The 144,179-nt window shown below is 43.0% G+C and overlaps 2 protein-coding genes and 1 long non-coding RNA gene across 6 annotated transcripts; 1 reads left to right on the top strand and 2 right to left on the bottom strand.

The window, feature by feature from the left end:
- The first annotated feature begins 5,522 nt into the window (after positions 1-5,522).
- On the top strand, positions 5,523-16,738 carry PCYOX1L (prenylcysteine oxidase 1 like). 3 transcript variants are annotated; one of them, XR_014174213.1, is made up of 7 exons: positions 5,532-6,041; positions 7,140-7,346; positions 8,901-9,075; positions 10,571-10,782; positions 10,935-11,075; positions 14,869-15,595; positions 16,035-16,738. XR_014174213.1 is itself a non-coding variant. In XM_081939885.1 (6 exons), the coding sequence occupies exons 1-6, from the start codon at positions 5,909-5,911 to the stop codon at positions 15,525-15,527; spliced, it is 1,524 nt and encodes a 507-aa protein (XP_081796011.1). In that variant the 5' UTR covers positions 5,523-5,908; the 3' UTR covers positions 15,528-16,738. The 3 variants fall into 3 exon arrangements, 2 of the variants coding, with proteins under 2 accessions (XP_081796011.1, XP_081796010.1); XM_081939885.1 differs by having other exon boundaries at positions 5,523-6,041; positions 14,872-16,738; XM_081939884.1 differs by having other exon boundaries at positions 5,533-6,041; positions 14,869-16,738.
- Positions 16,739-18,594: 1,856 nt separating this feature from the next.
- On the bottom strand, positions 18,595-25,777 carry IL17B (interleukin 17B). Its single transcript, XM_081939966.1, has 3 exons — positions 25,702-25,777; positions 24,067-24,392; positions 18,595-19,799 (listed from the first exon to the last, which is right to left on the bottom strand). Exons 1-3 carry the CDS (start codon positions 25,720-25,722, stop codon positions 19,553-19,555), a joined length of 594 nt encoding a protein of 197 aa, XP_081796092.1. The 5' UTR covers positions 25,723-25,777; the 3' UTR covers positions 18,595-19,552.
- A 34,184-nt stretch (positions 25,778-59,961) lies between these two features.
- Positions 59,962-103,771, bottom strand: LOC309383236. 2 transcript variants are annotated; one of them, XR_014173800.1, is made up of 5 exons: positions 103,646-103,771; positions 96,715-97,075; positions 92,021-92,271; positions 60,130-61,389; positions 59,962-60,099 (listed from the first exon to the last, which is right to left on the bottom strand). It is a non-coding gene; the product is annotated as an uncharacterized lncRNA (long non-coding RNA). The 2 variants fall into 2 exon arrangements; XR_014173801.1 differs by lacking the exons at positions 92,021-92,271; positions 96,715-97,075; positions 103,646-103,771 and adding an exon at positions 65,535-65,649.
- Positions 103,772-144,179: the final 40,408 nt, after the last annotated feature.

The raw sequence follows: 144,179 nt of genomic DNA, 5'->3' as shown, positions 1-144,179 counted from the left end.
TGAAACAAATATGCTTGATGAATGACTTGGTTGGGGGGAGAATACATTTTAAGAGAACAATCAGTTACTGTGCTACTGTGTTATCGGTAGAGAATGATCGTTACAAAGAATGTAATTAAAGAACCATTTCAAGCAGGGGTGGTTTCCGGCTGCTGCTACTGATGGTTCGCTCGGGGACGTGCTGCGTGTATGCGCACATTTGCAGTACTTAAAAAAAACTGCATGCGCAAAAGCAAAAAACAAGATGGCAGCACCTATGGCGAGAGAACCGGTTCGCGGGCATGGCAGGCTGAGTTACTACCTACTCGGCCAAATTGGTCTGAACCAGTAGGAACCTACTTCTGATTCCAAGGCAAGGAATTATTTAGGATTATGAGGGGCAGAGAAATGCAGAATGATATTGATAAAAAATAAATTGTTTTGGAAGTGTGGGGGGGGGAGCCTTTGCGGAGTGAATACAATTTAAATAAAGACTTTAAGGAAGAGAAACAGAAGACCGCTCTGCAAAAAGCAGACCATGATGGAATGAAGGACCAGCAAATAGACTGGCTCTTCATAATTCCTATTTGAACAAGGAGAAGACTTGAAATTGCTCACAAGTGCCCAAGAGAGTGGTCTCTGGTGGGCCTAGAGCTTTGGGAGAGGAGGAAATAGCCTGCTATTCCAATCATGGCTGACACCTTTAAAAGGCTACTGGGTTCACATACTTTTCTAATCATTTTCAGAAATTGCTTGTTAACTGCTTTTCTGTTGTTAAGATCATTGGGCTCAGATGTGATGCACAAAGTGGATTTCCTTTGATCCTTAGCTAAAGAAGTTTTAACTAGAAGTTAATTCAGGGCAGCTTTATATAGGGAGGTGCCAGGCAGATTTTTGTTTTTCAACATAATTGAATGTATCTGTATGAGAAAGAAAACAATTGTATAATTACTGATTAAGAAAAAAAAAGAGTATGATAAAATTAATGGACTTGTGGAATGCTTTGTGCAAATATGGAAGGAAAGGTTGGTTTCGTGATAAGAAAGGGATATGATGGAAGGAAAGTGTGCATGAAAATAAAGCATGCATGAGAACATTTAGCAAATAGCTCAACAGAAAGTAAGGAACCATTGTGCGATGTTCTTTCATTTATTCAGGAATGCTTGTGGAGATATCTGAAGTGTGTGGGTTGCAGGAGTGTGTACTTTGGTATGCAGATAACACAGTGCTTTTTGCTGAAACCCCAAATGATTTGCCCAAAGTTGGATGCAATTAGGAACATCTAACTGAAAATTAGTTTACGAAAGACCAAGGTCATTGAGTAGACAACTACAAGTTTTACATAAACAGTGAAAAAGTACAGCAAAGAGATACATTTGTGTCTCTTGTCTGAATGTTTCTGAAGATGGGATGATGAATCTAGAAATTTTTAAATGCTGGCAGAAAGATGCTACATGACATATGGTTTGATATGAAGAATGAATGTTTTCCATAGAAGTAAAAATGACTATGTAAAAAAACCATACTTCAGCCTCCACAGAGGAGGAGAAATGGAAGTTGGCTGGACAAGAGAATGACATAATAGTGAATGTTGCTGCTATAAATAAGATGTAGTTGTCTTCCTTTTCTTTTGCAGTGCCTTTCGTCTATCTGCCTCCTTTTTTGCACTTGTGTAATGTTGCTTACTTAAAAGGAAATATAGTCGTTGCTAAATATACACGTAGGTACGTGTCTACAGAGATTACTTATATATCCCACTTTTCAAGATACAAATCCTACAAAACAGCTCACAAATAAATCAGTTTTTGTGATTTGTAATTATACAATTAAGGTTCCTGATTTTTTTAAAAAAATAGGGCAAAAGCAAAAGCTTTTGTGGTGCCAGAGAGAGCTTAATTTTTTCCCCTTCCTTGCTGGTTTTGTCCATCCAGTAGATATATCTAGGAATTGGATCTACATGAACATCTGACTATAAACTGTATACGTTGTGTCGTATGTGGCTAGAACAAGCTTGATTAATTTCTAGTTCAGCATACTGTGGTTCGGTGCATTGTGCATATGTAGCCTATTCACCCTAGTATAACTAGCAAGATGGCTTTGCATGGGAGAGTTAAAGTGGTGTAATGTCTCTTGAGTCAAGCTTAGTTCTGGTGACTACATGGCCATATCTATGCTGGGTGTTTTTTTATGTTGTTGTTTTTGCAGCAATGTAGGGGTGAATTGCTTCATCTGTCTGGGGATTTCATGCAACTTCATGAACTTCGAGATCTCATGTGTAAGTTACTAATCAGCTCTAACTCAACTTATTACAGATAGTCCTCCCTTAATGACAGCAATTGGGACTGGAATTTCTGTGGCTAAATTATGCGGTCATAAATGTCATGGAGCTGTTAGATGTCATGTAACTGCCCTGCCTTAGTAACAGAAATTCTGGTATTTCCATTTGCCATTAAGGAAATCACTGTGGAATGTTAATGTGAAGTCCAACATGTGGTTGCCATTTGCCACCTTTTATGACTATGCTTCTAGGAAACCAGCAAAGATGGTAGCACATGGCAATCATGTGACCACGCTGCTGCTGGATCGGTCATAAGAATGAAAGCTAATCATAACTCTCCTTTGTTCAGCACTGCAGTCCCATTGTAAGTCTGAATGCTTGCTGAAATGAGTAATTGTTAAATAAGAGCCATTTGTATTTATGTCATTGATACTGGACTCTTAAGAAATTAACGGAACTAAAAAAAGTTTAAAAACAGTTAACGATATTAAATCAATAGGCAAATCAATGCTGATTAATAAAATCCACAAAACAAAGCAGGGGCCATTAAACAAATAGCAAATATCAATTCCAAGCCAGGGATCAGCCAGGGATCAAAGTTTTCCAAGACCTCAGGAAAGCAGACTCCATTTTTATCTTGGGGGGGGGGGGGGGATGCTGTTTTGGAGGTTGAGGTCTGCAACAAAGAACATGCACTTTCTTAGTCCCACAAGATGGCAGTGTTCAAGGGAAAGGATTTGGAGTGAACCTATTGGGCAGCCAGAATCAATTCCACACAAATAAGTTTCTCAATTATCCAGGTATCTAACTGAGCTGTTTCAGTTAGAAGTCAGTTTAGTGTTTGTTACCTGTGGATCTGGCAGGCTAACCTGTGCAAGCAATGTTTTCTCAAAGAAGAAGAGACTGGATAGCCTCTTGTCTGAAATGGTACGGGTTTTCCTGCTTTAGCAGGGGGTTGGACTAGAAGACCTCTGTGGTCCTTTCCAACTCTGCTATTCTGTTCTGTTGTGAATTATCGTTTGGGGGGGTGGGGATCAATGGCATTGAACTATAAATCTCCCATTTTATGATTTCCATGCCAAGGGAATGCGGTGGTTACTTCCTGGTTCAGTGTGCCTGGCAAATGCACTCTATGTTGGATGAATTCTGGATTTAAGTAAAAACAAACAAATAAGCCAGGTGCTTCAAGTATTACCTGACCTCTTGCATCATTGCAGGAAGATCTCGGGAGCCAAAAGAGGAGCCTCTATCCTCTCTTTCAGACTCAAGTCACTTCCTGGAGAGTTGCGCCTCTGCGGTGCAACCCCCAAAGCAATGTTCCCTCTAATTTTTTTTCAATGTGAGCAGAAAAGTATAGTGTTTGAGCGGCACATTTTCATGCCTGAGCACCTGAATTTTTTTCACAGATGTCACCTAAGACAACAACGAAATCAGTATTATTTGAAACTCAAAGTTATGTTTCTTCAGGGTACACACTTAATTCAAAGTGTTATATAATATCAGTTTCACTTAACAACGCTCCTGCTTAGCAACCAAAATGTTGGTTCAGAAACTCTGGCATTTGAAGCACGCAAGTCTTAAAGCTGTCAAGTTACAAGACCCTTGCACCCCTAACCCTTTAGGAAAAAAAACCCAGGGGTCTTCAAACCTGACAGCTTTAAGACTTGTGGACTTCAACTCCCAGAATTCCTCCTCCAGTCCTGTTGGCTCAGGAACTCTGGCATTTGAAGCATGGAAGTCTTAAAGCTGTCAAGTTACAAGACCCTTCCACCCCTACAAAAAAAACTCAGAGGTCTTCAAACCTGACAGCTTTAAGACTTGTGGACTTCAACTCCCAGAATTCCTCCTCCAGTCATGTTGCAGCGATGTCATCTGCGTGGATCTGCTCCATCTTTCCTCACTTTGGCGGTGGGGCCTTTGGGGCTTCACAACTAGCCTCAGTCGCCCCGTGCTCCTCAAAGTAAGTCTGGGGAAGTCCTTTGCGGGCGGCCTGTTCTAGCTGCCTGCAAAGGACCTCCCCAGCTTCCGGAGCCTGTGGCAATAGAAATCACTGTGCGGCAGTTGAAAACTGCCGCACGGTGTTTTCTTGCCACCTGCGCGGCCGCGCAGCCGCGCACCTTAGAGGGAACGTAGCCCCAAAGTCCCCCATTCCCTATGATTATCTTTAGACTTAGAATAACTTGATTATCGCTTTGAATGTACATTAATCGGCATACATTAAAATGAAATTTCATTACATACAGCTGTCAAAGGGTCTTTCCACCTCTTAATATACATTGACTGTCCTCTGATACCACCACTAGACGGCATCGCTATGGCTCACTGCTTTAGAAGAGAGGGGAAAATCCTCAGGGACGAATCACATCAGCCCTTCTTTATTCTCCTACCATCTGGAAGGAGATATAGAAACATAGGTAAACAGGGTGAAGAACAGGGTGAAGGGGGGGAAACCACCTTTGTACGGGCGCGTGGAGATTTCACTCTAAAGGGCTCAGTAAGGCTAACCAGGGAAAGCAGCACAAGCTTATGGCGCCAAGAACCGGGGCTTTTGCAAGAGGCGATTGAGGCGGCTTCCGGAGGCATCTGTCAGAAAACTTGAATTTCGGGGGCTGTGGGTTGAAAGCGCATCTCACCAACTGGGCGCTTCAGGCCTTCCTGCAAGGGGCGCTCGCACATCAGCCCTTCTTTATTCTCCTACCATCTGGAAGGAGATATAGAAACATAGGCAAACAGGATGAAGAACAGCTTTTATCATCTGTGGGCTGTCAAACTCCTGAATGAAAAATAATTCTACAACATAGAATGATTGGCTTGCAGGGCCAGAGTGCAATAAGTTCACATGGTGCAATAGGGCCGGGTTTTTGTTAGTAGGATTCACTGGACTAGATATTTTTTTGTCTTTCACTGTGAGTTGTATTGTGTTGGAGGAAGAGAGGTGCAGGAAGGGAGGCTCAGCCAATCTCATTGTACACATGCTGTACTCTAACAATAATTGAATTGAATTGATAAAGGTTTGAACTGAATTGTCATGTTTATGTAAACAAATAAATACAAAATTTTGCATGTACCCAGATATATTATATGACGGGGGGAACCACCTTTGTACGGGCGCGTGGAGATTTCACTCTAAAGGGCTCAGTAAGGCTAACCAGGGAAAGCAGCACAAGCTTATGGCGCCGAGAACCGGGGCTTTTTTGCAACCGGCGATCGAGGCGGCTTCCGGAGGCGTCTCTGTCAGAAAACTTGAATTTCGGGGGCTGTGGGTTGAAAGCGCATCTCACCAACTGGGCGTTTCAGGCCTTCCTGCATGGGGCGCTCGCACCGGAGCGAGCCAGAAGACACGACCTCCTCCGCTACCAAAGGACTTCCCCCTTTTGATTAATTAGCGGTTGCCTCGTTCGCCGTCGCTGCCTGCGATCCGCGCCGCGAAGGTCAAAAAAGGCCTCGGGAGGCACAGCCCGACGATCCGCTGCGTCTCTCCCCGCCCCCCCCCAAAAGACAAATCTCGGAAAGCGCGCTGGGCCCGAAAGCTGCGAACTCGCCGGCCACTGCGGCCGAAGCATCCGGGGAAGGCGGGCTGGTTTCCGCCGTTCCGCGGCGCTTTCTCGCTTTTGCAGCCGCCGCCCCTCTTGTCTCCCCGCTGCCACCACGATGGCAGAGTTTGCTCAGCCTCCTCCTCCTCCTGCTGCCCGGTGGCTTTTGTTTCTTGCCGTAGCTGTAGGGGGGATGAGAACGGAGCCTTCCTTCGCTGCGGCAGGGGATGCAGCTCCGCCGGGCAAAATAGGTAGGCGTTGCTCTTTCCATAGCAGCGGGCAGTTCGCGGCTTTCCGTGTGGCGTTAGCCTCACCGCCACCACCACTACCAGGCCCCCGTAAGGTGGGCTTCTGCGCCCAAACAGCCTGGAGCTTCCCGCATTTGCGCTGGGGGAATGGGAGCGTAAAAGCAGCGATAGCGGCTGAATGTAGAGCTGTTCTGGCTTCTCCTAGGCTTGGCGCTTTGATGGCCATCCTGGAGTGGTCGCATTTCCGACACGTGCTTTGAAATTTATCCGGAGATGCCCTTTAAAAAAAAATGTCAGGCCAGCCCAATGGCAGGGTCGCTGTGTATATTTCATCCTTGCTTCTCTTATAAGAACGCTGTGTGAGTGTGTGTGTGTGTGTGTGTGTGTGTGTGTATTGTGCTGACAGAGATACTGGAGGGCAGATTTCCCCCCTTCTGCTGGGACCACTGATGGTAGCACATCCCTTCTCCCCTGTGATTGATGCCTGTCAGGTACACCGGATCTACCCTAACCAGAATTGTCAGCAATTGACTGGGCTGGCTAGAAATTCAGAATGGCAGTCCCAACACACTGAGAGATTGAGGAAGTGTGGTCTAACCATGAAATAGTTTTCACCGTGAGATATCAGTTTTGAAGTTCGATTGGAAATCGAACTACTGGCAGTCAGCACTGCACTACTGCATTGTAATCACAGTGCCACCACAGCTCAGACTTAACCAGAAAAACTGTTTTATTCTTTTCTATATCCCTCGTTTATTACTTTTTATAAATAATTCAGAGCAGCAAATACACACACAATACTCCTTCTTCCAACTATTTTCCCCATGAGAACAACACTGCGAGCTGGGTGGGGCTGAGAGAGAGTAACTGGCTTGAAGTCATTCAGCTGGTTTTCATGCCTAAGGCAGGACTAGAACTTAGTTTCTTGCTTTCTAGCCTGGTGTCTTAAGCAGTAGAGCAAACTGGCTCGCTTTACTATTTTATTATATCCCTGCTGTTAAACCAAGATGTGATTTGAGCAGTCCTCTGTTTCCTGGGAAACTATATCTATTGGTTGATCTTTTTATGATGGTTCTTAACACACTTGCTTTGCCTTGGCAGCTGTGGTGGGAGCTGGAATTGGCGGCTCCTCGGTGGCTTATTTCCTGCAGCAGCACTTTGGGCCACAGGTCCAGCTGGACGTGTATGAAAAGGCTGTGGTGGGAGGTCGCCTGGCCACAGTTACAGTCAACAAGCAGTCCTACGAAAGTGGAGGGGCGTTCTTCCATTCTCTCAACTTACACATGGAGGACTTTGTGCAGCAATTGGGTAAGTGCGGTTGAACATTTAGATCAGGGGGTCAAACTAACATCATCATGTTGTCGTCAAATGATGCATCACACCTTTCCCCCCCCTCCACTAAAATGGGGGGGGGGGCGTGTGATGCATCTGGCCTGCAGGCCGCAAGTTTAACACCCCTGATTTAGATATATGAACTTCAAGCTTGGTTTCTGCATATTCTTTTATTGCCTCTGAACGTAGGTGGTATGGCAAATCTTTGGTTCCTCAGGCATGGTATATAGACAAGATCAGGACTCATCATTGTTCTGTTACCACGGAGCTCACTCACTTGTTCTACTGAGTCAGCCTGTCATTTCCTGCCCAAACATTCCATTCCCATTTGTACTTTTGGAATACAATTGCGCTATTTGGGGAAGATTCCAACTCGGAAGTTCCCCCTCCCCCTTAAGATACTTCCTTTTTGTGAATGAATGGTGATGGATCAGCATGGATAGATGCATTGTGTACATCATGGCAATATGCTTGATCCATGGGTGTTTTTAAGTATAAAGCAGTGCTGAACTGAAAGCCAGGATCAAACCACCATACAACATGAGTCTCATTGAGTGACTTTGGACCAGTTCCTTTTCTCAGCCCAGCCTTCTAGCGGAGTTTGAAAATCTAAATTGAGGGGAATCCTCATATAACATGCTTAGATGGTTCCAAAGTTGAGATAGCCATTCTTATTGGCCCTTCGCCGAGAGTTTGTGTTGTCGTTTTTTATTGAGATGGGCAACTCCATAAATTTGATAAATAAATCAATATATGCTATCTTCAGCTGAGCCTTTCCACTCCTTCAGAGGAAAGCTGAAATTTAAATATAATGAAATGTACATTAATATACAATAATATATAATACCATGTAACAACTGTAACAACAACATCCAATTATTAAATCCGCCTTGGTGCAAAACTGAAAATAGACAATCAATCCTGTAATATTATACTATTTATGGAACTTAGACTCCCCACTTGCAGTCACACTCCAGGAAGCATATATAGGTCTCACATCTCTCTTTTTTCCCCTTAACAACAACCTTGTTAGCTAAAAGTTGGGTTTGCGCAGATTGACTGGCACAGATCTTAGTGTATGATTTGGGCTGAAACTGATAACAGGCAATATGCCATCAGGACAAATTAATTCTAGACACAGTTCTGCCAGAGTCCAGCAGAAACCCAAGTTGTTTTTCTTTTAAATAAAGTTGGGAATTGTCTTTGTTTTCCTAACCAGTCTTCACTGCTTTTTAAGATACAATCCGCTCTTGTAGATGAAAATGAAACATATTTTTGGTGGGTGTTTTGTGGTAACAAAATCTGGCCAGTGTCATGGAACTCTGCAGTGCCAAAATGGAAGAAGCACAAATGAGTGTGATAGCAAATGAGAAACTGTATTAAAAATCATAACTGAAAAAGATTTCCCAGAATTAATGCAAGTTAGAAGTAGACAGCAAAAGAGATCAAGAAGGTAAACTCCTTTGCAAAGCCCATCCTGGTAAAAAGGGCATAAGCCAACCTTACTGGACCTTGTTTTCTGTTCTTTAGGACTGAAACACCGTCGAGAAGTGGCAGGAAAGAGTGCCATCTTCACTGGGGAGCAGTTTGTCCTTGAGGAGACAGACTGGTACCTGCTCAACCTTTTTCGGCTCTGGTGGCACTATGGCATGAGCTTTCTACGTCTACAAATGTGGGTAGAGGAAGTAATGGAGAAGTTCATGAGGTAGGCAACAAAGAGGCCATCACTGGTGCCTCCTGGGCAGTGAGAGAAAAATGGGACCATCTTCCTTTGATCAAATTTGCTTCTAGCCATATGGTAGCAATGTACTATAAAGGAGATTACTTTTCAAATTAGACAGCTATTTAAAGTTACAACAGCCAAAACATCTCAGGGAGATATTAATGCAAACGAGATTCAAACAGCTTGACACAATGGTCAGATATGGGAGGTTCCATTCTACCCTACAATGGATGTCTCTGCATTTGCGGAGCGGCAGAGGGAGAAGACCTGGCTCACATCCTATTTGATTGTTGCCTGCATAGGGGGGGGAGGGGGGGGGAGACAGGAACTTTGGTCTATATACCAAACGAATGACCCATTGGGATCCCCATATCAAAACAACTTAACATGTGCTGCCAGAACCGGAAAATAACATTTAACACAGCACAGTACTTAAGCAAAATGGTTTGATTGAGATCGGCATACGTGGGACTGATTGGGGTAGGGACACCGTGGGACGGGGGAGGGACACCAAAATTTAATTTTATCATATTTTATTTGTATATTAAATTATTGTGTTTTATTCCAATTTTACTTTAAATTGTATTCTATCATATTTTAGTAATAATTTGTGTCTGGAAATCTTCACTTTGATATGGCCCAAGGGCTAATCAATAAAGTAAACTAACTAAAGGAGATTCTTAAGACTTCCTGTAAAGCTCATAGGGCCATGATGGCCAACCTATGGCACGCATGCCACAGGTGGCACACATAGCCCTCTCTGCTGGCACGCAAGCCATCACCCAGCTCAGCTCCAACACGCATTTGTGTGCGCCTCCCCCCGGCCAGCTGACTTTCGGGTCTTTGATGCGCATGCAGGAGACACGCATGCATGCCCAGGGGGTGGGGGGGGCATGCACATATGCGCAGGGGGCTTCAGGGAGGCCTGCTGGGCCCCAAATAGGCTGCAGCACAGATGGCTTCAGGGAGGTCTGCTAGGCCCAAAACGGGGTGCGGTGGGGGATCGTGCGCATGCGTGGGGAGCATGGGGGGGTCATACACGCATGCGCAGGGGGTGGGATACATTGCATTGTGGGGATGGGCACATGCGTGTATGCTGTCTCACACATCCATGTAATTTTGACACGTCAGGACAAAAAGGTTAGCCATCACTGTCATAGGGAATGGCCTTGAAGGGCAGGAGGAAGAGCCACTAAGTTGGCAGCGGTCAGTTAAGTTAGACTTGAGCCGAGCCAAGGAATGAATTGAAGAAGACTTCTAAGACAAGCCCCTCCTGAGCGCACACGAAGTGAGGGAGGAGGAGTCACCTTTTGCCTTGCAAAATCTGCTGCTAGAAATGTTGCAATAAATCTAACCCTAACCTACATGGCCTAGGTTCCTTAGTCTGGTCTACCTTGTAGGGCTGTCTTTTTCTAAGAGAGAAGTCGTGCTGCTCTACATTCCCTCCCCCCCCCTTTTTTTTTTTAACAACCTGCAGAATCTACAGGTATCAGGCCCACGGCTATGCATTCTCTCATCTTGAGGAGCTCTTGCGTTCACTGGGGGGTGACACCTTTGTCAACATGACGCAGCGCTCTGTGGTGGAGTCCCTGCTGGAGGCGGGTGTCACACAACGCTTCATTGATGATGTCATCATGGCCATTCTCCGGGCCAACTATGGCCAGTCGATGCTGGTGCCTGCGTTTGCAGGTGAGTACTACCCATATCCTGTGGCTCCAGTCTTTTTTCAGCAGGCCATTGCTCAGGCTTGGGAGGCAAATACGTTGTAGGGGAGGCTGGTGTTTTACAATTTGGCTTGTTCATTCTCTTGACAGATGTTCCCTCTGTACTTCTTTTTTAAGGGGCCATGTTGCTAGCAGGAGCACAAGGCAACCGATGGGCAGTCGAAGGCGGCAACAAGCTGGTATGCTCAGGCTTGCTGAAGCTAACCAAAGCCAACATAATCCATGCCAGGGTGACAGCTATCTCTCTGCACAGTTCAGGTAGGCCACACACAAACCCATCTTCATCCGAGATTGAAAATAAGATCAAAGTTTTCTCCAGATAGCTGAGATTTTAAAGAGCTGCTGCAGGCCAAGTAAACATGCTGGGATGAATGAATGGTCTCACTTTTGCAAGGCAGATTTCCCCATTCGTATGGGTGCACTTCATATCCAGAGGACTGAACTTTAAAAGCTGTTTAGGAAGAAGGGGCACCGGACGGTCAATTTGGACTTGCTGCACATTGGAGAAAAGTCGTTAAGAGATGCTATGAGAGAATTGAGTAGCACAAGAGTTGAATCAACCCTAGGACTTAATGGGAAGAAATGTAACGTATTTTCATTCTCTCGCACCTCTGGCTAATTCACCACCTCAGAGTCTTTTATTTGCTTTTCAGGGAAGGTTCTTCAGAAAAAACAACATTTCTGAGAGTGCCTTTACTGAGTGGTGGCAAGGAGCAAACACACACATACACATGGTTCATTGTATTCACACAGTATCCCCTCTGGTTTAATCCCTGAATTCAGATATTCAGATAATATCTGGTTGGAATGGGCCCGGCGTCGCCCACATGGACGTGCGCAGCACGCGCGCAGTATGCGCATGCATCGTACCTGCCTGCGATGCGTCCGCAATGCTCCAGCTGTTTGGCAGAGCGTTGTGCAGGCGGCGTATGTGGCATGCACGGAAGCGCCAAAGGCTTAAAGGACAGGTAAGGAGCTCGGGCGGGTGGGTGGGTCCTCCGGAGGACAGTACCCGGTGCTGCGGGTAGGTTTCAGTACGCCCGTACCGGGGCGTACCGCCTGCAACCCACCACTGCCCGAGATATACATGCAATTGAATATTGACCGGATACTATGCCACAGGATCGAAGGAGGCCTTCTTAGGTTGAACAAAGCTTTAGAACCGAAGTGTCACAAAGCAGGTTAGCATCAACTAGGTACCCCTCTCCAAAGCTATGCAAGGCCACATCTGCAGGAAAACCCAGTGTGGCTGCTTTGCAGATTTCCCCAGTTGCTGTGGATATTTGTTTGTGCACAGCTGTTCCCCTTTTCTGCAGGCCCAATGCAAATGTCTGTACCTGCGAATGTGTGTGTGCAGATCACTGCCTGAGGCTGCTGAGTCTTCCGTGGTATATATAGCTAGTCCTCCATTCACAACAGTTCATTTAGTGATCGTTTGTGACCGTTTTTCACACTTACGACATTTCAGCGTCCCCATGGTCATATGATCAAACATACTTTAATGCATTCAAGAAACGAGTTTCCTCTTTTTAAAGCTCTTATTAGCTGCAATTACAGGTAGTCCTTGACTAAGACCAAAAGTTATGTTGCTGAGCGAGATAGTCGTTAAATGAATTTTGTCCCATTTTACGACCTTTCTCACCGCAGTTGTTAAGTGAATCATTTCCATTAAGTTATTAGCACGGTTGTTAAACGAATCTGGCTTCCCCTTTGACTTTGCCTGTCAGAAGTTCTCAAAAGATGATGATATGACCCCGGGACACTGCAACCATCATAAATGTGAGTCAGTTGCCAAGCATCTGAATTTCAATCACATGACCACGGGGACACTGAAACGGTCATAAGTGTGAAAAATGGTCACAAGTCACTTTTTTCAGTGCTGTTGTACCGTCACTAAACTGTTGTAAATGGAGGACTACCTGCTAGCGTAGGGATGTCAAAATTGTGGCCCACAGGCCGGATGCATCGCACACTGGCCACGCCCACCCCCGGTTTAGCAAAGGGAGGAAAAGCCACGATAGTCATGTGACGACAATGTGACACTGCGAGTTTGACACCGCTGTGTTAAAGGGAGGAACCCAGGCTCCAAGTGGAAGGAAGTGGAGTGGGGAGGGGGGGAGAAAAAGATGGAAGTAGTAAAAAATGCAGGAAAGGTTATAGACATAAATTACTATCCTCTGGACCTGCTTTAAAGAATTTTGGATAACTGCACCTTGGAAGCCACCTAAATACCTCTGACGTAAAGAATTCATTGATGCCTGCAGAGAAGCAGGCAGGACACAATACAGGTAAGGATCCTTCTACTGAAGGAAGGTTCAAATGACTTTCTCCTTTCACCTGCTTTAAAGGCTGGCATATTTATTACACAAGAGACAACTGACATTTCCTGAGTGTTCACAGCCTTAACTTTTTCTTTCCTAAGAAAAGATGATGTTTCCTGTACATTGGGTATTTACTCTTGATGTGATCACTCGAAGCACACCCAGTGAATCAAATGTGATGCTTTTTGTGATGAAATGGTAGATTACTTGCCTTCTACTAAAATGAATAACTTGTGTGCCCCCTTATAAGGAAGATGGGCAGAATACTACGCAAGAAGAGCGAGACCATTTTCAGGTAGACAGAATAAAAAGAGGGTGAAGAAAATAAAAATAGATAACGAGCATGTATATAATATATAGAAAATGGAAACAGAGAAATATTGGTGGTCCTTGTCATAAATAAACTATCATCCTGTGTTATCAGCCACTGGGGTGATGTACCTCCAGCTAGAAACAACTTTCATTCTATATTATTTCTTCATAAAGTATTGTAATAAATAAAATTTTAACTCTTAAGGTAATTCAATCACACACCACTGACTACCCAAGATATTAAACTTTAGGATATAAAGATCAATAGCTTAGGATATAAATTTATTATAAGAATTCTACATTTAACATTTTGGAGTGATATTGAGATTTTTTTAAAAATACGTGTAGGAAAAAATGTAGCACTCCTGAACAAATAAACCCAGTTTCAACACACAATATAATTGGCATATACTGTATTTTTCTTCCTAAAAGTATCTAGATAAATGCGTATTTTGTCTTGCAGTTAAGAGTCTATAGCAGTGTTTCCCAACCTTGGCGACTTTAAGTCCTGTGGACTTCAACTCCCAGAATTCCCTAGCCAGCTGGCTGGGGAATTCTGGGAGTTGAAGTCCACAGGACTTAAAGTCGCCAAGGTTGGGAAACACCGGTCTATAGCATTTTAGGCCATTGTGGACTTGCTTTGTGCTTGCTGAACTGTCTAGCATCATCCTAGATAAAATATATACCGTATTTTTCGGACTATAAGAGGCTTATTAGCACGGTTGGAGGCTTCAGCAGGACTGGGGCAAGGCAAAAATGGGGGTGTTTTTTGCCTTGCCCCAGCCCTGCTGAAGCCTGCAGAGTGCTGCTGGGGGCTGAGGGAAGGCAAAAAAGGCTCAATTTTTGCAGAAAACAGCCCATTTTTCACAAAAATGGGATACTGGGGTGGGGCTTCCGGAGGCCAAAAATGGCTGTATTCCGTGTATACGATGCACCAACACTTCCTCATTGTTTTTTTTTGGGGGGGGGGGTGTCTTATACTCCGAAAAATGCAGTGGTTTTTGAATGAAATATCCCAAACTGTAACAACAGCAGATGTATACAATTTAATCCAATCATTTTCACGTACCAAAGTCAAAGCTACAATAAATTTCCTTTATTTGTGACCAGTCAGGGAAATCCTGTCTCTGCTCTTTCATCAGCTCCTATCTATTACTTTTAAGGGTTGTGCGAGTGCTTATTGTAGCTGGTTTAACTAATCAAGTTGGTCTTCAAAAATAAAACCAACAGGCAATGAATGAGCTGCTGAAACAATGGATCAACCAAGAAACAGGGCAAACCATGAGGTCTTAGCAGAATTGCTTCTCTTTGAAATCTCAGCTATTCAGCTTCTTAGATAATGATGGTGAATTGCTTGCTAGCTGTCTGAATAACACCCCCCACCCACCCCGGTTTTCTCCCTGTGCATTTTTATCCAGAAGGAAAACCCCTCTACCAAGTGCACTATGAAAATGAAGACGGTCCAGGTTCCAACTTCTATGACATAGTGGTCATTGCCACTCAACTACATGACAGCAAGAACAATATTACCTTTCAGAATTTTGATCCTCCTATTGCTGAGTTTCCTGGAACTTTTCACACCACGGTCACCTCCATTGTTCACGGCTACCTCAACTCCTCATACTTTGGCTTCCCAGACCCCAAGCTTTTCCCTTTTGCCAGTGTCCTCACCACAGAAGCTCCTGGCCTCTTCTTCAATTCCATGGATAACATTTGCCCCGTCAACTTGTCTAATACCTTCAAGCGGAAGCAGCCCCAGGAAGCTGCTGTGTGGCGTGTCCACTCTCAGCATCCTTTGGAGAAGCAAGAGTTGAAGATGCTGTTCCGTTCTTATTACTCTGTTCAGGTGACAGAATGGCAGGTCTGTCCTAATTACGGATCAGTCAAGAGCCTCCCACCTATTATCCTGCATGACAGCCTCTTCTACCTCAACACCATGGAGTGGGTAGCCAGCTCCATGGAGATGTCTTCCGTGGCAGCCAAAAATGTGGCTCTCTTAGCCTACAATCAGTGGAATCGTGAAGTAGAGAAAATAGACCAGAAAGACTTAATGCACAAAATGAAGACTGAGCTGTGAACTTAGGGAGCACTGCGAGACAAGACTTTATTGCATGCAGAGTGAAGGGGATATTTGAGGCTACTGCTGTAAGTGCCATTTCTTGACTTGTTGTGTTCCAGTTATATTGGATTGCAGCATTTGGAATTCCCAATTGGTGTAGTAAGAAATGCTGAGATTTGCAGTCCCACCCATCCCCAAATCCTCTAAGTTAAGGAATAAATTGTACTGCAAATTTAACAGAAGTAAAGCAGAGCACTGCAAATCTGTGTATTTATATCTGTGTTATCTGGGTCATGGCAATCTCTTTAGCATAGCATCACCCTTTCAGAGAGTCTGTGAATTAATGCCACCTCTAGTTGTTCAAGATTCTTCTGTAATCATGGAAGAGGATTGAAACCGAATAGTGGCAAATTCCATTTGACTTTTACTTTACCTGCCGAATCATATTCATACAGCCCAATTGTGTATATCACCCAACAGGCTACAACTTTGGATTCAAACTTCTTCTTGTGTCTTCCTCTTCAGCCTTCCCAAATCATTTATACTGGACTGGACCTTGTTGTACTTCATCCCCTAAGCTAAAGGAAATGGTATTTTTAGGATTGTATGAGTTCTTGGTTTTCCTGGCATCCCAACACTGTATTCCCTTATGTTTATTACGAAGCCCCATGGTGATGAAGCAAAGGACTTTGTGTTGGAACATTTACTGTGAGAAAAGCTAAACAGCTTAACGAATCATGTAACTTTTTATCCACTATCCTGATAAACATACTGTACGTGCACAATTAAGGCTGATCTGCCAGCTATCCCATGGGCCTTTTTCCTGGAAATAGATTAAGCATGCTGCCCTCCAGCATTTGGTTTTTTAAAAAAAAGATTTCTTTGATTCCTAAATTGAACTAATTTTCTGGAATTTTCCTGAGTAGATTCCACAATACTCTAGCCATTTGGTCAGGCTGATCCTGTAAATCTTGGAAAAAAGGCCTATGGATTGGGGGCTTGAATATTTGCTATGTATTGCTAATGAAGCTGAGCCCCAATAAAACAGCTGTGTAGGGTAAAGGATAACTTGTTTTTGCTAATTCCGGATGCAATAAAACAGCGACGTTCCCTATCTTTCTTTATAGAAACGGAAGAAAATGCTTAATTTCAATTGTTAGCTTATGTACAGTGTGGATATTGATAAGGTTTTCTTTAATGAACATTATTAAATCAATGACCTATTTGCAGATTTGGATGAGCTACACACTTTATGACCAAGCAGCTAAATAGATGTAGGCCCAGCTAGTCTGCAATGAGATAATTCACTGTGCCTTGAGTCATAGCCTTTAGCTGGCGGGGAAGAACTGAGAAAATGAAAATAAAGTTATCCGCTTGCTTCTTTTGAAGTTGTGACATTCTGGCACATAGACAAAATCTTAGATCAAGGATAGCAAACTGTTTGCAGCTGGTTGGCAGATCTGGAATGTTGGCATATTGTGAGTATTCTCACAAAATGGTTGCCATAGTCCAGGGGTGTCCAAACTTGGCAACTTTAAGACTTGTGGACTTCAACTCCCAGAATTCCCCAGCCAGCTGGCTAGGGAATTCTGGGAGTTGAAGTCCACAAGTCTTAAAGTTGCCAAGTTTGGACACCCCTGCCATAGTCGATGTGGCTGGACTCAAAATATTCCTTGCTCAGGGTGAACTGAGAATCTGTTCCCTGTCATTCAGTTGGTCTCTCTTTACTAGATCAACTTAACACTTATCCTATACCTGAGTAGATGGATGGACTTCTAAACAAAGCACTAGGCTGCAGTGTTCCTATGTAATGTTTAGAAAGACTTCAGGAGGTTTTTGTAATTAATGCCTCTGGGCCCCACATAAGATGGAGGCAAATGAAATTGGAAGTATGCCCATATTTTTGCTTAGCAAAAATAATTAAAAAGGAAGATACAGCAGGGGCTTGGCAAGTACAAAAGCCAGTTGCTTACAGTTATATCAGTACTTCTTGGCATCTCATTGGGTAACTCCCTTTATTTTATTCTGTTGCTTTCATCGCCGTAATGGCACTGCATTCCATCCATGAAAAATTGTTTCTGGGGAAACAGCTCGCCTAGGATTCAAATGGGAATCTTTCTTAGACTTACCTACCAGGGGTGGATTCCGGCCGGCACTACTGCTGGTTCACTCGTGTGCGTGCTTTGCGCTTGTGTGCATGTGCAGTGCAATTAAAATTGTTCTGTGCATGTGCAGAACTTAAAAACAAGATGGTAGCCCCGACGGCGCTGGCTGGGAAACCGGTTCAGGGGCATGGAAGGCCTGGGTTGCTGCTGGTTACAACAACCCAGGCCGCCAAACCACTACCAGTTCGGCTGAATCGGTAGGAACCCACCACTGTTACATACAGAACCCAAGGATTGGACTCTGGCTCCTCTTCCTGTGGAGCAAGCCATCTTGAATAAGGTAAGCTTCCTTTCTACAGAACAGACAGCACTGATGTGTTTTTTCACCTGTATTATAGCAATTCTTCAGCTTGTCACATCAGGATGTTTCCCAGTCGTGCTATTGGAGACACACACACACACACTGCAGTGATCAAATCTGTGCCCTTCTGCAAAAAGACTGCATGCTCAGCCCCTGAACTCTGATTCCCTTCCATTGTGAAGGATAGGGTATTAAATGAGGTTATTAGAGATACTTGGGTCCATCACAATATGTGTGCATAGTAGTAGGCAGGACTCTCTTGCTGCCTTCTCAGTCTAACTCTTGGCATGGATAACATCCTTAATGTTCCTCTAGCTAGTGAATAGTAGCTTGTCAAACAATTTTGTTTTAAAGATCCTCTCCGATGCTCAACTTTCCTCCGTTGCTCAACACTTAGACTCGTTCTCTGCTATGATTTGAGAGGCAGTGGAGCACTCTAACCTTTCAACTGTTGAGTAGGTTCTCATTGTGCTAACTATAGTAGGCTTAGGCTTATATTTTTGTGGACCCAATCATGTATGCTTTGGTAATCAAACATATGAACTCTACAAAGTGTGGACCCAGCTAGTTAGTTATGCCAAAGTGTTCTATATTCAGTGTCCCAGTACTGTCTAAAAAGGATGCTCTGAAAGGCGTTTTTTGAATGTATGAAGCCAACTGGATGATTTTGGGCCAGTCACTCTCTCAGCCCAAGGAGTAATGTAATGGAAAACCCACTTATGAAAATCTTGCCAAGAAAAATTCCATGGAATTGTCCAGGTAGTTGCCAGGAATTAAAGACTAACTTGAACACACATACAGACAATGACATACTGGCCTATATATTGATTCATCTCTAAAGGTTCGGTCCAAACTCAACTTTATAAGCTAAATTGTCACTAGTCTGAAGGTCTGAAAATACATTTTAACCAATAATCTTTCCTCTGTTTTTTCATTAAATTCCTAAGCAAACAAGGATGCCAGATAAGGAAAAAAAATGGAAGTGGGAACTGTGGCTACAGCATCACAGCAAGCGTTGTTTAAGTGAGGAAGTAACTTGAACTGTTTAAACTGGACCTAAAGCATTAATAAGTAATTTGTCTGTATATATGTATATAGATATACATACATACATACATACATACATACATACATACATACATACATACATACATACATACAGTATATATTGCCAGCCTTCTTGAAGGTAATGCAGAGATGTCAGCTGAGCAATAGCACTTAAACATATATACTGCTTCACAGTGCTTTATAACCCTCTCTAAGAGGTTTACAGAGTCAGCCTATTGCCCCCAACAATCTGGGTCCTCATTTTACCGACCTTGGAAGGATGGAAGGCTGAGTCAACCTTGAACCTGATGAGATTCAAACTGCCAAATTGCAGGCAGGCGGCAGTCAGCAGAAGTAGCCTGCAGTACTGCACTCTAACCACTGTGCCACTGTGGCTCAGTCAAGAGCAAGTGACTTCAATATCTAAAAGTACATTGGTGTTTCCTCATTTGGCAAAAGAACAGAGCAGTTCAGAAGAGCAAAAATAGTACTTCATACATAAGAGCAGGAAGTCCATTCCTCCTGGGTCCTCAGAAGATGCAAGTGCAGCCCACAGCAATGGTCTCCATAACCATCTTGTACTCTTTGTGGCACTTTTTCTTCTTCCTGTGAGGCTTACTTGGCTCACACAGCATCCGTCGCACCGGGATTTTGCTATAGATAGGAATGCTGACCATGGTGCGGTCTTCCTGCATGGTGAAGGGATTGATGCACCCTGCGCACAGACAATGTGCCTCTGGGATGTCAACTGGAACCCGGGATGCATCATGGTTTATCCTAAAGGAAAACAGATTGACATTAAAACATGCATATTTTTCTTGATGGCTACTATGGCTGTGCAGGAGTCTGAATATGGAAATGAAAAAGTGATTCTTGACATCCATGTTTCTTTAAAGGAGCTCCTGCTTTTTCTGGGCATCATACAATGCCAGGAAAATACTGAGAAGTATCTTAGCATTGACTGAGAAGATGCTGTCTTATGTAACATGCCTGCCCGTATACACACTAAATCACTTTTTTGTGTTGAATTTATGTTAACACAAACATGTTGACATTTATGTTAACATAAATTCAACACAAAAATAGTTTGTCACAAAAGCGACACCCTGGCAAGTCTCCTGGATTGAGGATGAAAAATGAAAGCAGAAGCAATATGCTCTGTCCCATAATGAGTAGACCAGGTTGCCCTGATAGACCGGGTTTACCAGGAAAATAAACACTGTAAATCACTGTTTCCTTTTAAAGACAGGATGGCTGGGACTAGGATGATATCGCATCACTAGACGATATCCCAGAATAAACGGTGGCAAACAACAGCTACCAGTTGTAGCTCCCCAAAGCTTTTGTAAGGAAATGGCATGGGGTTGTTGTTTTTTTCTCCTATTAGAAAATTCTGTTTTCCAAATGGGAAGAATATCTGCATGTAATGTGTTTGCTCATAGGAAGAATCATGGTTCGACAAGAGGGGCAGTATTATAGGGCATATTGTCCTATAAATTGGGTTTGTTTTTTGGATATGTATTTAATTTCTTTTTAACTTTCGGGATGTGTGTTTTTTAATGTTGTACGCCGCCCTGAGTCCTTTGGGAGAAGGGCGGCATATAAATCCAATAAACAAACAAACAAACAAACAAGCAGTAGGGCAAACATCTTCCACATAGAAAATTGTTGCAATAGGCAATGTCTTCCACTTGTGGGAGCGCAAGCAACATTTCCCAATCTGGTGCCTTCTAGAAGTGTTGAGATGAAGATTTCCAGAATTCCCAATTAATGGCTCTGTCAGCTAAGAATTCATGGAGTTATACTTCTCAGATTGGGAATGACTAACTAATTTAGATGAATGCCTTCTTTTTCAACAATCATAGATTTGTTCCAGAAAATGATGCAATTATATTACGATTATTTAACTAAGTTGCAGAAGTAAACAGAGAATTGTACTTCCATGGCTAATTCCAGGAATTCTCTTCTGCTGTGACAGTTTGTTAGAACCAGAGCTGGGTTTAGAAATAGCTACCCAGAAGCCCTTGTAGCTTAGATGGCACATTTTGTGGCTATTGCTGCTGTTACTGACAATTATAGGTCACAAACTGGTACCTCTGATGCTACTAAGCACTGATGTATCATCACTGTGCAAAGCTAAATACCAGCGAAGCAACAGTGATTCCATGCACCACTGGAAATGATGGGATACACTGAATCTTTTGCTTCCCATGAAGCGAAGTATAAATGAATTCAATTCTTTTCCTTCTGGACCTGTTAGAATTTGGGATCTCCAGTTCTTAGTGGATGAATGAAATTACTTGTTCAATGTTCAGAAATTCAGTAAACTCACAAACCGTTTACTGTGTGGAGGATACAGCGGTACAAACTCAGACAACCCTGAACATCATCTTGATCTGGATATTGGACAGTATTGAATATTTTAATTAATTCAGGTTTGCTTATGAGTGCGTTGCAGAATCACAGCTGCATATATGGGCTCTGCTAGTTGGAAGATTCAGTTTGATCATCTGCTTTTAAGTTCATTACAAGAACAGAGAGTTCTGGCTTAATGTTATAACCAAGACTAACTACTAAGCAACACGATTGTAATATGCAGCATCAAGGGTCTACGCTGACTTACAATGGCAATTGTAGCCATTCCAGTTATGCTCATTAAACATGCTTCATATCATCACTGTGACCTCCTGCCAGCTTCCCCATTGACTTTGTTGGAAGCCAACAATGAAAGTCACAAATGGCTATCATGACTTTGGGATGCTATGGCTGTTGTAACTGCGAGTCATTTGCTAAGTGCCTTAGTCACAGGGAGTGCTATGACAACCGTGGACCAGTCATAAATATCCTTCTTCAGTGTCATTGTAACTTCAAATAGTCACTGAATAAGTAGTCATTAAATGAAGATTACCTGGAAGCCCTCTTTTATTATCAATAGTGCATGCTGCTGCTGCAGTGGTGGGTTACGACCTGAACGCCCCGGTACAGGTTTACCGATGCCTGCCGGGAGCACCAGGTACCGTTCTGGTATGCTGCTCCAGAGGGCCCGCCCGTGTTCCTTACCTGTATTTGAGCTGTTCGGGCTTCCGCACACATGCACAGAGCGTATGGTGCCTGTGTGACACTCCGCCAAGCAGCTGGAGCGTCGCAGAGGCATCGTGGAGCGTGGCGGATGGTAAGTATGCATGCACGTGTTCATGTGGTGGACGCCCGGCCCCATTGCACCGTATCGGTTGCACTGGGATCCGGAACCCACCACTGTGCTGCTGGGACACCTTTTGGGTGTAGGACTCACCTTTTGATGATGCCAAGATAGCTTCCTTCCTGCACTTCTTCTCTGGACAGTTCAAGGATCCCAATGTACAATAATTAAACCAGTGATTAATACTAGTTCTATTTTAGATTCTGTTATATCCTACTCTATCCCAGGTGAGTTGAGTTGGCTAATGCATTAAACTGATCACTGAAGTCTGGAGTTACATGTTTATTTGTTTATTTATTTATTTTATTAGATTTGTTAGCCGCTCCCTCTCCTCGAAGGGACTCGGGGCGGCGTACAGTCAAAGATATATATTTTATGTTGCATGGAGGAGGTATAAAAAACTCATAACACAATATTACATTTCGTAAAATAATACAATAATAATAGAATTAAAATAACCTTAAAAACTACCCTAAGATTTAAAAAAATTGCCAGGAGGATTAGAGAATAGAGTTGTAGTTAAACCAGGCCAGCTAGTTGGAACAGGTGGGTCTTGAGTTTCTTACGGAAGGAGCGGAGATCAGTTGTAGTCCTAATGTCGGGGGGGAGGTCATTCCAGAGGGCTGGCCCCATCACAGAGAAGGCCCTACTCCTGGGCGCCGCCCGCTGGCATTGCTTAGTGGATGGCACCCGGAGGAGTCCCTCTCTGTGGGAGCGAATTGGCCGCAGGGATGTATGGGGTAGGATGCGATCCCGCAGATAACTAGGTGGCTACATTATATAAAATTCAGTTTTAGATCAAAGTTCATAATTTTGATTTTCCTATTTCAATTTCAATCTCTTAATAGCAATCAAAATATTTTTACTTAGAAAAGTTATTTAGGAAAATAGCACCAAAGCTGTTCCCAGGACAAGATTCTAAATAAGAACACACAGTGACTGGATCATATACGTATGCTATTCTAATCCAATCTAGTTAATATATAGAATGAAATATAACCTTGCGGTTCAGATGATCCTTAGAAGTCTGAGCAATACTAAACAGAGTTAAGCTACATTCCTCTAATCCCCAGAGGCAGTAGGATTTTTCATATTTCCTCTTTGTTGAGTGAGAGGATCATCAAAACCATTTTTCGGTTCCAATAAAGTCCCAATTTCTACTCAAGTGCTGATGTTGGACCTCTTACACTAGAAAAAGTGGATATTTTTGCTGGTGTTGATGGACCCAGGTACCCAAATCCCCTTTCAAACTAATGTGTAATCTAAACGAGCCAGGGAGACTAATCTAAATTTATTTCCAAAATTCTCTCCTGAAGAGACAATTTGGTCTAGTAGTTAAGGAATCAGACTAGAAACCAGGAGACTATGAATTATAGTCCCATCTTTGACACGAAGCCAGGTAGCTGACTTTGGGCCAGTCATTCTCTCTCAGCCCTAGGAAGGAGGCAATGGCAAACCACTTCTGAAATTTTGTCAAGAAAACTGCAAGGATTTTTCCAGTCACCAGGACTCAAGGCTCACATGAACACAAACAAACACACACACACACACACACACACACACACACACACAGTCCTCTCTGCTCCAGTCATGTTTTACTTGACCCTGTTAATTTTCATTATGCTTTTTGCCACAAAATGTACGATCTCGTCCCTCTACAACAAAACAGATTGTTAACTCAAGGACTGTTTTGACCATCATGTTGACAATAGAATACTATAGGATCATAAGTCTGACAAAGCTGAGAGGTTCAGAGGGAGGGGAGAGAAAGAGAGAGAGGGAGAGAGAGAAAGAGAGAGAAAGGGGGGGGAACTCCCTCAGTTATCAAACTTTGTTCCGCCTCACCTATAGGCCCACGGAGACAAACTCCTCTTGTTCGACATCCAGAGTCTCAGATTGACCTGGCATTTACTATCCAGCAGTTCAGAGCTATTTCGCAGCTGGTTAACCACCTCCTGAATGCGCCGCTCATAATCCTCCACCAAGGTGTAGTCGGTGAGGGCCCCCAGATTTACCCTCAGCACAGGGTCGGGAGAGGATTCCTGTGCCCGCAGATGTTGTTCCCTGACTTTGGCTGAGCCTCTCCTCCTTCCTTTTGTTCCTCTGCTTTGCTCTTTCGACGCAGGGGTAGCATCCGGGGCCAAGGAGAGGCAGAGAGCACAGAGAAGCAACTGGATAGGAAAACAGGCAAACTTTATTCAGTCATTGCATGAACACAGGTTCTATAAATACAGCATTGTATGATGGTTTTAAAATGAAACAGAACCCTAGCAAAGATCAAAGAACAATACACCTACCAACATAAAATATGGTACAGTAGCAAACAAAAAAGATCAGATGTTCGAAACACAACAAAATATTGTTGAACATTTAATTAAAAAACTGATTAATGATTTTTTATTTCTTAACAGATCAACCCATCCTCCCAATAAACTTTTGATAATAACCTAAAAGTTGTTGATTCACTCGGGATTTTTCAATGAGTTTCAGGACTGAGTGGCAGCTAGATTTCTCCTTAGTCAAAGACGATCTCCAATAGTCTCAGGGTTCAGAGACGTTCTGCTCGAAAACCTGTTCATTTCATTTCCTATTTGATTGATTTGGAACGTTCCCATGTTTTCCAAGTTCAAGTATTTTGTTTCAAGGCTCCTCTGCAGGAAGCAATAGGAACATGAGACAAACCCTGTTCCTTGTTATTTCCCTCCCCTTTCTAGGGCTACAAAAGGAGGTCCCGCTGAATGCTATCTATCACACAATCCCCAGAGCTATGTATTTAAAAAGAAAAAGAAAAAAAACCGTTATAGTAAGCCTTTGAAGCAACCTTTTATCAGAATAATTATGCTTTTGTTGTTTCTATGCTCAGGTTTTTTTTTTTAAGAAAAGCATTCCTGTTGCTAAAAGGCTAATGGAGCCGATTTGTTTGAAACGCGGGGGAAAGAATTTGGATTTTTATCATTTCAAGCACATTGCTAACATATCAGCTGTTCCCAGTTTGGCAGTCCCCAGATGTGACTGGAGTTAGAGAATTTCCCAGCAAGAAGAATGAGAATTGCTGATCTAACACATCTGAAGGCCTCTGAGATAAGCCGCCACTATCCCCTTCATCTCTCCAACTCATTCCACACCAGCCCTTGCCTTCATTTCTTGCCCTTGTTATGGCGAAACAACAGTGCTAATGCCAAGGAGCCTGTGTTTTCCTGGCAAACTGCTTCTCCACATGTGTCTTTTTGGGTTGCTGGGACAGATGTGGACGTTCCAGCAGTTGTGTCTTTTTTTGTCCCTACCCCCACCGCAGGGGAGCTTCATTCTCTGATTTTTGTCTCTAGCTGGGTGGCTGGATTTTGTCTCCCCCACTTTACCAGGCTCTAAAATCAATTGCTCATCCAGACACAGTTTATCGTTCCCAAAGCAAACAAGCCTGACAGATCATTAATTAGCAGAAAGTAAATAAAAGAGGCTCCAGGAGGGCCAAGCACCTACCAGCTTGGGAGCCCACTCCATCTCCGCTGAGGGTGGGTAAGCCAAGGCTCTGCAGATGCCTCCCTCTGCCGCAGAATGAAGTGAAGGAGATGGGGGCCGGGCGCTTTAAGAAGGAAAGCAACAACCCTTAATCTCTTCATCGCCAGGGAGGTGGGCCTGCCTGGCACCAAGGCATTTTCCCAGGATGCCAGCAAGGATGTTGACAGAAGGGACAACCGTCTGGGCTGTCTGCTATCCAGCAAGCTGGTTTCCCTGGATTGGAACAACAGGATAGCCACAGGACTGGCCTGCTTGATAGAATGGAGTGGAATGGAATGGAGTGGGGGGAGCATTAAGCAAATTATTGTGAAGGCAGATTTCCCTTATGGTGGAGGAAAGGCCAGATATTATCTAACCATAGTGGCAGAATTTCCAAAATTGCTGGGAAGCAAAAGACAAAGTTAGATCTTGGCCTTGGAGAGCAGGGAAAAGAAGAACATCTGTTGACGGGAGGCTTGGGTTGTGTCTTAAGACCCTGAATGGCCCAGCAATTCAATACCAGGCTTGTGCAACTCCTGGAAAGTGGCAGAGTCAAGCCGTTAGCGTAACCAGAGTCCTGGGTGGTACCCTGGAGCAGTGCAAAGGCGAGTTAGGGACATGATGAAAATGGAAAGGCTGCCTTCCTTGAATGGGTGGTAAGTTTATAAAGCAGAAATTGGAAAGCAGGGGACAACTCTTCTATTTATTGAGCAGTAGGTCTAATTTTTTTTTCTCTCTGTAAAGAGGCAACTGGATATATTTCTTTATAGCATTGCTCCAGAAGAAATAGTGAAAGGGTCTGAATGAAAGAGATCATACAAAAAGAAAAAAAAGTGTTTCAATGCTGTAGAATGAAAAACGCAATTCTGCATAAACTTGGGCTTTGAATGGACCAAGATAGACCATTAGGTAGACAGACAAATATACAGATAGAGATAAAGATAGAGTTGGATAGATGATAGATAGATAGATTATAGATAGATAGATAGATAGATAGATAGATAGATAGATAGATAGATAGATGATAGATGATAGATAGATAGATGATAGATGATAGATAGATAGATAGATAGATAGATAGATAGATAGATAGATAGATAGATAGATAGATAGATAGAGATGGCTACTTGATGCCTGAGCCCTCACAATTCACTTTCAATGCTGCCAATAGTTTAATGGGAAGTATAATTGTCTTGTTATGTTAGAATACATTTATTTATACCATAAATGGCCAAGATCAGATTATGTTTACTTATGTTTTAATCTCTGTACTGTAGGAAGGGGTGCCTGCATCTATCCTTTTTAGGAAAGAGAAAATTAGTAGGTAAAAATCATTACCTAAGCTTAGTTTAATTTAAATCCCATTTCATTTAGTTTCCAGCAAGGTTTCTAAATGCCAAACTAACCAGGTCAGCCTAATAGATTAAGAGAGGCATCTTGCATTCTTTTCATACCCTAAGAATTCTCCAAGAGGCACTTTCTCATGCTATCAATTGTAGACATTTTTTTCTGCAGATAAAAAGAAGCAACACTAAGAAATACTAGAGGTGAGAAATGGCCAATTATTTAGTGAACACCAAGAAAACTATATAAGACAAGTTTACATGAAATTTAATTACAAATTTAATTACAATTTAGTAAGTTTAAGGAACACATTATAGGCATTTTAAATAACAGTTAAACACCAAAACATTAACTAAAATATCTATCTTATCTTAGATTTTAACTTATTTGTTGGTAACTAGGTTCCCCCCCCCCCCAAAAAAATTGCATTCTTTGAGCTAGTTTCCTATTTATGAGACAAAAATATATACTGGTATTATTCAAAAAGCAAAGCTAACCAGGAGGTTATTAAAAGTAGCTTACAAAAAGAAAATATAATATTTTCTGCTTTCTTTCTGTCTGTAGCCCTCAATTACTTTCTTCTTCACTCCTCTGCCACCAAAATTGAAGGGAACAAGTGCTTGAAAGTCTTGCGCCAAATACTGCAAACTAAAATTAAAAAATCATTTTCTTTCGATGTATTTTAAATATTTGTCTATCGGGCATCAGTACGGGTGGTTCCCCCCCAAAAAAGCCCAGGGGTGTAAAGGGGTGTGGGTGGGACTTCACTTCCATAGTTGTACAGCCCATTTTGACTTTTTTTGGACCCAAACCAGTGGTGGGTTCCGGATCCCATTACAACCGGAATGCTGCAATGGGGCCCGGTGTCCACCACCTGCACGCACGCATGCGTACTTACCGCCCGCAATGTTCCAGCTGCTTGGTTGAGCGCTGCACAGGCACTGTACGCTCCATACACGAAATCCCAATCGGATCAAATACAGGTAAGGAGGGCGGGCAGGTGGGTGGACCCTCCGGAGCACCGTACCGGAATGGTATCTGGTGCTCCCAGCAGGCACCAATATGCCCATACTGGGGCATACCGGTCGTACCCTACCACTGGCCCAAACCTGCCCATGAATGCTCCTGTTGTCCATGCAAGTTAAGAAATCACTATGATTTAGATTTCCTGGCAAGAGTTTGGGCCATTTTTGTCCCTCTTGGAAGAAAAGGGAGCCTCTTGAAGCCTCCGGAGGGCAAAAAACAACCCAACACGTAAACCAAAAGTTCGGGAACAGACTTCCGGGTTGCCCGTGGAATGGCCAAAAATGAAGGCTGAAGTCAGCTGGCCAGTGCGCACATGTGCGCTGGAGCTGACAGGGCAATGCATTGTATGCCCTAACAAATGGCTCTGCATGCCACCTGTGGCACTCGTGCCATAGGTTCACCATCACGGATCTATAAGGATGAGTCTGTCTCAGGGGTGGGAATCAGCCGGTTCGGACCAGTTCGGGGCTAACAGATAGTTCTGGCGATCAGTTTCCCCCCCCCCCCCCCGCCCCTGCTCTATTCTGTCCTATATTTTCTTTGTTTGAAACCCAGCTGATCAGCGCGGCAGAGAGGATTGCTGCATCTCAGCTGTTTTACTCATCGGGGCTGCAGGAAAAGGTAAGATTTAGTGCTGATTTCAAATGCAAAGTGCCCACCCACAACGTGCATTTGGTGCGTGCACATGCACCGCGTGTATGCACGCACAAAGCATGCGCAAAGCTAACCGGGCTGTTACACCGGTTGAATCCCACCACTGGTCTGTCTGCTTGAGGATCTCAGTGTACCCCAATTCTGACTGGAAAAGTTCTTGAGAAGGAGGTCTCTTGGGCGTGTTTCTAGTCTTGAATCAACTCAACTAGCTATTTAGTCACTCTTGCAGCGTATTTTTTTTTAAAATACTGGCATTAAGTATATTGAAGGAGAAGGATGCACACAGAGATGTCCACAATGTTCCAAATCCAAAAGCTGTCCCCCTATCTTCCACACCATCCATTACATGTAAATTAGGCTTACTATGCTGCTTTTAGATCCAGGTTTTCTTTTGAGAAATACTTGCTGTGAACCGTTTACCAAGTCTCTGTTTAATAGCTGAGTTGCCCTATATAGTGAAGACAAGTCCTGGGGGTGCATGACTAGTCCCTTTACTATTACTTTTTTTCCTTAATGCTATGATAAGGGATACTTAAGCTTGGTTGCAATCATGACACATAGATAATTATTCTGCTTTTTTAATCCGGAACCTATTAGGAACAAAAGTTACCTGTAAGGACAGCATACATATTATGACTCACTGCTAGATTTGCTCCGTCACGAACAAGTTCTGACACATTTATCAAATCTGCTTCTTTAATGGGCCTCTGCATGTCATTGTCTTTTCCCATATCCCACATTGTTCTTTAACCAAGGTTTCATATGGACCTAAGGTTTAATCATGTCGACTCAGAACAGCTGCAGTTTTGGATTACTAAGAACTGGTTTATAAAACACAGGTTACTTAGGGCTTTTGATTTCTGATAACTGCTAACCAGAAATGGCAGCTGCTCTGGAGTTAGCATGGCAAGTGAGCCTTAGCCTTAAATTAATCTAAGACCTGGATTAACGAGCTTTATGGAATGAATAAGGCTGCAGAGTGCTTAGTTCCAATAACCAATCAAGCGAGATTTAGACTGCTACAAAAACACCATCCATGTTTCCCTTGACTCAAAATTAAACATTTCAATAGGCAAAATGTCACTTTCCTAACTTAACTTGTATTTCCCTTGCACAAATGTAGACTGCTTGCACTCCCAACCTTCTCTAGTAAATGACTGGCGATGCATAATTTATAATGTAATCCCATGGTCAGCTCTCTCAAACTGGTGCTCTCCAGATGTAATGGAACCCCTTCCCTTAGCCAAGATGGTTAATTGGGCTCTGGACAATAAAACCCGTATTTTGTGGGTCTTTGGTTGGCAAAGGTTGCTGAATGTAAAAGTGGGCATTTTTACTTTCAATAACGTGCTGGCACACCTGCTTGGCAATCGCTTGCATCCAAGCTTCTGCCAAACAGCTCCATCTGGAATTTGCAACAGGACAGCTTAGTAATTAATGTTCTGAAATCTATAATTAAACAATCAAGCAATGTATTAAGCGGAGCCCTGAAAACAGGATTCTTCCCTTCCTCTTGAATAACTCAGATGTTGTTGTTGTTTATTAGGCCCAAGCAAATCACGGGGGTGACCACATTTCCCAGCACTGCAGTCTGCATACCAAAAACCTCCATAGGGGCCGGAGCCACAAGGCACATACACAGTCAAAGAAAACAAGTCAAGAATGTTCACAAATGTGTTTATTTTAAAAAATAGCCAATTATAGTTGCCAACGCTCAGGTTTTTCCCTCCATCGGGCACACACAAGATTCCTCTCTTTCGGTCTCACGTAGCCTCCAGGTGAGCCTTGCAACCTAGCCAGCCTGACAGCAACCCATCCATCTTTGGCTGCTTTCCAAGCTGAGCTTCAATTATTTGTAACAGACACTTTCACATTGGCTATAAATATATTTGAAACGCTCCAATGGTAGCCTGGGATTCGTGTCCTTCTTTTTGTTCGTATCTTTGGTTTGGATAGTGCAGGGAACAGGATGACGGAGCAGTATTCTAACAATCAATCTCTCTGTCTTATGTACGATTTAGCTAGTGAGAAGCTGATCAGCTTTAGTAACGATGCAAGCAGCCTAACGCCAACAGGACTTGATCCTATATATTTATTTTTAAAAACAGGTGATATAATACTTATGCAGATTGCTAACCGTTGTATGCTGGTCAAGTTAGCAATTGGTTGCCTGGCTGGGCTTCAGCAGAGGAAAGAAGAACTGGATATTGTTCACTTTGGATCTGGTGCTCTCTCTGCCAAAGACTTTTTTGTGCCCTCCAGTCACATCTTATTACTCAGAGGGGATATAGGTAGTTCTCGACTTACGATCACAATTGAGCCCAAACCTTCGGTTGCTAAGTGAGACATTTGTTAAGTGAGTTTTGCCCCATTTTACGACCTGGTCAGAAGGTTGCAAAAGATGGTGACGACATGACCCCTGGACACTGTAACCATCATAAATATGAATCAGTTGCCAAATGTTTGAATTTTGATCATATGACCATGGGAATGCTGCAACGGTCATATGGGTGAAAAATGGCCGTAAGTCACTTTTTTCAGTGCTGTTGTAACTTCGATCAGTCACTAAATGAGCTGTTGTAAGTCAAGGACTGCCTGTATAACACAACTACTTGATCCTTCTGCAAGAAGATGGATTGCTAAAATATAGAAGCTTAAACACTTGAGGAACACTGGTCCCCAAATGCCTTTGTCAACCCTGAAACTGGCCTGACTGAGGCCATTTTGAGACTTCAGCACTGACACACTGTAGAAGAGGGACAGGGAGCGGGGAATAGAGATATTTGGGGTGTTGTAGTCAAAACAAAATACTTTCTCTTCAGAACCAAGGACATTCCTGCAGGTGCTCAGAAGGAGGGGACTGGAATCACCTAGCAACTGGACAGTATCCTGATCGGACCATGTGACTGATTGTTTTGAGAAAGTGAAAAACTTTTACTTTTAATTAGGTGAAAACCGCTGGAGTATTCACAGTCGGTTTTCATGAGCCTATGCCAATATGACATATCCAATAAACTTATTCTTTGAGGAATCTACCTGCCTCAGAGTTTTCTTTGCTACAGTTATGTTACTTGGAATCCTAACATTCTTACTAGTTTTCAACATCAGGTGACTTCTCTGTAGTGTCTAAAACAAATGTTTTTGTTTTGGGAATGCAGAATCTACTTGAGAAAATGGTTTAAACATACTACCTTTCTCTACCATATTTCTGTTGGAATAAGTTCTGCTGAACAAAATGCATTTTTAAGGAAGCACCCTTTGCGCCAGGCAGCCATTTTGAAGGCATTCATTCCTCCTTTTGAATCTGGGCAGCTAGATGATGGCAGCTATTTATATCTGTGTACCTGGCTAAGGAGCCTATTACACAGAAGTCCTCAAATGAAGAAGCCGTGGGCCTTGAAGCAACTCCCGTTTGAGTCAATGGGCACTGCTATGCAATGTGATGCCATCCTCTGATGATCCAGGATGCCATTCCTATTGTGCAGTGAGATCTGATTAATATTTCTGTGCCAACCTTTTTCAGGACCAAATATGTCTTTCATGCTTAATATCAAGCTGCTGTGTATTTGAGACTCTGGCTCAGTTGTTATCTGGCAGCAGAATAAGATAAGAAGAAATCTGTTTGACTGGAAAACTAACTGTCTGGTTCTTACTCTTCCTGAAAGCTTTGCTTTCTACCCAATTGCTGTAAGAGTTTAAGAATGTCTTCCTATCTTTGCTTGTTTTCTGTTCCTACCATACCATTCCTTCTCCAGGGGTGGGCTTCAAAAATTTCAGCAACAGGTTCTCTGCCCGGTTGCTGGGTGGGTCTGGCCATGGTGGGCATGACCTAGTCAGCCTCCTGCACCATGGAGGGAGGGGGGGGGCGTTTTTGCCTTCCCCAGCTCTGGAGCAGAGGTGGGTTGCTAATTGTTTTACTACCGGTTTAGGCGCGCTCCCCATGTGTGAGTGACATTTTTGTGTATGCCCAGAAGCGTCCTGGCAGGTGCGCGGAGCCTCCCACCGCTGCTACTACCAGTTCGGCTGATCCAGGCTGAACTGACAGCAACCCACCTCTGCTCTGGAGGCTTTCCTTGAGCCTCTGGGAGGGTGAAAACTGCCTCCTCAGGGCTCCGGAGTCTCTGGGAGGCTGAAAACTGCCTCCACAGAGGCCCGTTCCCAGCCTTCCATAACTTCCAGGAGACCCGTTTTCCCCCCACCTCTCTGAGCCTCCGCATGGGCCCTGCACTTACCTTGAATCCAAAATGAGCCGCGTGGAGACTCCTGGGAGGGGTGGTATGGGAGGGGCCAGCCAGGGGTAGGATTTGGAGGTTCTCCAAACCGGCCATAACGTTAGCTACGATTTTTCCGAACCCGGGTGAACCCTTAGCTGCCTACCCCTGGCTCATGTTTTGCAGTCTGTAATCCTGAGATTAGGGATTACCTCAGCCTTGTTTGTGATGTGCCAATAAAGCACCGTTGACCAAAGAGTTGAGTTGAGTTGAAAAATCATCTCTTCTGATATCTATTCCACATTAAAAAGTAAAAAGTAAAAGCAGCCATAGGGAAGGGTGCGAGTAGTAAGAATCAAAATAAATTTTAAAAGAAACCAGTTATTAGGCCGCTAAAAGACTTGAAATGGTCTTCATAGGAATGCATGTGGTTATTTGAACGCTCCTATTCAATTTTTGTCCTTGTGAGAGTGATTGAGGTTTTACAAAAGAAGTCTAAACATCCAGGTTTCCTGGCAAGCTTCAACACTGATTAAAATCTCACCTAAAACTCTCCAGATTTGGGATTTGCTGCAATCTTCCTCCTCTCTTGGAAACAGAGATCAATGAGAACCATCAGAAATATCACTGCATTTCCTCTCTTTGCTCCGTCATCCCTGTATTTCCAGTTCAGTGTCACAAGGTGGTGCTGTTGCAAAGGCAAATAATTCTACCATTTCACCCCTCAGGTGCTAGAGTGTCCCTGTATATTTTATTCTCTAGCTTCTTATTGAAGCCAGAAAGATTTTAGCAAACTGACTCAGTCTGGCATCCTAGTTTACGTGCACCATATGGATTGATCAGTCCTATTCCTTTTTCCTATTCTGAAGAAGTACGGTACCTCCCTCCGTTCATTTTTTGCTTTGAAAAACATTTTCTTTTAAATTTTGTTAGAGAACCTTAAAGGAGTTAATTTAACTGGAGTGTATATCTTTCCTATAGTCTTTCCAAGCAGACTCCCATGCCCTGGTATGACAATTCACAGAATAATGAGTAATAAGGACAATTGTGAATGAATAACAATGGCTCTTAGCCCAACTGGCTGAGAACGTTGACAGTTTTGATTTTCTTCATCCGTCCCACAAAATTCTGGAAAACCACAGACTAGAGAAATAACCCCCCCCCCCCTAAATTAATCTCTTAATGAGGTGGGCTTGCTTTGTCTCTACAGAATGATAAAAATATGTATGTTTGAACATGACCATCTAATGAAACCAAGCAATGAGACATTCCGGTTTCCGTATAAACTCTTCACATCACACCTAGATTAATTATGGAACCACCTACCACAAAACAGAAGTGAGGCTCATCACCTTGAAAATAATTCATAGAGAGGTGGAGGATACTCCAGTGCTACTGTGCTGATGGCTCTGTATTGCCTCCACAATTAGAAGGAGTTTATTAACATCAGTTGTTGAAGGACATGTGCAAAAGGGAACTGTGACAATTATTCTCAGATATGACTTGTAGGCTTTGCTGATATATCTAGTATGCCTTTGCAATCCTCAAAGTAGAATGTAGCAGATGAATTGCTTACTGCATTGTGCAATTTAGGATCATCTATCCACGTAGTTGCTAAACGTCAACAATGACTTGATGCTGCATAATCAGTCAGTTCTATAATTGGGGAGCAGAAAAGGGGGATTAATTAATTAATTGGTTATTACATTTCTGCACCACCATTCTCATCTCAGTGATTTTGGGTTGTTAGCAACAATATAATAAAACACATGAAGTTTAAAAGTAAAAAAATCAAAGTTAAAAAATTCAGGAGACTTTAAAAACTTTACGAAGCAGTGAGAATGCCCTCAAGCCATCAACCATAGCCAAGGCTGCATCACATTCTTAGATTTGGCAGCCCTGGATCTTAAAACTCTTCCAAAAAAAAATCAGAAAAATGGGGGCTCACTTCACTTCTGAGGATAAGATATTGGAAAGGACGGGGGCAACAGCAAAGAAGGGCCTCCCTCTAGATCTCACCAGTCAAAATACTTGGGCCAATGTGATTCGCAGCATGCATTCTCTGCTTGACCGAGTGGGATGGGCTAATGTACTGGGCAGTTATGAATTGATTAAATAAGTCTATTATAATTGTTTCCCTAATTTGATCAGGTACTTAGGCTGAGCTCATGTGTTTTCCAGCAAGATAGCCACTATTCTCTACAGGGTTCTACTATTTTGAAAAGCTTCTATGAGCTACACCTTGCTTTGAACAAGTATGGTGTCAAATGTCTATAAGTTTTTGCGCAGCTGTTGATGGCACTGAAAAGTGCTGCTTTATTGCCAATGAGAGCAAAAGCTAAGTTTGGGGAGGCAGGAACTGTGGAAACAGTTTAACAGTTTGTCCTTGCTTTTCAACCTGCTGTGCAAGGAGAAATGTTGGCTTACACTCTTCGGCTTAATGGATGCCTATATTATCTCTCTTGCCTGCACAGGCAGTTTGGATTCTCCCCTCTGTTTATTTAGTGTAATAACCGAGTAAGCATAACAACTGAACAATTACAATAGTCACGCGGTGTAATAATAACTAAGAATAAGTTTACTGGCTTTAGAAAAGCCAATCTAGTTTTACCACTTATTCTTCTTGAGAAACCTCAATATTTCCCAATATATCTCATTCTGTCAACGTTTGAAAATCGTGTTTTTATAAGAATGATGTGCTTTCAGGACTTATGCCAAAAGCGTTTTACACTTTTCAATTCGGAAGATGTATAAAATCTCAACCATCACAATGAGTTGCTTCTCATAGTCGCACTCTTCTCATGCTCAAGATTTCGCTTTAGGCATGGATATGTGCAACTGAAAATAAATTGGCCTACAGATCTGCTGACAAGGTATACTCTATTTTAAAAATGGATTAAGTTTTAAGTGCCTCACAAAGGTACAATTTATACTTCAATTGCTTGTGATGTGGTTTTAATATCTAGAAACTCTACCAACCATCCCGATGCTTAAAATAAGATTATAAAAAGAGAGAAACACTCTGCTTTTCAGATGAGGAATTTCTTCTAGGAAGAGGAAGAAAAAAGAGCCAGTTTTTCCAGATCGAACCAAGGACATCAATATTTTCCTTCTATCCAAAGGTAAGTACAATACAATACAATACAATAGTAGAGTTGGAAGGGACCTTGGAGGTCTTCTAGTCCAACCCCCTGCCTAGGCAGGAAACCCTATACCGTTTCAGACAAATAGCTATCCAACATCTTCTTAAAGACTTCCAGTGTTGGGGCATTCACAACTTCTGGAGGCAAGCTGTTCCACTGATTAATTGTTCTCACTGTCAGGAAATTTCTCCTCAGTTCTAAGTTGCTTCTCTCCTTGATTAGTTTCCACCCATTGCTTCTTGTTCTACCCTCAGGTGCTTTGGAGAATAGTTTGACTCCCTCTTCTTTGTGGCAACCTCTGAGATATTGGAATAATGCTATCATGTCTCCCCTAGTCCTTCTTTCTCTTAAGCTAAACATACCCAGTTCCTGCAACCGTTCTTCATATGTTTTAGTCTCCAGTCCCCTAATCATCTTTGTTGCTCTTCTCTGCACTCTTTCTAGAGTCTCCACATCTTTTTTACATCGTGGCGACCAGAACTGAATGCAGTATTCCAAGTGTGGCCTTACCAAGGCATTATAAAGTGGTATTAACACTTCACGTGATCTTGATTCTATCCCTCTGTTGATGCAGCCTAGAACTGTGTTGGCTTTTTTGGCAGCTGCTGCACACTGCTGGCTCATATTTAAATGGTTGTCCACTAGGACTCCAAGATCCCTTTCACAGTTACTACTACTGAGTAAGGTATCACCTATACTGTACCTGTGCATTCCGTTTTTGTTGCCTAAATGTAGAACCTTACTCTTTTCACCATTGAATTTCATTTTATTAGATAGTGCCCAATGTTCAAGTTTGTCAAGATCCTTCTGTATCTTAAGCCTATCTTCTGGAGTGTTGGCTATTCCTGCCAGCTTGGTATCATCTGCAAATTTGATGAGTTCCCCATTTATTCCCTCATCCAAATCATTGATGAAGATGTTGAAGAGTACTGGGCCTAAAACAGAGCCTTGGGGTACTCCACTGCATACTTCCCTCCATGTAGATGCAGTTCCATTGAGAACTACACGTTGAGTGCGGTTGGTCAGCCAGTTACCAATCCATCTGGTGGTGATGCTGTCTAACCCACATTCTTCTACTTTATCTAGTAGTAGGTTATGGTCTACCTTATCAAAAGCCTTACTGAAGTCCAAGTAAACTATATCAACGGCATTCCTCTGGTCCACTAATTTTGTCACATTATCAAAGAATGCAATAAGATTAGTCTGGCATGATCTGTTTTTGACAAATCCATGTTGGCTTTTGGCTATTACTTTGTTTGCTTCTAGGTGTTCGCAAATTCGTTGCTTGATTATTTTTTCCAGAATCTTTCCTGGTATTGAGGTTAGGCTGATAGGTCTGTAGTTTCCTGGATCTAATTTTTTCCCTTTTTTGAAGATGGGAACCACATCAGCTCTTTTCCAGTCCTCTGGTAGTGTTCCATACTTTCCATAAGTGTTCCATACTTTCTAAAATGTCCAAATAATCCATAAAAGTGTTTATAAAAACTTCTTATACCTCACCAAGAAAGTGGATGAAAGACAATAGAAGCGGATGTAAACATTGCATATAATTTGCACAGATTCATTTATATACGCAAGGAGAAAGGCACCTTCAGAAATAATTACTGTAATTAAAATCAACATGTCAAACATCTCAAGAAAAAAAGAAAGACCATGATCAAGTGATCAACTGTCTTCTTGGTCAAATAGTTGGCCACTGATGGGCAACTAAAAAGCTTTTACCATTTTCCATTGGCATTAATTTGTTGTTGTTTTTTATCATTCATTTTTAACGCTTTGAAAACTTACAATATGTGATAAATAACTGGTTGTCTGTAATCATATGTCTAACAGTTTAAAATGTAGTGTTTCGTTTTTGACTTCCAAGATCCAGATTAAAAGGGACAGTTAAAGTGGATGATCCAGAACTTTCTCAAACTATTGTTTTCTAAGAAACCAAGAGGCAGGTCGACAATTCCCTAACCAGCCCTAGGGTCAAAATTGACTTCATTGTCTTCAGCAAACTATCTATTTGGTCACATCATCTCCAAAAGAGGGACTTGCCCAAAGATCATTTAGCTTCATGGCTGAATGAAATTATGAGCTAAGATCTATTTTGGTATGTCTTAGCAGATGATAACACCTAGTTGACCTTGTTCGACTTTGTGTCTGTGTGCATGCGTGTGTATAATTAAAAGTTGTAAGAACTGCAACAAACTAAGAACAGAAAAAGTGAAAAAGGAAAAAACAACAGAAAAGGCTTTAAGTGCAAAAAACACAGAAAAATGTAGAAGAAAGAGCAAGATATAAAGACATAAAAGTGGCTTCTGATATTCTTCATAACAGAAGGTATAAGTACAATTGTATTTTAATTCTGAAGTTAGATCACAACTGTCTTCCTTCTATAATCTAACACCGTGATGGCGAACCTATGGCACATATGCCACAGGTGGCACACAGAGCTCTCTCTGTGGGCACACAAGCCGTCACCCCAGCTCAGTTCCTCCACGCATGCCCGTCAGCTGGTTTTCGGGTCTCTGCTGTGCGTGCGTTGGGGAGGTACATGTGGGAGATGTGCACACATGCATGGTTGATGAGACACATGCAGGGGGTCATGTGCGCTTGTGTGGGGTGGGGTGCACATGGGGGTGGGGTCAAGCATGTATGCATGGGGGCAGGGCATGCGGAGGGGATCGCATACGCATTGTATTTTGGCACTCAGTGTCGAAAAGGTTAGCCATCACTGATCTAGCAGATCTAATCATCAAAACTATAAATCACAACTTCATTTTTTCCCATTTTTGTGCCAAAAGGGACTTTTCCAGTCACCAATAAATGGCGATATTGGGTTTTTTTTTTTCCTAATCAAAGATGCCAGTTTATCTCTCTCAGCAAGAGACCTTGCTCGGTTTTTGGAAACTTAGCAAAGTCAAGATAATTTGTCCTTGGATGGAATTCCTTCAGGGCCATCCCAGGGCTGCACACTAGACAGGGAAGTTCCAGAAGAAAGCAGTGGCAAATGAATTCCATTTCAGTAGATATGTCTATGAAATCACCAGGAGTCAAGCTCAACTTGGAGAAGATTGTGCCTTTTTAAGATTGCTTGAATGATCAGTGTGAATGAGTGCAGATCACTTTGGTCCAGTGTATTTGTATGTGTGAGAGAGACCTCTAGATATGTGAATTGATGGAAGTGTCCCGGAGTTTGTGATCTTTCATTGAAGGTCTGGTGTGGGTCAGAAAATCTGCTGCCTTCTAAGAGAGCCTTGTGTTGTATTTTTAACATTCATCTGGAAATGAATATCACAAATATTCCATTCCAAGGCAATCATGGTAGAGGTATTCCTTCATCTTCTCAGCCCTTGTAGAACAATTCCAGAGACTATTTTATTTACCGGTTCCTGCAGGATTTGAACATTTCGTTCTTTTCCTTTTTTTTTCTTTCTTTGTTTATTATTTTATTATTTATTTTTTGGCACATTATTCAGTAACTTTCCTTTAGGAAGAAAGCCCACCCACTCAGCTCTATCACTTGACCTACCAGCCAACTTTTGCTGGAAACACGACCCAGCTGCCTTGACACTTCCATCTATGGATGCAAAGTTTAAGCAAACTCAGACCACACTGGGCTGCATTTCAGTGGAGCACACACGGCAGCAACCAAATATATTCAGTTGCTCAGAGTAGTCAGTCTTTCTATTGCGTTTGGGACTGGAAAAGATAATGTTATATAGGCAGCAAACAGGATAGTTGTTATTGTTTTAAGGCTTCCAAGTTAAGAAGAGAGATTCATTTTCTCCATAGCCTCTTTTTCCAAAATTGTGTATGCTTGTAGCAATGGCAATATTGCCTTACATAAAAACAGGTATAAATTCAATTAGTGAAATGATCAGACTCTTTTTCCAGTGTGCATAATAAGTGTGCCTTCCATTAACACAGTGACATCTAGAAACTGTTTTACTAGAGTAAATGAAGGGCAAACAATCTACTCAGATTTAAATTGTTGTCATTGGGCATTTAAGGGATTAAATAGCATAAGGGACTAATTAATAGGACTATGAAAAGTTTAAAGGGACCCTTTAGTCTGTATTGACCTACAGTATGCAATTAGATGGGTTTGTGTCTATGGAGATTTTCAGTTACCTAGGTCACGGTTGTCCCAAAACTGCTTTCAAAAAGCAACTGGGCTTGCTTCAGATGTTTTGCTTCTGATCCAAGCAGGTTTTTGGGGGCAGCCCCATAAATCTCCATGTGTTAAAACCGTTTTCAGATTTGGCCATATCTTATCAAGAAAAAGAAATAGAATCATAGGGTTGTCTTGAAGAAGCTTTTTGGATCAGGCCTTCTAGTCCAAACCTCTGCTTGAGCAGGAGACCTTATACCATTTCAGACAAACAATTGTCCAGTCTCTTCTTGAAAACCTTTACTCACAACTTCAGGAGGTAAACCGTTCCATCGTTCTCACTGTCAGGAAATTTCGCCTTAGTTCCAGGTTGGATTGCTCTTTAAAGAGCTTCCACTCATTACTTGTCATCCTGCTCTCAGGTGCTTTGGTGAATAAGTTGATCCCCCTCTTCTCTGTGACAGTCCCTCAAGTACTGGAAGACTATCAGGTCTTCTCTTTGTTAGACTAGACATCCCCAGTTCCTGCAACCATTCATTGTATGGCCTCCAGATCCCTTATCAGCTTTGTTGCTCTTCCCTGTATTTTCTAGGGTCTCTACATATTTTTTGTATCATGGTGACCAGATCTGGACACAATCTAAAACATATAAAGAATGGTTGCAGCAATTGGGTATGTCTACTTTAATGAAAAGAAAGACTAGGGGAGACATGATAGTAGTCTTCCAATATCTCAGGGCTTGCCACAAAGAAGAGGGAGTCAAGCTATTCTCCAAAGCACCCGAGGGCAGGACAAGAAGCAATAGGTGGAAATTAATCAAGGAGAGAAGCAACCTAGAACTAAGGAGAAATTTCATGACAGTTAGAACAATTAATCAGAATGACTTGCTTCTAGAAGTTGTAAACGTTCCAACACTGGAAGTTTTGAAGAAGAGTTTGGACAACCATTTGTCTGAAATGCCTAAGCAAGGGGTTGGACTAGAAGACCTCCAAGGTCACTTCCAACTCTGTTGTTCTATTCTATTCTATTCTATTTATTCTATTCTATTCTATTTTATTCTGTATTACAAACGTAGCCTCAGTAATGCAGTATAACACGCAGGGAGGGTGTATATTATTTTACATTACAATTGTGTCATTATCCAAACTGAAAGAGACCACCTACGTAGAACACATTCAACCTCTTGGTTCTGATGAGGAGGAAGAAGTCCACGGAGCATATCCCATATCCTTTCATCCTCAGAATTCCAGTGTATATCCTTGCATGAACTCAGCAGCTTGTATACAGCCTTCCCTTGTTCTGTGTGCATGTTTATGCGCTTGTATACAAATGGGTTGATGTACAAGTTTCCATATAGTGGATAGAATTATAGTTCACCGTACTTCTGCATCCACTGGAAGGAAGCTCTTGCTGTTTCAAGAATAGCCATATGGGGGCATGAAGACCTTTCCTAAGGCCCCTCCCATTACATCCTGCCCATCTCCTCTCCTAAACAGTAAATAGCCTTGCCATTGTGTCATAACTCCCTGCACAAGTCCATATTTGCACAATGCTAGCAGTTTGCAGAGCATCACAGCCTAGAGGGCTTATTTTAAGCTTGTTGAAAAAAGAACATTGTTTGGTGGGAATTAAACTCTCGGCTCTCAAAAAAGGGCAAAATGAAAAGCGGCTAATTCTGCAGATTCTTTGGGTTGTATAAACACAGAGACACATCCCAGCTGGAAAGAGGGTAGCAAGGAATGTCTCACTGGCACCCAGTAAAGGTCAGTGCCCTCTTCCTGGACATTCATCAGGAGGAGTATCAGTGGGTCAGGAAGGGAGTCCAGTTCCCACTGCCTACCAGAATTCTCCCATGACATTTGTATCCGATGTAGACATTTTATTTACCCTCAATTCGTAAAATAACCAATGGTATGGAATTCGGAGGCTTAAGTTACAGCGTCAATGCTGAGCATAAAATGTTGTCCTTTTCTTGAGCATGTCTCCCAAAAGGTAACGTCTGCATGTATCACAATTGAGAATGTTAAGAACCCATCTCTATTCTAGCAATCTATCAGCATAATCCTAGCCACATAAGAATTTATGGGCTTTTAATATAATGCTATTAGAGGAAGCACATCTATACAAGATAACCAGAACTTTACTTAACTACATTCACCCACCAAACATACAGGGGAATTGGCACATTTTTGTCCCTAAATGGATAACTGAAGATGCATAAATGGTTAGATTCCAGACCTTCCACAGCTGAACCTCCAAACAGACATAATGGACCAAAAAAAAGCCTACCCAAAAGGCATCTGCCACTTCTCTCAAATCTGGTAACACCAATAGGGAGACAAAATAATGTAGGCTGGACTACAGCTGTGTTAGAAAGTATTGTAAGTAGGAGCCGTGGTGACACAGTGGTTAGAGTGCCGTACTGCAGACTACTTCTGCTGCTTGCTGGCTGCCTGCAATTTGGCAGTTCAAATCTCAAGAGGCTCAAGGTTGACTCAGCCTTCCATCTTTCCGAGGTGGGTAAAATGAGGACCCAGATTGTTAGGAGCAATAGGCTGACTCTGTATACCGCTTAGAGGGGGCTGTAAAAGCACTGTGAAGCAGTACATAAGTCTAAGTACCATTGCTAGTGCTATTAATTTGAATCTCTTTATTTTGTCACATATGGGGGGAAGCTTAGTACATGAAAGCAGAATCTCTGCAAAGGGCTTTGAAACCCAAGGCAAACTATTTATTTATGTACATGTCATCCTTGACTTATAACAGTTCACATTGCGACCATTTGAAGTTACGACAACACTGAAAAATGTGACTTACGACCGTGTTTAACATTTTCAACTGTTGCAGCATCCACAGGGTCATGTGATCAAAATGTATTTATGATGGCTGCAGTGTCCCAGGGTCATGTGATCACCTTTTGCATCCTTCTGATCAATGGGGAAGCCAGATTCACTTAACAACTGGGTTATTAATTTAACAACTGCAGTGATTTCCTTAACAACTGTGGGAAGAAAAAATAAAATAGGCAAAACTTACTTAACAGCCATCTCACTTAACAACATAAATTTTGGGCTCAGTTGTGGTCGTAAGTTGAGGACTACCTGCATGTGTTTATACATGTGTACCATATATCTTCAAGAATTTTTGGTATTATTATTAAACAAACAGCCCAAAGATTCCTACCGATTGAATAGAAAGTTGCCTTTATGAGATCACAATGCTAAAATGACAGATTTTCTATTTTAATACCCATTATTTTCAAAGCCTATATATTTTTCTTTAGTGGACATATGTAGGTCTTGAATATAATACTATTGATGTACAGAGTAAGGGTTCTTTTTTTTCCATTCAGCTACATTTCCTTCCCATCTCCTACTGCAAATGTCATGCCTGACTGGAATTTGAACCTGAATCTGATTCATCTAAGGACACTTCGAGATTATATTCTAATTATACAAATCATTCTCAATCACTGACGTTTAGAAGGGAAGTTTAGATGGTGCAATTTTTCATTTCTAACTCAACACATTTCTTGCTGCTTGTACTGACATGTTTATTCTGGGAAAAAATATTTAAAAGAAAGAGATATTATCTACATCAATTCTTCTGATTTGGTAACATCTTGCCTGTCTAAGAGTTCTGGATAACTTGTGTGTGTGTGTGTGTGATCGTAAGGTATAACACTTAATGATAGTCATAGGATACAAATAAGCAATCAGGAAACAAACAATATCAATATAAATCACAAGGATACAAGCAACAAAGTTACAGTCCTGCAGTCATAAGTGGGAGGAGATGGGTGATAGGAATGATGAGAAGACTAATAGTAAAAGTAATGCAGCCTTAGTGAATAGTTTGACAGTGGTGAGGGAATTATTTGTTTAGCAGAGTGATGGAGTTTGGCAAAAAACTGTTCTTGTGTCTAGTTGTCGTGTGTGTGTGTGTGTGTGTGTGTGTGTGTGTATACACATGCATATATACATGTGTGTGTGTGTGTGTGTATGCACACAAATATGTATATACCCATACATACGTACATAACAATATCACTTAGACTTATATACCATTTCACAGTGCTTTTACAGCCCTCTCTGAGCGGTTTACAGAGTCAGCCTATTGCCCCCAACAATCTGGGTCCTCATTTTACCCACCTCGGAAAGAAGGAAGGCTCTGAATCAACATTGAGCCTGGTGAGATTTGAACTGCCGAACTGCAGCTAGTAGTCAGCTGAAGTAGCCTGCAGTACTGCACTCTAACCACTGTGCAACCTCAGCTCATACATACATACATACATACATACATACATACATACATACATACATACATAGATCCTTACTTTAGCCATTCCTAATGCACACAGACAGACATATACATACGTACGTACATACATATGTACGTATGTATGTACAGTGTGTATGTATCACCAGATACGGATTTTGGGGTGAAACAACCTCAGTTTAAACATGTCACTTGGGAGCATTCTAAATGTTTACCCAGAAGTACCCTAAATATATATCTGGAAATGGTTTTTAAAGCCTAGAAAGGTTTTAAATCCAGCATGCTAACCCTTAGATCAAAAGGCAAGGGACAATGCTCAGAGTATGTGGCGTCTTTGTGCTGTGGTATAAATCTCTTTCTTTGTAGTAGCCACCCACCTCTGACTCCCCACCCCTGTCCCCAGCCTTGACATGTCTCATTCCCTCTCACACTTGGAAAAACTTTAATAAACACATTGCTGTTTGAAGCTCTTGGAAGCGAAGTTAGCTTCATTGTCAATAAACAGCCTTTCTTAGCAAGCAGGCCCAGATGTGTGTCTAGGCATCTTGTGTATCCTGCAGCAATGGACAGAGAGCATTTATCACTCCAGAGTTTATATCACATCCTCTGACAAGTTCCAGATGCACAGACTTCTGGTGAACATATACTTAGTTCTTCCTCTCTTATAACTTTGTTTCTTGTCCCTTGATCCCAAACACCTGATGGAAAGTTAGGTTAATAATTGTACACAAGAACACTCTTTCAACTTCCTTCCCTCCAGGTTTCTGTCCCAACTGCACCTCGTGTTGTTGGTTGAAGCTGCCAAGAACATCTGAAAGAAAAGGGCTACTTTCACGGATGAACCATGTGAAAACTAAAAAAGCGCTTCCTCAAATTGAACTCCCACCTGGTAGCTGCACCTGTGGAGTTTTTGGGAAGGTGTTACAGGAGGGCTTTCCCCATCTTGTTGATTTTTTGTTCAATTTCCCAATTAGAAGCATAAAGTAAAGGTAAAGGTTCCCCTCGCACATATGTGCTAGTCGTTCCCGACTCTAGGAGGCGGTGCTCATCTCCGTTTCAAAGCCGAAGAGCCAGCGCTGTCCGAAGACTCTGTGGTCATGTGGCCGGCATGACTAAATGCCGAAGGTGCACAGAACGCTGTTACCTTCTCACCAAAGGTGGCTCCTATTTTTCTATTTGCATTTTTACATGCATTCGAACTGCTAGATTGGCAGAAGTAACTGGGACAAGTAACGGGAGCTCACTCCATTACACGGCACTAGGGATTTGAACCGCCAAACTGCCGACCTTTCTGATCAACAAGCTCAGCATCTTAGCCACAGAGCCACCACAGCCCCTACATACATAGGCATTAAAAAGAGACAAAGATTCCATAACCCCTAAGTTCTCAGTTTCTCCAATATTGTCTCTCTTGCTCGGCAACAAAGTCCTAGACAAAGTTTCTTTCAGTCATGCATTCTCTGAGCCTTTGGGTGATGCTGAGGCTTCAACCTCAAATGTTACATAAGCAAAACCTCTCAACTTCGACCTCATCCAAGTCCAAGCCTTGGTAGGATTTACATCAGCATAACTATTGAGAAAGGCTAGGCTAGTGAGTCATTCCCCTGCCTAAGAATTTAAAAGTATGTGATGATGGCATTTTTCCCAAGTATAATACACAAATATTAGCAATTGCATTTATGCATCACATCCACGTGATGCTACAAGATTATTCACCACATTTGTTTTAAGACTGAAATGTTTGTTTCCAGAGGAATTTAAGAACTCAGTTACTGTACATGTGGCCCACCAATTACATCAGCAAGATGGAGAAAAAGAAAGGGGAAAATGTCTTTTCCCCCAAAGTTTAACTCTAACATTATTCAATGCCGAGCTGGATTGGACAGGATTGGGTGATCAAATTGAACCATGGTGGCGCAGTGGTTAGAATGCAGTACTGCAGTCTACATCTGCTGACTGCTGGCTGCCAGCAGTTCAGCAGTTCGAGTCTCACTGGCTCAAGGTTGACTCAGCCTTCCATTCTTCCAAGGTCGGTAAAATGAGGGCCCAGATTGCTGGGGACAATATGCTGACTCTGTAAACCGCTTAGAGATGCCTGTAGAGCGCTGCTGACTCCGTAAACCATTTAGAGAGGGCTGTAAAGCACTTGAAGCAGTATATAAGTCTTAAGTGCTATTGCTATTTCTATTACTCCAGACTTCCATGACCTAGTGTTTTCCAGCTGTGTTTTACAATATTCCTTGTACCCTGCCAGCATAACTGGAAAAGGGGTTTGTAGTCTAATACAACTGGAGGTCATAAGGGTAAGGAACGATGAATAGCTGAATCCCCACTCATTTATTTAGCTGCCTCTGACCAATATTGTAATACCTAATGCATAGCTATGTGCCCCTATGTAGCTGGAGAAATGATCCTCCAGAGATAATGTCTGTGTTCTCCTTCTGAAGCACTAATTTGATTTATTTAGAAGGAACAGCTTGCAAGTTTGTGAATTAGCACTCCAGCTGCAGAAATGCAGGATAAGAGCTGTCCCTACTTTGATGATCTTTATCAATGTTCAAATGGATGGAGATACATGCAGACGCACACTGGGTGGCTCTTTGTTGTTGGAGCCCATCTGGGCTGGTCAAAAGTGCAGTTCAGTACAATTCTGAGATAATAAAGGCTGGAAGGACAAGTCCATGTGTTTGAAAGAGAGCAGAAAGGAAGAAGAGATAAAATGAGATTAGATGGGTTTTTAAAAAATGTTATTTAACCCATTGAGAAAGAAGGACAGTTCTATCTTTGGAAATGCGCATGCACCCACCAGCCACCTGGTCTTCAGGGTTCTGAGATTCTGGCATGCACGAAGATCAGCATGCGCACCAGAAACCAGAAGAGGACCTGGTGACGGCGCACATGCCCACAGAGAGGACTTTGCGTGCCATAGGTTCACCATCATGGGTTTAAGATATAATACACCCACCCACACCCAAATACATTCTTGGTGCAGTTCCGGTTCCAGCTGCTGAGAGCGGCGGGTGTGTTTCGCTCGCCCTGTGCGCTCTTGGTGGGCCCCCCTCGATCGGGGGGCACAGGGAGTCTTGTAGGGGCACCCTGCCAAGGGGGCGGCTAGCTGGGGGGTCCCCTGTATCGGCAGCGGCCGCGGGGGGGCTCCTGGCATTGCCCTAGGTGCCAGGAGGCGAAAGGGGGTGCGTGGGGAGCTTCTATGCTTCCGCGCGCTTTCGCTTTGAGGCTGCTGGACGAATTTGACGATCTGAAGGCTGCAGCTGCGATGTGGTGAGATGGAAACGCTCCCCGACTCCCTCTTTGATTGTTTAATGAAGGATTGACAGCTTTTTAAAGACTTTCAATCGGTTCCTGGGAAGTGCGATTGGAGGGAGGGGGATTTCTCCCCCCCCTTGGATAAGCAGCTTTGGACTGCTCTCTGCCCTTGGAGGAGAAGGGGGAGAGCTTTAGAATGAAATCACACTTATAGCAAGCAAGCAGATGAATACCCTGTTGCAATTGTGAAAGAGAAGTGATGATCTGTTCTTTTTGAAAACTTTGAAAACTTTTGGTTTGTTGCCTTCTGATCCCGTCCTGGCAAGGCAAGATGGCATACTTCTGTTGTCTTTATGCACTTTGAAATTTGACTCCACCCATAGAAATTGCTGGCATTTTGTCTTTGTCTCCGTGACACCCAGAAATATATCTTACAATACAATACAATAGTAGAGTTGGAAGGGACCTTGGAGGTCTTCTAGTCCAACCCCCTGCCTAGGCAGGAAACCTTATACCGTTCCAGACAAATGGCTATCCAACATCTTCTTAAAGACTTCCAGTGTTGGGGCATTCACAACTTCTGGAGGCAAGCTGTTCCACTGATTAATTGTTCTAACTGTCAGAAAGTTTCTCCTCAGTTCTAAGCTGCTTCTCTCCTTGATTAGTTTCCACCCATTGCTTCTTGTTCTGTCCACAGGTGCCTTGGAGAATAGCTTGACTCCCTCTTCTTTGTGGCAACCCCTGAGATATTGGAACACTGCTATCATGTCTCCCCTAGTCCTTCTTTCTCTTAAGCTAGACATACCTAGTTCCTGCAACCGTTCTTCATATGTTTTAGTCTCCAGTCCCCTAATCATCTTTGTAGCTCTTCTCTGCACTCTTTCTAGAGTCTCCACATCTTTTTTACATCGTGGCGACCAGAACTGAATGCAGTATTCCAAGTGTGGCCTTACCAAGGCATTATAAAGTGGTATTAACACTTCACGTGATCTTGATACTATCCCTCTGTTGATGCAACCTAGAACTGTGTTGGTTTTTTTGGCAGCTGCTGCACACTGCTGGCTTATATTTAAATGGTTGTCCACTAGAACTCCAAGATCCCTCTCACAGTTACTACTATTGAGCACGGTACCACCTATACTGTACCTGTGCATTCCGTTTTTGTTGCCTAAATGTAGAACCTTACTCTTTTCACCATTGAATTTCATTTTATTAGATAGTGCCCAATGTTCAAGTTTGTCAAGATCCTTCTGTATCTTAAGCCTATCTTCTGGAGTGTTGGCTATTCCTGCCAGCTTGGTGTCATCTGCAAATTTGATGAGTTCCCCATTTATTCCCTCATCCAAATCATTGATGAAGATTTGAAGAGTACTGGGCCTAAAACAGAGCCTTGGGGTACTCCACTGCATACTTCCCTCCATGTAGATGCAGTTCCATTGAGGACTACACGTTGAGTGCGGTTGGTCAGCCAGTTACGAATCCATCTGGTGGTGATGCTGTCTAACCCACATTCTTCTACTTTATCTAGTAGTAGGTTATGGTCTACCTTATCAAAAGCCTTACTGAAGTCCAAGTAAACTATATCAACGGCATTCTTCTGGTCCACTAATTTTGTCACATTATCAAAGAATGCAATAAGATTAGTCTGGCATGATCTGTTTTTGACAAATCCATGTTGACTTTTGGCTATTACTTTGTTTGCTTCTAGGTGTTCGCAAATTCGTTGCTTGATTATTTTTTCCAGAATCTTTCCTGGTATTGAGGTCAGGCTGATAGGTCTGTAGTTTCCTGGATCTATTTTTTTCCCTTTTTTGAAGATGGGAACCACATCAGCTCTTTTCCAGTCCTCTGGTAGTTCCCCGGTGTTCCAGGATCTCTGAAAGATATAATTCAGTGGTTCTGAGATCTCGTCTGCTAGTTCCTTCAGAACCCTGGGGTGTAATCCATACGGTCCTGGTGATTTGAACTCATCTAGGGTAGATAGGTGCTCACTTACCATTTTCTTCCCTATTTCAATTTGTGTTCCTAATCTGATTTTTGTGGTGTTGCTTTTGACAGGTTGGACTGTTTTATCCCTTTGTGTAAAGACAGATGCAAAACATGAGTTAAATAGTTCTGCTTTCTCCCTGTTGCTTGTCACCTTCTTGCCACTTTCTCCTAGCAATGGACCAATTGTTTCCTTAACTTTTTTCTTGTTTTTAACATGTTGGAAGAAGCTTTTTTTGTTAATTTTTACTTTTGTGGCAAACCTTTCTTCATTGTGAGCCTTAGCTTTCCTCACTTCATCTTTACATGCTTGGGCTGTTTGCTGATATTCTGCCTTAGTTATGTCCCCCTCCTTCCACTTTTTATACTTACCTTTTTTGTCTTTCAGTTTGTCAGATAGTTCTTTATGCAGCCATGCTGGTTTCTTTTGGGAGCTGATATTTTTCTTCTTCATTGGTATTGTGCTAGACTGGGCTTTTGTAATCTCATTTTTCAAAATTTCCCAAGCTTCTTGAGTTGTTTTCCCCTTGAGGATTCTCATCCATGGAATTTTTCCCAAGCTCTCTCTAAGTTTATTGAAATTAGCTTTCTTAAAGTCCAAGACTCTAGTTTGGCTTTATTCTACTACTTGTGTTTGGATAATGTTGAATTCCAATATTGCATGGTCACTTGCCCCCAGGGTTCCTATGGCTTCAACACCTTCTATCATTTCCTCTCTGTTAGTGAGGATTAAGTCCAATATGGCTGATCCCCTTGTTCCCTTCTCTACTTTTTGGAAAACAAAGTTGTCTGCTAGGTTTCTTAAGAACCTGTTGGATCTTCCAGTTGGTGCAGAGTTTGTTTCCCAGTTGATGTCAGGGTAGTTAAAATCTCCCATTACTATTGTGGTGTGCTTCCTACATACCTTAGTTAGCTGACTAGCAAAAAGTTCATCTACTTCCTCTGCTTGGTTGGGTGGCCTGTAGTATAGACCTATGGCAGTGTCATTTCCCCCACAACCTTTAATATTGACCCAAATGCATTCAAGATAGTTCTCATCATTGTTGTGTTCTATTTCTGTAGAGATGTAGTTATTTCTTATATATAGTGCAACTCCACCTCCTCTTTTATTTGGTCTATTTCTTTTAAATAATTTAAATCCTTCTAGCTGTATGTTCCATTTGTCGGTTTCATCCCACCAAGTTTCTGTAATGGCAATAATGTCGTATCTGCCCTCTTTTACTTGAATTTCTAATTCGCCCTGTTTATTTCTCATACTCTGTGCATTGGTGTATAGACATTTGAGTCCATTTTGATTGACCCTGTGTTTACTGTCTACATAACCTGTGTTATGACTGACTGCCCCTATTTTCTTGCCACTTGTGTGATTCATGCACATGGTATGGCAATCACTATTAAATGCTTGGTTTTGCTTGACAGCAGGAGTGATAATCTTACCCACACACACATCTACGTTACATGCACTTATAACCCTATGAATTTTAGTTTGCTGGGGACAGAAATGTTCTGTATCTATTAATTCTCTGTCCCCGCTCTTCAGTTTAAATGTTTATCAAGAAAATCTGTGAATTTAATGCCAAGTAACTCAGTCCCTTTCTTGGATGGGTGCAACCCATCTCTTTTGTACAGTTTTTCATTGGACCAGCTACAGGCATCATGACTAATAAAACCAAAGCCTTCCCTTTTACACCACTCCTTTAGCCAAACATTAAACTCTGCTACACGCTGGCCCTTCCCTTTTTGTTCCTTATATACAGGTAAAACCTCTGAAAAGATAAGCCTACAACCTATACTATTAAGTTCATATCCCAAGTTCTGGAAATCATTCTGCACAGAAAGTACATCTTTTTGGGACAGATCATTTGTGCCAAGATGTATAATAGCATCAACGTCACAGTCCTTACTTGCATTCTTGACTATCTTAAGAATACGCCTCTTGTCTCTGCTGGCAGTAGCACCTGGCAGACACCTGACCTCTTTTAAAACCTCCATATCCTCTCCTAAATTTACATCCCTTACAATTGAATCACCAACCAGAAGGTGGCTTCTCTTTTTGCTTACCTTGCTCTTCTTCTGTGACTGATGTGTGATACCTGGTTCCCCATTTCGCATTTCTGAAGAAGGTACTTCATTTTGGACCATGATCCCCTGCTTATTTGAGTCATCATTATCACACCTACCTTGACCTATCTCTTTAGTGTCCCCATTAAGGTCAGCAAGGGCACTATATCTGTTTTGCTGGGTCACAGCAAAAGTTTTGTGTTTATGGTTCACAGCTCTCAACCTGCCAGATCCCACGGTTGTCCAGACTGCTCTTCTCCTGCAAGATCTTTGTGGCAGAGGGGGCTGATAGCATGGCATCTCCATAGAGTGGAATGGCTGAAGTAGACATCTAGTTTCTGCTTGGAGAGCACAGATTACAGATTCTAGATAGGTAATCTGTCTATGTAGACTAGTAATTTGTTTACAAAGGAGACAGTATCCAAATTTGAAAAGAGTACTGCGAAAGACAGGTGCAAGACAGCTATTACATTGAACTAAGCCGGTCATTTTGAAATAAAATAAAATCACAATCTCAAGCACACTAATCCAGAATGTGTTATTGCTATTTTGGTTTATAGATATATGATTCACGCTCACTCTCTCTTTGTCTCTGTGACTCACCCCCTTCTGTCCAGCAAGCTCCAATCCCTGCTTCAGGAAGGTTCAAATGATATGGAGTTTAAGGGCCCCCACCTCACTTTCTCTTTGTCTCTGTGACTCACCCCCTTCTGTCCAGCAAGCTCCAATCCCTGCTTCAGGAAGGTTCAAATGATATGGAGTTTAAGGGCCCCCACCTCACTCTCTCTTTGTCTCTGTGACTCACCCCCTTCTGTCCAGCAAGCTCCAATTTGCTCTTGAAATACTGTACCCTGGACTTGGACTAATGGACTTTATTGTCTGGATTTGAACTATAGAAAAGGTCTCTATTATTGTCTGGACTGCCTGCCTCGTGATCTCTCTTGGCTATCCCCTGTTCATAGTTGCCATTTCATCCTATGGACACAGACACCCCTGAGCTTCTCTTTATTAAAATGGCACCGAAAAGACCCCCACCTGGGAAACCAGGCTTTGCTGGCTCTGCTCCAACATCCTCAACGTCCAGCCCCAGTGGACAACAGACATTAACATCTCTACTACAAAAAGCCCCTGGTGCAAGCTAAGCCAATAGGGACAGGACAAACACTGATACAAGCAAATAAAGTTAAGTTAAAAAAAAAGCCCAAATCATCAAGGCATATAGGAATAAAATCCCTCTTAGGATACAAAGAAATCTACAGCAACCTATCAGTCTAGCCGTGGTTTGGCTTGCTCAATAACGGAAAGCTGGTCTAGATAATTCAATATACTTACGTCTCACTCAGAATTCCTGATTCAACAGCTTCTCTGCATTAGCCTTAAACTACATCCACTCAGCTGTTTTGCTATGTTCTCCTCCATCCCTGGATTTCATATAACATCTTACAACCTCCAACCTTGCTGCCCCCATAGTATGACCTTACCATATACCACAGAATGGACATTTTAAAATAAGTGACCAGGCAATCTAGGCTTCTGGTTTTCTTCACAACCAAAAGAGGGACAGGGAAACAGACAGGATCGATGCAACAGGATTTTCCTATAGGAAAGTAGCAAAATAAAATTTGAAGCCACACTTTTGCTGATGCGGAACACATCATTTCCCCCATGTTCATGCAGGCACCCCATAGTGTCTACATTAAGAAGGAAAATGGAGAACCAAAATTTGTCCTCCAGCTGCTTCAGATACAGGTGGATAATGAATGTAGCCACATTCATGGTTAGTGGGCCATTCTTGCTCAATGTCAAGGAAGCTGTGTGGATTTGCCCTCAGTTGATCCTCTGAGTTAGCCAAAGCAAGAACGAGATATAGTGAAGCAAATCAGGAAGAATAAACATTTTGGAAGTTTATTAATTAATTTATTTATACAAAATTAACATACAGAACACCTAGATCCAGATGACTCTAGGTACTTTACATAATAAAAAATGCAGAAGAACAAAAGAGAATGAGATTGGAACCACAACAAACAAAAACATACCAAATAGTCAAGAAAAGCAGCAAATTACATCCTGATCACTATCTCCCTGTCCTCTCTTAGAACATAGCTGGGTGGGCCCCAAAATGAGCAGACTCAAATTTTCTTAGATTCTTAGATTCTATACATACATATACATACACACACGCATTCTCAATCCCCAACTATTTTTCTCCGTTAGTGTTCTGTAGGGAGAACGAGGCAGGCAGGAACTGAGGCAAGGCAGGTTGAAAGCTAACAACAACCTTTATTTAAACGTTAACAAGGCAAAAGCAAGGCAAACCACGAACCAGCAAACAGCAACATTTGACAGCTGACAGCTCTTTTATACAGGAACTGTCAGACGCTGAACCAATAGAACGGCTCCATTCTCCCGCCAGCTGGCTGCTCGCGTCTTAGCCAATCAGGAGCCGGCAATGCCTTTCAATGGCGTCGTAGCCCTGAGGACTTAACAGATAGCCCCTGTATAACCTAGCCTCAGTGGTGGGGGATCTAAGGGTGGGCTTGGTCTGTTTATAGCTTTAACGTATGTGTACAAACTGCAAAACAATCAGCTCAGTTTGGGAATGCCATCTCAGCTTTGTTATTTTTGCAAAAGATTGCTAATTGGGACATAACTGAAGAGGGTAGAAATGGGGCAAATTGCCAGATAGTTCACAGGTTCATATACAAAGCTGGCCCAGGTTTTCTCACAAAGCATTCCTCAACAAATAATGCATTGATTTCCACTCTATTTTATTGTAAGAATAAAAAAAAACAGTAACAAAAAATATGGGAAGACACAAGTATATACATGTTTCTATACCAAACAAATATCTGTCCCACATATATACGAAGTTAAACAATTACAGTTTTAAAAATCGCTTTACTCTGGGAGAAATAGAACAGAGATTAAGTGTGCATGTGGACTTGGAATAGCAAATGTTATAATTGACTTGGAGTAGCAAATGTTTTAATTGACTTGGAGTAGCAAATGACATTAAGGAAAAAGTCAATGCATCACTTAGGCCAGGGGTGTCAAACTCAATTTCATTGAGGGCCACATCAGGGTTGTGTTTGACCTTGGGAGTACGTGGGGGGTGCATGGGGGGTGGCCAGGGTGGGTGTTGCCAGCTCAACATCCCTCATGTCGGGGGTGCCTGTCGTGGCCCGAGCACTCCATTTTCACTGGCAGAGGCACCACGGGCCAGTCCTTCACTGTTTCCAGGGAGGCCCCATGGGCCAGATCTAAGCACCCCACGAGCTGGAGCCAGTCCCTGGGCCTTGAGTTTGACACCTCTGACTTAGGCCATGGAATATAGATTACACTGGAATGTAAATAACTATATTAGATTTTCAATATTATATGTATCTGAACACATATCACTTACATCACTGCTTTTATACTGATATCAGGATTTTTCCAACACACACAAAAATCTTGATGACAGAAAATAGTTGCACATGAAGTGAACCTTAGTGGCCCGTCATTTATTATATGAGAGTGTTCAGCAAAGAAGTGAAGACAGAATTATTACTTCAGCTATCTGTGGATACTGGCATTATTTTCTGGAAGAGGTTGCTATTTTCTGGTGAACTCAGAATCACATACTGCTGACAGATAAGGTGTTTGTCCCAATGCAAAGTCTCAAGGGCAACCTTTTCTTAAGCTGGTATATTTTGGAAGGACTGTAATTTCCAGAATTTGCCGCAGCACAGGGCAAATTCTTACAGTTTTCTCCAGGGGGACAAATAGCACGTTGGAGGGCAAATTTGGGAGAAGGAATATTGAAGAAAGATTGCATGGGGAAATTTGTAGACACTCCATTTTGAAATCTGATCACGATTCACGTCCAATCAACTCCTAAGAATAATAAAATAAATAAATACATTTAATGATATTCCTCTCAAAAGTTACCGTTTTTCTTTTGATACTATGTTGGTCACATCATAACTTGCTTTTCTTTACACGCAGAGTTCTTAACATTTTTACCACCTTTGTTTTGCTGCTTTCTAGGCCACACTGATATAGACTGTGTTCAATGAATCTCATCATAGCCATCTATTTGTCACATTTTTTTTTGTTTTAGATCCAGAAATAAGCAAGAACAAAAGGAACACATCAAGCTACTAGTTGGCCATTATATACAGTCAGTAGGCTTCATTCAACAACTCATGGATTATACATGCTTGTTGTAGCCTATATGGATTTTTTTGGTTCCCTTACCAACACAGAGGCTTTGAAACCAGTCTAAACATCTTTCAAATCTTTCCCTAATTGGTCCTCTCTCTGCCCAGTAAAGCTTGGCCCCATTCTGAGCAAGCCTAGCCAAGACACTGACTGCAAAAAGATTTTATGGCTCACAAAATCCTAACATTTACTTCTATGCCTGTACCTGGCACTCCCTTCAAACCATTAAGTTGTTACACAGGGATTTGGAGATGGATGTGAAGTTCACTTCTTCTGCCCAAACAAACCACACTGTCTCTTGCTGAATGGATTGCTGCTAATGGAGGCAGAAGCACTTGATGTCCAGATTACTCACCAGTTATTTTGAATGTTTGGCAATTGTCCTACTAGACCCTCTTAAATGAAACTCTCAAACCAACTTTTCTAACTTCATCCTATTGATTCTGGTGGCTTCAGTAACAACCAAGCCATTCTAGCCAATGGTTGGGATTATAGGTCAGCATGAGAACATTAATAATTGATTTCTAAAAACATTAATGTCTGGAAAAGGGGAGAAAAAGCCTTAATACCCCGCCTAGACAACTGTGAACTAGAAAAAAGAGTGATTCCACACAATATCTTCATTGCAAATTACCCTCCCTCATTTGATAGGCATGCAAAAAAAAAACCTAATCCAGAAGTCATTGATTTTCATTTGCAACTTTCTCACGCTCTTAATTATTTCTTCCATTTTTATCACTACATATAAAACAAAAATATATCAAGGAAAAGGTAGCATTCTGTGTGATCATTTTATAAGGTATCCCTAAAGATCACTATTTTGCAACACTATTTCTCTTCTATTTAAAGAATGTCCATTATATTTCGAATCAGAATTTCACCAGGACTACTCTAACCTCATTCAAATTTACAATCTGCTTTGCATTCCAGAGCAGGGGTCCCCAACACATGATCCATGGACTACCACTGGTCCACAGCATGCCAAAAACCAGGCCAAGCAAACAAGCAAAGCTCCATACATAGGATGCATACATTACACAAAACCACATCCCCTATGATCTGCGGAAAAGCCTCTCTCTATGGAACTGGTCCCTGGTGCCCAAAAGTATGGAGGCTGCTGTTCTAGAGTGGGTTAAGGAAAATTGCTACACAGAAAGACATGTAAATAGACAAATTTTGTCTCTGCTTCCCAAATTTTACTACTTCTCAGTTGGAACTATTCACAACATGGGAAACTGATAATGGAAAAATTCAACCACAGACATGGTCTGCATTTGATCGTGCAATCTTGATAGCACACACTGCTGTTGTTCAATAGCTAAGCTCTCTCAAACAGCCCATTCACTCTCCACTTGTGTTACAATGTTGGATATGGGCACAGTAAGGATAAATAACCCCAATGTTTATCAATGGATTATCAAATCCAACAATTATAGTGTATTGAAACATATTTCAGTTTTCATCTTTCCTATACTGACCCAATTCGTGATAATGGTTAGATGACATTTTTCTTACAAATTGCCCAAGAGACAAATCTCCAATACGGAGGTCCATACACTGTAGGGGTTGGTTTCAGCCAGTATGCACTGGTACAGGCGTACCGGTTGGTGAAATTTAGCGTGCCTTCCCGTACTTGTTCTCTTGGAGGCCTTGTACCGGAATGCTCTCTCTCTCTTAGCCTGCCCCCCCCCGCTTGCTCACCCCACCTGTCCAGTTGCCACTTGCTTGCTCGCTCGCCCCGCCCATCCGGTCTCCGGTCGCTCGCTTGCTCACCCCGCCCATCCGCACCATGCTTGCCTCGCCTGCTGCTTGCTGGCTCACCGATCGCCCCACCTCTGAGAGCCCTATTTAAACTGTGGTACGGACAACACACTTACCTTTTTTCCTGTTTGGCTCTTGTGTCGTTGCTCGCTAGTAGATTGGATCCTCGCCTCACTTGCCTTTCCTGCAAATTAAAACCAATGTTTTCCAGCATTATTGCAAAGAATGTTAAGGTATGTTTAATAATCGATGAAGCCTCAACGCTATCAATGAAAGCAGTTCTGACAGTTTTTGTTAAAGTCGAGGATTCAGAATGCTCAGCAACCATTTTTGTTGAGTTGTTGGAATTAGAGAAACAAGATGAGGAGAAAATATGTTCTGCAGCAATGGGAAACTTACGTAAAGTTAGGTTTATCACTGAATATCTGCATAAGAATTTAATAGCTTTCTGCTCCAATGGTGCTAATGTTATGCTTGGGCGAAAATCTGGAGTCAGTACCAGAATGGCTCAAGACTTCCCAAACATTGTAATCTGGCACTACTTGAACCACCATCTCCAACTTGTGCTGGATGATGCAATAAAAGAAATAAAACAAGTGAACCACTTCAAGGTATTCCTTGATAAGGTACACACCACTTTCCAGAAGTCATGCAAGAGCCAGAATGACCTTTTTCAAATCTCTGAGCAACTGGGCACTGAAATTTTGAAGATTGGCAGAGTTTTGGGACCAAGATGGGCTGCCTGTAGTTTAAGGTCAACCATAGCTGTGTGGCGTGCTTATCCAGCGCTACATCATTTTTTTCTGGGCAATGAAAGATTCCCAGGCATGGCTTCCCGTTTTTAAATTTTAAACAATTTTTTTTGAACAATTTGACCCCCATGATCGATATTCTAAATGAGATTTCTCTTCTGTCAAATGCCCTGCGGGGGAGAAACACAGATATCATCAAGGCAAAAAAATTAGTATTATGATCAATTAAAGCATTTGAAATGCTTAGAGGGGGAAAGGGCCCATATGAAAAAAAGGTTAATGCAATGCTAGCTTCAGAAGCCTTCAAAAACATAAAATTAATTCCAAATCAATGATTTGTTGCCCTTCTTCATGAAAACCTTTTGGCAAGCATCATCACCAATTTGAATAAAAGGCTGATGGATTGCGAACATCTAAAAACAGGTAGCCAATTGCCAGATGCAAACAAATTACACTTTATCACATATTTGGAGCCGGATTACTGGAACATTGAAGATGTAGTCGTTCCATGGGCACAAGCAGAGGCAGCATTGATTGAATTTTGTGAAATTTTTAATTATGAAATTGATTTGAACGACTACAGAGATTTTTTGGAAAATGTGATCAAACATCCAAAGATCTACAAAATTCCTGACAGTATCAAAAAACTAGAGATATTGTCAGGACAATTGCTGTTAGTTCAGCAGAGGCAGAAAGGGGGTTCTCAAAAATGAACCTCATATGTTCAGAGCAAAGAACCTGCCTAATTGTTCCAAACATTAGTAATCTGATGACGATAAGCGTTGTTGGCATGCCTGTTGAGAGATGAGACCCAATTCCTGCAGTGAAAAAGTGGCTCAGAGCATCACACGACTGATTATCCACGAGTAAAGACCAAGAAAAGTGTAACTGAGGAGCTGGAAGCCTAAGAACAATCTGGAAACATCTTCAATCACAAAATCTATAACACAAGTAAGTATTTGAGTGTATCTCTTTCATTGTGTTATTCTTATGTAAGGCGTAAGTGCATGCAATTAAAGTCTTCCTTTCTGTGTCTCTTTGTGCTGGTTATTGGAGCAAGGTAGTGAGGTGGTGGTGTAGAAGACCAGCAAGGCAGTCATCTTTCCTCTGTAATTAGCTGTTTTATTGTTTTGTGTGCTGGTTTCATCCTTAATGTAGTTCATGCAAATTGAAGAGTTCATTTCTGTGTCTCCTTGTGCAGGCCATTCATTGGAGCAAGGTGGTCAGTCGGTGATGTTGAAGACAAACAAAAGGACAAACCATCTTCCTTTTCTATTATTTTGTGTGCTGGTTTCATCCTAATGCAGTGCATGCAATTGAAGAGTTCATTTCTGTGTCTCTTCTTTGTGCAGGCCATTCATTGGAGCAAGGCGGTCAATGATATTGAAGGCTGGACAGTCATCTTCCTTCTGTAAGTAGCTCTTTTATTGTTTTATGTACTTATTTTAATCTTGTTTAAGTAGTAAGTACACAAAATAATACATTTCCTTTTTTTATATCTTCTTTTTGTAGATCATTCATTAGGGCAAAGAATTCAGTGACATCGACTTGGCTACTCCCACCTGGTCACATGACTGTCAAGCCACTCCCACCTGGTCACATGATCCCTAAGCCACTCCCACAAAACAGGCCACACCTACAGAATAGGTTCTAAAAAAATTTGAAACCCACCACTGATACACTGGTAACCTGAGAGTCAGATTAATTCTGAAGATGCACATCTTTTGGTAGACTAATAGATTTATATCTCTAAAAAGGCTAAATGATAGCTTGTTGGGCAGACAAGCAGAAAATAGGCAGGGAATGAAGCATGAAAAAATCTGGGAGGTGCAATGAAAGAACTGCATTGTCTTCACCCTGACCCATCCTCCAGCTCGATGACTTGTCAGAAGGGCCGCTGTGCATGTAGGGCTAGAAGGGGAAATTGGAAGGACTGCTGTCAATTTCACCCTCTTCCAAATGCACCAGATAGGTCTGCCAGGCTGCCTCAGTGCTAATAGAACAGAATCACAGCTGGGTGTACCTGGAAAAAAAATCTTTTTAAAATATATTTTTTATCAAATACAGATTAAAAAGAACAAAAATATTAAAAAGAAACAAAGAAAATAAGGAGGAATAGTTAATAAGTAAGAAAGGAAAGAAAAAAGAAAGAGAAAAGAAAAGGCTTTCAATCTTTTTAGCAATGGTTATAAATATAGTCTGCCTTCTTTCTTCAAAGTTACATCATAATTTCCTTCTTTCTATAAGCTGCCCTTTCTAATCTTCGAAACCATAAATCACAAGTTCATTTTTCTCTCTTTTTTTTTCTTCAGCAAAAGTCCTTAAGCTGTATCCAGTCACTGATAAATGTGGTTGTTGATATTTCTCTAATCAAATGAGTTAATTTTACCATTTCTGCTAATTTTGTCATCTTCCTCCATTGTGGATATTTCCAAGTCTTTCCATTGCACTGGAAAATTCTCAATGAGTGTACAAAATGATGCCATTCCAGAAGCACAGAAAACCTATAATGCACTAATTTTGGAAAGAACCAGCAACAGATGTTTTTCTCTATTTAAATTATTTGGCAGCTGTTTTTCTCCCACAAAAAGCCTTTTTAGTAAACTACTAAACAAATGTGTAGTAAATCCAAAGGATGTGCATAAGTACAGTAGCCCACCAAAACTCTGAACCATGCTTTGTGAAGCACAAGTCAGGCATACTTAAGTCAGATGTCTGGGTCTCCTTGCAGTCCAAGTCCAAATGGTTGTGATGGGAAACATCAGTTGACTGGAGGGGAAGGACATGCTTCCAACAATTTCACATGGCCCACAGAAGATACCGGAGTGCATTGCCATCAAGATTTTGGGATCAGGCATCCTGGATCATTCATAAGCCAAGACCTGTGTTGGGAGAAAATGGAGGATGTTATATTCTACCTGGAAGAGCAAACAAGGAATAAAATTGCTTCCACGGTGGGTTGGGGAATGTTGGAAAGTCAGAAAAATGTTTAGCAGAATGTCTTCACTTCATTTGATGAGACACGCAATGATCCTATACAACAGATGGACAAATATTTCCACCAGTTTTTTTATTGTTCCGAAAAGAAGACAAAACGTAGACCTATCCTTCAGAAAATAGTTAGCTTCAAATCACATTTCTCTTTTGCATTGTCTTCCGAGCTGATTTTACTTCCACTGAGTCAAGCAAGATGTCTCTGGCCTCCAATCACTTGTTTTGTTGAGATTGGCTCAGAGATGTGACCTAAAGATGCAAAATGTTACTAGCTGCATAGATCAAAGCAGTGCAACAAAAGGAACAGGGAAATCAACCCAGGTGCTAGTCAAGTATGGTGCAACATACATTAGAATGAGAGTGTTAATATAAGGCATCTGAAGGACACCAGCTTTAGCTGAAACCAATCTCTCTTGTGCTGCTGGGTGATACAGGTGAACACATCTGGAGATCACTAGGTTGGAAACTAGACAGTAGCATTTATGTCCACATAGTTCCTATATAATAAAAGTCCTTAGTACAAAGAAGGTGATAGTCACAGGAATATCCTGTCTTTATATATGGGTAGGAAATTGTAGTCATGATCTCTCTTAGTGCAGTGCAACTCTATGTTTACTTTTCAGGAGACTTTTGTACTTATCTCTTTTAGCCCTCCTCCCCGACTTACTCAAATCACTCATCCAGACCATTTTTATGATGGGCTAATGCTAGCAGAAATACAAATAAATGCTGCTATTAAATATCTTCTATAATTAGTAACTTGATTTCTAAAATGAAATGAAAAATGTAATGTTCCCCCTATTAGCTCACTGAAAGCTAAAATCTTGTTCCATGACCTGATAGGGCCATGCCTTCTAGTTTCTAAGAATACTTAATAAGGTAATGTTTAGGAGATTACTATCTTTATAGCCCTTGTCTTATTGCAACTGTGTAAAAACAAAATGAAACATACAGGCTGAAGGGGAATTCCAAAAAAGACTGTTGAAGACTGTTTGTTAAAATACTGTTTTCTGTCCAAGATGTAGTAGGACAAGGCTCCATTGCAATGGGTCTGGTCTGGATGCTTTTGCCAAACATAACTACCTCCCTTTCTCTTTTTCATATCTGTTCTAATTTTCCTAGCTAAATGATAATAATCTATAATCAGTTTGCCTTTTGAAATTCAGGCACCCAGGCATTCATAGATGAGCCTGTTGATCGTCAGTTGTTAGCATGAGTGACAGCTTCCAGTGCTGCCTGTTCAGTTTAAATTCTTACAGCTGGCTTCTTAAATTTGCAGGGATTGAAAGTTGTAAAAGAAATGTGCCATATATCTGTCTTTAATGATTAGGCATACTGGTTCTCTACTAAAAGCAAAAGCTGCATGAGAATAAGGCTAATGCAGACCTTAGTCACTTAAGTTTTCTCCTGTAAGACCTCTCCTCTTGCTCAATGTGTAGCCTGACCTTTCCCTGAAGCCTCTGGAGCGCAAAAAATCAGCCTGTGGGCAAACTGGAAGTTCCAATTTCCTCGTAGTGTTGATTTAAGCCCTCCGGAGGCTTCAGGGACCTTCAGAAGGCTTCCCTGAAGCCTCCGGAGGGCTTAAACCGACCCTATGAGCAAACCGAAAGTGACTTCTGGTTTGCTCGTAGGGTCATTTTTAGTTCTCCGGAGTCTTCAGGGAAGCCTCCTGAAATCCCTGAAGCCTCCGGAGGGCCTCCGGGGGGACGGGGGAGGCTGTTTTCACCCTCCCCAGGCTCCTATAAAGCCTCTGGAGCCTGGGGAGGGCGAAAAAAGCATGCAAAAATGGGGGGGAGCACCTCTCATGTGTGCATGCACACTGGGGGTTCGCACATTGCATTATGGGTACAGCACGCCCGCGCACGACCCCGCCCCCTGCTCCCCCCCCTTATGGCACACGAGTCAAAAAAAGGTTCGACATTTCTGGTGCAGGGTCTGCTTGGACGCGGAGTTGAACAAGATGACCTATAAGGTTGCTTCCAACTCTGTTAATCTGGATCAGCCTCAGTTCAGAACCTATAGGATAGGACAGCAAACTTGATAGATTCTGCTGACAGATCTTCAGAAGCCCACTAGAACCATAGAGGTAGAAAGAGATTTGGAGATTTTTTTAAGCCAAATCCTTGCCAGACATGGATCTTCAACCTACCCCAGGCAAATGGCTATCCAATGGGTTCTAAACCTCTAATCCAGTGGGTCTCAACCTTCCTACTGCCGCGACCTTTTAATACAGTTCCTCATGTTGTGGTGACCCCCAACCATAAAATTATTTTCTGCTTTCCGTATTTTTTCAAAAATATGTGTTTTCTGATGGTCTGAGGCAGCCCCTGAGAAAGGGTTGTTTGACCCCCAAAGGGGTCCCGACCCACAGGTTGAGAGCCGCTGCTCTAATCTGTCCCCAGTATGTAGTCAATTTCTCTGGATGCAAATATATTTATCTTTTTAATGTAAAAAATATGAGCTGTGGACTTTCACTGGTCTTGAACTCAGTGGTAATTGATTGGGGACTATGAGCATTCCCATGTTAGTTGCCAAATAAAGTAAACAGTTTTGCCTATATACTATGAATACGGCCAACAATAGGAGAGTTGGACTAATCTCCCTTGGGGACAATTCAAAATACTATTATTTCAACTATTTGAAAAAACATTTTTTCAATACATTTGAGAACTTTTGAAGAAGTGTTTCACTTACTCCTAACAGACATACAGTATATTTAATGGGAACATGAAGGAGGTCCTCCTTGGTAGATGCTCATGGTCTATAGAATTCCTTACCAAGGAACAGTAGTTTAATTTCCTTACAATTTTTATTTTGGTAGACTTAGGGACAAGAGGGCAGGGGGTGTAATGGCTCAACAGTTAAACATACGAGCTTGTCAGCTAGAAAGCTAACAGCCTGGGTTCGAGACCCGAGTGCCGTGCAACAGGGTGAGCTCTCGTTCCTGCCCCAGCTCCTACCCACCTAGCAGTTCAAAAGCACACAAATGTGAGTAGATTAATAGGTATCACTTTGGTAGGAAGTTTACAGCATCCCATGCACCTTCGGGGTATAGACATGCTGCTCACATTACCACAGAAAATGTCTTCAGACAATGCTGCCTCCCTTGGCCAAGAAATGGACATGAGCACCATGTCCTTATCTTTAGGGACAAGGAACCTCAGTTGACGTCCTCCAAATTGGTTGAAATTCAATTCCCATAATCCCAATAGTTACTAGGCAACTATGGGGAGTTCATGCTCAACACACATGAAAGGCATGAAGTTGTGAAGAATAGTCAACTTCCAAATTCAACTTCCAGGACTTGAATATGGATATTTACTATTTTGAAATGCCTGTGTTTCCAAGAAAAAAATTAATAATGGCCATAGTAATCCATACTGATTTCTCAACATTCCTTTATTAGTCCCATGTTTTCAAAGGAGCTTCAGTCTGTTCTGGTCCCAAAACTAGGAATTCAAAATAGAGATAGGGATATTTAGTAGATTAATTATATTGTATAGAACATGCAAGCTATGTATGCTATTTATATTGAGATCGGGCTTGGAAATCAGTCCCTTAATTTCTCTTTCTGTTACAGCTTGGGATTCATGCAAACCTCTTATCTTCACCTATATAGTGATTAAGGTTTCCTTGCTTGGAGAAAGGGTGGGGGAGCCACTGTGAAAATTAGCTTAATTGAGAGATCAGACATTTTGTTCTAGCTGCTTCTTTTTTGGCTACCAATTTCTCTTAATATCATTCCTATCTAGCAGAACAATACCATACAATCACACTTATTTTAGTAATAAAGTCATCATGATTATCATTGGTTATCAAGAGATAACACACACACACACACACATTCACACACCACCACCACCACCCCTGGACAGAGAGCAATGTCAGAGGAATTCAAATCAGACAGATCATAATCTTCCAGTGATCAAAAAGTAAATCTACGTTCAGTTTTAATCTAGGAATATTTTTCCTGCTTATAGTTCAAGTCCACACAGAAAAGAAATCCTGTGCTGTGATAGGTTTTGTGTCTTACTTTGAAGAAGAAAAGATGTAAGCATCAAGGCCAGCTGAGATTCTTTGTCTGGGATTTAGCTAGCTGTCCTCATTAGCCGAAGAACAATACCAAAGAAAAGAAACTGCTGATAGAGAGAGCTGCTCATGTAAGCTTTATGCCTTTCATGGTTTTTTCATCATGCCAAGTAATTAAATCACTCTGAGACAGACCCTACCATACATGGGCTCATGTTTCCTAACCACAGATGTGCACATTTTAAATTTCTCTCCTCAAACATGGGAGAGGTATCATTTATCTCAGAGCTAGGGCAAAAGACATTTTGCTCTCCGAAGAGCATAACAAGATGTCGTCTGCCTATCCAATCCACCACACTGCATTCACTGGGACTGACTGAAATAAAATTTGCACAGGTTTAAACGGAACCAAATCTCTTTCATTAAAAAGTACAAATAAACAAAACAATAAAAGAAAAGTTCACATTTATTCTGATTTAGTACACATAATTTCACCCTGCATACGCATATACTGTAACTTTAGTTGGACTTAAACAAAAGAGCTCCTATCTGTTATTTAAAACTTCAGAAACGAAAACATAGTCAGCCTTCCAGGAACGTTTTTCCTTTATGATTCACTTTCCATCACAAATATTCTATACTTTCAAGGCTAAAGCAAGCAATTCATAAGACTACAGGAAGAAAACAAAAGCTCCTGAGATTATTACATTTTAACTCAACGTGAATAACAAACCCCTTCCACCACCACACTTGAAGGTCAAAGACTTAATATTGGAAATGCAATGTAGGCTATTTTCCTGCCTCTAGCACTGAGTAGCTAAGCTCCAAGGGTAAGAACATAGCAAGGGTTGCACTGGATCAATAGGCCAATCTCACCACCTATTGCTTACATAGAGACCAACTTGATGCTTTTGTGAAGCTCACTAGTAAAACAGAATGAAATAATGCTTTCACGCTAGTGTTTCCCAGCAACTAATACTGAAATGATTACGACCTCTGAATTTGAAGCTTTTCGTTTTGTTCTCTTTTTTTTGAGCAAGGCATCCATTTCCTAAAACAGAACGGGGGAATTAAAACTTCCCACCTTCTGTGGGGCTGTGAAAAAGATATCGGGTGATGTAGTAGTATTAGTGGAAGAGGCATGCTGCATTTCTTTTACCTGCTTCTGTTTGTCTGTTTTTGAGGGAGAATAAGAGTGGAAATGGGGATAGAAGGTTCTAGAAATCAAGTTGCTACCCTTTCTTCCAGGAAATCCATCAGCCCCTCCTACTCAAAAATATGCTTTTGAAATTCAGAACTCTCCTGCTAAATTTTGATGGAAATAGCCCTAGGATTTTCAAGATAAAAGTAAGGTATGGTCATTACATATGCCCATCTCTAGTCTAAAGGAATATAAAGTCATAGTTTCCTTAACACTGCCTATTATTTGTGTGGTTATCCTCTTGGGACTGGGATAGTGTTTGATTTGTAATTTACCTTCAAGATATATTATTATAGTCACCCAGAGTCATTGGATACAAGATGGGCAGCAAATAAATTTCTTAAATAAACAAATTATGATGTTGAGCTCCAAATGATTAATCTCAAGAGTTTTGACACTTCATTTTCTTTGTTTACTTTTTACTTGTCCCGATTAAAAAAAAATATCTGACATATGCTGGATTTTCTGCATATTTTCCCTGTGACATTTAAATAAAGTTTGAAAATATTGGGATCACTGTTTCTGTTGGTGAAACACTGATAGACCTTACTATATCCTGTGTGCTATCAAGATGTGTCCTATCCTGTAGAAAGGGATTCAGCTCCATCCTTAGAAGTGAAAGAATATTGCTTCTTTTCTATCACAACAATTGATATTACCTCAGTTTACACATCATTCCTTTCTGGATGCCTCCCTGATTAAATTCTCTGTCTCAGGGTCATTCCTAATATTTCAGGCAGGTGGACAATAGCATGTCCACAGGATCAAACAATTTGCTTTATGGGTCATGATACTTACTTTGTCACAAAGGCATACTATTCTAGGAAGCAGTTCCCAGGTTTTTTTTTTCCAGTTTGTATCTAATGATAACCATCTATTACTGGTTTCCTTTCCTTTCTTTATGCCCGCATTTCAAGTCTGCTATCATACACAAAAGATTCTCCCACAAAATAATCTTTTACAGTATGCTACATGAGACTTTCCATTTTTGCTTCAACACACAACATCCGTTACCTGTGTAGAAATCATTCAAACCACCCCAATTAACTCATTCCTTGCTTTTTTCTTGAATTTTTTTTACTTAAAGCTTTTTACTTAAAATTGCAAAATGCCACTATTATAGTGGCAGCATTGTGTTGGTAATTTTCTGATGATCATAACAAATATTATCTAGCTTATTACTGCCATGATAGCTATTTTATCACTAATGATACCACTGACCAAAGGCAGGGGGGAAATATTTTGGTGAAAACCTAAACACCGCTTGTGAATGATGAATGTTATTTAAATTTATTTTTGCCATTCATTTACTGATGAATGTTTAGATTTTCTTTACATCTTTGTACTTTACAGACCTACTAATATGACAATGCAATATGCATTCGGGAACAATTTGAAACTGCTAGCATCAGTATAAAAACACTAGTATGGGATTGTTCAGCAAATGTTTTTGCTGCTTTGACTTTTCTTTGGGCTCTTTGGTTATTATGTTCTACTATCAGTTTCTGTCCTATTTCTGACTTATCACTTTTTGGGAAAACAAAAAAAAATTAGTCATCTCTTCAGAATAATATCATCAAACAACAACATCTCTCTATCCTGGGTCCTTGGGAAAGACTCAATAAGTGGATAAAGCTACTAATCCAATCTAAATATCTGTTTGCCTGTGTGATAAACCATAATAATTGTTGCTGCTGTTTTTTTATTAAATGTGTATGTGGTCCGACTCATCAGGTCTTCAGATTCATTGAATTGTCCCCCAAATCAGCTAAATCACTTTTTGATGGTAAGTTCAAGCAGTTTGGTTCCATTTGGACAAAAAAGGCTCCTTCCCTTTTCACTGAGTTTCTCCTAAAAATGTTCCATGGATTTTACCAAATTAATCTCTACTATGTGCTATACCAGCAATCCTCAGCCTTTCTGGCTCCATGGACTGGCAGTGGTGGTGGCAGTGCATTGGGGGGGTGGGGGTGATTTCACATATGTTTGCCTGCTGCTTGTGTGGACCATTTCCCAATAGGCTGCGAACCAGTCTCAGTCCATTGAACAGAGGTTGGGGACCCCTGTGCTACCCCAATATTTAATCCAATGTTTAAAACCTAAATGGATAGCATTTAGAGAGAGCTGCACTAGAAATTCTAGCTTCCAATTTTGTAGCTGGTTTGCAAGACTTCGTGAGTATATTTCCCCATCATGCCAGAGAGAGAGAGAGAGAGAGAGAGAGAGAGAGAGAGAGAGGGAGGGAGGGAGGGAGGGAGGGAGGGAGGGAGGGAGGGAGGGAGACAGAGACAGAGACAGAGACAGAGACAGACAGACAGACAGACAGACGACAGACAGACAGACAGACAAACAGGACAAGTTTAGGATAGGGGAAAGAAATCATTTTGTATGCTGCTTTTCATCTGCTTATATGCTTCTTAGCCTGGTCAAATGAAGTTTTCTCAAACTAAAAAAAAATCACAAGGTAATTCAAGCCAGGCCAGGGAAGTGCTCTCTCTCTCTCTCTCTCTCTCTTCAGATTTTGAACCTTGTCGGTTGCAGCCTGCCTAGAGAGACTCCATCCTATGAGTTCAAAAATACTGCCTTCCAAATATATATATTTCTTTTTGCTTCTGCTGAGTTTGTCACTGACTGGGTAGAACTTATCCCCTTCAAGCATGTGTTGGGGCAGGAGAACTGGAAAGGAAGCAAATTATTACAAACAACTTTCCCTGAGTGAGTTCATTTACATTCCCAGGCATGTAGCTGGCAACAGCATCCAGGCCTCACTCCTTTGCCCCCCTCCCCGCCTTCCCTTGGCCTCTCCTCTCCCCTCCTTCTTTCTCTCTCCCTCCCTCCCTCCTTCCCAGCCTTAATGACTTCCACATGGGTCTCTGGCATTCTGAGCATTGTCTGAAATCTCCAAATTTAGAAGAAATATGAAAATTGTCAAGCACGCCTTCCTCGGGGGGTAAAACCAACATTCGCTTGAACTGTTGCAGGTCAAGGCAGCAGGGCCACGTGACCGAGCCTTAGCGAATGGTCTGCTCAGAGCTCCTGACAGATGTGGCCGACAGCCATCCAGCATCATCTTTCAGCTCATATAAGGTAAAAGTAAAAGGTTTTCCAGACTTTAAGCAGTGAGGAAAGAGGACCACTTGTGCCAGCTGCTTAAAAGAGGAGTGGCGACTGGGAGGTTCCAGTAGCCCCTCTATAGTTTGAACAGATGAAAAGGTCCCCATCTTCTCCATCCACTCCATGGGCCTGGCATACGACAGGTATGAGCAGAAATTTCAACCTGTTGAAAGCAGGTATGTTTCTAACTGATGAACATTTGCAGAATTTTATCTCTCTCTCTCTCTCTCTCTCTCTCTCTCTCTCTCTCTCTCTCTCTCTCTCTCTCTCTCTCTGTGTGTGTGTGTGTGTGTGTGTGTGTTTCCTTATTTCTCTGTCTCTCTCCATCATTTGTGTTAAGTTGGCTTTATAGCTTTAGTTACTTGCATCATTATTTGGGTAATATGAAAATATCATGATGGAACAAACTGTCTGTGACTGAATTTCCCATTCTGTTCTTAAACTATACATAATTTTACATGCTTAAAGTCACTTTGCCTTCAATTTTTCATCACATAACTTTCTAAGGTGGGGGTTTTTTTACCTGAAAAGAAAAAGATTGGGATGCCCTTTGTGGTAATGAAGGGAAAATAAAGAACCTACCTCAAGCAATTGGAGAAGGGGTGGGGTGGGGGAGGAATCTGTTTGTTGGAAGCATCTTTATCTATATTTGCCAGTCTCCTCTCCTCTCCAGACTTTGAGAGCTGATGATGGGAAACAAAGAAGCTATCAAATAAGAATTATTTCTTAATTTTTAGTAGTACCGTGACATGCCGGTCTCCTTATTTCAGCATCCTGAGGTTTTTCTCTAGTGATGATTTTTGATCTTGAGAGTTTCGAGGCACAAGTGAAAGAGTAGAAAGATTTCGGTTAAGAAACTGAAATGGTTTTGATTTTAGGACCGTTAAGCCTATAACTGCTCCTGTTTCTCGCCGCCATCCTCCCATGCTGTGCACCAAGCACAAAATGCCTACAAAAATTAGTATCGATGTGACCCTGTACTTTTCCAAGGAAGATAAAGCAGTTCATCTCTGATGGTTGCCAGACACTACAAAGGCAGACTCTAAAATGCAGATGTCTCATACACCAGAGCTGTTCTGGTATTTGTTTGTTCCAGAGAATGTGTTCCAGGCTGGAAAATAAAAACCAGAAATATTTCCAGCCGAGACTGCCTTCCTCACCTCCCACACTGCAGTGGAAAAAGGCAATAGATCACTGTGACTTCCCAGGGCTCTTGTCGCCAAGGTGGAGCCAACCTAGAGGCAGAGGTGCTGCTCAAGTTAGAGCAGCTAAAAGCTTCACGGGCATTAAACAACCCAGTGGGGAAAGATGTCTGGTTTTGTCCATTTGTTTCACCCCTGCCCCCCAGTTCTTCTGGTAATGTGATCCAGGCCAGAACCAGCAGTGGAGATGCTGACTATTCAATCCGTCCTTGAATAATCAGTCAGCCAAATTTTCTAGTAGAAAGATTTTTTATAGGAAGGGATTCTGTTTACCGTTGTTGTTTTTTTGCTCTTGACAGCAACATTTTAGGGGTTTTCTCTGTGCTCGGTTGCTTTTTTGGGGGATGTTTCATCACCCAAACTAGATAACATCATCAGTGCTAGTTATGACGTTATTTAGTTTGGGTAATGAAAAGTTTGCAAGAAAATAACCAGAGAGCACCATGGATCCCTCATTTCAACCTTGAACTACAAATATTCTCCTCTATCAGTCATGTTTTAACATGTCGGTAGAAATTAAATGTGTTACGTTGTTAATAGATCCACACATTTTTCTTTCCAAAGGATCCCAGATACACAAACTACCTCTCTGCCACCTTTAGCATTTAATCACTTTCTTTTTTCCCCTCCCTCATTATAATATAGGAAGCAATATGAGCAGTATTAATGTTTTTTTCAAAACGCTAATAACTCATAGGAAATGTGGTATCAAGATTTAAAGCGCTGAAGCCAAAAAAGACAGCTGACAAGGAAGGGAATTATTTTCTTGCTATAGTGAAATAAAAACATGCACGTGCATATTCAGATTTCCCAAAGCAATTATTTATAGGAAAGTCTGTGTGTCTAGACAGGGTACAATGTTAAATAGTTCCTGGAGAGAGTAATATTTCCTTTCCTACTTGTGAAAACAGGGTCTGGAAATCATTTAAGTTTCTTTCCCCCATCCTACTTTTTTTTTTTAAAGAGCAGTTTATAAATCACATTTACAACTTTAAATAGTTTAGAAAACTATTCTGATTCTGATGAAAATCAAATCAAATGCCTCCTCATTTTCCTTCGCTTTTCCAAAATAACATTTCAATTTATCCCTCTTCATAAAATGTCATGGAAGAAGTACAGATGTACTTCCCAAGACTGACCCTAATCATTATTACTCCTGCTTAGTTGTTTCTTTTCTATTCTTTTTTATTGTAGGGAAGCAGCCAAGAATTGACCATATATGTTTTTGCAAGACCTATCAAATCAACTCTGGGTGTGAGATTTCATAGTAGTGAAATCAGAAATGATTCATAATTGAATTCAAATATCATTTTAAAGCTCATAATGCAGGAAAGAAAGCAAGAGTTGATGTAAGTTAGCCTCCTTCAAGCTACCAGACAATATTCCTGAGATACTGCAGTTGTTAAGAATTGTTAGACAGCTGTGCTTATATCTGGAAGACATAAGGCTGGGGGAAGCTGCTTATGAAAATGCTCATAGGTTTTAATGTCTTGACAATTTTTTTTTCTGTTTTGAAAATATTAGCCTAAACACTGACTATAGGATGCAGGCATCTGCCTCCTCTATGGAATAATTGTCTTTATATTTTATTATCTTCATTGTGGGTTAGTCGAGAAGGGCAATTGCATCTGCTGTCTAACTTTTCACTGTTGTGATGCCCAATCACAGATGTTGAGGTTAGGTCCAGAAGATGCTGACTTTTCCATAAGTTATATTCAAATACTGGAGAAAGGAACCTACCTTTTCATATAATTTGGAGCATATAATCTTTTTTTAGCATTCAATCTTTTTAAAAGAAAGTTTTCTTATGCTATAATAAACCCTAATTAGAATGGATACAATTGTGTTAACTTACATTGTGCCAGAGGTAGTACATGTATTTCTAAATGACCATGCAACTTTATTTTACTACACAATATTGGTGGAACAGTTGCACTGACCATTATTGGTATCTGGGGATGGGGGCTCTTGTGCTAAGTGATAAGAAAGTTACAACACAGCCTTGTGCATAAGTAATGGTGCAACCACATATGGCTAAATCCCAGAAAGATATGAATAAAACTGCAATCTGAGTGTCTTTGTTTAACAAGATTGTAGGTGAAGGGATTTGGCAATGCTCAAACAAGGCAGACCAGATTCTGAATGATATCAATTCCTAACAGGATCAGCGCTAGTAATTCATCAAAAATTTGCACAAACCTCTATCCAAAACTGTATTTCTGAACATTATTAGATTGCTCATTTTCTTCCTACATATGATTTTCTCCACTCTTCTAGTTGTGGGGAGGAATCTCTAAGATTGTGTGAGGGGGAGATCAGATTATCATGTGCTTTAAGACAACGAGCCTCTGGAAGTCTCTCTAAAGCACTGAAGTGCTTCCTTACTCTTGCATTCCATTTTCCCTTTTTGTTAGCCAATGTTTCCTCCAACTGGCAATGGAAGAATGTTTAAAGTAGCTAAATAACACTGTTCTCCTCTTCATTCTTTCCTTATACTATAATTGCAGTGGAAGAGAGGACAACATTTCTATGCCATCTGGCAGGAGATGCACGATCTTGGGAATAGTAGGTAGGATAAGGTAGGCATTTCTCCCAGTGGGAAATAGGAAATTTTGCAACTCAAGAACAATAGGTAGGATAAGGTAGGCGTTTCTCCCAGTGGGAAATAGGAAATCTTGAAATTCAAGAAAAAAAAGTTGTAAAGCATTTTTTGTTATATTTCCTCATAAGCAGATGTTGGACCATTAGTTAACCATCTTCTCAAAGTCTTCAGAAACCCCATATTATTATAGGGCCATTTGAATGGTGCCAATCTCAGTTCAACACAGTCTCCCCATGCAGAAGTTTCACACATATAAGATAGAAGATTAGTGTAAAATTAGTCAGAAGGCTCTTACCTTCAGCATCGGCAATCTTAAGTTTGGGACAGACAGTCAATTGTTCCTCTTACGCTATTCTAGAGTAGCTTCATTGTCATTTCTAGGGTATTTCTAGTTAACATTAGAACTCTGTATATGTCAAATAGAACATACTGTATATAGTTGAATGTAAACCATTTCGTTTCTAGAAAAAGGGGAGAGAAAGCATATTGATCTCTTTTACATATCCTGGCTAAAAATATGATCCTCATTTTAAAAATTTCAATTTCATTAACATATGTGACTTCCTCCAAATGATATTTGATAAAAGAGGGCTGACAATTTTAAACCAGTGGAATTAGGAACAATTTCCTGGTTCCATTTGCTTAAAAAAATCTACAACACCCAAGGGCAAGGACTTAAGTTATGAAATCAGTTACAACTCTGTGGGACAGACATACTATGTGTACAGCATATTTCTAAGCTGTTGAAATCACTTACTAATCATTGTGACCACAATAAAATGTGGGCCAATATGATTCTCCTTGTGACTTAGCTATGATTGTAATCCATTACTCATGTTCATATTCTTACAAGGTTATGACTGCTATTCCATAGTCTGTTGTCACTGGCTTTTGCTTTGGCTGAAGAGTCAAATAAAATATGTTCTTATATTAGTATACAGACAGTTGCCGGCTTATGAAGGAGGTCCATTCCTGTCTTTAAGTTTATTTGTGGGTAAATCAGAACAATATTTAGCATCAATTAATTAAATGTGTGTATTAATCTACAGTATATATTTGGCCTGGTGCTGGAGAGGTTTTGAGTCTATTGCTGGAGGGCGAGAGGGTGTGTTACTACTGGACTTAATTTCTTGAAATAAACATCAAGGGAGATTTGGACAGAATTTATCTTTTTCTCATCATAAATGGCCTTGTAGCAGCTAACACTCACAGTAACTATCCTTAATTAACTTGATGAGCCTCCCTATATTGAGATCTTGCGCCTCTAACTTTGCCATCCTGCTTCAAAGAGGCCAGAGACTTCAGCTAACTTTTTCATCAAAAACATTTTTGGTTCTGGAGTTTTTGGGTCCCCATCTCAATCAATTGCTAGCATGTACTACTCTAGTTCTCAGTGGGTCAGTTCTTCAGCATGGGAGTTAAGTACATCATTTTCACAAATGTCTAATTGCACTTGATTGCCAATATACCAACCATAACTTGCCTGACTCTAACAATGCTGTCAGCTGTAAACCTTTGAAAAGCATGCACAAATTGGGGATACAATTTTTTTCACAATTTATTCCTTTCCTATTCGGCTGCTTTACCCCACCCCAAGAATCAGCAATATTTTTAATGGGATCATAGATGTTATAATTCCATCAACTCTTCACATCACTTTGCATAACATGACTTATTGTAGAAAGTCTGCCATGGATATTGGGCCTTAAAGGCGGCTATGATCCACTGATCCATTGGCTGAAGTAGTAGTATGATGTTGGGGATAAAAATATGATCTTTACATTAGTGTGAATGTCATCTAAAGTGCTTGGATGTCGAGGTGCACTGTCAAGCACAAGGAGAATCTTGAAAGGAATTTTCTTGGCCAAGCAACAATGTTCAACAATAGAGACAAAATGGTTCAAGAACTAATCTTTAAAAAATGGCAATTGTAAGTGAAGCTTTTGCCTTGGGTTTCCAAGGAACAGGAAGAGATATTTTCCAAGAGATATAGCCAAGGGACCTTGGATTTAGGAAGCAATACACATAAAAGACTTGAGGTTGCAACTCCTGGATGTGTTACTCCCAATAACCTTAGCTTATCCTTCAAAACCTCATGCCCTGGTGCACTTTCTTTTCCTCTTTCAAAATGCTCTTTCAGGTATTCTTTACCAAAATAAGCTTGTTTCTTCTTCATTAAGCATTTAGTCTGGCAAATAACTTCCCTCCTCGATAAGTTTTTTTCTCAGCATTTCAACAAAATCACGCACAGCATTTACATCAGTACTCCATCTTGCACTTCAATATTATGGAAAGTTGCCTTTATTTTGAAATGATTGAACCAAACCTTACTCACAACGAAGCGTCACGAAGTAGTGCGTGCATTCGTTATTACGAACAGTTGTATGTAACTCAAACGTTCAGTATAAAAGCTTTATAGCAGTCCTTTCGTAAGGACTGTTGGAAGTTGTCTGCAAGTTGGATGCTTAACCTAGGAAATGGCTAGCTTGGGACTATTGGACAGCAAAACACAGATAATTTATCTAATAAATAGATAAGAATAAAATGTCAGCCAAAAAGAAGAATGGAACATTTAAGCAGCACAGAAAAAGGAGGGTTCTGAGAAACACATTAGCAGGCTGGATTTTCTGAACTAGGATAAAGTAAGGCCGGAGAAAACGGTGGCTCTGAGACAAAAAGGCTTGAGGGATTCTTTAGATCAGGGGTGTCAAACTCAAAGCCCATGGGACAGATCCAGCCTGCAGGGTGCTTAAATCAGTCCTGTGGGGCCGGCCTGGAAAAATCAAAGGACCAGCCTGTGGTGCCTCCGCCGTCCAAAACCGGCCACAGCCCATTTTCAGCATCCTGCAGGACTCTGTCGGCCAAAAACAGGCTCGTGGAGGCCTCGTAGCCCATTTTTGGCCGGCAGAATGCTGCAGGAGGCCCTGGAGGCCAAATATAAGGCACAGAAGGGGCCTCATGCCATGCCCATTTTGGCTGGTAAAGAGGCATCTGTCCAATCTCTCCCCCCTCTCCTGGCTCCCCATGCCTCCTGCTGGCCCAGGGGGGGGGGACTACCATGCTGATCCGGCCCTCGAAGAAATCCAGTTTGACATCCCTGCCTAAGATGCATTGAGCCTGCATTAGATGAAATTTTGCTTGAGCAAAATTGAGCTTGATCGGCAAGGGGAAGGAAGGAAGGTCTGGGTGCAATGCCCCATAGATAGGGCACGAGAATCCCTTTCAGCTGGTTACATATCTTCTCATTGGCCAGGTTACCCAAGGCTCCTGGGGATAGACTTCAATCAAATAAAAAAAAAGCTAGATGTTTTCCACCTGTGTTGTAGTGCTGTGGCTTGGGAAAGGCAAGGTTTAGCTGAATTATTTTTTTAAAGTATAGTTAATTCTTGCCATTTATTTATCAATTTCAAATTTTATGTCAATATATTGCCATGGTTTTGCTTCTGTTCCTGTATTTTCCCCCATACTGCTAAGGTAAATTTGTTCCAAATTTGTAAACATTTGAATGAATGCAATTAAAATAAATGGATTGCTTCACAGTGAGATTCAAGAAATAGGATCGGAAGAAGAAATAATCCATTTCCTTCATCTGCCCCCTAATTCAGATCAAATTTGGTCATGGGTGCTATTTTAAAGAATTTGGAGTCTGGTTGCTTCTGTGGATTTAAGAATAAATTGATTCCGACAACACTGTTCTGTTGGAAGAGAGGGTCACACTGAATAACTGGATATAATGTTTTATTCTTTCTCTTGTCCGGAAGGATCAGCAGAAGGTTACCTAAACATTTGTCGCTGAAGTGAGCAAATACTGTACCATTTGGTGAACTTTTTTCAGAGTTCTTAACTATGGCCATGCTGACTCAAGAATTCCTAAGTCAGGGGAAAATATTATATGTAATTCACCTACTCACGTCTCATAAAATAAAGGTCAGGATTTTCTGCCAGATCTCTGGGTGATCTGCACTTGGTTAGCAAGGATGTGAAGCTCTTCATTGTATGCCAAATACAGCAGATAAAGCTCTTCTCCAAAATGCATTGCTGTAGAACAGTAGAGCAGAGCTGCCTTTCTTTAAACTATTTTGAGGTAGCTAACGGCCACAAAAGGCATAGTAGCGACATGGGGAAAACATCAAGAACCTGAGGCTAGAATTTTTTTCCCACCTTTTAATCATTCTTTTAATGATTTGGGGAGGGTGGGTGGGTGTTGAAACAAAAATAAGTTTTTCAAAAGCCCATAAAGCCTACCAGAGTCTTAAAGACACTTATTTTATTTCTTTTGTTTGTCTAAACAGAAAGAGGATATCCTTTCTGTATTCAGCAGTCTGGAGGTATGATCCTGCGCAGTTCCAATGCTCACAACCAAATTACTGAAGGACTTCATCAGAGGTTGTGGACTAAGGATTCTGGCTATTTAAAAAAAAAATGCTTTAGAGAAACTGTTGGTAGATGGGTAAAAGGGCCAGGAACTTTCCAGATAGGCATCCACAGTTGTTCTCTATTTTCTCTGATATATATAGCTACCACCCTTATGCAGGGATTCTGCATATACAATTTCAAATAAGCTTTTCACTGTGACTTTATTTGTTGCGCTTCCTCCCTCCCTCCCTCTTCTCAGCTTCTTTATGTGCTTTCACTTTGGGGCTCAATTCTTTCCCAGGGAGGAGGATAGGAACAGGGAGGGGGGGGGGAATCTTTTGGCTTCCAATGCTTTTGTCAAGCTGCCTTCCCTGACTGCAAACTGTCATCCTTCTCACCGGTCACTTCACTTAGCAGATCACTCTCTGGGGTCCTGTTGCTCCTTCTGGATCTCTATCCTAAAGATCCCTTCTCCTGGACTCACACCAGTGGTGGGTTACGACTGGTACGCCCTGGTACGGGCATACTGGTGCCTGCCGGGAGCATGAGGTACCGTTCCGGTATGGTGCTCCGGAGGGCCCACCCGAGCTCCTTACCGGTATTTGAGGTTTTCGGGGCTTCCACGCACACGCATGGAGTGTACGGCGCCTGCGTGACGCTCCGCCGATCAGCTAGAGCATCACGGGTGGTAAGTACACATGCCCGCACTGTGGTGGACTCCCGCCCCCGTTGCACCATAGCGGTTGCACCGGGATCCGGAACCCACCACTGACTCACACAGTATTGCCGGTCCACAAAAACAACTCCAGGAAGGCCCAACAACTTCTCCTCTACTTGCTAAACATTTCTGCTCTTTAGGCTATAAGATAGATGTATCTGCATCCATAGTGTTCTAATTGGGTATAAAGCTCTCAGGGTCTCTGAGCCACTGAACTTGAATCTGACCAACCAAAAAAAAAAAAACCATTCACCTTAGGATCAACCTTATAAAAGTGACTGAGATCAGGTGTCAAAATCAAGGTGATAAACACACAGCCTTCTTTAAGATAAAGCTTGAGGGGTAGGTTCAAGACTAATACTTGAATGGTCCTCATTGTTTCCTTTGGCTCTGAATTCTTCCTCACTTATTTTCAAGGCTGCTTCTTCACTAGTGTCACAAACATTTGCTTTCTGTGAACTTCTTCTATTGGACAATTATAGGTGAGTTTAAAAACAAACGTTGATCAGCTCCAACTATTCTGTCTCCCTTGGTAATGAGTTCCCTGATTTTACATTAGCTCCACTTCTGCTGTGCCTTAACATCACTTTTCTATTTAAGCTTGAGAAACTTTTCCCTTCCTTGCTCGGTCTTTTCCTTTCTTTATTTTTGTTAACACCTGCTCTGTTAACTTCCCTCCCAGCCCCCCCCCCCTTTTTTGATTGGCTAATTAACTGACAAAATATGGGGAAATTTGTGCTGTCTGGCACATCACAGAAGAGATGCTACGCATTCCTTCAGCAATATCTTTTGTGATTCCTTGCATTGCTATCTGGGCATTCACCGAAAGTATAATTTATGTCTTCCACAAAACACATGTGAGAACCTGCTTCCCTATTCTGGGAGAACCTCTCACAGGATAAGAGTGCTCTAGAGTGCATTCTGTCTTTATCAGACCAAAGGTATTCCTTCCATTTACCCTGGCTGGTATTTCTACCATGGCTGCATTTTGGAGATTTATTTGGAAAATAAACCTTTCTGGGACCGTTTAGTGCAGGTTTGAGTATATGACCAACCTTGCCATATAATTTTTTCTCCTTCTCAGATCTCAATCTTAGCTCTTTACTACTTTAATTACACTACTAGTTTTCTTTTAACAGAGTCTTCTCTGTGGATTACTCACTTTCCTCTTTCTTAGAAATTTCTCTTTTTACTAGTCCTCTACCAATAGCAAATCAGATTTTCCTTGCATCCTTCATCCTGCAGGAGCCTAAGTAATCTTCATCCATGACGACATATCTCTGGATAAGAGTTGACCTATTCAAAGCTATAACGTTCGTGGGACAACTTGTAGGACTGTTCTAATATCACTGTAAGCTTTACTACTTCTTTCTGCAAGTCAAGTCCAACATTCTCATATGGGCATTCCCTAAATCTCTGCCCAAACATATACTTTGTGACTTTATATTTCTGTCAAGTTGCCTCAGGCAGGTAAACTCTTGGGGATTTTCTGGAAAGTTGTGTTCCAACCTATCAACTAATTCCTGTTCTGGCCATACATGCATGCAGTTGTACCCAACAAGGGACTTGCATAAAAATAATTGTAAGCTTGAGTCTGGTGCCAATTACACATTTTCTGAATTCATAACGTGTCTTAATTCTTAACTGAACTACTTTCAACTAGGGGTGTGATTAGTGGACTTTGGGATTCTAGTAGAAGGGGAAGTACGCCCCCTTTAACAGGATTGTCTCTCTTCCCACAAGAAAATGGTGCCATTTATGGACAGATCTCCCACCTCCTTGGAAAGCACAGAACTGGCATCATATCGGACCATATTCTACCATTACTCAGAAGAGTTCATTTCTATTCCATCATCTATTTATGGTCATTTGGGAAGGCCTTTTCAGTCGCTTTCCATATATAATGCTGCTATTTGAGCCAAGAAGCAGTTAAGGAAAAGCTAGCAAAGTTTAGTCTTAGTTTACCTATTGCCCATTAAAGGAAGTGTTTCACAAATAAGAATTGTAACCATCCCCCCACTTGCCTTTCTCTGCCCTGTTCTTTCAAGCACAAACTGGGATGATGGAAAGAAGCAACACTCAAAGGGCTTGAGGAGAGGAATCAGATTCAATCATTCAAACAAAATTAGAATTTGGATGTAGAATGTTTACTGATCTCAATCCTAAATCCACCATGCTTGTTTGAACAGAATAATGTTCTGTTTGTCTGACTGTGGCCTTATTAACAAACCTGGGAACGATAAACTTGAACTAATAACATCTGTCATATCCTCTACTTGTCTTTATGGATACAGGGCACTATTTATGACCCTGGTGAAACCACTCTCTCTACTTTTGCATTTTGCCTATTTATTGCTATTACTATGCATACCTGCACATTACAACTCATTCAGTGTTAATACAGCTTCGAATTCTCAAGGGAGAAAGATGAATTCATACCTTGCATTAAGCCTTTGTGTACTTGTTACTTACTTATAGTTTGTACTTGCCTAATGTGATTTCTAAAGCATGGAGAACATGAACCTGTTTCGGTTTCTATCAGTTTGTCAGTAAAATATTGAAAAGTATGATATATGTGTGTGTGTGTGTGTGTGTGTGTGTTTGTGTGTGTGTTTGTGTGTGTGTGTGTGATATATATATCACAGAAAGACGGCAGCTCCGATCGCATTTTAAGCCCAAGCCCGAAGATGGCAAGTGAGATCTTGCCGAAACATTGCCAAGACAATCTCAATCCTACACGGGAAAAGACCCGAATACAACAAAACCAGCATACATACATACATACATACATACATACATACATACATACATACATAGAGAGAGAGAGAAAAAAAAATGAAATATATAATCACAGTGTCGTTTGTTGAATTATGGAATCCCTAAGGTTGAAATATAGCTTCACAATCTTTCTCAATTCAGTAGTTGCGTGTTCTTCTATGTTCTTGCCAGAATAGCAAAATATTATTTGGATTTAGGGATTCTGTTTTTTGTAAAATTCTGATCATAGAAGAAGAGCTTTCACATGAGTAAACTATATGCATCTTCTCTCTACATTTCAAGATGACTAAAAGGTCAAAACTTAAATCAAAACCATTTCTGCCCTTTATTCGGTAACTTCATGCTATGCAGGGGTGGGTTCCTGCACCATTTGGTAGTGGTTGCTCACGCATGCGCAGTTGACTGTCAATTGTTCTGTGCATGTGCAGAAACATGCCAGAGACGGTGGAAGAGACCAGGGAACCGATTCGAGGGCGTGGCCAGCCTGGGTCGCTGCCAGTTCTGTGACTCATGACAAATTACCACTACCGGTTCGGCTGAACTGGGCCGAACCGGGAGCAACCCACCTCTGATGTTATGTGCTCGCTGCAATAGAACACAGGCAATGTATTCACTTAGGGAAAACCCCTGAAGGTTCATTTTAACAGAGAGCAAACCCCACTCCCTTCTAGCACTGAAGATGTCACCAGGTTGTCCATTGGAGATATCATCTTTAAACAAACAACCAAACTCAGAGACCACCAAGGACTCATCTTATGTCCAGTCTTGGCAGCTATAATCTTTCCAAGTGCAAGAAACTGGGAGTCACATGGATTTTATCAGGGTTGTTCTGACCTTCTCCAGGGACTTCCTTTCACACTCTCCTTGTTCTTTTGCTCAGTCTTTGGGAACAGATGGAGGTCACCAACCAAAAGAGAACAGTCTTCCCCAGTGGACCCCCTGATGTGAACTGAGCCTTACTGGGAAACAAATCTTGCTAACCATTTCCTTTATTTTAGGAATGCAATATGTAAACAAGCAAGAGGTGTCATTTACAGACCCCCCAGTTCACATGCTTCAAAACTAGAAGCCTTCCTGGTCTGTAATGGTTGTTCTTGTGGTTTAAATAGGTTTTTTCTATTTATAAAATAAAGAATTCTTATAAAAGCAGGAGAACTCTGATAAGCAAACTGTCCCCATTTTCATCCGTAGTTCCCCCATAATGTTGCACATTTTAAAGTGTGCATCCCTAGGATGTTTATATCAACCCACTTACTCTCTGTTCCACATGGAATGGGTGTAATGAAACAATAATAGCTCTAAAATGTCACTGTCCACAAATATAAAATGGGCACATGTAATCTTTTAAGTACTTTCTTGGAAGTATTCCTGCTTTGTTTAAAAACATGGTACATCCCTATCGTGATTCAAAGATGCCCAAATTGCACACACACACCACAAATACAAACACAGACCAGTGGATCTCAAATAACTGCAGACCAAATTTTTTGCTAGGTTTCTTTGTATTAAAACACCAACATCCGTAAAATCATGTCTCTGTCAACACCTTTAGCTAAGACACTTTATATAGTCCAAACAAATGAGGCACAATGGAGATTTTAAAATTTTCCAGGATTTACGAGATTTTAAATGACAATCCACTGAGGTAGATAGTTGAGGGAACATTGAAAGAAGGATGAAAATAAGAGTTGTTTTGGAGTGAAGAGAATCAGGCAAATAGGAAAGAGATGAGAAAGGAAAAAGTACACAGGAAGAAGCTGTCAGTCACTGAAAGCACATTCTGTTCTGTACTGGATGATTGGGAATTGCTCTCAAGGAAAAAGAAAACGTTTCATCCTTTTTCTTGTTCTAAGATCAGCAGTTCTTTCTTTCTTATCCTGCTGCCCCATTTATGTTACAGAACGCTGGCTATGTAGTATGACATGTAGCCCTGGGTTAAATACAAGGTCAGTCCAAAAGCAGCAGGAGAGAAAAGCTTCATTTTTTTCCTGACAAGTATTTTTCCCGCTGCTAGAGCAGTCCTTCCCTCCTCAATTTCCTACACACCCCTATTCACTATTATGGGTTTAAGATATAGTTTTACTGTCATAAGCCAGGATATGGTTATTTTTCTGCTGCTAAGCAGTTTCTTTCTAAGTCTGGAGTTATACCACCAAAGTAGCTAGAGTGAATGTTAAACCCTTCTCTGCCATCAGTGGTGCTTTCTAAAGTGACTAAACTTTTTCTCAACAGTGCTTTTCCAGAAGGCAACTAGACTTTGCTTTTCCCTGAAGATGTTTCGCTTTTCATCCAAGAAGCTTCTTCAGTTCTTGGATGAGAAGCAAAACATATTCGAGGAAAAGCAAAGTCCAGTTGCCTTTTGAAAAAGCACCGTTGGGACAATTTAATTTTTAACTGAAGGCTGCATCAATGCAAACACTGACTTTTACCTCAGCATATGATAACATATGCTATCGAAATACGATATATACTAGGATGAATCTTTCCATCTTAGTTTCTCTCTGACTTCCTGTTTCCAGTTTTATTAGAACTTGTTTCATAAACTGTTGTCCAAATTTAAGATAGGTGAAATGTCAGATGAACATCTTGGGTTAGGGTTAGCGTTAGGCCTCCTTTTCCCAATTGTTCTCTCCACCTCATTGTTCCTTGGAGTTCTCCATCAGTGATTTTCCATGGGTTTGCTGTCTACACGAGACTTCAGAAAACAAAAGAATGAGGAGCATCTTTGTTCTTCACTCCAATGTTTTCTCATTCTCCACTCCTTGCCTTTTATACAATCCACATTTAATCAGGGATGGGCATCCTGCAATCTTCCAGCTGCTGTTAGACTGCCATTTTTGGGTTACCCATCCTTCCTATCCTTTCACACTCTAGATCACTGAACTTTTCTCTCCAAACTGGAAAAAGAACGGTTTTATTTCTAATCAGTTTTGAAGTGGGATTCAGATAAAATGTGCATTTTGCCATTTAAATTTAACCATGTATATTTTCACCTGACTATTATATATCTATATATTTCTCCTGTTTCTATGAAACTACAAATACTGATCCATCACGTTGCATCTAATGTGTGCAGTTTTTAAAGGATTGCAATGTTTTTTTAAAAACGTCTTTTAATCGAAACAATGCAAGTTCCATATAATTCTGATTGATTGTTTTTGGAGGAATTTTTAAAATAATTACAGGAAACAACTGCACATATTTAAAATATTTATGAAATCGTCTGCACAGCACTAACTCTCGTATTAAATAAAAAATAAATAACTCATCAAGTTCACATTGCATCCCTTGTTTATTTACACAGCGCCAGGTGTCTCCTCAACCTCATGTTCATTGCACATTTTTTGACATTGATTTGGTCCTGTATTTAAAAGAAAATCAGAGAGGGAGGGTGCCTTTGATCTGCAGCAGAGAATGCAGTTTTTGATCATAATGCTAAAAGAGAGTGTCTGGCCCCAGACACTGTGTGCAAACCCTGATGACGGGAAGGGATAAATGAAAGGAAAAAAGGGAGAGGGCCAGTACAGCATTCGTTGTTTCCTAAGCACCAGTTCCAAATTGAATCGTCTTTCTACCGTGAAAACCTGCTCTTTGTTCTTGGCATTACAGTTTACCCCAGAAAACTCAAGGAGGAGGAGGAGGAGGAGAAGCAGCAGCAGCTACATCCCTCTGGGCCCCTTGGCTAAGCCCCAGGATGGGAGATCTGGACTGTGCAGCTCCAGGAATCTGCCATTTGACCATAAAAGGGCAGGCATTTCTCCGCTCCTGCAGGGAGGATGGGAAAGGAAAAGGCAGAGCTATTTATAGTCCTTGTAAGGGTCTGGGTTTGAACTCAGGGTTAATCAGCCTGCGACTGTGGGACCTGATTGGGATCTTTCTTTGTTTTCTCATAAGCATTTGATCTGAAACCAGAAACCGTGGAGTAGAGCAGGAGACTGATAAATAGTGCTCTCTAACCCTGTTTCCTTTGACTTCTGAACTCCTGAGTATAGCTTTGCAGGACATTTTTATCCTTGTATGTTAGCACACCAGTGCAGAATACACTGGGTGTACTAAACGTCCGGCCCCATAGGCAAGTTATTCTTATGTGACATTTAGCGTTCAAACTGGCTGCTATTTTCTGCTAAGCGCTCCTTTACTCATTTGACCCATGACTTTCGAACATTCATAAACAGAAAGATTTTCTCTGGAAAAATAATATTAATTAATAAAACATGTCGCAATTGGCCCTCTGGGGGCTTAACTTTTAGTACACCCTGTACGTAGACCCAGAAGCACCTCTTCCAAGGAACAAATTGGAAGACGTAAGCTTTTGCGAGCTGCAGCAAAATTGATCAGGTGCATAGAGTGGCTACACTAAAGTAGGATTCAAAGGAGTGAGGCAGGATGGGGGCAATTCAGGAGAAGACAGGTTTGTTATTCAGATGCAGATGACATGTCTAAAAGACACACACATGTAGAATTCAGCATGTGTGATCATATGTAAGATTTCGAACTGCAAGTCCAATTCTTTCCTGATTATTATTTCTGAGTGCATAAGCTTGCATTCCACAGTTGCTCTTGGCAGGAGGTGGGGTGGTTATATGTTTTATTGCTCAGGTAGCTTTGCCCATATACAAAAACTTTTGAAGCAACCTCCGGTTGTTATGACAAATTGCTAAATATGAGAATGAAGCTTGTATAGTTTCCCCAGTAAGAATAGCAGAATTCTGACCAGTTCAAATGCTAGAAATTACTTTGGATTTAGAATGAAAGTTCATTAGGCAACAGGACTAGAAAATGTAAGCACCAGCATGCCTAATATAAGGTTGTTATCTAAATTGATTAGCAACTAGTCCCAAAATAATTGGCCCTCTTAGTCCTTCAAAGTGAGAAACAATGCTAGTATGCTTAACTATGGCTCACTAAGTAACTTACTTGAGTGGGTTTACAGACATAGCAAGCCACTTGGGGCATGGACCTTTTCTGCGAACCTTAAATGCTAACATTCCTTTCAACAAGGGCCAATAGCTCAAGAGTGTGCCTCCTTGTATCCCTTCTGATTTTCCCAGCCAAACATGTTGTGTTTACACTGGGTTTTCCACCGTGTCTTGGTTGTTGTTGGTTTTTTTTTTTTTTTTGCATCTCCCTGTTTCGCTTTAGACAGTTGTCTGGGCCTACTGTACTCTTCCTTCTGTAGCTTAGTTGGGCTGCCAGTTTTGGATCTTGATAAACTAGTCTCATTCTTCAGTCACAGCAATATGTCATACCTCAAGATTCATTTAGGAGACAAGTGGGGGAGGCTACGACAGCATGAGGCAAATAGATTGTTTTTGTTGGCTATTGTGAGTTTGCCACTTTCTAGCCTTAGCTTTCTAGGTCTTTGTCACTTTTTTGGAAGAAATAGAATTTAACCACTGTTTATATGGAACTCCATGGCTGAACCTCCTTTGCACTAATCTTTGGGATTAACATTTGCAATTCTTGTAAAGTTGAATTTGCAGAAGACGAAGAAAATGAAGAAGGAGATGGCAAATGCAAGCCACCTCCTTCTTCTGGAGCTCTGGCTTTGGGGAAGAAGAGCATTAAGCAGGAAGAAAATTGAACAATATGCAGTTGTACATAGAGAATAGTCACATTAATAGTCTTTCATTAGTTTAATGCAAATTAAATATAAATTGTTATATTAAATTTTGCTTTGTCCTAGCTCCGTGATGGTGAACCTCTGGCACACGTGCCAGAACTGGCACACAGAGCCATTTCTCTCGGCACACCAGCCATCACCCGTTGCTCTTCCGGGTTCCAACGAGCGCATGTGCATCAGCCAGCTGGCCTTCATGTGCACCAGAAAATGGAGGACCAGGTGACCAGCGTGCATGCGCACACTGGAAACTTGAAGCTCAGCTTCCTGGTGCACGCATGCGTACCGGAGAACTTCTCTCCTGGAGTTCCCCTGCACACACGTGGGCATGCTCCCATTTTGGCACTTGGTGCCGAAAAGGTTCACCAACACTGTCCTAGCTAGTTCATTTTCCTGACCTCACCTGGTGTTGGAATGTGACCTACGATACATCACTGAAAAACGGAGTGTGTCCTTCAGTAGTTTTTATGTATCCTTAACCTATTCCAATACCTATTTATGAACAATAGATCTATTCCTCTATCCACTTTCTAAAGGCAAGCAATATGCAGATTTAGTTGAGTACCAATATTCCTAATATTCCAGCACTGCTTCTCCCAGTCTTTGCCATCTTTTGTGACAAACAGATCACCTGACTTATTTGCTACAGGGGGGAAAAGCCAGTCTGCATATTATAAATGAACAGAGAGGTATCACACAAATCAGCTCCCAGGCTACTCCTGAGGTGTTTCAGTGAATGTATTTAGAAAGCTGTCTCTATTTCACTAAGTGTCTTCATTTATGCAGGAAGACTGAAATACAATGATCTTCTCTAAAGCTGTTCTGATGAGTGTGTTGGGGCTACATCTCCCATAACTTTCAGGTTAAGAATACAGCTTCAGCCTTAAGCTGATGGTTTAGGTTTGGGAGAAGTTGAGACAGGCCATCCAGCACTATGTTCTCTCTCTTCCCACGGAGACTTGCTGCAGCAGCAATTCATGAGTTTCACAAGGCAGATGCAACGTTCTACTGAGAACAAAGGTTCTGTTTATAGTCACCATCTTGGGTGGAAAAATGAGCTTCCATCTTTCCCACAGAATGTGGAGATAACTGTAGGACTATTTACAAACGGTCTTGAATGTCCTCAATAATTTTCCCATCCAGCATCAGAACTGGAATGACTTCCCGAGGGATGCTTCTGCTCCAAGTGCAGTAGGATGCCCAGCCACACTCCAGTCTAAGGGAATGTGGGGATAATTCATCCATGACTTCAACTTCCCAAGGGCAGGCAGCTGAGAACTAGATTTGGGCCTGGGATCAAGGGAGTGTTTGTTTTTCCATAGAGCCTTGTGGGTCACATTCGTGGCTAGCTTTGAGGGAGGGGCACGATGGAATCAAACAGGAACAGAGAAGCAACTTAGAACTAAGGAGAAATTTCCTGACAATTAATCAGTGGAACAACTTGCCTCCAGAAGTTGTGGATGCTCCAACACTGGAAGTTTTTAAGATGTTTGATAACCATTTGTCTGAAGTGGTGAAAGGTTTCCTGCCTGAGCAGAGGGTTGGATTAGAAGACCTCCAAGGTCCCTTCCAACTCTGTTATTCTGTTCTGTTCTGTTCTGTTCTGTTCTACTCTACTCTACTCTACCCTGCCCTGCCCTGCCCTGCCGTGCCCTGCCCTGCCCTGCCCTACCCTACTCTATTCTAAATCAGTATATGAGCCAAATTGTGCTTTAATCTAGAACAGGCTTATAATATTAGCTGCTTTCTATTCAGAGAGTTTTGAAAGGAAAAAAAGACAATCATTTGGGGTCTTTTAAATTCCACAGGTCTCCCTGCGACTTATGCTCTTGGCTACCTTGTAGGTAGATAAATATGGTTTCTTTCTTTTTATTTTTCCATTGGTGGCCAGGATTAGCAAGACCTTATTTTGGTTTCATGGGACTTTATTTTTATTTTGACAGAATTTCCACTTCAGGTGATTTAATGGGTGTGGCATCTGCATGCAAGGGGCAAGAGCAAAGGAAACACGTTAGTTCCATGTTCAATCCCATTACAAAGCCACTTATTGCCACTTTGTAGTATGAAATGGGCAGCACAGTTTGGTGTCCCACTTAAGGAGCCAGGCTAGAAACCTGGAAGCTATGAGTTCTGATCCTGCCTTAGGCACTTTTTATTATTTCACTGGGTAACTTTGGGCCAGTCACTGTTTTCCTCAGCCCAAAATCATCTCACAGGGTAGTTGTTGTAGGGAAAATAGGAAGAGGAACAAGTATTGTATACAATACAATACAATAGTAGAGTTGGAAGGGACCTTGGAGGTCTTCTAGTCCAACCCCCTGCCTAGGCAGGAAACCCTATACCATTTCAGACAAATGGCTATCCAACATCTTCTTAAAGACTTCCAGTGTTGGGGCATTCACAACATCTGGAGGCAAGCTGTTCCACTGATTAATTGTTCTAACTGTCAGGAAGTTTCTCCTCAGTTCTAAGTTGCTTCTCTCCTTGATTAGTTTCCACCCATTGCTTATTGTTCTACCCTCAAGTGCCTTGGAGAATAGTTTGACTCCCTCTTCTTTGTGGCAACCCCTGAGATATTGGAACACTGCTATCCAGTGACGTGCGGTGAGGTTTATGACTGGTGAGGCACTGACACAGTGCTGGGTTTCAAATATTTTTAGACTTGTGGACTTCAACTCCCAGAATTCCACAGCCAGGCATGCTCAGTTCCAATTTAAAGCAACAGCATTTGTTTTTCTCCTTTGCTCCTTCTTTCTTTTTCTTTTTCTTCTCCTTCCCCTCCTTCCTCCCTCTCTCCCTTCCTCCCCCTCTCTCAAACACACACACACACACACACACACACACACAAGTTGGATTGGACTATCTCTCCTACCCCTTCCCTCTCTCACTCACTCTCAAACAAACCCCCCACACACACAAAAGTTGGATTGGATATCTTTTCCAGTGGCTTGAAAGCAGCTCCTCTGCCATCCCCCCCATTCCCCTGCTGCCTTTCCCAAACACCTCCACCATTGCAAATGCAGCCTGCTGTCTGGGTGGGAAATGCCTAGAACACAATAAAGCCCACCCACCACCTCCTGCTGGCAGGCTGGGGTGAGAGGAGAGGCAGAGAAGCCGGAGGGGAGCCGATCCGAGCCTTCCAAAAGAAAGAGGCTGGGGGGAAGTGTGTGTACACATGGCTCTTTGCCTGGCTTCCTGCCTCCTCCTGTGGTCTCCTCAGTGCTCGCTTGTGCTCTCCCTCCCCAAGTGTAGTTTGATTGCAGGCGGAGCCACGTTGCCTTTTCAAACTTGTAATCAGTGAAGCTGGGCTAGATTTTTATATAGTTTTATCCAGCTGTGTGTGTGTGAGAGAGAAATGAATGGGGGCCTGGGGAGGAAGTCACTACACTTGGGGAGGGAGAGCACCAGTGAGGAGACCACAGGAGGAGGCAGGAAGCCAGGCAAAGAGCCATGCTGTAGCACACACACCGGCCCCACAACGTGGCTCTGCCTGCAATCAAACTACTCTTGGGGAGGGAGAGCACAAGCAAGCCAGGGTCCTTCCCTCCAGCCTTTGCCCAAAGCCCTGCACAGCACCAGGAGGATGAAGTTTGAATTCCTCCCCCTCCCTCCAACCCACACATACCTTTTCCAGCTTTTTTTAACAGTTAAGCAGAGTCATCCACGGTGAGGCAGTAACTAGCTCAGCTTTTTCCTTTTACTTTTTTTTTTCCATGATGAGAGTGGTGAGGCTATGCCTCACTTGCCTCACCTGACTGCACGTCACTGCTGCTATCATGTCTCCCCTAGTCCTTCTTTCTCTTAAACTAAATATACCCAGTTCTTGCAACCGTTCTTCATATGTTTTAGTCTCCAGTCCCCTAATCATCTTTGTTGCTCTTCTCTGCACTCTTTCTAGAGTCTCCACATCTTTTTTACATCGTGGCGACCAGAACTGAATGCAGTATTCCAAGTGTGGCCTTATCAAGGCATTATAAAGTGGTATTAACACTTCACGTGATCTTGATTCTATCCCTCTGTTGATGCAGCCTAGAACTGTGTTGGCTCTTTTGGCAGCTGCTGCACACGGCTGGCTCATATTTGATGTATCAATTGATGTATTTGATGTATGTATAGATGTATCAAGGTGCTGAACCTACACAATATGAAATAAGCAATTTCATATTGTGTAGGTTCAGGACCTTGATACATCTATAAAAATAATAAAGGTGGGATACCAATAATAAAACAAAAGTAAAAATACATAAATTTAATAAATAGATAAATTAATAAATAAATAAAATGACTACTGGATAACACCAAAGAAATACAGAGAATTCTAAATCTTTGGTGCTCTCTAGTGTTCACCCGGATTTCCGAAGCCTTCGTTGGTTTGTTGGGTTTATACTCTACCCTAGTCAATATACACTCAGCAACTTACAATGAATACAATAAAATAACAATTTAAATAATATAGGGAATCAGTGTTAAGTGCGATAACTAAATAAGAGTGAGTGAAATAAAGAGGTGCAAGAATTTCAATGAATCACTTTTCAAATGAACTAATTTTAGTTTGCGTGATCATGAAAATGCTTTCTGAATTAGTCATTTTTAATAGTTTCCTAAAGGTCAGGGTGGGAGGGAGGGAACAGGTCCCATTTTTCAATGGGACCTGCTCCAAAGCAATGGTGCTGCTAAAAAGTAGTATAGCATTCCCTGCCTTCTACAGTATAGAATCACTCTTGGATGTTTTCCTACAAAATCTGATAAATTGAGACAATTTATTAGGGAGAAGCCATGACTCAAAGGGGATTATGGTTCAATATCAGCATTTTAAACCATGCATGGAAAATCAACAATCAGTGCAGAGCCTGCAGCATGGAGATTACATGTTCCAAATGTTGGGAACTAGTAACTTACCTGATCCAATATAATCTGGATCAATGGTAGTTTCCAAGTATTCTTCAAATGTAGTCCCATGTAAAGTCCAACCAAGTGGTGATGGCACTTGAATGAATTACTGTAGCTAGGTCCTCTTGCACCAAGTAGAGTTGAAAAAGGTGCACCAGCTAAAGCTGGGCAAATGTTCTCCAAGTTATGTCCTTTACCTGCCATTCAAACAGGAGCAAATGGAGCACCCAATTGTGAACATGGTCTTTCAAGGTCAGTGCCTGTCAATCAATACATAACCTTAGTGTCAGCAGAGATCCCCATTATATAAACATAAATGTTTCTATCTTATTAGGTTTCCGTGCTCATCCGTTCTCTTCCATCCAGACCTTTCCATCTTTCAAGCACAGAGACAGGATGTTGACAGCAACTCCCTTATGGTATGGGGTGATGAGATAAACTTGGGCGTCATAAACCTTTTGATGATGCCACACCCCAAAGTTTTGGATGACTTTATCCAATGGTTTCATATGGTTACATCCGCCAGCTGTATATTGGGACAGTAACATCATTTAGCTGTCACAGCATCAAAGGAACAGATCAATTCCTTCTTGCCAAAGTAGCCCTTTTTCTTTGAAAAGCAATTCTTTCTTGGGGGAGGGATGAGAATTATGCATTAAGGAAGCCATTCTGAGGGAGGGGGGGAGATATTGCTCAGAAAACAAACGGACTCACAATGTCCCTGGATTCATTTTATCAGCAAATCTTTAGTACAGACTCTGTTGGTAATACTTTGTATGGGACCAAAAGTACCAGTTACTGGAGGAAAGAGAAGGAAAGGGAGAGATAGCAAGTCTAATAGCTCATTCGGTCTTGTGTTTCACATCACAATCATATATTTACAAGTAGTGAGTTTAAGGAGGCTTATTTCCAAATATATGAACATAGTCTGAAAATTCATATAAATTGAAGCTTTGCATATATGGACCAGCTAATTGTCCAGAAACCAACGTGTTTGTAGACTTCACTTCATATCACTGTGGAGAATTTTGGGGCTTTATTGATAGTTTGTACTATGTATTATGTTAATATTTTGAAATATCTATGCCTTTCAGTTACTATCCTGTTACAAATAAATAAAGTTTTTACATTAAGAGAGGCAATATGTGTTGTAGTGGTAAGTACTATAGAAAGCAATAGGGAGATATTTCTTCCTTGCTTGCTCAGTACATTTCCAGTGGGATGGGGCATATGCTCGTTCATGTAGATTTGATGGGTTTATGTCCTGATCCGATAGAGGTAATGATTGATTTGTTTAAAGGGCTAAAAATTGGGAATAGAACTGGCCCAACCTTCTAGACCTCAAAAGTACTTGAAATAAGTGGTCCCTTGCCTAGTTGTCACCACAATCCAGGCATTTCCTATATGAAACTGATGAGGGGGTGACCAATTACCTCACATATACCCTGTTTCCCTGAAAATAAGACCTCCCTGGATAATAAGCCCAATCGGGCTTTTGAGCGCATGCGCTAAAATAAGCCCTCCCCCCACAAAAATAAGCCCTCCCTTAAAATATTGCAACACAGCAGCAGCCATGAGGTGACCACGCTCGCCACTTCCTGCACTGCAAAAATAATAAGAGCACCCTGAAAATAAGGCCAGGCACTTATTTCAGGGGTCAAAAGAAAAGAAGGCCCTGTCTTATTTTTGGGAAACATGGTATGTTAACAACATTTTCTCCCACAACTTCCCACAGATCTTCCCAAAGTCTTGAATTGCCCTTTAATGTGATGTTGCTTTTTAAAAAATAAATAAATAAGTAAGTAATCCAACGTTGTCAATAGCCATAGAATTTCCAAGTTGGCCGTATTAATATGAAGACTGTCTAGTTGGCAATATTCAGAACAAGTAAAGAAATGGTGATTGATGTATGGGAAGGTAGTCCTTTTCTGATTCATGGTGATTGACAGTTCTTTTCTCTGTTTCTTACAGGAAGGGCTCTGGCATGTGGAGGAGAGGCAGCAGCATTGTGGAGAAGAGTGGAGAGTCAGCCTTCAAAGGAACAGAAACAGAGGAGCAGAAAACAAGTTCCAGTTTACCTGTACACAGTGGGGAGACTTCGACTGTTGTTTGCTCAAAACTTTATTTTCGTTCAGTCATTTTTACTTGGCATCTTTCAATGTGACATGAAGTCAGGATATCATTGTTCATAGGCTAGCTATTGAGATGCAAAAGGTATAATGCTGATCTCGTTCCCGGGCATTATTTTTACTTTTGCTTGTTTTTTGGTATGCTGCTCATATGAACACCAACAAATCCCTCCATTGACTCATGCTGAACTCATACTTTAATATATAGATATACATATTCAGCACAGTCCATTCATCTTATATGAGCAGCTTTGTAATAACTGTTTGAGCGTGGTATAATAAATATCTTGCTGAGCTCAAACTAAAAAATTGAACCAGATCCCAGAGGTGGGGTGGAATGGGGGAAATGCTGTAACCAGTTATTTCCTGGTTTATAAGCTTCCTTCTTTCCTAGGCATTCCTTCCTAGCAGAAGACTTTTGAGTAGGATGATCTGACTATATTTGCCTGATTCTGTCCTGGACCCTTTGGCCCAAATCAACTGAAGGATCCCAGTTCAAAAGATAGTTTAAGCCTTCAACTAAATAGAAACTTTTCTCTGGTTCACCATGATTTTCACACAGGGCTTTCTCTCTCACATTTCATTCAGTCCCCTCAATGTCCACATCCTCCTCATATGATAGTTATGTGAATCAGCCAACTTAACCGGGTTTTTAGGTCAGCTACCCGTGTGTGTGGCTGTAGCAGATGACTTTCCTAAAAATCACCATTGCACCCGATCCCACTGTATCAGTATCAGAATCAACTTCTTTCGTTGTAATAGATTTGTCTAAGGCAATGGTTTTTTTCTCAACTTCAACAACCTTAAGGTGTGGACTTCAACTCCCAGAATTCCTCAGCTTGCTCTAAAGCAACCTTTCCCTGCTGTCGTTTCCAAGTGTTCTGTGGTACAACTGCCAGAAATCCAAGCCTGCAACCAAGTTGCCTAGGCATTTGAAGTCCTAATACATCCAAAGGATCCCTGATTAAGGAAGGCTGCCATAACCAATTCTGGGAATTAAATTTAGGATAACCTGAACCTTTTCAAGGTTCCCTGCCATATCCCATTTAATCTCTCTCTCTGTCCCTAGTCAATGGCCTGGTTTACACAGAGAACTAAGACAGAACATTCTTCGTTGGTTGGTTTTTGACACCGCGTGACATATGGACTTTTTTCAACTGGGCTTTCTTGTCTTTTCTTTGAAGACTTTTCAATTCTCATCCAAGAAGCTCCTTCAGCTCTGCCTGGATACTGGGGAATGGAAGGTTTTATATTCCTTGCAGACAGCTGGCCATTTGCATTGTTTTAGAGAGTTGTTGAGGCCACTTAAGAGATTTATGTGTTCTCGGGATCACCTGAGTAGATACCTAACCTAGAATCTCCATATGAACACGGCATATGAACCTTATGTCTTAGCAGTGCATGTGGACTCTGACTTGTTCAATAATACTGACATCCAGGTTTACTTGTTTTATATAGGGATGCAGCCCATCGCTTTTACTTCCATGATAGAAATGGAAGAAAAAGCGATGGGCTACATCTCTATAGAAAACATGTAAACTTCTCTCTCCTCCATTATAGAAATGGAAGTTCCTAGCGCTCCAAGAGGAAAGACAGTGACACTGAGTCAATTCAGACCTGCAGTGTAAGTAACATCACAGCCATGGTCCAAAACACAGCTCTATGCACATAAGCTTGGCCTGCTAAGCGATCATATTTCTCCTTAGCCAAACACCGATTTATAAACATTATGGTTTAGGAGGCTTAAATTAAAAAAAAAGAAAAGAAGTCGCAGTGAGGAAAACAGCTATAGATGCCACCATCAGTAACAAATAATTATTGAACCCTGCTCTTCATTTTTCTTTTCTACACTTGCAGATTCCTCTCCTTTGGAAACTGTTTGAACAATGGCATAATGTCCTTTGAACTCATTGCATCTCTTTCCCAAATTTGCCTATTGTTTTTCATTCATCAATCCAAATTTATTCTCAGGCTGAATATAAATACATTTGGCAAGCTTCCTGAAACAAAGACCTTACCCATTTGAGGTTGCAATCGACAGTATATAATTTCCAAATGGTTACCTGTCTTGAATCTGTCAATCTGTCCAATCTAACTATGGATTTAGAACTTAGAAAGGCTCAGCTATAGCAAAAGTGAATGCAGAGCTACTGAGGATTTGATTGTTGATAATATGAGAAAATGAGGATTTGATTGTTGATAATATGAGAAAAGTGCATCAGCATATACAGGAGTGCATATTATACTGTGAAATTAGGGTATCTGGAAAGTTTCTAAGTCTCAGCAGGGCTTCTAACGCAAAGTCTATTGCTGCTGATATCTTAACCAGCGCTGCCTTTCAGGGTCTGAAAAATGCTACAAAAACCTCTGTGCCATTTTTTTCCTTCTCTTCCTTGCTCCCCCATTTCGTTTAACAAATGTGATAGCTGGGGGCGGGCGGGGGGGGAGAGAAGAAACAAGTTTCTCGTTCGTTTTGAAGGGTTGCTGCGTCTCTGCTTGAAGTTGGCTTCATAGATTACCTGTGCTATAGTTAGCTTCTACGTCACCCTCCATCTTTCGTGGCACAATGCTCACCTCTCGCTGTGTTGATGGAGGAAGCTGCTGAGGATGCTGCGATCCAAGAGCTTCCGAGGACCAAGCCTAGAGCAGAGAGAGAAAGGAGAGGCTGCCAAACAGCCGGAATGGAGCTGCAGCCCCTGCAGCTGCCATCTGCTTCTTGTCAAGTTGTTGTGAAGTGCTTGTTCCTGATGACGGAGGTTGTTGGACAACAGTGTGAGGATGCGGTTATGACAGATGCTCTGTTTACCATACTTCAAGCCCTAGTCAGGCTGACACAGGATGTTAGCTTTTCCCTGGAAAAAAAAAACTGTTGCTTGATCTTATGTTCACCTCTTCATTTGGCGCATGCAATCGAATCCTCTATTTCTGGGTCCATCTGTACGTAGAAAAGTCAAAGAAACTGAAGTGAATTCCCAGGTCATGGTTGTCTCTCTCAGTCGGCCTCACCCAAGAGATGAGAAGATTGTAACATTAATTCCCTCAGCGCCTCCTGGGTCTGACCTGTATATGGAATTACATCTATTCCTTGCTTCCAAACGCAATGTGTATTATTGGAACATATAGGTCAGGGAATAGCTAAACCATAGTTTTGTTTATATGGCTATGGAATTCAACTTTAAGCAGACAAACATCAAGCTGATTATCTCACATCTGACTTATTTCAGCATTGCCAAGCACAGCTAACCTAACATTCGCATAGTGGCTGAAATGTTTCTTTAAGCACGCTGTTCGATCAGCCACTACACTTACTCTGAGTGCAGCTACAATTTGTTTCCACTTTATGAAGGCCAGGAAGAGTCTAGGTAGAAAATGCATATATAACTTTATCATACGCCAAAAGCAACGCTTTTGCAATCACAACTGCAAAAAATCATAAACACCACCAAAACTGATACCGAAAAGGAAAGAAGCCTACATCCTTGTTACCGCCTGCCTTGGCAGAATTTCTACCGATCTCAATTTCAGTGTTGAGAAATACTCACAAGATCAAAAGCAATCTCTGTTTATTCTGAGCATCAGCAACGCCTGGCCAAACATCCTGTTATTGTTGGGTACATGCTCATAAAATGGGATGGTTGTAGAGCAACAGATTTAGAGAACTTTCCCAACTATTATCTGCCTTCCATATAGTTTTCTTCAATTATATTTATTTATTTATTGAATTTTTTTAAAAAACAAGGAGACAATTGTAGCTACCATTAGAGGGTTAGGCTTAGTAAAGTTTCTCAAGATCATCCATGGTTTCCTGGCTAGAAGAAGATCTGAATATGGGTCTTCTTGAACTAAATTACATATGCTAATCATTCTGACACCGCACTGTTATTTTTAAAGTGAGACAACTTTCTGTAAATGCATCTGAAATGTGCCTTGGCACCTATACAGATACGGCCTTGGCCAATAAGCACTTTCCGTACTTCTAATTTTGTCATCCAACTTCCTACAAGGAAAATCCTGAAAAAATGTCCAATCATTGTATTAAAAACGTATTTCTTATAGCAAAAGCCCCATAAAAACCCTCTATTTCAACTCTGATTTTTAACAGTGCATGTGATTGGTGCCTGCTTTGAATAACTGGTCTGGAGTATCCTTTGCAAAATTCAGGTCTTCCTGGGAAGATGCTCAGGAAGCAACTTGATTTGGGAGGGGGGGAAGGTAGTATTAAAAAAAAAAAGTACTAGAAAATTAAGGTCGCTCCAAATCCTCTTATTTCTCTTCTCGGTGACTTCCTAACCTCTCCGCGACAGCTCTTGTGAGAGAAAGAGGCTTCCAGGATGGACCGTTTTATGACTTCGATGTCTCCCAGCCCAAGGTGCAGTGCTGCATCTCTGGTCAGTTGTGAGTCTGAGATGAAGCACTGTAGCTCAGGAAGGGGGAAACAAAGCCACAGAAAGAAAAGGACCGAGTCAAGCAACCAGAGGTAAGAATCCGGGCAGGTATGATCCAGGAGGTGACAATTCCACAAGGTTGAAGAACAGCGTGGAGAAAATGACAGATTGCAGAGAATGCTACAAATACCGAAACCCATTCTGTCTGGGCAGGCATCATGGGGGAGGTACCGCAAGGCAATTGGCCTTCTGGTTTGGGAGGAAGTGAAGTTCACCCAAACGGAATCTTGTTCTGAACGGAGCCAAGGAGGGTTTCTCAAATCATTCATATTTTGAAAAAGAAATCTCAGTCTGGGAATCAGTGGCCTCTTACGTTCAGACCAAATAACCTTCTCACTGCTGCCACCCAGTGGAAATAGACACTGAAGGAAACACCTATTGTGCAGCAGAGGGGAAGGAGTGAATTAAGAGAAAATTCCAGATCGGAGCCCAATCTCACTATGTCCTCGGGGTCCAGTTTTCCCAGGAATCCCTTAGAAGATAAGATGGGGATTCCTGGAAATACTGTTCTTGGGGTCATGGCTTAGCAACCGATACAACTGTTCTCTTTCATCACATCAGAGGGAGCCGTACAAGCAACCAGAGTGTCAATGGGAATAGAAAAACAAGATCTTTGAAAGACCTTTGACACACATCCATTTTTATTTTCTTAGCTTTCCAAAGGTTAACAAACCTGATCAAAAATTGTACTGGGATCCTCTCAAACCTATAATTTCTTTTGGAGGTTAAGGCCGCAGACTCTGAATGAAGTACTTCTGATTTCATTTTATTTACATTTTAACTGGAAATAAAACTACCATTTAAATTACATTTTATTTTGAGGTGTTGAACTGGCTTGCCCTCCTATTTTTAATAATTTCACCTTCTTTCACCTTAAACATTACAATGTGGTAACTGAGGAGGCAATGGCTGTTGTTTTTGAAGGCCACTTGTCATCTGGGGTTCAACCTACGGTATGTACCTCTGACCTAAATTAAGAAACGTAGCTTCCTAAGAGATCAGAGCTAGAGAAAGACCTTTCTTAGCAGGTGCCACTCACGTTTTATTTAGATTTTATAACTCTTTCACTAACAAAAATAAGCTAGTACAGATAAGGGAACCAAAGAGGAATATCGTGACTGTGGAATCCTTGTGTTTTCGGAGCTTGGTTGTTAGTAGCTAGCTCTGCTGACTTGTTTGGGGCCCACATATTTGGGATATGTACATGAAACCATGGGGCTGCTTAATGCCCTGAAACCCCTCCCCTCTACCTTTTTAACTGTGAATTTTAATTAGTTTATTTTTGTTTTTAACTATATATATATATATATGCTGTGTGGTCGTTTTTCTATCTCAATAGCTTCTCTGATTATTCTGTTGTTAAAGTGTAGCTTCAGAGAAGCTATTGAGATAGAAAAACGACCACACAGCATGAATAAACGAGATGATACCTCCCGCCTACCAGCCATTTGGAAACCCGCCCTCACTGACAAACGAGCCCCTAACACAAAGAATGATACCAGACCCACACTCGCGAAAACCACACAGGATGTCACTATCACACATCCACGCAAAAAGCAAGCCCAAACCCACACCGATAAAGACCACAAACCAGAAGCCGGACCACAAACCAGAAGCCAGACCACAGCTGCATTATTAGCCACTTTAAACCCTTCAGATCCATACATTAAGCAAACTGATGCCCACCACGGAGATGTGGCACGACCACAAACGCGAAGCCAAACAACAGTAAAGCAGCTCACCAGCTCAAATCCCTCTGCAACTCAGACTAACACAAGCACAACCAGGCCCCCACCCAAACAGAACACGCCCCCATCCAATCAGAGCACAGCCAAACTCCCATCCAATCAGAACACAGCCAAGCCCCCTACCAATCAGAATACACCTCCACCCAATCAGAATGCAGCCAAGCTCCCACCCAATCAGCACAAACCCCCACTGGCAGTTAAAAGGAGGAACCGGCTGAGATCTCACATTGCTCCTGGAAGCACCAAGCCGGAAGCACCAGCCTGAAGATGATGAATGAGACTTCATCGAAACGTCGTGACGATACTTCCAATTCTACGCGGGAGAAAACCCGAACAACCAAAGACATACATACAAACACCCGCGAAAACCTCAGAAAACATTATATATATATATATATATGTGTGTGTGTGTGTGTGTGTGTGTGTGTGTGTGTGTGTGTTACAACCCCTGGTATGCCTAAATAGATCTATACTAGTCTCCCTTTATTTATTTATCAGTATAAATACAACATATATATATATATATATATATATATATATATATATATATATATATATATATATATATATATATATATATATATATACACACACACATATACATACATACATACATACATACACATACACACATACATACATACATACAATCTAATCTTTTATGCTTTCATGCCTACTTGTATACCACCCAAGGTCATTCCATGAGGGAGATGGGCCCCCAATAATATCATAGTTCTTGACTTAACTTGGAGAAGAATTTCACACATCTATACATTCAGATATTGGTGTCCTAATCTAGCTCAACAAATGAAAGATTGCTTTGGGGATTCCAAGGAATCGTATGGAACAGCCTTTTCGGTATTTTACAGTATGTCTGTGGTTGAATCTTACTATTGAAATTCTTCCTCTTGTTCTCAACAGTCCCATCATTGCCATTAATGGATAATAGGCAGCACCTAATCCCTTCCGTGAAGGTTTCTGTGTCAATAAAGCTTAAAACTTGTTTTTTTTAAAAAAAAACTACGATTATGAGTCAACTTGCTTCACAATTATTCATTTGAACTGAATTGATATGGGAAAAAAAAAATGTTGCACATTTTGGCCTTGCAATGAAACAAACGAATAAAAAGTGTACGTGTGTGTGTGTGTGTAGTTGTGCGCTAGATGTATCCGAATGGTCCCGATGAGTTGTTACAAAACAGAGAGCCAGATAAGACCAGCAAGTCTCTGCTGACAAGGCAATTCACACCACTGACTCAGCACCAACAGCTGTGCGTGCGTGTGTGTGTGTGTGTGTAGCCATTCAGACTTTGATAGAAGGATTATATGCCTCATTTGAAGGAAAACATACTGCTCTTTATGAACTGGTCAGTGGGGATCAACCCTCTGCAATTGAATCAGATGAGCATCAGACCTGATTGGTCTAATGACAAACCTAACTTCATAATAGCCTTCATGAGTATCATAGTGAGTTCTTAATTAAGAAATAAATATTGTGCATTTTCCAATGCCAGGATTCGCAAAGGAGAGCTTATTATTATTATTTTTTAAAGATACTAATTTTGTGCCGGGTGTGGTTGCACAAGCCAGCCTGTATACACACAGTTTATGTGTAAGGCACACAAAGGGATGGTGCACAGGTTCTACTGACTATTCTAGATTGCCTCCATTTCACATGTTCTGTCTCCTCCATCTTGTTTCATGAATCCCGACTCCATCCAACATATAACTAAAAAGCAGCTGGACAAAATTAAAACCCGGCTTTGCAAGTTACTTTTGCTTGAACACAAAATCTCACTTCCTTTAAAAACAGGTTTGGATAAATTGGGAAGAACAAATATTAAGCACTATCTAGGTCAGGGGTGTCAAACTCATATTGTCATGGCGGCATCACATAACGTATTGAGACTTCCCCCCCCTTCACTAAACTAGGCATGGGTGTGGCCAGTGCGTGACGCTTCCGGCCCACGGGCTGGGAGTTTGACAGCCCTAACCTAGGTGATATATTTTCTCACTAATGATAGTCACACAACCCCGAATCAGAAACAAGCCCACCCTCTTTCAGCTTAGTGCGTTGTTCAAATCCAACACAAAATATTGATTTAATTGAAGAAATAGAATAAGGGTGCAAGTTGTACAGAAGTAGAAATTGTACACTGCCCAGAGTTGCCTTTGGTGAGCCAGGTAGGTGTATGGATTTGCTACAAAAATAAATAGCTTACAGATGATAATTACTTTAGTTTGTGGATCTTTCACATCCATAGATCAGGTGACTCCTCAGTAAATGTACCAACAAGACACAAATATTCGCCTAGCCAATGTAAGATGAGTAGAAAAAAGAACACATCCAATTGAAAACCAATGTGGAGCAATGGATTAGAAACCTCTAGAGCAGTTTAGCATTATTCCATTCTCAAAGCCTAGCCTCCCTTTCCTTCAACCAAAAGGGTGGTTAGACAAGCGTAATACAGAATCCCTTCCCATGACTTTGACGCTCTATTGACGCTCTAGCTATTGATTAAGACTCAAATTCATTCATAACAATAACTCAGGGTGGCTACATTCATGTACCTTTGCTCATTAAAACGTAAACCATTTTAGCACAACATGTGAATCCAATCGGCACATATTTAACACACAGAGTTGGAAGAGACCCTTTTAGGTCATCTAGTCCAACACCAACACCACCCTGCTCAAGCAAGAGACCCTACACCATTTCTGACAAATGGCAGTCCAATCTCTTCTTGAAAGTCTCAAGTGATGCCTGATACATATGCCTGACACTATCCTCAACTCTTTAGAAGGTGACAGTAGCACGCTACAAATCTATATGGGTCAGAAAAATAATAACCAAGAAAATTTCCAAGAAAAATAGAGGGCCCCAGAGCAAATTGGCGATAAAGTCAAGCGTCCGCTAGAGAGCAGGGGAAGATCAAAGAAAAAGAAAAGTGAAGGGAACAGAGTTTTGTTTTGATTTTTTTTTGGGGGGGGGGAGGACAGGAGAGAGAGGTAGGGAGAGAGAGGTCCCTGAAAAAAAAATACAGATTCGGATGCAAGCATTCATCGTAGGTAGGGAACTATGTAGAGAACTGGGTGGGATTCTCTTATGTTTATTTCTGTAATTGAAGGGATTCTGCAAAGGCACCCTGGGAACAGCAGAGGGCGCTGCTGGCTTGCGCTGCTCAGATTTATGGCCACTTTATATATTGGTGGAAAATCTGCAATCAACGCGCGCTTCAGGAAAGGGGCCGGAGCAATATCAGAGGCACTTCCGAAGGCTGTTATTATTTGAAAATAGTAATAATACGTTGCCTTTGTACTTCCCCTGCGTGCGGTACGAAAGGCGGCCTCCCTGCTGCTGTGGAATCCTTTGATCCTGCAAAGGCGAGGCGGCCCTCCCTCCCCGATACGGGAGTCGTCAGCTTGGGCAACGCGTGGCGCGGATTGCAGTTTGCATTGGGTATAATTTGTGCACGGAATTTCTCAGCCCAGAGCAACCCAACTCCGCCCCGCTAGTCAGCCGCGAGTTCATCGGCAGCGCCGCGACGTTTTGCAAGGCGTTATTGCTTCAGAGCGCAGCAGTCTCTCGCAACGCTGGGCTGTCATTTCCCGTCCCTCACAATCCCTCGTGGCGTTGGGGGTGGCGGCTCTTTTGGGGGAGGGGAAAATCCGCTCTAAGGTACCCCAAAACACCCCACTCCCCGCCATCAATAGGTTGTTATTGCCATTTGGCAAAGGTCGATAAGGCTGCTTTTCCTACTCCCCTGCCTGATTCAAAGCAACTTGGCTTTGCCAGAAGAGAACTGGGCATATACAATCCTGGATTTAACAAGAGTTCATTTAATGACCGTTTCAAAGTTACAACAGCACTGAAAAAAATGACTTACGATAGTTGTTCAGTTAACCTTTCCAGCATCCCCATGATCACAATTCAGACGCTTGCCAACTGGCCCATAGTTACGACCATTGCGTGCCATGGGATCACCTTTTACGACCTTCTGACAAGCAAAGTCAATGGAGAAGGCAGATTTGCATAACAGCTGGATTACTAATTTACCAACTGCAGTAATCCACTTAACAGGCAAGAAAGGTCGTAAAATTCATGTAACAAATGTCTCACTTAACAGAAATTTTGGCCTCAGTTATGGTCATAACACGAGGACTACCTATATTTGGCACGGAGGCAACTCATAGACTTCAAACAAACTCTCAGTCTTCCTGGAGACTTCGGGCCTTCTACTTTGACTCTGTTCAAGGCACCACCTTGAACATCTAGACCTTTCCAGATGCTTTTTCCACAGCACCCATCATTCCCAGCAAGGCTAGCTATTCCCGTGTCTCTCGCCCTTTCATTTGATCATGAGCAAATAGAGCTGGCGCTGCAAGGATAGGCCTTGTGACTCACTCCCCGGAAACGCTGAGCCAAGACTGGTTGAGCTGGTATCTGAACCAGCCCACAGACTCCAGAGTTTTGTAAGGGAGAAAAGAACAACAACAACAACAACAACCAAAAAAAACAACCGTTCCAGCCCAACCCTTCAGCATTTTATGTATACCTCCCCAAAATTACAACATGTCCTGATAATAAGACCATGCCATATTTTTCCTGTGGGCAAAAATATACGCCCTCCCCCAATAATAAGCCCCCTGGACAACCCTCCTCCCCTCCAGCCAGGCAGAGCGCCACTCACCAACCTAGCGATATCCCGAAGGCGCAAAGCTGCAGGAGCCCGGGGAAGGGGGGCAAAGGCACTCACATTGCTTGACGCCTTTGGGATACCGCTAGGTTGGTGGGTGGGATACCGCTAGGTTGGTGGGTCACGAGCAGCTGCCCAGCAATGCCCCTTTCCAGCCAGGCAGAGCGCCACTCACCGACTCAGTAATATCCCAAAGGCGCTAAGCCGCATGGCGCTCTACCCACCTGGAAAGAGAGGTTGTGCGAGCACTTGTTCTGCCTCCAGCTCGCGTGCCTCCCTGCCTCACCATGCCCAACTCTTCCTGCAGGGCTGGGCCACAGAGTCGGCACCGCCCCGCTGCCTGGGCCACCACCACCGCCGCTGCCATGCTCCGAGCATAACTGGCTTCCAAACTCTGGAGATCCGCTGCCGAGTCTTCAAGACTCAGCAGCGGATCTCCGGAGTTTGGAAGCCAGTTATGCTCGGAGCATGGCAGCAGCGGGGCCACGGCAGCGGCACCCTGGCCCAACCCTACAGGAAGAGTTGGGCATGTTGAGGCAGGGAGGCACCGAGCTGGAGGCAGAACAAGTGCTCGCGCAACCTCTCGCGCAACGCCACGCGGCTTAGCGCCTTTGGGATATTACTGGGTCGGTGAGTGGCGCTCTGCCTGGCTGCAAAGGGGTTTTGCCGGGTGGCTGCTCGTGAGCGTGGTTGCTTCATGGCTGTTGTATGGCGCTGCTGCAACATATTGCTACTGCAATATAAATCCAATAAAAACAAAGAAACAAAACAAAACAAAGCCATTCGCCCATGAGGCTGTGCCCGGCTCTTTGGGAACGCGCTCGCAAGAGAGCAGCCGCCCGGCAACCCCAAAACAATAAACCCTCCTCTCATAATAAGGCTCAAGCTATATTTTGTGGGTAAAAAGAAAATAAGACCCTGTCGTATTTTCGGGGAAACACGGTATTTTAAACCCAAAGGAAGCAGGGATAATTCATTCCCCCCACAAAAAATAATTTTATTAATGAAGCTGGGATAATGTAGTAGGAAAAGGTATATGTGCTTGCCTATCCCCCAGCAGAAATCTTGTGCATAATTTCCTAGAACTGTACTCCCCTAAATAAATAGTTGCCATTGCTTATGAATAATGAATAATAATAACTGAATAATCATAATTATTAGCTCTCGGGTTTTACTCTGGGTTCAGTTTCCTGGTTTCCTGATAATACTGTCAACCACCTTTCTTCTACAGGGATACTTTATCCTGGAATCCTCCTCTTTATCCCTCACTTGGTGGTCTGACATGAACCTACAGCCTAGTTGCCTTATTGGCCAACAGAAGGAGAAAAGATTATTAAAACAATAAATTATCTAGCTCCACCACTTTAGCCCCTATAACTTTGGGGTGTATGACTAGGAAACTAGCTCTTTTCTTTGGGGTGGGGTGGGGTTGTTAAATTAATATAATACAGGTATTGTTAAATAAAACTTTATTTTAAAAAAATATAAAAATTGTCTTTGAACTTTAGATCGTCGTATGTAAAAACAGTAGTGGGAGAAATTAAAATACAGTACTTCTAAAGTTACAGAGAACACCTTAAAGGAATCGCTCATAGACTGCTATGAAGAAAATATAAATTTATGACAGATCACAAGAGGAAATGATTGACTAATAAATGGAGATTCTGCTGCAAAGAGATTCTAAAATGCATCAAACATATGCTAACCAGTCTTGCATATATTAAATAAAGATCAGAGACAAATTTTTAAAAAAGCTTAACCAGCACACAAAGAGAAATGAAAGACCTTGGTACAATCCTAAGTAGGCATTTTCCTATGTTTGTCTAATTGTAGACATTGTAGGAGGAGAGCCGGGTAAGATTATGGTAACAAAAAAGCAGGATATAAATAATAATAATAATTAATAATCACAATAATCCGAGAGGACTCTGGTAACACCTTTTCTGACTAACCAATTGCATTAAAAGACAAGAGCTTTCATGAACCGTTGCAACAGTACCTAACTGACAGTTCCTTTGAATCAGAAATTTCTTTTTAATCCGGCCTTTCCTGTAACATCCTGTCTGGTTTTCTGGAAATTCCAAACTTCAATCTGAGGCTGGAGTGAGATAATCTCAGTTCTCTCATGCAAACATTTTGTTTTTCTTCCTTTCCATCAGTGATGACTCCCAGACAAAAGCTTTTTCCTCTAGACAAGGAAGGGTTGAACTTCCTTTCCTGCCTATGTAATCAGCTACATGTCCCACTTAAGTAGATGCCTGTGTTGGGAGCTGACAGTCTGGAACCCTACAAAGGCAGATTGGTTTCATGACAACATTCAGATTCCAAGCAAGTCCTGGTCCACATTGGAATGGGACACATGGGGCCATACCAGGGGTGGGATTCAAAATTTCAGCAACAGGTTCTCTGCGCGGTTGCTGGATGGGCGTGGCCATGGTGGCTGTGGCCTAGTCGGCCTCTTGCACCATGGCGGGCGGGGGCATTTTTGCCCTCCCCAGGCTCCGGAGGCTTTCCTTGAGCCTCTGGGAGGGCGAAAACTGCCTCCCCCATACTCTGGAGGAACTTCTGGGAGACCTGTTTTTCCCCCTCCTTGAGCCCCCCTCCTCCACGCACGCCCTGCACTTACCTCTCATCCAAAATGGGCCGCATGGAGACTCCGGGGAGGAGAGGTGTGGGTGGGGCCAGTTGGGGGGGGGCAGGATGTGGAGGTTCTTCGAACTGGCCATAAAGTTAGCTATAAGTTTCCCCGAACTTGGGTGTACCCGTAGCAGCCCACCCCTGGGCCATACAGGTCTCTGCAGGGAAAAAAAAGACAGAAGTCCTTTTTTTTAGATCAACATCCAGCACGTATACAACTGGCAACATAAAGAAACTGCTCACCTCCTGTCTTCGTGTACCAGGAGAAGAAAACAAAGTCATATCCGTCTATCATCTAAACCTTTTAGGACCATCATGATCCCTCTTCGAACTGAGGATTGTGATTGTCTATCCATGTTGGCCCTTCCAAAGGCCTTCGCTCCCTTTTTGTGCTTCTATGTGCCAGCACACTGCAGTTGTCCTCACCTCCCCTTTCTTGAGCTGGCTAGCACTCCCACCAGCTGGACAGTGTAAAAATGCCCAAAAGCAGCTTCCCAACACTCTGAATCTCTTTTCTATTGTTCCTTTACCATGGTTTTGCCACGAAATGAATAAAAGTGGGGACAAGGGAACTTCAAATGTCATACGGCTAATCCTCGACTCAGGATCACAATTGAGCCCACAATTTCCGTTGCTGAACGAGTCAGCTGTTAAGTGAATTTTGCTCCAGGTTTGTGACCTTTCTTGCCACAATTGTTAAGTAAATCACTGCAGTTGTTAAGTTAGTAACGTGGTTGCTAAAGGAATCTTGCTTCCCCATTGACTTGTCAGAAGGTCCCAAAAGGTGACCCCATGACCCCAGGACACGGCAACTGTCATAACTGTAAGTCAGTTGCCAAGCGTCCCAATTTTGATCAAGTGACCATGTGCATACTGCAGTGGTCATAAGAATGAAAATCAGTGATCAGTCCCTTTTTTTAGTGGAGCTATAACTTTGAATGATCACTAAACGAACTATTGTAAGTCAAGGACTACCTGTATGGGTGCAATGTCTGTATATGGAAAGGCCTTTGATCAGGGGAAAACAGCTGTTGCCCCAGGAGAACTGCCTAGATGGATGTTTCTCAACCCTTGGCAATTGTAAGAATTTCCCAGCCAGCATGGGAATTAAAGTTCCCCACATCTTAAAGTTGCGAAGGTTGAGAAGCACTGGCCTAGAGAATACTGCGTATCCTGGAATATGAATTGCATTAATCCACCAAGTGGTTAAGTTTGCAGGTGTATGAACCTGGTTTCCTCTCAGAGAAACTCCCTTTGCAATGGAACTTCAGGATGTGATCAGCTGGATTAATGCCATCTACAGTAGCCGTCTGTGAGTGGAATTCAGTAGCTGCCCCACAAACCCATAGAGCAATCAGTCTGAGCCAAACCACTCCCATATTTTATTCTTCTTTGACTGGAGCAGAGCCATGATGAGAGAGTAAGTGGCAGCATAAATAATATTATTTATTACACATATATGCCACCCTTCTATGCTAGAGAAGCAAGCAATATCTATCTTACTAGCAACCACTCACTACCCACCTCAGAGTACGTACATGGCTTCCATTGTAGTCATATTTTTTTTTCATTTGCTCCTGGGGAGGAAAGCAATGGTAAATCTAGATATCATACTAAAAAGTAGAGACATCACCCTGCCAACAAAAGTGCGTAAAGTCAAGGCTATGGTTTTTCCAGTTGCAATGTATGGCTGTGAAAGTTGGACCATAAGAAAGGCTGAGCGCCAAAGAATTGAGGCCTTTGAACTATGGTGCTGGAGAAAACTCCCGTGAGTCCCTTGGACTGCAAGGCAATCAAACTGTTCAGTCCTAGAGGAGATCAACCCTGCCTGCTCTTTAGAAGGCCAGATCCTGAAGGTGAAACTCAAGTACTTTGGCCACCTAATGAGGAAGGAAGGACTCAATGGAGAAGAGCCTAATGCTGGGAAAGATTGAGGGCAAAAGAAGAAGGGGACGCTAGAGGAAGTGGTTGCATGGTGTCACTGAAGCAGTTGGTGTGAGCTTAAATTGACTCTGGGGGATGGTAGAGGACATAAAGGCCTGAAGGAACGTTGTCCATGGGATTGTGATGGGTCATGGGACATGACTTCGCAACCAAAAACAGCAACAACACCCTCCCCCCTGGACCTATGGCTGTGCCCCTATAGGTGCAATACTTGATGTCTCCAGTCAGACCTTTATGTCTGCAACTCTTATTGCCAAACACTATTGATTGTGATGAACTTTCAGCAGTTTGACAACTTTCAATATACTGGTCTTCTGGTTTTGCCAGCTGGGCATTTTGAATTATACTCAAAGCCGATCTAGATGGACCAATGATCTGGTCAGATCTCATCTGTTCAGAAAACAGCTTCCTATGTACCTGGCTGAGATGTTACTGGATCACATTTGCTTCTGGAGATTTTAATCTGTTATTTTCCTACTAGACAGCACTGTGAAATTTTACCTGCCATTGCTATCCAATGACAATTTATGTCCTTTAGATTGTACAAATGTACATGTCTCAGCTAATGGCAGCATTTCACTGACCTTGTCTGGGTTTGGAAGCTACATAGGATCAGTCAGGCATGGCTGATAGGATTCCTCCAGGGAATAGTAAAGCTGTAAACTAAGACATTTTGGCAGAATACACAGACCAGCTACCTTGGGAACACTGCCAAGACAATGGCATGAATGTGTCCAGAACGTCACTAGAATTGAATTAAACTACACCTTTAGAAAAGAAATGTACTGGAGATATACATTTGAAGCCCCCACCTCTCCAACCGAATGACCTCTGGATAACTTAGATTGTCATCCCAATCATTCCACCACCACTGTTTTGACATTATGGAAATGGTAGCCCATCCCTTCTGCAAGGCACCAGCTTGAGAAACATCCAGCATCCAGAGGGTTAATAGAGATTCGCTTTCTACTGCAGCAATTGCTGACTCAACTTTATACAGTGCAGGTGGGACACACCCTAGTGAGGTATCCACCCAGAGGCTGCATTCAATGTGCCGCTAGTGAAAAGAACAAAACTAGGCAAGTCTAAAAGAGGGATGAGCTGGTTCCACCTTATTTCTTCCAATTAGCTTCCAGCATTTTCCCAGTTCCTATCCTGAGCTGATGTGTTTTCATGAAACTATGGGCCCTCCTATATTCTAACTAACTATAATTGCAAGAAATGCACATTCTCCAATACACAAAGAACAATTCCCCCACCCCCCTTGGAATCCATGCTGCTCCAGGTGTGTTCCCTGAATATGAATCCTGGTACTGAACTGGGCTAGACAAAGTGATGAGTCTTGTTTCCATCAACAACAATCCAGCAAGTAGAGTAGATTACTTGATATGAGATTTAGTACAGACAGTTCCCCATTCTTCAGAAACCGGCAACAACATTCACATGGATTCACATGGATGTAGAGCAGGGGTGTGAAACTGGACTTGTTTGAGGGCCAAATCAGTATTATAGTTCTCCTCCATGGGCCAGCCGTGGGGAGGGGGGAGATGGGATGGATGCCTTCTGCAGCACCCTGCTTCCAAAAATGGTGTGTGTGGGTTGCGTCAGCCACCCTACACCCCATTTTGCCTGGCAGAGTGCTGCAGGAGGCCTTTCAGGCTGAAAACATGGTATTTCCCCCCCCCCCCCCCCGTGTCTCATTTTGGCTGCCAGAGGCACCATGGGCTGGTCCTTTGCTACTTCCAGGCCGGCCCCACAGGTCAGATTTAAGCACCCCATAGGCTGAGTCCAGCCCGCAGGACTTGAATTTGACACTCCTGATGTAGAGGGTCTGCTTGCATCATGTCGGGGAATAAACAAAGCTAGGGAAGAATGATGTCAGTATATATAGAAAGAAGAATGACTTTGGTCATTGTTTTGCTCTTCTGGTGTTTCAGAAGGGGATTATACTGGATTCTCCCTCCCAAGTGAGACGGTAAGGGGACTACAGCCTAAACCTGACAGTCTTAAAAGTGCTTCCGTCAAAATTAGCCTAGTTTCCAATTTGCTGTTTATAACTAATCAGTATGGTTTTCTTGTGGCCCGCCAGCTGCCAGCGGAACTGGCGGCAGACTCTGACGATAAGGAGATTGGGGAGGAATTTGGGCCAGTCCTGGAGTCTGGGGAAGGTTTTGATGGATGCTCTGCATCAGAAGCAGAGATAGAGACAGGGCCATTTGACATTTTCCAGCTGCCTTCAGGAATCGGAGATAAGTGGGGAAGTAGAACAACTGGGGCCTGTTCCAGATGTGCATATGTGCAGAGCTGTCAGGAGAGGAGAAAAACTGAGGAACAGGGACTGACGTGGGAAGAAAGGCACACCTGGATGCTGAATGGTCCCTCCCTGGTTGGAGAATAAATAGAAGCAAAAGGGGAGTGATGGTTGCAGGAGACAACGCATTTCTTTCGGAAGATTTGCTTATTGTGATTCGTGCCTCAGAGACTTGGCAGGTTGCGCCTTTGCGACCTCTCCTGCGACAGCGACCCACCCGGGCTCCTTGGTATACCGAGGAGCTGAGGGTGATGAAGTGCCATAGGAGACGTCTAGAGAGCAGGTGGAGGTCCTCACGCTCCGAATCTGATCGAACACAGGTAAGAGCCTATTTACGGACCTACCTTGTGGCATTAAGGGCGGCCAAACGTAGATATTGCGCCGCTCTTATTGCGTCCGCGGATAACCGCCCTGCCGCCCTGTTTAGGGTGACCCGCTCCCTCTTGTCACAGAGGACGCGAGGGGCACCCTTGCAGGGCAGAGCAGAGGAGTTTGGGGAATATCTGCAGGACAAAGTCGCTCAGATCCGGAGTGGATGGGCCCCCCTCAGTGGACCAGACGGGCCGCCAACAGCGAGTCTTGTGAGACCATCCTGGGAGGAGTTTGATTCTGTTGCCCCCGAGGATTTGGATAGGTTGCGTGGACGGCTGCGACCCACCACATGTTTAATGGACCCGTGTCCCTCCTGGTTGGTACTGGCATCTTGGGAGGTGACCCGAGGCTGGCTTCTGGGCCTGGTGAATGCCTCATTGGGTGAGGGATCCTTGCCAACTGCCTTGAAGGAGGCGGTGGTGAGGCCCTTACTTAAGGGGCCTTCACTTGACCCAACGGAGCTAGCTAATTACCGTCCAGTCTCCAACCTTCCCTTTTTAGCGAAGGTTGTTGAGAATGTGGTGGCGCAGCAGTTTCCACGACACCTTGACGAATCCGATTATTTAGACTCACGCCAGTCCGGCTTCCGACCCGGGCACAGCACGGAGACAGCCTTGGTCGCGTTGGTCGATGATCTCTGGAGGGCCAGCGATAGAGGTTGTTCCTCTATCCTGGTCCTATTAGACCTCTCGGCGGCTTTTGATACCATCGACCATGGTATCCTATTGCGCCGGTTGGAGGGGATAGGAGTCGGAGGTACCGTTCTGCGGTGGTTCGGCTCCTACCTCTCCGACCGGAAGCAATGTGTGTTGACAGGGGGACAGAGGTCGACCCCGAGGCCACTCACTTGTGGAGTGCCACAGGGGTCGGTCCTCTCGCCTCTCCTGTTCAACACATATGTGAAGCCGCTGGGTGAGATCATCCGTGGTTTTGGGGTTGAGTGTCACTTCTACGCTGATGATACCCAGCTGTATATTTCAACCCCAAACCACCCCAACGAGGCTGTCGAAGTGATGTCCCGGTGTTTGGAAGCCGTCGGGGTCTGGATGGGGGACAACAGACTTAAACTCAACCCCTCCAAGACTGAGTGGCTGTGGCTACCGGCACCTCGGTTCAGCCAGCTGATTCCATCGCTGGCCATAGGGGGCGAACAATTGCCCCCTGTGGAACGGGCACGCAATTTGGGCGTCCTCCTTGATGCCCGGCTGTCAATGGATGACCATGTGGCAGCCGTGGCAAGGGGGGCGTTCCACCAGGTTCGCCTCGTGCGCCAATTGCGCCCCCTACTGGACCGGGATGCCCTACGCACGGTCACTCATGCGTTGGTGACGTCCCGCCTGGATTACTGCAACGCTCTCTACATGGGGCTGCCCTTGGGACGCGCCCGGAGACTGCAGTTAGTTCAGAACGCAGCCGCGCGGGCTGTGATGGGGAGTACGAGGTACTCCCACGTAACACCTCTCCTGCGCGAGCTGCACTGGCTACCTGTGGTTTTTCGGGTGCGTTTCAAGGTGCTGATTACCATCTTTAAAGCGCTCCATGGCACGGGACCTAGTTACTTGCGGGATCGCATCCTCCCACATACATCCCTGCGGCCAATTCGCTCACACAGAGAGGGACTTCTCCTGGTGCCGTCCACTAGGCAATGCCAACGGGTGACACCAAGGAGTAGGGCCTTCTCTGTGATGGGCCCAACCCTCTGGAATGACCTCCCCCCCGACATTAGAACCACTACTGACCTCCGCTCCTTCCGGCAAAAATTGAAGACTCACCTGTTCCGATTAGCAGGCCTGGCATAATTACAACTGTCCCTCCTGGCAAATGTATTAACTGGTTATTTTAGGGGTATTGTTTTTAACTTATTGTGTGTGTTTTAGGGGTTCAAAATCCTATATTTATATATATTGCTTTGTACAGTTCTTTTAATTCCATTTTTAACCTCCTCCATTCCAACTGTACATATTCAATTTTTATTGTATTTTGATATATTTTGCATGGACTGTACACCGCCCCGAGTCCCTTTTGGGAGAGGGGGCGGTCTAGAAGCATGAATAATAAATAAATAAATAAAATAAATAAATTTACAGCTTTGCGACTGGAAGCTCTCAGCCTGGCAATTATCCAAGGACTGATAAGGTCTGTTATTACAATTAGCCCTTAGAAGTATTATTGGCTGGACTTTTCTGTGGGTGAATGCCATGAATTCACAGTAGCTAAATAAAGGGGTTTTTCGGGACAAGGAGTCTGTTTCTTGGTTCTGCTAAGGCTGGGTCAGAACAGGTTTGCTTCCTGGTGCTGCTGAGTGTTTCTATGAACCATCTATGAAGAGTTTCTTCAGACCTATTTCAGTAAAGATGAACTTCTAAATACACCCATAAATAAATTCTTAGGCTTAAATGCCATGGTACAGTGGATGCCCACACACTGAATGAATATTTACATCCATGCCCGAGTGCTAGGAATCACAGATGAAATTTGCAAATGTCCATTTCTAGGGCAAACATGCAGTGTTAATTTATTACAGGTAGTCCTTGACTTATGACCACAACTGAGTCCAAAATTTCCATTGCTAAGCAAGGAAGTTAAGTGAGTGCTGCTCCATTTTATGACCTTTCTTGCCACAATAGTTAAATGAATCACTGCGGAGTTGGAAAGCAGGTTAGTGGGGTGGGGAGGGAATGGGGATTTTGCAGTATCCTCCTCCTGCCACGCCCACAAAGCCACGCCCACAAAGCCACACCACGCCCACAGAACCAGTAGTAAAAAAAAAATTGAATCCCATCACTGCAGAAGATCCTGGAAAAAATGGTTAGTTTGACGACTCAAAGAATACACCACAGCTGCATGGTAACTTGTTCAAAACCAGCGTTCCCAATATGGTGCCCTCACAATGTATGGGACTATGATAACCATGTTATCTTAATAGGAGTTGTGGTGCACCTTGGCCTACCCAGTGGCAAGAAATTATCCTTTAGCTCTTTTCAACTGAGAAGCATATTTCTTTATAAGTAACCTTTGATTCATGTGCATTTTCCAGGGCGCTGCTCTGGAGAGTCCAAAGAAGGGGTTAAACACAGCCAATCTGCCCAGAACTGAATTGAAAACTTTAAGCCACGCCTCTGGTGCTGACTCTCCTCAGATTTTTTCAATTCAGCTAGCCCAGTAGACGCGCTTTAAGATTTCTCCAGTTCTAAGATTGATTCCTTGGACTCTCCAGAGGAAGAATAATTTTTTAAAACAGCATATTTAAGGGTTTTTAGAGCAGGCTGGTGAGTTTAAATTTAAGTTTGTTTTTTTCCCTTTTTAATTGGGTTTTTCTCACCCTTTCGGCTCTCCTGGAGTCCGGGGCTTTGCTCTGGCTCCTAGAAGCCGCAGGCAGCTGTTGGGGGAAGCGCGTGGGTCGGAGTGCTGACGCCAGCGCTGTTGGGGCACCCCTACTGGGGACCGATTCCCACTGGAAGCCCTCCGTTGCAATTTGTGCTTCTAGCAAGTCAAATTGCTGCGTGGGCTTCCAGGGCAGCCATTTTGGCTTCTTCCCTCTTTAAATTTGGCGCGCAAAGCTCCGGTGAGTTCCGGCCGCCATTTTGGATTGCGCAATCTTCCGGCTTTACTTTTAAAAGTTTTTTGCCGCAGCTGCCTGGTGCCTGGCTCTTTGCAGGAGCCGTGTGGAGTCAGACTTGCCCGGTGTGACCGGCGACCTGGGCCCCAATCCAAGCAAGTGATAGCGGCGTGGGATCGTGGCCTGCTGGGTCGCCTCCTTTACTCTCCTGCAGGCGCTGGGAGCGAATTCTGCTCGCGCCTAAGAAATTCCAAGCTACTTCAGGCCTTGCAGTTTCTCTGTCTCCTCAGGAGCATCGTGCTGCGGTGGGCTTTCTGGAGGTGGTGAGTGGTGGTTTCCCATCCCCCTACTGCCCCAACCAGTGATTGTTACCATGGCAGATCAGGTCCCTGGGACTTCTGAGGGTTTCTCTTCCAGAGCCCCTGTAAGACAGGCCGGGAAAGCTGCCAGGGAGGCCATTAGAGGGAGTAAGCCTTACTCCAGGCATGGCCCCAAGCAGGGCTCAGGCCTAGACAAAGATGCATTAAGGCGACAGAAGGCCTTAGAAAAACAGTCTTCCAAAGCCCAACAGCAGGCCCAATCTTCCCTTTCGGTGTCTCCTGGGGAGCCCTCCAGGGAAATTCCTCCAGCCCAGGGAGGCCCCATTTCTGATAGTGAAGAGGAAGGGGATTCCTTGGCCATGGCAACTTCTCCAGGCCATTCCATGGCTGATCAGGCTGATCTCTTTGCCTGTCCCTCTGATATAGAGGAGGGACCAGCTCCAATGGGGCTCTTAGCCCCTCAACAGCCGATCCCCGGGCCCACTCAAAGGGTTCGCCCCATTGAGGCCCAAGGGCCTAACCTATCCACTGAAATGCAGGAAATAATTAACAGGGCCATTTCCCAGGGCATTGAGGCAGGCATGCGAAAAGGTGGCAAGCGCACTCGCAAGACCCACCATTTGCAACCCCAGGAGGATTCCAGAGAGATGACTCCTAGCCTTCCACCCCCTTCCCTGCATTCTTCAGTGGCCTCCGATGAGTCAGACTGGGAGGAAGAAGAGGAATTTCTTCCTAGGCAGGAAGCTGAATTCTCTGGGGATGAGGCAAGCCCCGCCAAAAAGCCGGCCTTTTCAGGCTTATTTAATTTGGATAATTTCAAAACCATTTTAGATAAGGCTAAGATCTCAACTCACGTGGGGTCCACCCCCCCACCCCCCAGCTCATGTGGTTGTAGACCCTGATGATCTATCTGGGGATCTCTTTGAGGAACCCATTTCGGTCCAGGAAATAGTTCCTGTACCCAAGATGTTCCTCAATTTAGTTCAAAGACAGTGGGCGCAGCCAGCTACCATGGCTACCCCCAGCAGCCATGACAAGAAGCTATATACGGTGGATGCCAGCCTGGAGGAGCTGCTCAAGCTCCCTCCTATCGACCCCCCTGTAGCGGCTCTTACCTCCTCTTCTGTGCTCCCTCCTGACCTGTTGGAGGGGCTCAAGGCTGAGGACAAGAGAACCGAAACTGCTTGTCACAAGACCCATCAGGCAGCTGCATGGGCCATTAAGTCCTCCGCTTCAGCCTCCTTTTTCTCCAGGACGGCTCTCCTGTGGCTGAGGCAGTTGTTGAGGAAGATACCTGCCAAGGACGTTAAAGTCAGGCAGGATATCAATAAAATCATGGCAGCCACAGAGTACACTGCTGATGCCACTCTGAATGCTGCTAAGTTTGCCTCGCGTGCCCTAGCGTCTAATGTTACTTCCAGACGCCTCCTGTGGCTTAGGCACTGGAATGTGGATATGCGCTCCAAATGGAAGCTTGTTACTGCCCCCTTTAAAGGGGACAAGCTGTTTGGTGAGGTCCTTGATCCAGTCCTTGTGGAAAACAAGGACAAAAAGAAAGTGATGCCATCAGTCACCAAAAAGCCTAATCGTAAAGGTCCTGGCTCTTACAGGAGGCAGGCCTTTCGGAACAATGAGCCCTCCACCAGCTCCGCCCCCTATCATCGGGCGTATCCCCAGCAGGGTGAGCGGTCTCAGGACCGTCAGTCCTTTCGAGACAGAGGTCGCCAGCAGCCCTTCTCCAAGCGGCCATTTCAGGGGGGCTCCGGCTCCCGACCCTTTAGGAGGTATAAATGACCATCACAGGTCAGCTCCCATAGGAGGGCGGTTGCAGTTGTTCCACGCCAAATGGGAGCAGACCACGTCGGACCAGTGGGTTCTTCAAACGGTCCGCATGGGTCTCACTTTAGAATTCTGGTCCCCCCCTCCCCGCCACTTCATCCGGTGTCCAGTTCCCTCAGGGTTAGTCAAAAGATCCCTCATGGAACAGGAGATAAGGCACCTCAAGGAGATCAGGGCCATAGAACCTGTCCCAGCAGGCCAGGAAGGAAGAGGGTTTTACTCCATCCTGTTTCTGGTCCCCAAAAACTCAGGAGGGTGGAGGGGGATATTAGATCTAAAGAGGTTCAATCACCATGTGACATATCGCAGGTTCAAGATGCAGTCCCTCCAGTCCATCTTGGGGGCATCAGGCCAGGCGATATACTAACGTCCATAGACCTCAAAGAGGCCTACCTCCACATCCCTATCCGCAAAGCCCACCGCAAGTTCCTGAGGTTCTCTTACGCGGGCCTCCATTACCAGTACCGGGCAATGCCATTCGGCCTGTCATCGGCGCCCAGGACATTCACAAAAGTTCTCGCAGCCGTGGCGGCTTTTCTACGGTCACGTCCGGTCAGACTCCACTGTTACCTAGACGATGTTCTCATTCTGTCATCATCGCATCAACAAGCTGTCAGCGACCTAGAACACACCATGCAGGCGCTCCGGGACCACGGGTTCACCATCAACCTGGAAAAAAGTCATCTCGTTCCCACGACCAGACTGAAGCATCTAGGGGCCGTCATCGACACCACCTCGTGCACGGTATCCCTGCCCCCGGAAAGGGTGGCCAGCCTTCGGGAGATGGTCGTTCAGGTGCAGCAGTCACGTCTAGTCAAGGTGGTTCAGCTCTCACAGCTCCTCGGCAAGATGATCTCGTGCCTGTCAATCGTGCCTTGGGCGAGACTTTACTCCCGTCCCCTACAGTGGCTCCTGCTTCCATATCAAAGAACAAACGAAAGCAGCTCAACAAGACTGATTCCAGTTCCAGCAGAGGTACGTCGCTCTCTAAAGTGGTGGTTGTCTCCGGCCCTGTTAAAGGGGTCGCCATTCAAGGAGCCAGTCAGGCTCACCATCACAACGGATGCCAGCCTGTTCGGTTGGGGGGCCCACTGCCACAACCAGCTCGCACAGGGCAGGTGGTCCCCTTCCGAAGCCGCTCACAGCATCAACTGGCTGGAGCTGAGGGCAGTCAGGCTTGCGCTGAAGCGCTTCCAGAGCACCGTTCAGGGCCACCACGTGCGCATCATGACAGACAATGTCGCCACCAAGGCGCACATCAATCGACGGGGGAACGCGCTCCAGATCCCTGATGAAGGAGGCGGAGCTCTTGGGTCGATGGGCGGAGAGGTATCTCCTTTCTCTTCAGGTGGAGCACATCTCGGGCACGAGCAACACCCAGGCGGACTGGCTGAGCAGATCCACAGTCGACCACTCGGAGTGGCGTCTACATCCGCTGCTGTTCCAGCAACTGTCCCAGAGGTTCGGCCTCCCGCTGGTGGACCTGTTCGCCACCGCGGCCAACGCGCATCTTCCGCGGTTCTTCACAAGGTTCCACGACCCGAGGGCGGAAGGAGTCAACGCGCTGCACGGCCCGTGGCCGAAAGGTCTGCTTTACGCTTTTCCCCCGCTACCTCTTCTTCCCAGAGTCATCAGGAAGATCCTAGCAGAGGAGGCGGAGGTGCTGCTGGTAGCACCGTACTGGCCCAGGAGAACCTGGTTTGCAGACTTGGTGAGTCTTTCGATCACACCACCGTGGCGGATTCCTCCACAGGACATCTCTCTCAGCCAGGGGGCCCTTCAACATCCAGAACCCCAGTGGCTGCAGCTGGCCGTCTGGCACTTGAGAGGGATCTCCTAAGCAGAGGCAAGTTGTCAGACAAGGTGATTGGCACCATCCAAGCGTCACGACGGCAGTCCACGACGCGCATCTACGACGCCACTTGGAAATCCTTCGCCAGCTGGTGCACGGCTCATGGTACGTCTGCGCCCCTTGCTTCGGTTCCTGTCATCCTGGACTTCCTGCAGGAAGGTTTGGACAAGGGCCTGGCACCTAACACCCTGAGGCGCCAGGCGGCAGCCCTGTCAACCATCCTCTCAGTTGAGGGCTACGCATCTCTTGGCCGGAATCCGACCATCCGCAGTTTCCTCAGGGGAGCGACCAACCTGAGACCCCCAGTGGTCCACAGATACCCATCTTGGGATCTCAATGTAGTGTTGCGGTCCCTCATCGGGCCCCCGTTTGAGCCCATTAAGACGGCCAGTCTCAGACACCTCACATTCAAGACGGTTTTTCTGGTCACTATCACGTCTGCTCGTCGCATATCGGAACTGGCTGCCTTGTCAGTCAGAGAGGACTTGTGTCTCATTCGTAACGACAGAGTAATCCTGAGGCTGGACCCTTCCTTCATTCCGAAGGTCAATTCCTGGTTTCATCGGGTGCAGGAGGTGGTCCTTCCGGATTTTTGCCCGCATCCTCGGCACCCGAGGGAAAAGCGCTGGCACATGCTGGATGTGCGCAGGACTATTCGCAGATACATCAAGCGCACGGCCAGTTTTCAGAAATCCGAATCTCTATTCGTCTCCTTTCAACCAGCTTCTCAAGGCAAGAAGGTCTCTTCATCTACCATCGGCGGATGGTTGCGAGCCTGCATTGCGCTTGCCCACGTTTTACAGTCCGTTCCTGTGCCTCGCAATATCACAGCACATTCGACTAGAAGCGCCGCCACCACAGCTGCCTGGTCTACACAGGCACCGATTGAAGAGATCTGCAAGGCGGCCACCTGGACTTCTCTGTCTCCATTTGTCCGAAATTACAAACTGGACAGTTTTGCATCGGCGGAAGGGGCCTTTGGGAGGCGTGTTCTTCAGGGCATCCATACCAGCGGAGCGACCCTGATGGCTGAGCCTTCCCGCCCTAGTGACAGTTAGCTTGGGCATGTCCCTTCTTTGGACTCTCCAGAGCAGCGCCCTGGAAAATGACCATTGTCTTACCTGAAGGGTCCTTTTCAGGGCGCTGCAACGGAGAGTCCACCCCCCCCCTGGGGTCTATTCTCCACTGGTGTTTGTGAAGTCACAGTGTTGTTTGTTGTTTCTGTTATTGTTGTTGGACTATTTTTGACTTGTTCCATATTAGACTTCCAGTTGAAGTTTCAGCGCGCGACTGTTCCACGTCTTCATTGAATAAATCTGAGGAGAGTCGGCACCAGAGGCGTGGCTTAAAGTTTTCAATTCAGTTCTGGGCAGATTGGCTGTGTTTAACCCCTTCTTTGGACTCTCCGTTGCAGCGCCCTGAAAAGGACCCTTCAGGTAAGACAATGGTCATTCTCTCCCGCTCAGACCCATTTTCACAAAAATATCTCTTTGGAGGGGAGAAGCATTTTCTGTTATCTACTATAGGTGTTTACATACTACAGAATATACTCAATTGCATCTCTGCGGGAGGGACGTTTGAAGAATCATTTCTAGGACCGGTCACAGAAGTATCCTCTCACTAGCAGAATTCAAAGGCTGGAGGTGATTAGAATGGCCAGCACCTTCCTCAGAGAACGTACTGCAATGCATGTGACAGCAACGTCCTTCTGACAGAAACGCTTGATAAGTGCAGCCAAGCTTGATTGTATCTCTACGTCTGAATCAATGGGATAGCTTTTCAGTCATGCATGTTGTTTTTGCTGTGTTGTACCTCCCTTAGTCAACTCCCTGGTAATACGTTCCTTCATTTCACCAAAGTCCAACCCTTCCCTTCCTTTGTCACAACTCTTTTACTGCCTGCTCACTTTGATGAGTGACGTACTTTATAGACTGTCCCTGAGGGAAAACAGGAATTTTTCCAAGAAGAGTTGCAACGGCCCTCTGTCAGCAGAAGACATGCTAATGGGTTGAACGTTAGGGGAAAAAAGAATTAAAAAGGAGCCAGGCCAACGAGAATTTCCAGGTCATGTATATTTTGAGGACAGACTCTCCCTAAAGTCAGGTCGTCTTCAAACAGCTCCACCTTTTAGTTTACATTTTCATTTCAGAATAAGAATTGGAAGAGTCCTCAAAGGTCATCTAGTCCAACCCCCTGCCTGGGCAGTAGATTCTATTGGTTTCAGACAAACAGCTGTCCAGCCTCTTCTTTAGTGGCAGTGACATTCTCCAGGGTAGAAATTGTGGCAAGGTGGCAATTTGTAAGGGAGAAAAAGAATGCCACTAAGATGGAGAAGCCAAGGGGAGCAGAAAAGGAGACCTTGGATTTCTTAACATTTTTTTAAGGAATTGCTGTTTCTCTTTGTTCATGCACAGATTAGGTTGCTTCTTAGATTTATCCCTATAGAGAGGTGAAACACCTTAATAGAACAGATAAAAATGTAGTTAAAAAACAAGCAAACCGAAGTGGTGATTCTTGGAACAGGAACTTCCATTTATTTATTTTAATAGTGGTGGATGAGGGGAAGTCCGATTATCTATTACTTTCAGGAACAATTTAAAGAGGATTCTTTCAAAAGTCTTTTCTAACCTTTGTCCTCAATCTTGACATAACCCCCTTCACTCTGTCAGCAAGCACACTTCGTTGCAATTATTTCTATGGAGGTTTTTGTTCCTTCAATTTGCTGGGGAGGGGGGTGGCTGTAAAATGGCTCTAACAGTTCTTAAGCACCTCTTGGTTAAATGTGGATCGATGCTTAAAACTGGCAGGGTGGGGAATGGACTACAGAATAACAGAGTTGGAAGGAACCTTGGAGGCCTAGTCCAAGCTCTTCCTAAAAGGAGAGGAAGGGAGAGTACCATTCTCAACCAAGACACTCTTACAGACTTGTAATACACTGCAACCAAGTAATAATTAATAATTAGCTCATATCTGAGTGACTTGTTGATAGTTTAATTAGCTTTTCTTTCAAGATCAATCAAGTGTGGGGCTGGCTGCAGAAAGAGGTTAATAATGCTCTCTTTTTTCCCCCCGGCTGATGGAATCCTTCAACATGATTCCCAGCAACGCTGTCCTTCATGTTTTCCTTTTGAATACATCAAGTGTTTCTGTCTCCTTTAGGACTGTGGTGCTGTGCAATTCAGCGCTGGTACTCTATAGTCATTAGAGTGTACTAACAACCGCAAGCTCAGGTCAACAGCTGAGGGAAAAACTCTCCTCAGAGCAACTTTCAAGGATAGTTTGCATGAAATCAGCAGAAGCTTTTGACTCCTGGTAATTTAACAATAGCCACGTCTTCTTAGTAAGCAGTAGAATCCCCCCCACCTCCAATCTGTGGTAATTTATAGCTATATATGTTCCCAACACATGACTCATAGAATTTACAGTACATAATTAGCTTCATATTCTGACTCTACTCTCATATCTACATTTTTATTTTGGTCAAGAATCACAGGACTGTAACTGGAAACAAAACAAAAAAAAAACCCACACAGTCTGAAAACTGAAGGCTGTTATCAAGTTGGGCATGTTGGTATTCATCTAAGACCTGGGAAAACCAGCTTTACATCATCATGGAAGCTCACTTTGGGGCAGGCAGTACTTTCTCACCCCAACCCCCTCCACAAGGTGATCATTGCAGAGAAAAACAACTGCAGGAAGGAATGTTCTGTATGTTGTCTTGAGCTCCTAAAGGGAAAGCAGAGTATCAATCAACTATATCAACAACTAGAACAGTGATTCTCAACCTGTGGGTTGGGACCCCTTTGGGGGTCGAACGGCCCTTTCACAGGGGTCGCCTAAGACCATCGGAAAACACATATTTCCGATGGTCTTAGGAACCAAGACACCAATTTTATGGTTGGGGGTCACCACAACATGAGAAACTGTATTAAAGGGTTGTGGCATTGGGAAGGTTGAGAATCACTGAACTAGAAGCAAGTAACCTCTAGTTGGTTTTTGGTGAGCCACCAAATAATGAGGAGATGCTGAAATGGGTACGCCTTCATTCTTATATCAGACCATGTATATGAAAGAAATGCTTGATTATAATCTGCTGCCCACAGACAGTTGATCCTAATCTTTAGTATCTAGAAATTAACTCCTACCCAGGAAAAGGGATTCGAATTTACTGCCAACTTGAAGATGTGTGAACTTCACACATGTTGGTCCAAGGCCAGGCATGCTGGCTGAGGAATTCTGGGAATTGAAGTCCACATACTTTAAAATGGCTGAAGTTGAGAAGCAGCGACCTAAAGAAATATCATTGCTTTTTTTTTAATGGCAGAGAGCTGCATTGTGGATGTCCTATGAGTGAATGTGAACAATGTAATGTGATACAGGGTACACTTGGTGAGACACGACACATGGAGATTCTAGATCAGAGGTGTCAAGCTTGCGTAGTCACGGCAGCATCAAGTGATGTATCAGGATTCCCCCCCCTTTGCTAAACCAGGTGGGGGTGGAGCCAGCACATGACGCATCCAGCCCCCACCTGGTTTAGCAAAGGGGGGGGGGAGTTTGCAAGTTTGACACCCCTGTTTTGGATAGTATTATGTTAATTATATTAATGACTGGATTACCTAGAAAACCCACATTTCCACTCATAGAAATTCTAATATTAATACGTTCTTGTGCTTCATCTTTAAATGGTGCAGTATTCAGAATTCTAACTTATTTCAGCTCCCAAATACATCCAGTATGTGTAAAATATTTAAAATTTGAGCCATTCTGATTTCCAAACATCTTACTTCAAGCTTGAATTGAGTTGTTTTGAACTTTTGGGAGGGGTCACATGTTTGAAACAAAGATGTTTTGAATTTCAAAACGATTCCAAAATGTTTGGAGTGGCCTTTTTCACCTGCAAAACCTGTTTTCTGCTCAAAGAAAGCTGAAAACAGCGATTTGAATTTGAGTTGCTTCATAATCAGATTTTTTGCAAACACCTCCTACCAACTATTTCAGGAGATCGTTTTCCAGCAGCAGGTACAACAAGCAAGATAGATAACAGAGGGAAAATTAAATGTACCATCTGTTATTCTGTGACTGAGTGTAGGGTTATAGTCATTGTGTGAGCCTCTGGCTTGCTTGCCAAAATAGCCTGTTGCAATTAGTTCAATATGTTCAACTTTTGTCACTGTTTATGATGCTTCTGAAAAACCCCAGGTTATATTTTGCATTCATGTTATAGAGAGACAGTGTTCCTTTGCAGGGATTTGGATTTGCTATTTTTCTAGTTCCCTTTGATCCTCTTGTCAGTTGACAATTTGCTCCCTGAAGCCAAGCATTATCCCGAATCAATATGCTTTTTCGTCGCATTGTCCTCTCAGGCTCAGAGATAAACAATCCCGGGCCTTTGAGCCATCCCTTGTATCTGCACATTTCCACAATGTCTCAGGTGCTGTGAATTCCCCTCATCCTGCTGAGGCCGTGGTACTCTTTCATGCTCGTTCACCGCTCTTTTGTTTCTCTACACAGGCTCCTGATGCACAATGTCCCGCTGAGGCGGCAGAAAGGGCAAAATGCACACACAGAGGCGCAGAAAGGAAAAGGGGATTGCAGAGAAATGGTGCACCATTAACTGTTGTCATTCAAGCTGTGACTGACACTAACCTGGAGGGAATGTTATACCCCATCTGCTGGCTGCTTGCTTGGCAAACTGTGTTCAAGTTACTTTCTGCCAGTCATGTGGGGTGAGCCTTACCCAAATTCGGGGGCTATAATCATCTGAGAAGAAAATCATCCAATCTACTGAATGGCAAGAGAATGGTGAGGTTATATTTAATGAACCAATCAGCATTCTTGCACATCCATAGGTCTTTTAAAGTCTTCTTAAAGCAGATCTTCTAAGACATGGCGATCCTTGTCTGCTACCAGGGATCCACTTATTTATTATTATTATTATTATTATTATTATTATTATTATTATTAGTAGTAGTAGTAGTAGTAGTAGTAGTAGTAGTAGTAGTATTTGTATTTGTATTTATGTTGTGCTTTTATATCATTTCAGTCCTTTGAACCTCAGCACTTACAACATGGAACCATCCCTGCCCCTTGCATGGAAGATTTGATTATCTCTGTTTCACAGCAAAGCCTCCCTATTTCCATTAACAGCAAAGGTGTTTCCATATGCCTTGTTGGGCTGGAGATTGTAACTAGATCTAAAGGTTGACAAGGGCTCCCTGGGCTGGGAAAAGAAACACTGAAACACACTTTGTGCCTGAGCAAATTAGAGCAGTTTTTTAAAAAAAATTGTTAAATAAGTCTTCTCCAGCCCAAAATGTGGGTGGATTTCAGTTTCCTAAGCTCAGACATTTGGAGAGCATTCCAATTTGGAAAAGCTTTGCAAGACTACAACTTCCACCATCCCCAATGATGATCTAGGAAAAATGGAACTGGCAGCCCCATACATCATAGAGGTGCCAGTCCAGAGAAGGCTGATTGACATGATTTACATCTCAAGTTCTTTCAGCCATCAACTGAGAACTAAACTCTTTTTATTTTAGTGTCTTTTGTTTTTTTTATAACCATTTCTAGCCAAGTCACCATTAAAATTCTAAAGCACCTTCATATGCTACATCTGCCAAAGACAATAGATCTTCATGTCAATTTTGGCTGGTTTAAAATTAAACTTTCACTGTACTTTCTTTACAAAGCAAAAACTACATTTCACCTATTTTTTTTGGCTTTGCCATACATAAATAATGGGATTGATGTCTGTCACCATGGTAAAAATCAGATGTGCAGAATGCGACATCAACTAATCCATGCTAGGGGAAAGTGGCAAAGCAAGTTAAGGTATTGACCAGGAATAGAGAGATGCAAGTTAGAGTCCTCTCTTAGTTGTGGAAGCCAGCTGGGTGACCTTAGGCCAGTCACTCCCTCTCAGCCCTAATCAGCGTCTGTGTGACCAGCCAGCTGATAAACAAAACCTTTGGTCACATTACGCATTGATAGTTTTGCTGTAAAAACTAGACAAACAGTGCAAAAACAAATGGACCTTGCAGCCATGCAGAACAAATGCTAAGTGAACAACCACATACCAGGGTGTGTGACACTGACTGTCACATAGCTGGTGAACCTTTTTCGCTTCAGATGCCAAAATTGTGCGTGCTCGCGTGCCCGCCCCGCTAATTTAAGCCCCCCTCCTGCACCTTGACCCCCGCACATGCATGTGTGACACCCCCACTGCCCTGCGCATGCGCCCACAGTTTTCTTGGAGCCTGGGGAGAGCTAAAACGGCCTCCCACCCCTGGAGGCTGGAAATGGCCTATTTTCCGACTTCCAGTGGGCCTGGTAGGTCTGTTTTTCGCCCTCCCCAGGCCCCAGATGCCTTCTAGGAGCCTGGGGAGGGCAAAAAATATCCCAACAGGCAAACGGGATTTTCAGCCTTGATTTTCAACTGTTTTTTGCCCTCCAGAGGCTTCCCTGAAGTTGCCCGTTGGGCGGGTTTTCGCCCTCAGGAGGCTTCAGGGCAACGCCTCGTGTGCCCTCAAAAATGGCTCTGTGTGCCACCTGTGGCACATGTGCCATAGGTTCACTATCACGGGTATAGGCCATCCACTATCTTACGCAAGTTCCATCACCCAGTCCCCACCACACTTTCCATTGCTATCCCTGGACCACTAGTTGTGGAGCATTTCATTCATTCTGTGGAAGCTTCTGGTAGAAACTGTCCTGCCGAGCACATTTTACTGTTTTGCCTTTCAAGTGTCCTGCATTCGGGTCTACTGAGACCTTTTGGGGAGGCTTCAACCCTACCTTTTGTTTCTGCCTGAAGAAGACAGTCAGAAAATAAAGTGGCCAGATCCTGTTTGGCTGAGGGAGCTCAAGACTGAAGAGAAAAAAAATTGCCCATGAGCTATCTGAAAGCTGTTCCACCAGACCTCCAGTACTGGATAATTCACTCTCCCTAATCAGATTGTTATTCGGCTTGACCTCATTAGGCTTTATTTCATGTCTGTGTGCTATAGTTATGGCTGATTCATTTAAATTTTGCTGAATTATAAAATTGGTCCTGTCAAATAGCTCCAGGCGGCCCCCGTTTCTGATAAACTCAGCACTTCAGTTCCCTGTGATCTACTCACAGTTTGCCCTGACTTGTGAGCTGTGATTCACAGGTGTGCACAAGGTGGGGCCACAAAACTAATAAGCAGGAAGGCACTAGTAGAAATGCCCCAATGGAAACCTGTTTGCTTCGCCTTGCTTCCATTCCCACATCTCTGATCTGACACTGAAGTTTTTAATCCTCATTCCAGTCTCTGGAAAACTGGGCATCATGCAATCTGCCAGCAACTGGAGCAGTAATATATATTAATCTCTTCCTGATCTAGCTATCAAAGCAGCTTAATGTTAATCTCCACTTTGACCTCTGGCCCGAGACAGAGCTTGAGTTGAGCACTAGTCCTGAGAGAGGCTGTTCAAAGGAGCAAGTGACGTGCTCCACATGGAGCTGGTAACCCAGATCAAGGGCTGGTTTCTTGGAAGGGAAAGGAAAGGAAAGCACACCATAACTGGCTAAGAAAACTGAGTCAAGCTAGTGAATCAGCCTGCCAGAGCAGCAAAGGATGGGCTGTGCTGATGACTCAGTGCCAGGAAGAGAGTGTATTGCCAATCACGCCCTGGAAATCTCTTGCCAGGACAGCATTAAGAGCCTATGAACAGCTACTTCTGTCTGTTACTTGTTGGGGTCTGTCACAAACACAGTCATCATATTATTGTTTGCAAGAATAAGGTGCTGTGGGTGGCTTTATGAACAGTATACGAGCAATGTAAAGAAAAGTAAAGTCTTACATTTAGATAAGAAAAAACCAAATTACACACACAGATTGGGAGAAACCAGGCTTAATATCAGTAGCTGTGACAGTGATCTTGAAGTCTTAGTGGACAACCAATTAAACATGAGCTAACAGTGTGCAGCGGCAGCCAAAAAAGTCAATGCAATCCTAAATTGCATTAACAGGGATTCAATCAAGATTACGTGAGGTGCTATTACCACTCTATAAATCCTTAGAAAGACCACATCTAGGATACTGAATCCAGTTTTGGTCATCACGCTATAAAAAATGGTGTTGAGACTCTAGAAAGAGTGCAGAGGAGAGCAACAAATATGATTAGGGACTGGAGACTAAAACATACGAAGAATGGTTACAGGAACTGGGCATGGCTAGTCTGGTGAAGAAAAGGACCAGGGGAGACATGATAGCAGTGTTCCAATATTTGAGGGGTTGTCACAGAGAGGAGGGGGGGTCAACCTATTTTCCAAAGCCCCCAAAAGCCAGACAAGGAATAATGGATGGAAACTGACCAAGGAGAGATACAACCTAGAAATAAGAAGAAATTTTCTGACAGTGAGAACAATCAACCAATGGAGCAGCTTGCCTTCACAAGTTGTGGGAGCTTCACCACTGGAGACTTTCAAGAAGAGACTGGACTGCCATCTATCAGAAATGGTGTAGGGTCTCCTGCTTGGGCAGGGGAGGTTGGAGTAGATGACCTACAAGGTGCCTTCCAACTCTGTTATTCTGTTATTCAGCCCTGTCCTAGGATGAATGATCAGCCAACAACAGCAATATTTGAAATGTGTGTCTCAGTTTGTCATTAACAGCAGTTCTAAATGTGTTCTAAGCACCACTTCATTCTGATGTGTGAGCCTTCCTGTTTTAGGTGTGTTAAAGCACAATAAACACGACCACATTCAGTCCTAATCCATGAGCAGAAGATCTGGAGGCTCAGGGAACAAAGAGTACTTTCTCCCCACATACCGTAGCTACATGCTAAGGAGGACTAGACCTTATTCTGAAGGAAGGTTGAAGCCTTTGGAATGAAATTGCGATGTCTCTGATTCTGTCTCAATACTAGGAGAGTTCCCTTCCAGGTGCCAATTAAATATTCTACTGTCATACCACAGAAAAGGCAGACAGGAGGACACTATCTCCAAGGGAGCAGGCAACTTCAATTGTTTTTGGCAGTGCCACAAGTTCTAAGGCTAGGAAGTGCCACCCACTCAGCACAGATGGCCTTCCATTTGTCATTGTTGAAAATAATAGGAACAAAAGCACTGCGGTCTTAGCCCTAAGCAGCCTCCCCGCAACGTAGCACCGACTTGTGCAAAGTTGCTGAAGCCCAGGGCAGCCACACAATCCTTAGTTAACAGTAACAGTAATAGAGTTAGAAGGGACCTTGGAGGTCATCTAGTCCAACCCCCTGCTCATTCAGGAGACGTATTCTAGGGATTCAAACCACCGAACTGCCGACCTTTCTGATTGACAAGCTCAGCATCTTAGCCACTGAGCCACCTATCCTAAAGATTCTTCACTTCATCTGAATCTCTTGAGAATTTCTTTCAAAAGAAAGTAAAGACTCGAACTGGTGTGCGTATGTGGAGGTCCTTTCTGGCAACACAAGGAAGGGAAACCAAAGGAATGGGCTCCAGCAATTCCATGTGTACATACAAGACCCTGACTTACAAACCAGATAACCAACACATTTTAGCTAAGCAGGTTGTGTGAACTCAGACTCTGTAGCTACTTTATGATTCAGTGTGTACTGTAATACTAACTTAAGAAATTGAGGGAATCCATGCATATTAGGCACATTCAGAGACAGTTGGCTTTAGGTTAGTAACATAGACTCTGGCTGAGTTAGCATAATACAATAAAACATAGTTTGTGGACTAAGCAGATTAGCCAGATTGACACAAACCTTCATGAAATAAATCTCTATTCACACAGTCCAACACAAGATGAATCGGACATTAGTTGAATGATTGCTAGTTAGCGACAGTACTGCAACTTGCCAGTATGATGCATCTATAGAAACCATAAAATATGTCACTTCCCAATACTTCCATTGTTTGCTGACCTGAAATCAGGATGAGGCATATTGAGATATTACTATTAGTGTATTAACTCTTTTTCTTTCTTTCCTTTTTCTTTCTCTTTCTTTCTTTCTTTCTTTCTTTCTTTCTTTCTTTCTTTCTTTCTTTCTTTCTTCTTTCTTTCTTTCTTTCTTTCTTTCTTTCTTTCTTTCTTTCTTCCTTCCTTCCTTCCTTCCTCTCTCTCTCTCTCTCTTTCTCTCTCTCTTTCTTCCTTCTTTTTCCTTTCATTTCCTTACCCTTCCCTTCTCTTAAAACTTGCAGAAGGCTGAAGAGGATCATGAAAGAAAATTGAAGAGGATGATGATAGGCAAACCTATGAGACTCACATCATTTTAGTGATTTTCACAATCTGAAAATAAGCAAACAATATTGTAATTTCCCAGATTCTCTACCAGTTGGACAAATGGCATGATCTGGCTGGACTTTAGCCTTGGCCCTTGTGCAGAATGAATTTCGTGCTGCCCTCTGTGAAAGAAACATAGTCATCAAATGCAGCAGAGCAGCCATTCCTGCCAATGACCACTTCAGAGGCCCCTTCAGGCATAATGGCAAAGAGTTTTATTTCCACTCATGAGCTGGCCAATGAATTTCATGCTCACAAGGTAATCCTGCAAAAGGTGCATCCTTGTATGACAGGAATATCAGCAGGAAATATTTCACATACCCACGTCCCCACGTGCACAGAAACGTCAATAAACACCTCATGCTTTGATGGAGGCCTCTGTGCCTGCAGAGATGCATTCCTTATAGAGATTCATGTTGCATGTGAGGGTGCTTGGGAGAAGGCAATGACATAAACATATTGGAGCCAGAGATATCTAAAGAGGGCAAAGATGGAAGCAGCATTTAATAGACTGTTTGTTTGAGGTGAGATTCCCTACTTTGCATTTGGTAATCTTAACTGCATTATTACAAATTCACTGAACCAAATTCGAGACTTTAACCACATAACCCATTTCTTGGCCCAGGTCATTTTGTCCCGCTTACCCTCCTTTCCCATCCTTTTCCTCTTTAACATGTAACTGAAAAACAGAAACATTATTATGACTATATTACTTTGTTGTTTGTATGTACACTGAGACTTATGCACCGGAGATAAATTTCTTGTCTGGCCAATCACACTTGGCCAATAGATTTCTATTATTCTATTCCTATTCCTATTCCCATGCCATTCCACTCCACTTCATTCTACTCCATTCCATTCCATTCCATTCCATTCCATTCTATTCTATTCTATTCTATTCTATTCTATTCTATTCTGGGATAGAATGCTCAACTGGCATGAGAATGATACTCCAACACTGCTGGAAAACAGGATCCTGGAGGTAGTTGGCATATAAGATTCAGGGCAGATTTATTTTATTGATTATGTGCCATCAATTAGCAACTACATAAATAGATTTCTCCATAACAAACTGTCCTTAACCTGTCCTTCAGTTCGTCCACCAGTGTATGCAACAACACTGAAACTGAATCCATCCACCTTCCTGCTGGTTATCCTCTTCTTCTCTTTCCCTTCACCTTTACAGCCGACAGAGAGAGCTAGGTCTTCACCTAAGTACCAATTTGTGGTTTGCACGAGAACTTCCATATAATTATTCCAATACATTCAATGTGAGCAACCATGTGGGTGATGGGGAGACTTTTTGTATTTATCCACCAACAAAATAATTCAAAATGGTTTGGAATGCTGAGAAAATAAGACATTGGAGACATTGGGAGTGAGAATGCTATATTTGGGGGGGGGGATGTGGTGGGTAGCCTACAATCTTCAAAATAAATGATTTTATAAGCGCTGCTTTGGGAGAAATTTAATGTAATTTCAGCTCTTAATTTTAAGTGGAAGCCGTCAGTGGTTGCATACCTCAAACATTTTTCTTGGGACTGGGGCTTCTTAACAAGCTTGTATGTAATTTGAAGTTAGAAGTCAGCAGTGAAGTGACCAGGTTTTTTGGCAGCACCAATTTATTTGGGATGGTTAGAATAAAGAAGATACAGTCAGATAGACGGATAGATACACAAACACACACACACACACACACACACACACACCTAAAGGATCTCACATTCATAAATGGCTATTAAAATGGGAACTGTGCAAATGTTCACAAAATAAAAATTAATGCATCCTGAGCCAAAATAAATTCCTACTTTATGCTGTTGGGGTGGATCTTTGTTGGTACTGACTGGCTAGGAACAACCTTGACAGCTGAGTGAAAAGCTTCACCTATGGCAGGGGTGTCCAAACTTGGGAACTTTAAGACTTGCTGGCTGGGGAATTCTGGGAGTTGAAGTCCACAAGTCTTAAAGTTCCCAAGTTTGGACACCCCTGACCTATGGTATGATTGATGTGAAAAAGCAAACTGCATGTTCAGGATCATCATCAAAAGAACAAAAAAAAATGGCAGCATGATTTTATACCAATATGTGCCGTGGTTATACAATCCAGGTCTTTGCATCTCAAAACAAGCTTAAACAATACAGAAAAGAACATCTAAATTGGTCAATGGGCTAAAACAAAGACTGGAACCTTTGGGGAGAACTATATCTTCACACAAAGCACAGCTAAAGTTGGAATTTGCTATCACAAGATATAATAACACTTAGCAATAGCACTTAGACTTATATATCACTTCACAGTGATTTAAAGCCCTAAGCGTTTTACAGAGTCAGCCTATTGCCCCCAACAATCTGGGTCCTCATTTTACTGACCTCAGAAGGATGGATGACTGAGTCAAACCTTGAGCCTGGTGAGAATTGAACTGCTGAACTGCTGGCAGTCGGCAGTCAGCAGAAGTAGCCTGCAGTACTGCATTCTAACCACTGCTCCACCTTGACTCAATAATGGCCAGTGAGTTAGACAGCTTTCTAAAGGATTAGGCAACTTCATGGAGAATCAAGCAATGGCAACAACCGTGATGTGTGTATGCTGCCTCACAGGAACAGAGATGAAATGCCTTCCAATTCCAGTTCCTGTGCAGCATGAATAGTAGGAAGATGTTGTTGCTTGTAGACTTCACAAAATCCACCCCGGGAACAGTTTGGCCTATGGCCTAATCCTTCACACAGTTCTTCCAATGTTTTAACGCAACAAACTTTGAATAATGATGGAAAAAGCTAATATGCGTGTGTGTAGGATCCTGCCAATTTCTATGTGAGACCCGCCTGCCCTTTGCCCATCAGAGCACAAACTCAAAGCAAAGGAATTCCTCCCTGGCCAAATGACATGCTCCTCTCCATGGCTTAGTCAGCATTCAGTGAAATTGAGTAAGTGCTGAATTGCAAGCAGAGCCTTTCCAAGCCCTTTTCTTCTAGCAACAGGAAAACAAAACTGTGCACCAAATGCAGCTTGGAATAAGAAAGAGGAAATATGAGGACAAATAGGAGCCACAAAGAGGATAGCAGGGGCATCCCATTTACAAGAATGCATTTTCCAACAGGCAACACTGTTAATCCTCCCACATACATCCCTGCGGCCAATACGCTCACACAGGGAGGGACTTCTCCTGGTGCCGTCCACTAGGCAATGCCAGCGGGCGACACCGAGGAGTAGGGCCTTCTCTGTGATGGGCCCAACCCTCTGGAATGACCTCCCCCCCAACATTAGAACCACTTCTGACCTCCGCTCCTTCCGGCAAAAACTGAAGACCCACCTGTTCCGATTAGCAGGCCTGGCATAATTCAACTGTCCCTCCTGGCAAATGTATTATATCTGGTTATTTTAGGGGCTTTTTAATTTACTGTATTTGTTTTTAGGGGTTTGAATTTATTTTATATCTGCTTTGTACAGTTCTTTTAACTACATTTTAACCTCCTCCATGTCAATTGTCAACTGTACATATTTAATTTAATTTTATTGTATCCTGTTATATTTTGTATGAACTGTACACCGCCCCGAGTCCCTTGCAGGAGAGGGGGCGGTCTAGAAGCATTAAATATTATTATTATTATTATTATTATTATTATTATTATTATTATTATTATTATTATTATTATTATTATTATTAATGTAGAATTACAGTACTTTCAAACATCTAAAGTTCTTGTGGTCCGCCAGCAGCCTGCGGAGCTGGCAGAAGATTTGGAGAGTGAGGAGGTTGGGGAGGAACCTGGGCCAGTCCTGGAGTCTGGGGAAGGCTCTGATGAGGGCTCTGTGTCAGAGGCAGAGACGGGGCCAGAGCCGTATGCCAGTTATCAGCTGCCTTCAGAATCAGACATCAGTGAGGCAGACGAACAGCTGAAGCCTGTTCCCAGTGTGCGCATGTACAGAGTTACCAGACAGCCTAACGCCTAGAGCTCTTCCGGAAAGCATCTTCAAGGAGCTTCAAAAGCTTCAAAGAAGAAAAGAAGCACAGTTGTGATAGTATTGGTTGAGTTTCTCCTGGGAGGAGGAAACAAGGCTATAGTGTGCAGGCGTGACATGATGTTGCAGGAAGTATATTTTCCTTCAGGTACGCTTACCCGGATGCATCTATAGGCCAGTGATGGCGAACCTTTTCAGTACTGAGTGCTGCAAAGGGAGTGTGCACGCTCATCAGAGCCACAACCCAGAAAAGGAGTGGCCCAGGGGGCATGCACACGCTGGGGAATGAACTTTCGATTTCTGGTGCTGGCCAGCTGGTCTTCCGGTTTCCGGCAATGCATGCATGTGCGACGATTAGCTGGCCGGTGCGCATGTGCACGCCAGAAAGAGCACCATACCAGCTCTTCTGGTTTCCGGCACTGCTGCATGCACAAAGGCCAGCTGATCATCATGCGAGCATGCATGCCAGAAACCGAGAAGAGGAACAGGCAACACTGTGCATGCCAAGTGACATGGCTCCACATGCCACTTCAGGCACGCGTGCCATAGGTTCGCCATCACAGTTGTAGGCTGTTAAATGCTTCCAGCTAACCAAAAGATCATCCCTTCCCATTAATTCATGTAGGGATAAATGACACTTCTAGAACAAAGTCTGAACTCCAGAGACCACAAGAAAAATGAAGGAAATTGGGAGTTCGTGTTCTCGTTTATTCTTCCAATTGGGGGTTACAGTCTAAGAAGAGATCATAAGAAATAGGAGATTGTGCCACCAAGATAGAATTGGGTGGGTTCCTGAACCACAGATTACCTACAATTAAATCTTTTGGTAGATGCTTCGCAAATCTCATCAGGAGTTGATGAAAGTAATTAAAGATTTTGTTTGTTTCCCTAGATATCAATGAAAAGAAAACAAGGAAAACAACAAGGCACTTTACTTATGAAGAAGGAAAAATGTGAAAAAAATGTGAGATAACAAATATTCCAATGAAATAATTAAGACTTTTCTTGGCAGGATGCCACAGACATATCTCAAAACAATTACAATAAACTATAGATTATCTGGACAAGTAGAAGAGATGAATGGCACTATGCTATGCTAACAAACCAAAATTTAAAGAGAAACACCATATTGACCTGGAGAGATTTTTGTTACTCTTATATCTGCTGGGACTCTAATGCTGCCAAAAGACAGGCCCAATACATTTCTGTCCTAGGTTGCTAATTTTGTCAGAAGGTTAAAAAAAGGAATAAGGAAATATTGTATTTTGAACCTAATCCTGCTTAAATGTTAAAAGGGTGGGGTGGGGGTGTTAAAGAAGTAAAAGTCCCTGAATCCATAATATCAAGGAGAACAGAAATATAGGGAAAAAAACAGACTTGTACAATTGATTTCCAAAAAGTAGGTATTGATGAATTGAGATAAAAGCATAGGTCAAATCCAATGACTAGAAATCCTGAATGAATGAAGTGAGAGGGAGAGATAAGAAATCCACTGGAAGAGGGCACTGAAGATACAATTATAAACCTTTCCTATTAGAAGGGGAAAGGGGATACATTTAGAGAGACCCTTGTGTCTGCACAGAAGGTTTTCTTTAAATGCTGATAATAAACATATGGGAAATTGAAGCACAAATGCCCAAAGAAAGGCAGTCACAAAATTGTAAAGACTCTGTCCAAAAGGCTAAGGTTTGGAATAATCCGACAGCAACACAAAAGGACTTTTCAAGTGTGTCAGAAACAAAAGGAAAGGCAAAGTAGTGCCGTAAGGAGAAAGGGATGGAATTAGTGAAGATGACAAGCAGAACATCTTAACTCATATTTTATATCTGTCTTCTCTTCTCAAAAGGATAACAAAGCCCAAGCTAGCTATCACTGTGCCGTTAATTGAAGATGGAAGGTGGAAACTATGAGTAGTTAACGAGAAAATTTGATAAACAAACAAAAATTTAGCTAATTTAAAGGGATGCAAGTCTCCAGGGCCAACTAAATTACATGGTAAGGTTAGGTACTACAAGAACTAAGAAAGGGGACTGCAAAATTACTAACTGCAATCTCTGGAGAACTGTTAAGGTCCCAAAAGATTCAGGAGAGTAAAGGTGTCCATCTTCCAACAGTGGAAAGGGGAAGTAATTACAGACCTGTCAGCTTGTTTATACCAGGCAGCTTAATAAATAGCATGTGGATTGGAATGCAACAAATAACCAGAGCCATCATAGATCTGTCATAAACAAGTCATTTCAGACTAACCTTATCTCCCCTACTTTCATAGATCCAGGGAATGCCTTTAACATACTATAGCTTGTCTTCATCAAAGCTTTTGGCATGGTTTCTCATGGTAACTCCATTAAAATAAAGGTAAAATATGAACTGCAGATGATACAACTTTAGGGAGATTCGTAATTGGCAGAATGGCCAACCCACGGAGTATTTAGACATGATTTCTCATTAAACCCACAGATGAGAAGAATGAGGAGAGAGATTTGATAGTAACCTTCAAACAAATTAAAGGTTGCTATATATAGGTGGACTGGATTTATTTTATGTTGCCCCAGAGGTGAAAACCTCTGAGTGCAGGCTAGATAGTAAGAGGAGGTTTCCTGATTGTAAAGAGCCATTAACCTGAAAAATGCTTCAGCAAAATTTACACTAAGCAGAGGTTTGACTCTATTTAATGACCTCTTAATATTCCTTCCATCTCTAAACTAATTCCATGTTTTTATGAAATATGCAAGCAACCCATAACCATTAAGCCTTACTGTTAGATTGGGTAATGGATAGGCACACACAGGCTTAACGGTAACAACAGCTCTTTATTAAGTACAACAAGTGAGAACAATCCAGCGAAGGTTGAGTCCGCCCTTTTAAAGGGAGCTGTCAGACCCTTCGACCAATAGGATTAAACCTCTGTTCCGGCCGGAACAGAGGACCTTGGTGGAAACCACTATAGTTGGAGCAAGTATCTAACACCCCTTCTCTCTTGGATGGAACAATCCTACTTGTTACGTAGTCACGCAGGTAGGCGGGCTTTTGGGTAGCTCTGCCTGACCTGTGCAGTTCAGTAGGAGGGGTTTCCTTGGACAGGTTGGATGGACCTGTTTGCTTTGCAGTTCCGCTTGGTGGAAGTTCCTGGAACCTTTCACAGACCGCGGCTGGAGCTTCTAGAGCCGGTTCGCTCAGAGCTCGCTGCGGGCCTGCAACATAACCAGGTAAGTTTCACGGTACCCTCGGGCTTGAGCTGGCCGTGGAAGGAGTGAGTGTTTGCTCCATTTGGGTAGGGCTTTGGCTAACTCGTGCAGGAGTTACCTCTGGTTGTCTAAGAGTGGAGTTGGAGAGGTGGCCACGGAGTTGGTCAATATGCCTTCTCCAAGTCCTACCATCCTCGAGCTCTAGGAGGTAAGAGCGAGGACCGGTGATGCCTATCACTATGGCAGGAATCCACAGAGTTCCCCTGGTGTAGTTGTGGACGTATACCGAATCCCCTATGCTAAATGTCCGAATCTTGCTTGTGGAATCTGGGGGCGATGAGAGCAGAATAATTGGGGTGTAGACGGTCTAAGTGGGACCTTAGCCGGTGACCCATGAGAAACTCGGAGGGGCTTCTCTCTGTAGTGGCACTGGGAGTGATGTGCTGAATTAGCAAATAGTGGTCAACCTGTGTTTGCCAATCTCTCGCGCCCATCCTAGAGAGGGCCTCTTTTGCAGATCTCACCATTCTGTCCGCCTGACCATTAGAGGCCGGATGAAATGGCGCGACCAGGGCATGCCTGATTCCCTGAGCTGCTAGGAAGGTCTCAAATTGCATGGCCGTGAATTGGGGCCCATTGTCAGAGACCAAGACGTCGGGCAGGCCATGTGTGGAGAAAAGTCTCCATAGCACCTTGATGACCGCTTCTGCCGTAGTGGAGGTCATTAGGACTACCTCTAACCATTTTGAGTAGGCGTCCACAACTATGAGAAATGTCTGGCCATGAACTGGACCAGCAAAGTCAATATGCACCCTAGACCATGGTGCTTGAGGTCACTCCCACTCCTTAGCGGCCACCTCTGGGGGAGCTGGTCTGGACTCCTGGCACGGTGTGCAGGTAACCTCCCTGTCCATGTTAGGCCACCACACGTAACTCCTAGCCAAAGACTTCATCCTGACAATTCCAGGATGCCCTATGTGTAAAGCGTCTAATACTGCAATGCACAGTTTGGGTAGAACAACAACCCGGTCCCCCCACAGTAAACAGCGATTTACAACTGATAACTCATCGCGTTTGGCAAAATACATTTTGAAATCAAAACTGTTCATACATGTTTGAAAAGTTGAGCCTCATTTGCACTGATACCAAGATGTCATCGAAATAGGGGATGACTCCTGGAATCCCCTGCAAAAGCCGTTCCATGACGCTTTGGAACAATCCAGGGGCAATACTAACGCCAAATTGCAGGCGGTGACATTTGAATGCACCCCTGTGCGTCACAATGGTTTGGGCCTCCTCCCTAGTGCCATCTACAGGCAATTGTTGGTATACCTGCACCATGTCCAATTTTGCGAAAAATTTTCCGGGGCCTAATGAATGAAGGAGGTGCTGTACAATGGGTACAGGATAGATGCTTTGTTGTAGCGCTTTATTTATTGTGCACTTGTAGTCCGTGCAGATGCGGATAGACCTGTCAGATTTGACAGGTGTCACTATAGGGGTCTTCCAGCATGCGTGATCGACAGGCTCTAGGATTCCCTGGCCTACGAGCTTGCCAATTTCCCTGTCAATTTTGGGGCGGAGAGCAAAAGGTACTCTCCTGGGTTTTAGCCTTACTGGGGTTATGTTGGGGTCCAAACTAAAGGAAATTGGAATCCCCACATACTTACCCAAACAGGTGCCGAAGATGTCCTCGAACTCCTTAAAGATGGTTTCAGCTCCGTTGCCTTTCAAGGCGTTGATACCGGTCACCTCTAGGTCCAGGACTTGGAACCAATCTAGCCCTAGGAGGCTCTGCAAGTTGCCGCTGACCACTGTCACTGGGAGATTCCCACTGAACTGCTTGAACTTCACCTGGAAGGTGCCTTGGCCCATGATGGGGACCCAGTTTCCCTGGTAATCACGTAGGTGGATGTCAGGGGTGCGAAGGTGCTGATTCTTGAGGATAGGGATAGCCTGTTTCAGAGTACACCATGGTATGATGGTCAGTGATGATCCGGTGTCAATCTCCATCTCACATGGAGAGTCCTCGATGAGGACTGTGACCTTCAGCTTTTTTGGCCACCTGGTAGAGACTTGGCCAATTGACGTGTAGTAGGTTGTCACCCTCTGAGCGCTGTGGTGGCTTCTTCCAGGCCTCTTGGTTGGGCCTCTGTTGGCGTTTTGGTGCACTTCTAGGCTGCCAGGCAGTGGCAGGGAATTCGCTCCAGCACACCTTGGCGATGTGCCCCCTTCGCTCACACCACTGGCAGGTTGCGTCGCGGAAACAGCAAGCCGATCTGGCATGGTCTCCTCTGCAGCTAGCACAATGTGGGAGATGCGATTTGAATTTGCGTGCCGGCTAGGCGCGGCTACTGTGCATGCGGCAGCTGTCATCTTCCTCACCTTCTGAGCTCTCAGGCTCTGCAGCCTCGCGATGTACGTGTGTACTCCTTCGTGCGTCTTGTGGAGCGCTTTGGCACTGCAGAGTCTCAGTAGATTTGACAGCTGATTTGGATGCTCTGGCCTCGTCCAATGCGATCTGCAGAGTGAGGTTAAATTTAGCGAGTAACCTCCTCTGTAGGTTAATGTCCCGCACACCGCAAATTATGCGGCCTAGAATCGGCTCGTCCAGGTCTCGGAATTCGTAGTACGCTGTGGCCTTGCGAACTGCCACAACATACTCAATTATTGACTCGCCCTCTTTCTGGTTCCTGATGTTAAACTCATGTCGGCAAACGTGCTTGTATGGCTTGGGCGCATAGTGGGTCTTCAACGTCTGCTGAAGCACGGACCAGGCGACTGATTGTAGCGGTGTCAGCTCAGAGAGGTCTTTCACATCTCAAACACTTCCCGGCCACAGTATCCGAGGAATATGTTCTTCTTGCGGCCTTCAGAAAGGCCCATGAGGTCGTTTGCCTCGAGGAAGCAGTCAAATTGTAGCATGTACGAATCCCAGTGCTCGGTAACTGGGTCATACAGAGTCGGCGGGGCGTGTATGGCCATTTTGTGTTCAGAGGGCGTTTTGAGTTTGCCGCTCAAAAATGGGTGCTCGAAGCCGCACTGAGCTCTGGGCTAGATGTACTTGCTGTATTGCTACGCTCTTTTGGTTCGCCTAGTTGCCTTCCAATCCCATCCTCGTCGCCAGTGTTAGATTGGGTAATAGATAGGCACACACAGGCTTAACAGTAACAACAGCTCTTTATTAAGTACAACAACTGAGAACAATCCAGCGAAGGTTGAGTCTGACAGCAGCCCTTTTGACCAATAAGATTAAACCTCTTTTCCCGCCGGAACAGATGACCTTGGTGGAAACCACTGTAGTTAGAGCAAGTATCTAACACTTACTTTATATCCTCAAACCAGGGTGGTCTACAACTGTGCCATTCACCACAATGGATTTGTTCATATGAAGCATAAGAAAGAGCATAAACCAAGTAGCTTTTCAAAATAATTAAAGGATTATCATTTGAAGAACAAAACACATGGATTATATAGATATATTTTACAAAATTGCTTTTTCAGTCCCGAGCACCATTTTAAGGCCTAATTTTAAAGATTCTAAAAATGGAGACTCTTAACACTTAGTATGGGATTTCAGATTTCTGCATGCCCATGTCAAAATCAAGATTAAAGCTTGAGAGAAGTGGCACCATCGATATTATTCTTGCGAGCACTCTAGACTCTTTTTCTTCCTTGCAGCAAAATCCAGAGAAAGCTGGGTGTGCCTGTGATTTTCCTTTTGCTTGGTGAGACTTTCTCTCACCAGGGCACGCCTCTGCCAGCTAGGATGGCGCAGGGAGGAAGAAGCCAGGCGGGGTTGTAAGAGTCAGTTCAACTCATATCTTTCTACAGTTCCTGGGCTTCTTGAATAATAGCTTGGGGGAGAAAGCTTGTTTTTTTTCCCCTTTATAGCTCAGCAGCTATGCAGGGAGTCCTCGACTTACAAGAGTTTGCTTAGTGACCAATCAAAGTTACAAGGGCACTGAAAAAAGTGACTTAGGACCATTTTTCACACTTATGACCATGCAACATCCCCTTGGTCACGTGGTTTACATTTGGATGCTTGATATCTGACTCACATTTATGACGGTTGCACATGTGATTCCCGTTTGCAACCTTCTGACAAGCAAAGTCAATGGGGAAACCAGATTCACTTAACCATATTACTAATTTCACAACTGCAGCGATTCATTTAACAAATGTGGCCAGGAAAGTCGTAAAATGGGGGGGAAAAGTCACTTAATTTTTTTTTGTTACAAATAAATTTTGGGCTCAATTGTGGTCGTAAGTTGAGGACTACCTGTAATTTAGGAGAAGCTGAGCATCCTCCAGGATACTCTCATTGGTTGGCACTTCTGCCATTTCTAATGGGCTTCTAAGTGTCAAAGCATCAGACCTGCTCTTAAGCCAATTCAGTGTTGGGGATGTTATGCACTGGGGCAATCGAGCTGTCATTGGAAAATGAGTGGACAAGGCAAGAGGAGGAGAGGAAAGGAACGCACCTTTTCTTCCTTCCTAAACCTGTCCTGCCGGTTTGCTTAGCTTGGCTTCAGTTGCTGAGCTTTGTTCCTGGTTTTGCCTCTTCCCCGCGCCCCCCCCCCCTCTTTTTTTTCTTTTCTTTTTTTTGTTGACTTTGAAATAGTTAGGAAATTGACTCAGGGCAGTTCAGGGGGAGCTGAAATGTTTGCAAAATCAACAAAGAGCTCCGAAGTCAATAATTTGGCAGGCCGAGCGGAATCCAGTTTCCGTGAAAGGGAGTGGGGAGGGCGGACCAGTGGGAGCAATATGAGCTCAGACAACTGCAGGCCACTTTCTAAAGACTCAGCTTTAGCTTAGCTTCCTCTCAGCTGCTCTTGCTCTCTCTCCCTCCACCACCCCCTCCCCCCTTTTGCAGAGGAAAAGCTAAAGATGTACAATTAGGCAGAGAATTATAGCCTAATTGCCCTTTCTCCTCGGATCCATCTGCTCAGAGTGCATTGAAAACACTCTCAAGAGCTGTTGCCGCAACCTTTCAGCCCAATGTGTGCCTGGGACTCCAAGACCTCCCCCCTTCCCTTACCAGCAGCTCGGCTCTCTAACAGAAGGCCTCCAATAAAGGGCATTTGCAGAGCTGGAGCAAAACACAAAAGCTAAATAGCCTTCCTGCTCTCTCTCTCTCCCCCCTCCCCTCCAGCACCTAGCTTCAATTACTGGCCTGCCTGGTTCTCCATCCTTGGGATTGTGTGTTGGTGGGGGGGGGGGGGGGAGGTAGAGGTGGAGCTGTGGGCAGGTCTACCATGAAAGGATTTTTTTCTTTGCCAAAAAAACTTTACATAAAGAGCCTTGGAAGCCTCCAGCGGCCCAATGCCCCATCACTCACATAGCACCAGGTCTCCAAGGATCATATATCAAGCCATTAAGAAAGGGGCTGCTCAGAGGATGCGGGCAGGTCCAGACACGTAGAGGAGAAAAGCAGCTGGCTATGGAAAAACAGGCCCTCCCTTGCTAACATTCCTGCCTACCAATCCTATGCATATTGCAGAAGAAACAGTGATGTATTTTTGGCAACTCTTCATCTTATTGTCCTGCTAACTGATCTTTGGACTCCCCGCCCCCTCATTAGGAAACTTAGTTTGGTTATTCTATGTGCTGATGTGCTTCTTTTCTTGGAGACAAGGCAGAGCTTTTGCCTGTTTTAAACAGGGCCCTTTAAAGGACCCAGTTCAGGCCATGAATGTTTGGCTCTTTGCTTTCAGTTCCCTGGTAATTTCCTAATCCGGGATCTGCCTCAGATTCTTCTGTTTCCCAATGTGTAGTAGGAGTTGTGTGAATGGACAGGATTAACACCAAGATGGGGAAGGCCTTGGGAAAGGTGTGTGTGGGCTACTTCTTTCTCTCTGAGGCCCTGATGCCCAGTTACCATATTTTTTTGGAGTATAAAACATACCTTT

Source organism: Natrix helvetica, assembly GCF_964273705.1.
Source record: "Natrix helvetica genome assembly, chromosome: 1".
NCBI lineage: Eukaryota > Metazoa > Chordata > Lepidosauria > Squamata > Natricidae > Natrix > Natrix helvetica.
This window is presented reverse-complemented; position numbering and strand designations above follow the sequence as displayed.

Bases quoted from the DNA above. Each gene is read 5' to 3' on its own strand.
- PCYOX1L (XM_081939884.1), top strand. From the start codon at position 5,909: ATGGCAGAGTTTGCTCAGCCTCCTCCTCCTCCTGCTGCCCGGTGGCTT. The intron at 10,783-10,934 runs GTGAGTACTACC...TTCTTTTTTAAG, and splicing joins GCTGGTGCCTGCGTTTGCAG to GGGCCATGTTGCTAGCAGGA. The intron at 11,076-14,868 runs GTAGGCCACACA...ATTTTTATCCAG, and splicing joins TATCTCTCTGCACAGTTCAG to AAGGAAAACCCCTCTACCAA.
- IL17B (XM_081939966.1), bottom strand. From the start codon at position 25,722: ATGGAGTGGGCTCCCAAGCTG. The intron at 24,393-25,701 runs GTAGGTGCTTGG...TTTCCTATCCAG, and splicing joins TGGAGTGGGCTCCCAAGCTG to TTGCTTCTCTGTGCTCTCTG. The intron at 19,800-24,066 runs GTGAGGCGGAAC...GTTTTCCTTTAG, and splicing joins TTGTCTCCGTGGGCCTATAG to GATAAACCATGATGCATCCC.